Source organism: Aquila chrysaetos, chromosome 6, assembly GCF_900496995.4.
Source record: "Aquila chrysaetos chrysaetos chromosome 6, bAquChr1.4, whole genome shotgun sequence".
Taxonomy (NCBI): domain Eukaryota; kingdom Metazoa; phylum Chordata; class Aves; order Accipitriformes; family Accipitridae; genus Aquila; species Aquila chrysaetos.
In genome coordinates, this window is record NC_044009.1 from 29,182,516 (window position 1) to 29,304,411 (window position 121,896).

The window sequence follows — 121,896 nt, forward strand, 5'->3', positions numbered from 1 at the left end:
TCCGCGTGGGAAAGGAGGACCTTCTCCCCTCCATGGCATCTGACTGGACAGACGTGCTTGCCCCTCCTGAGCCGAAAGCTCAGTAGAGAGCAGTGCCGCGCAGGGTCTGTATCCGTCCTGCCCCGGGTACAGCTGCCTGAGCACCACGGGAGCGGCAGGATCAGGCCTGGCATGGGGCAGCACCTTCAGGTTCTGGTTTAATTACCTGCTCTTTTGACTTCTGCAAAAGAATGGAAGCATTTTTTTAAAAGGTGCCACATTCAGAGAGAAGTCATGGTGTGCTGGGGAGTTTAAGTGGGGCATGGTTTATTTAATTCTCTTTTCTCCACATAGCAGCTGGGCTTTGTATCCCAACTAATTTAGGTAGGAAGCTTGTTTTTATTCCATTAACTTGCAGCATGGATGTCACCAGCCATGGCTGATAGCAGTGACCACTGCCAGAAAGCCATCAACGCTTTTATGTTTGTAGATTCACAGTACTCCTTATTATGTCTGCAAAACACATAGCAGTGGATCTGCACAATTTATTCTAGAGCAGGAGCTACTTAATGCTCCACTATGTTAAAAATGCAAAAGTGAAAAAAACTGATCTTACCTCCATCGCTCAGACAGCTGCCGTCACTGGGGAAGGACCAAATTCAGAGCCTGTGACAGTGTTTTCTGATGAGCTATTGGCACATTAGAGACTTACCATGTTCACCTGGGGAGGAGCACACCTGTTCAGTCAACCCGTGTGCATGATAACGTATGATAATCGTGCATCAGTGCTTCTGGGGACTCTGTCTTTGCACCCAGACTGCCGAGAGATTGTGCCATCTATAATGCCTACATGAGTAAGCAGGGTCCTACGCGCTGAATAATGTTGGAGCTTGTTTGTTACTCTTTACACATGCTCAGTTTGGCAAGGAGAAGTTGACAAGATCTTGATCTAAATTCTCACTGATCTTTTGATTTCAGAAGAGCTTTAACAATCTACGGTAGCTGAGAATTTGGCCAGTTTTCTACATCGTGTTTGTTGTTTAAGGACCAGGCAGAATATTGTTTTTTCTTTAGAGGTTGATAAGTTCAGTCCTCTGAAGAAGCTGTTGACTACCATTAGTAGTGGGTTCATTTGTTCTCTGCTGGACACTGTCAGCCAGCAGGGGTTTAGGCTGTTGTGCAGCTCCCAGCTCAATTATTTCTTAGGGCTCTTTGTTTAATATAATGGGGTCAAATTCAGACTGTAGGTGGCTGATGATTTCTGGTCCAATTTACAATAGCCTGTCTGCAAGCCCACCTTGGATCTAGTTAATCTCTTTTGTGAAATAAAGTGAAAACTCTGCAAAGTGTTCAGTGTTTTGGTCCAATATTTAGTTTTTATAATGTGAGCTGATTAGCAATTTTTCCTGTTCAGAGTGGCTCTGACGTGTTTATGCAGCTGTATTGACAGAGGAATTATTTTTATTTCCCATATTGTAATGCACTGCAATGGGAACTCTTTGTGCTGAAAGATGAAATGACGAAATAAAAATAGGTTTAGTACTACCAATATCTACCATTAACTGTTTTGTGAACCTCAAGTTCACAACTAATCAAATGTTCCTGATCACTATTCAGAGTGTGATTTAGTCTTTAGGAGGCCACAGTACTCTGGTTTGTCAATATATAGGCATTGTAGCTGAGCAGTTGGCTTTTTAGAGCAAGTATTAAGTTGCCACCTTGGCTGACTCTTAAACACTGAAAAGGACTGTAAGCCTTAACTGCTCCAGCTCAGCTCAAATCTTTAGAGCTGAAGGACACAACTTCTGGAACATCATGGAGGGAAGTAGGTGTGATGCTTACCCTGGGGATCATGCAGAAAGCTCTGGGGATTCAAGGACCTTTGTGGAATAAACTGCTCCATTTATTTTCATGTTTTATGGAAGGGCTGAAACAAAAGGCCTCAATCTCACGCTTTCTAAACAGAGTAGCAATGAGACTACTTATCTTCTTCTGGATTAAGGCTCCAATCCAGACTGTAACTCCGTGCACAGAGATCCAGAGAACACTTGACATTTCATGATTTTTCTAATGAGGCAAATAGATAAGACATTAGGAAAGCTTAGCAATGGTGATCCAGAGTGCAGGGAACACTCCTGTATCAGGCTACTTCTACTAAGAGATAAAGTGTTTCAGCTGGACCTGATGTAGTGTGTTACAAATCTTAGTTTTGCTGAAACAGCAACATCTAACTACAGAGATAATTTATGGCAGAGTTTGTGTATAGACCTAGTAGTAGGCATAACCACCTGCTTGCAAAGGAGCAGAAAGGCTTTGCAGTTTTCTGGCATATAGCACCTTTTCCTCTTAAACAAGTGTTTTTCTTCTATAGCAGTCAAACTAGTAGACAACACTGTACCACAGCAACGTCTTTGTTTAATCTGAACTATGTGTCATATTACTCTCTATATTGCAGTCTCTTCAATCCATGCATGTTTGTTTCTTTGATGCATATGCAGATCTGAGCACTTGCTATTTATTGTGGGGCAGGAGAAAGTGGCTGACATTTTGCTTATATTGCAATTATCTGGGTTTACTTGCTTTCAAATAGAGTGGCTTCATTCTAATGGTTGTATCAGGAACTTTGCAACTTAGAGATGCTTTTCAAGTATAAAAAAAAAAGTTACCAGAGTAAGTCATTTAAAATGTAAACTAATGTAAGTATCGAATTCTAAATATATTTGATTTTGTGATAAAGTAAGGTCCATTTGCTGATTCCACTGTTGGTGGAAAAGGATAGAAAAAAATTCCCCTTTATTTCCCTTTGTCGGTAAAGACATGGGTGTTGATTCTTTGCTCATGAGATAAACTTTCTTTGTGGCAGTAACGGATGCAGCTTGCAAACAGGAAAGGAGGTAAATAGGAAAAAAGCCCACAAAGCTTACTATTCAGAAGGAAAACTAAAACAGATATTTTATCTTTGAAAGTTATCTCACTATTGAGTAAATAAGATGTCAAAACTAACTGCAGTCCTGGCTCAGTTTCTGTTCAGTTCTTTCTCAGGAAAATTGAATAAAAATTTGAAACTGAATAAAGACTCTGAGGACGTGAACAGATTCTTTAAGCTGCCAGGAGGCAGCAAGGTTGGAAATACACCGGAGAAGTTTCTAGGTGACTCTATGTTTAATATTTATATTTTACATGTCTTCATTCCTTATCTTTGTTGTTATCCTTATTCCTTATTTCTACAGTTCTACTTCAAGCATTCATATTTAAGTTCTAAAAACTTTCAGAATTTTGAAGAAACAATAAATACTTCCTTCCTTTTTCTTCCTCTTCTTTTTTTTTTTTCAGATGAGCAGGCTTTTGTTGTCCTTTCACTCTCCTCCAGTTCCAGTTGCTAATGCACATGAAGTAGAATACTGTCTTAAGAAAAAATGAGAAACCTGAAGGTAAAAAGCCTTACAAGTCAAATGTGGGACTGTAAGTAAAATGTATTGAACCAGCAGTTCGGTGAAGGTTTTGGTGAAGTGTCTCATGTAAATGTTAGTTAATAGGGCATTGGCAAATGAATAAGATAAGCAAGAAACCGGCTAAACAGTAGGTATTTAGCTGAGCTGAATGGGAAAGTTATTGGAAAGAGGGTGCTGGTTCAAAGGCTGATCAAATCTAAAGAGCTGAAAAATATTTTCGTGATTACCTTGACGCAAAACAGATGTGTTAAAGAACTCTGCAGCTGATGCAAATTTGGAAGGCACTGATGGTTTGGCACAGGTCTGGAATATTACATAGGCAGAATTTAGGGGGGGAAAAAAGAGTTTGACATTTAACAAAACTAAGTGCAGCATTCAAAAGAACTCTGGCTGTAATCTGGAATTTCATCAGAAACATCACATGAAGTGAAAGTCCTCCTTTAATCAGCCAGCACAACTCTAAGCCACCAACGCAATAGATCTGGTAAAGATGTAAACATTCCGGGGTCCCATTAAGTTTTTGCACATTATTGTATTTCAGAACATAGGTATGCTCCAGTGTACAAGGCTTGTCTAGCCTAGTAATAATAAAGCTGAGGAGGATATATGATACTGGCTTTGCATGTAGCAAAGAAATAAAAACAGAGAGAAAGAAGATTCCCTTTAAAAATTGATGCCAAATAGAAAAAGACCCATTTCAGGCCAATCTAAAATTTAAATGGAAAATTAGAAGAAGGTCCATCCAACTCTACCAGAAACCTGAGTTTTAAATAACATTCCACCAAAGGGGAGCAGAGTGTGGGGACCATGTGTGATTTTTAAGGTGGATCACTTACAATGACATGATTGATTGTGGTATCAGAGACCTGGCTTCAAAGCCCTCTCCAGCGATGATTTCTTCATTTAACAGTTTGTCTAAATTGCAGTAGCACCTTTTCCTTGGGTGCATCTTCAGCTCCTATCAGAAATCAAAACTGACCATTAAACTCGGTATCCAGAAAAGATTGTCAAAACTCTTCCCTCTGCACACTGTGGTATTAACTTTCTGCATACTCGCAGTCCCACAAATGCAGTTCTTGAGATATCAGTTCCACCTTTTGGATCTTCTGTTTGCGTATCTTTGCAGAGAAAAGAGGGCTTTCCTGACTTCTAGACCTCAGTGTACTTTTCACAAATGCTTAGGCAAACTATCTGCAAGCATGAAACTGTTGAGAAAAAGAGTACACCAGCACTGGGGAAGGAGAATGCATTGCCATTAGGAAGGATGAAGTGTCACCATGTTGCTGGTTTTATTGATAGATACCTGTGAACTGCCAGACCTGTACTGCCCAGAGCTGTTCCTGGCAGGCATCTAAGAATGGCACACTGTGGCTGTACACTGTGGTTTTCAGACCCTAGGATAGAAGATATTACCCTGAGATTTCACGTGTTTTCCACTGGTTTCTTTCTAGCTCATTTGAAAAAGTGGCAATGCTGAACAGCCAGAGAAGTTCTTGATTCTCCGGGGCGACTATGGAGATAGTAGGCTGCACAAGGTGCCTTCAGCTGAGTAAAACTCTCATGCCACTTAACTGCTGGGTATCCCCTTAGAGGAACAAGCTTAGAAAGATGATATATCATCTTTTTTTTTTTTAATTGTCAGCCACTAAAAAAAAAAGCCACTGTCCATCTGAAACACTTTGTATGCATGAGTCACCCTTCAGGCACTTGGTGGAGATAAACTTCTCAACTGTCAGAAAGTCGGAAAAACTGCTGGACCTTTTGGTACAAAAGATCATCCTCTTAAGAATACTTAATGGCTGGGTAGCAGGCTCCTGTGTGAATGTATCCAAGTAATTATAGCTTAAAGTTATACTAATCACGCCTAATAGAGAGGGACTGTTCCTCCTGCTGTGTTCCTCACTGCTCCCAGATGAGAACTATCCTAACAATTTGGGATTAGCAAAAATACTTGTTATACTATTAGCTTCATAACTTTATTAACATCTTTGATTATAGAACAGATGGATGAATCTTAATCATTCTATAATGGAAGATTAAATAGCTTAAATTATATCAATCATATTTAAGTCTTTACTTAATAAAACAACAATTTAAGTTGGGTCATCAGTAGGGTTCGAACCCAGGGCCTTCAGATTAGCAGCCAAGACTTCCTCCATTAAAAGAGTAAACCCATTAGCTGCTTGGAGTTGTACACTTATATCTATGTACACTGGCCATTAAAATATATGACACACGCTGTGCCAGTGGATTACACATTGAAATTTGAGATTAAGAATTCCTAGGTTCCTTTTGTGCCTCTCAGAAGGAGTTTTGCCCCCTGAATAGAGTAGGCAATGAGAAATGGGTCAGCTGGTGACACTGTTCAGTTATATTTTTACATAAAGCTTGTATAAGTGTTCAGGTATCAAAAGACTTTATAAAACTGTCTGCTTCAGTTATCTTTGGTTCAGAGACACATGAGAGCCAAACACGTATATTTGGTGTATGTGCTTTGAGATCAAGACAAAAAAGAGAGTTATTGAATCCCCATCCTGTCATTATGAGCAGAATATAACTATGAGAATACAGTAAAAACTATAGGGATTGATTACAGTATACTTTTCATCATCTATTTCAGGTAAACTGGTTCACTGTAAACAAAAGTTTTTAGAGGATTTTTTTTCCTCTACATCATTTTTGCTGTGCTACCTAAACCTTAGGTAACCTCAGATACTCTTCATGACCTCCCCTGGGGTCAACACTGGTTTGCACTGACCCAGAATCCTAACTGCAGCTTATTAAAGCCCTTTATCTGCCACCTTATCAGCCGCCTTATCAGAGACAACACACCAAACTTTACTGAAGGTGGCAAATGACACCACTGCCTGGAGATAAGATCTATTATTCTCTGAATATTTAATGAAAGATGCAGTGGAGAGTGGCTCAACAAATCTCATGTGAAAAAGAGGTCTTCAATCTTTACTGTAAATTTGAATGCAGTATGTTTACAGTGCCAGCCTTCAGCAAGCTTTGATTTCATGACTGTGTGCAGAGAACTGATTTGTTTATTTTTGTAAAAAATGTTGGACTAACAGAAAATACTTGGCTGTTGCTTGACACTGTTAATACATAGCTGCAACTCCAAGACTGAAGGTGAAGCATGGTAAATTGAAGATCAGCCACTGATACAGAGTTTGAGAATATCACCTCCAAAAGCAAAAAGCCCAAGAACACACTGAGGAATGTGTTTGGTTCCAGCTTAGTGGGAACAGAAACTACTAATTCCTCATCAAAAACACTTCCTGTGGCATCATGTGGCTTCAGGGAGGGGCGGGGGGGGAGGGTGTCTAAAAGCAGGTTGAGCTCTAGTTAACTTTGGAAAACTCACAATAAAAAATACAATTGCACAGTAGCTCCATAGCTGTATCTTAAGTGCTGTAATTCTGCAAACTTTGCAAGTTTGCCCATCAGTCTTCCTCAAAACTTTACATACGTACTTAGGATTAAAATTTTATTTGGAGATGTCATTTCACTTTACTGTGAATCAGTACATCAGCTTTTCTATAAGTGCACTCAGTTGCTCCCTGAAGAGAGAGAAACTTAGCAGTGGTATATATATTTCCCGCTCACTACACTGTAAAAACCCTTGGAGAACCGATACATTGATTAGCACAAGTCAGAAGAGCATCTTTGACTTGATCAATACATTTGTGTGTTGCAGACTGGCTAATGGCAAGTGTCAGAGTGCCCACCTGTTTGAAATAATTGCAGGATACAGGCATTAACCTGTATTGAAAGAGTGCATTTATTGGCGACAAAGAAAAATTTATAATCTTCAAGTACACAGCCTGTGCGATAACACTGACTGCCCAGTAGAGAAGAGATAGTTCAGCTATATTAAAATAGCAGGTAAATCTGGAGTCTGGGGTCTGCTCCAGGTATTTAAAGACCTGAGCCGAGCATAATGAAGGAACAGATGCACCACTTCAAGCCAGTATTGTACGTGAGTAGCTTCAGAGGAGCATTGGAACACAAAATGGAAAAAGATACAACTCTGATCAAAAATGTAAATCCAAAGGTTCAGAAAATACACACGCCTGTTTACTAAGACCCTCTGTATGGAGTCTTCAAAGTTTGATATAAATGTGCCATAACTGTAATTCATGTCACTTCCACAGGATAGGGTACTCTCATAAATGATTTTATTTCTTAAAATAACTTTTCCAGGTGAATGGAAACACTTTGCAGGTTGCTTTTAAGTACTCTGATACTTCTGACTGGCCATGTTTTTCACTTTAAGCTCACAAAATGGAGGACCTCCCCTTTTTTGTTAATCCTATAAACCTGTAGATATAAAGTTCCTGATTGAGATTAAGTTAGGTTGCCTTGTTAACATGCAGGAATTAAATATTTCCCAGGGAAGCACCTAACTACCACGGTAAGGTTATTCTAAGATGACCTGCTTTCAGTATTTGCTGTTGCTGCTATTTTACTCCAAATGGCATATTTCCATACTCGGCAGGAGATAACTATTGTCTCGTGGTCCCACATCTCACTTGATAGAGGCTATGTCTAACTTCTGGTACTCCAAGGCACAAATAAGCGTGACATTCCAAGCAGAACAGACTCAGAGCAGCCACGCTGCAGAGACCCCTGGACCAGACCTGCCCACCGGCCTTTCTTGGAGGGGACAAGAGATGGCCAAACGTGTCCTGATGTATGGAGATGGAAAGGGAGTAACTTCCAACAAGAGACAGCCTATGTTGGACTGAGCTACCCTAGATATTTCATACGATTTTAGGGTTGAGTCCTGAAACTCTACAGCTGCCAAAGCTGACTCGCTATGGCCATGGAAACACAAATTGCAGGAAACAGTCACCTGAGGGAAGTGCATTGTCAGGTGCTGGTGCCCGGAGTGGGTGTCCTGACTTCCCTCAGAAGAGCCTGACCCAGAAATGAAGAGTTGTTTGATCTGAAACCAGCTTATTTTGTTGTATTGGCTTTGCGTGGCAAGGTTTTGGTAGCGGGGGGGGGGGGTGTTACAGGGGTGGCTTCTGTAAGAAGCTGCTGGAAGCTTCCCCTGTGTTCGAGAGAGAGCCAATACCAGCCGGCTCTAAGACGGACCCGCCGCCGGCCAAGGCCGAGGCAATCAGCGATAGTGGTAACGCCTCTGGGATAACATTTTTAAGAAGGAAAAAAAGTTGGGACAGACAGAAGCGGCAGCCGGAGAGAGGAGTGAGAACATGTAAGAGAAACAACCCTGCGGACACCAAGGTCAGTGAAGAAGGAGGAGGAGGAGGTGCTGCAGGCACCAGAGCAGAGATTCCCCTGCAGCCCCTGGTGAAGACCATGGTGAGGCAGGCTGTCCCCCTGCAGCCCATGGAGGTCCACGGTGGAGCAGATATCCACCTGCAGCCCGTGGAGGACCCCACGCCGGAGCAGGTGGGTGCCCAAAGTAGGCTGTGACCCTGTGGGAAGCCCGTGCTGGAGCAGGCTCCTGGCAGGACCTGCGGATCTGTGGAGAGAGGAGCCCACGGAGCAGGTTTTCTGTCAGGACTTGTGACCCCGTGGGGGACCCACGCTGGAGCAGTGTGCTCCTGAAGGACTGCATGCTGTGGAAGGGACCTATGCTGGAGCAGTTCATGAAGAACTGCAGCTCGTGGGAAGGACCCACGTTGGAGAAGTTCGTGGAGGACTGTCTCCTGTGGGAGGGACCTCACACTGGAGCAGGGGAAGAGTGTGAGGAGTCCTGCCCCTGAGGAGGATGAAGCGGCAGAGAACATGTGATGAACTGACCATAAACCCCATTCCCCATCCCCCTGCACCACTGGGGGGGTTGGTAGAGAATCCAGGAGTGAAGTTTTGCCCAGGAAGAAGGGAGGGGTGGAGGGAAGGTGTTCTGAGGTTTGGTTTTATTTCTCATTACCCTACTCTGGTTGATTTGTAATAAATTGAGTTAATTTTCTCCAAGCTGAGTCCATTTTGCCCATGACAGTAATTGGTGAGTGATCTCTCCTGTCCTTATCTCGACCCACAAGGTCTTTGTTATATTTTCTCTCCCCTGTCCAGCTGAGGAGGGGGAGGGATAGAGCGGCTTTGGTGGGCACCTGGCATCCAGCCAGGGTCAACCCACCACATTTGTGTTTCTGCAAGAGGTTCTCTTTCCATCTTGGAGCAGCTAAACTAATATATTTTCCCAGTCTGTTTAAGACAAAGTGTTTCTACAGCCCTGTCTCAGAGGCCGTAAGATTGTGGCTTTCTCCTGGCCCAGTCAGCTAGATCACCTTATAGGCATAGAGCAGGAAGACTAGGACTTGCATATCAGTCTCTGGTTTTAGTCTGATTAGGACTCAGGGCCTGTAATAAGTTTGTTACATGCCTTTGTACAGGTGACAATCATGGGTATTTGAGATTGTCATCTGAAACCTGATGCATTAAGGTTTTGTGCTAGTTCCATGGAGATGGAGGTAAAACCTGGTCTTGGGAGGAACACTCTTAATTATAGGTTAAGAGCTGCCAGCTGAATTCAGACCCAGCACCTTGATTTATTCCTTGAAATAAGGCCAAATGGGTAATAGTAGCTGAAAAAGCTCATATAAGAGAAGTTAGTGGGGTGACTGGTCCTCCTATTAAAGTAAGAAAACAGTGATTAGGAAGTGTAATATTGAGGGGTTTTTCTGCTCAGTTTCTGCATTGCTGAGTTTGCAGAAGAGAAAATGTGCACTTCTCAGGTATCTGGGAAGTGCTTTTAAGTGTTTCTAACACATCTGGTAGAGTCTGAAAATGCTTTAATTACAAAGGACTAAGACTGGTAAGGGTTGGGTTGAGTTTGGGCTTTGGTTTTTTTTTAAACTTCTACTACTAATCTGATAGTCTTTTCTATTCTTTTTAGTTTCCTGTAGTCACACTGAGGTTAGCTGTATAAATAACAGAAGTTTACTCACCCTAATGTGTTTTTTAAGAGAATATGAGAGGATAAGGTACTATCGCTGTAACATAGAAAACAAATGTAGTGCCATTGTTAACAGCATGTAGCTCTTCTGTAATCCACAAAGGTACAGAAAAGTAAGATGGATTTTAAACAATGATTAAAGTGGAACACTGAATTGATAAAGCAGCAAAGTGATTCCCTCACCCTGTAGTGTTGCTGTTTACATGAGAAATCTTTTAAGTACTAGTGTTAATCTAGCTCTGTTTTCACTAGCTGTAGGCTGATTTATTCATTATTAAGCAAAAGCCATCCCTTCTGGAGTTCTGTGGCAAGTGTCCGTGCTAATTGAAAAGAACCCTTTGGGACTTGCTCTCAGTACAACAACTGGCGCTCTCAGTAAAAAGGAGAGCTCCAGGTTTTGAGGCAGCCTTTAATTAAGTGTAAAAATGTTTCAGGAAGGTGGTGATAAGGAGCCCAAAGCAACTATGTTCTGGACTTCACTGCTGAGCTAGATCAACCCTCTGATATGTGCTGAAAGGACTTCTTGCAAATCCAAGAGGAGCAGCATAAGGTAAGACACTGGTCACACAGGTTCTGGGAGAGCATTTCAGATCCACTGGTCTGTCTGTGGACTCGGTCTGGTGAAATACTCACCTTTTGTCTTCAGGCTGTCCATAGTAGCACATTTAATACAGAAAATGTAATACTGACTTAGTATATGATTGTTCACGTGAAGTCCAGTGCTTCTGTTTGGATGCTCTGCTTTGCAGTAATGAAAGAATTTCAGATGGGAACTATGCTGTCTAGGTGGATGTAGAAATTGTCATGCATCTTCTGTATCTCAGCGGCTGTCACAAGCTTATAAAACCCCCCTCTGGTTACAGAGGTAGGAGGTTCTGAGTTGAGAAGGTGGGGTTTTAGGTGTGGTCTTTAATTAGAATAGGCCCACCTCCTTATCGGCTAGGAGATGGCTGTGCAGTTTGTCACATGCAGAGCCTTCCTTTGATTGCTATTCTCTGGTTGCTTCTACAGTTTAGTCTGTGCCCACGGGCATCAAGTAGTGCCTGGTGAAGACTCCAGTAGACCACGCTTGGGAGGCAGTTAAGTACCCAGGGAGATCTAGCTTAGAGTCCAGGCTTGGACAAAGCATGATGTCAAACACCAAGACGCCCATTTCCTTGGTGTCTGTGGTCGACACCTGCCCAGGGAGAAGGCAGTCCAGGGGCACAGCCCCTGCAGCCTGAGGGAAGGAAGGGTACTTGCAACTTCTTCTCAAACGTGTGGAAAGACATTTCCTGCTTGATGTGCACTGGGCATAGAAAAGCCTATTGTACGTGATGAAACTCCTATGCAGGTATCTATATCCTTCGTGTTTAGACAGTTTACCTGCAGTACTTAGCTGCTTATATATACCTGAACTTAGTGTATGAAATTGGAAGTTGATGATGCACCGTAAATTTAACCCTTTTTTAGCCTGTACCATGTAATACAATCATCCATTATATTACATTTCATTACATTTTCTTACATAGCTTTTACACAAAACCCAGATTTCACCGGGTGGATGGTTCCTGAGAACCACAAGGCAACTTGTGGCTTTATTCTTGCTTTTGTTCTGTTCACTGTGTGAGTCCATGCCAGTCTACTTGATGTTCACTTCCCAAACAGTAAGGAATCATTGCCATAGGGATTTTATAGAGTTAGAACTTATTAGTAATAATTTATTTATATTCAGATCTGACCCTTTGGGACATGCCCTATGTAACAGAATCTTTCATTACATTATCTTACATAATTTTTACACAGAACCCCAATCCCACCGGACAGATGTTTCCCAAGAACTGGGACAAGTGCTTAATGAAGGAATCATTGCCATAGGGGTTTTACAGAGTTGCAGCCTGCTGTTGTTAATGTATTCAGCTTGGAAATTGCCTTTATACTGTGCATGCAGATAGGCAAGCTGAAAAAGGGAGATTAAATCTCAATTAATTTTGGACACTTCCGAAACATTCTTCTTTGGAAATGCGGAGCACTTTTCTCTAAACAAACTTTTGGGAAGACTGAGACTCTGTGTTTAAAGATGTTTAAAGATGCTCTGATGTTTGAGCATCAGTTGTTTAAGCTGCAAGATACCTCTGAAGCACAGGTTCATAAGCTTTGTTTTCCTCAATTTATACCTAAGAGTACAAAGAAAATACAAAGTGACTTACTAAGAAGAATATAATAAACATATAGCAAAAAAAGATCAATTTTGAACTTGGGGCTTCCTCTTCCTGGCACATTGTGTCCTTCTTTTTACAGATCTTTTGACTCCAATTGCATGGTTCCCAAACCAGAAAAAATGAGAAATTGTGATCAACAGTTCGTGTTTTCTTGTGGAAAATTTTTTCTTCAGTGTGTTACTCAACACTTGCACTGTTGCTGAGATAACCATCAAACTGAGATGGAATATGCCTTATGTAACTGTCTTAATTGTGAGACCATTCTCTTCAATGTATATTTAGAAAATTGAATTCAGACTTTGTAGTGAATGAGAGATTCTCTGAATGCTGTCTACTGTGCAGTTCTGCAGAGATGGCTTAGAATAGGCCATGTTTGTACAAATACATACATACGTACAAGTTTAAAACTTTTTTCTTTGCTTTAAGGTGAACTCAAACAATGTTTCATAGCTTTTCTGTGTAATGATGTTCTCCAAAAAGCTCTGGGTGGGAGCTGGAGTAAAATAAAAATACAGGAACTGTCAAATGAATGACTGTCAAATACAGTAACCTATCTCTGACAGTCGCCAGTAATAGATGCTCAAGAGACAGCTGAAAGAAAAAGGACAGAAGCAATCCTATCTAACAAATTAAGCAGCATAGGGACTGTTTGTGCCAGATGTTTCTCTGATTAAAACATCAAATACTGTAAGATTCAAAAGAAAAATTTGGTGCAGTCAATGAGACTCTTTCTCTAATGTGTACAGAAATAGATACATCACGTATAAACAGTTTCTCTCTCCTGATTTCTGTGGATTTTTAGCTTCTGAGCCTACAATTGACAGGCACCCAGGCTTAACAGGAGGCATGTGGTCTCAGTCAGGCTTCTAGACCTGAGGGGGACCGCAACGGTTAAAAGTCCAGAGTGCCAAGCTGTCATGAAGTAGGAAGGATGCTCTCTCCTTCCCACTCATCATCATCTACAAGACACAAGGGGCTTATGCTGTCTGGGTCCAGGCCCGTCTGGGAATGTGTGAAACTTAAAAGCAAGAGGGCCACTGGAGGTCTGTGCCGTCTTTCTCACCAGGTGACCTGCTCTGCCAGGGCTAATGGGAGCTTTTAACATGGATGATCATACTCTTCCTCAAAGCTGTAGTGTAAAGGATGTGGGACGATTTCGTTTTGTAGGTGATGAGTTGACTTGTTAAAAGGGCTTAATAGTTAAATCCTTTTTCTGAAAACATTCGTCCCCATTCCCATCTCATCTGCTGACTTTCTTTCCACCTTCCATTCCTTGGGACCAGAGCACTTTGCTGTTTACATTATTTATAGCTATGGTTAATGAGCAATAATGTCTGACAAGCAGTGGATAGAGGATCCCCTTATATTCTAGTACAGATTAAAATCACTTTGAGGGAACCAGTTACCCAAAAGAATACCAGCCCGTAGAGAAGCTGGGTCAGACAGCGGTCACAATGAGCACCCAGAGGAGCCACAACAAAGCGGTGACTCCAGAGTCTGCAAATGCAGATACTGTTTAGTGTAGTCACACAGCCTTGCTGGAAGAGCTTGGTTCTGTCCTCAGGACAACTATTTGCCAAGTGGATGATGACATTCCTTGGGAAAACTTATTTTTCAGGCAAAGATCCCTTTTAAGTCTGCTCCCTGTTATTTTTTTCCCCACACAAGGCCATTTTCAGTCTAACCATAGCAAGTCCAAAGTAAACTGTTTAGCAAATAGATGATAGTAAATGTTCTCCTGCATAACCTTGGTCAGAGATACAAGTTGGCAGTGCTGTTCACGTGGGCAGGATTTCAGGTTGGTGTTAGCTATTGCTGGGAATTTTCCTCTCTGTCGTGTTCCAGCGTTACGTTTCATCCAGTGGTACAGCTTTCTGTTGCAATACTATTTCCATTTCTCCCCAGCATGAGAGAAACAACTAGAATCCTGGCTTGCAATCTGTCTCACTAATGCTTAAGCTGGTGTTTACAGCCCTAAGGGCTTGTAGGCAATTTAATTACATTCATTTCATAATTTCAAGTGATGGTATTTTGTAAACATTTTTAATGTATCATCATTAATATGCTAAGGAAAGAAATCTATTTCTGCCAGGAAAGAGGAAATAAATCTTCACTATCTCTTTGGTCCACTAGTTTACATTTAGAATAGAACACCTTTTCTGAAAAGCTGTTGGAGACATATGCTCCCATTATTATCTCACAGTGATTTATCACTAACTCTAAAATAAACATTATATCCAAGTTACCTGCTTGCTACTGCCCTTACTATGCCATTTTGGAATATCTTAAAGAACCAGCATATGAACATTGATGTGGGTTTGTTTGGTTTGGGGTTTTTTTCCTGCACTCAGTTTTTGTATTGTTGCTTATTTTTTCAAATTGTATGAAGTAAGAGGGAGAGAAACAAACAAAACCAAAATTGCCAGCTGAAATCCTAGGTAGAGAAGGCAAACGCCCACATAGAAACCAATGCTGAAATGTGCTTGTTAGAAGGATGCCGAGTCAAAAAATTTTCATGTTCTAGGGGAAAGGGAAAACTCACTAAGATGTAAGGTATGCTATACCCTTAAGGCTGAGAGGATCTTTTCACCTATGTATTTGGGGCTGGGTGAGTCAGTGCAGCCCTCAATAGCTCGAAATGGGCACAGACCACGGTCTAGGCTGTAATTCTGCTGTCAGCTGCCCAGAATCTCTCCGTTTGTGAAATGGGACATCTGTTCGCCACTTTTGCAAGTAACAACTAGCACTATTTCCAGTAGAGTTGAGAAGAAGGTGTTTTCTTGTAGCTGGAAGATCAAGGTGACCCAAGACACAAAACAAGTGGAAGCTGTAGTCCTCTGCCTTAGCACGTGGTGCCTGCCTTTTGCTTAACAAATCACAGGCTGCACCTGCTTCAGAGGAACAGCTCCATTAAATCATGGATACGTACCTCTATTTGAGATAAGAGTCCAATGTCCCTCTCAGTATAAGGGATTCTATTATGCCAGAGCTGTGTAAACCAAGAATAATTAACAGTTCCAAAGCAACTTACCTTGAGTCGAGGTTAAGGAAGAGAGTGTAGCAAAGAATAGGGTGAGGCTGGGGGAAGTTACACAATTGTGTGGCTACATTTTAAAAGAAAAAGATGACTAGAAGTCACTTGAGTACTTCCTGAAGGCTAATCTTATTTATTTTGGTTTTAGATGTTTGATCTATGTTGCAAATCTTCTAGTTCACGCACTCTGTACAGAATTAGAACTCAACTAAGGAGTTTGGTCACAAGATGCAGCATTGCCCCAACTTGAAAGATGAGGGGAAGGAGGGAGAAAGGTCACTACTCAGCCCTTCATTACTGTACCATTTTCTCCTTTGTTTCTGGTGATCACTGCTGCTGTAAAATTTGTTAATAGCTATGTGAGGGAAGCTAGCCAAGCTGAAGTATCTCTGCTCTTTCACTAAAAACTTTACTCAGTGTCAGTAATTTTCCCTTTAAGCCTTTTTGTTAAATGTCTTGGGCAGTGGATTAATCCTGAACATTTAAGATACTTGTCTCCCTTTTGGAAAGGCTGTTTTAGGCTCATAAATGTTTGTCACTGCAGGAAACTACTAAATACTGCTCCTGCTCCGTTCTGAGGTTGTGCAGGGGCAAACCTGTACAGAAATTCTGGGCTGGTTGTTTTAAAAATAAACAAACAAAATAATTGCCATTAGGTATAAAACTCTCATTGAGTGCAGTGAAGACTACTGCTTTAGGATTATTAGAACAGCACTTCTTGGTTTTAAAGCATTGAGAAGAATTGCTTTTTTACCGTGTTTATAAACTGATGTATGCAAATGCAAAACCTGAAGGATTGCCTATAGATATTTGCCAAATACAGTATAACTAATGCTACGTGGTCCTAGAGCAATGTTGTGTTTTACTCTGTGGAACTAAGCTCTGCGTTGCATATTTATTTACTTCAAATGTTTATATTTTTCAACATCATCTCTCTAGTTATTTTATCTGGTAGATTTTTAGTGTAAAATATAGACACGCAGCACAGAATACCACCGTAGGTTTTCCTGGCAAAAATGCATGTAGCTTGCTAGAAGACAGGAGCTGAGGTTAAAAATAGTTAGCATGTGGCAGTGCAAGATGGGGGTTTGGGACTTTAAGATCCACTCTAATTATTCACTAGACCAGTATGCTTCTGTCATCTTCACCAATTCAGAATAACACTTGGAAAAAACAAGTGACCCTCACTATCATACATAATGTGGCAGCTTAATTGGCAAGAAGAGGGTGAAAAGTAGGCTAGGAAAACCCTTTGAGACTGATGGAGCATATTTCAGTGGCTTCATCAAGGTAATGTTCCCCAGGTGATTGGAGGCAGCAAATATTTCATCAGGAAAAATATAAAGGTGCTTCAACTGCAGAACCCCAAACAAATGATTACAAACACATTTTTTTTTAAAAGAGCCTTTCATATCCTATGTATCTAGAGGAAAAGTAGAAGAAAATTATTAATTTTAATACCTATAAATTATGGTGTTAGTGCACGTAAAAATAACTTGCATTTGCAGTGAGGTTTAACTCAAATAGGTTTTCAGTTGTAATACATGTTTGCTTTCATCAAGGAGGGAAGCAGTCAATATATATTTTTGTGCAGGTTAGCACATAGCATGCCCTTTTGCACACATGCCCAGAACAGAAATAATGCTGAAGTACCCTCAATTTCATGGTCACAGAGCCTGTCTAGACCTATCAGGCTTACAAAAGCTCACATTTATTCAATATTCAATTTACAGTCAGATTTTATAAAGACCCTTTTAAGTGGAAACAATGTAGCTACTATAAGAAGAATTTCAGATAAAAAATATCAAAAATTAAATGAAGACTTTTTTTTTTGTTGTTATGACTTTCTAGATAACACAGTAAAACTACAAAGAAAGGAACTTCTAGAGTTTCCAGGACAAGTGTCCTGATTTTGTTAAACCCAGATTTAAATAAATAGTCAAAACTTTAAATATATATTTTAAACAAAATTCATACCCCCATTATTATTAGAAGAGGTATTGTCCCCACATCAATACAAGGTTAATTATTTATATTTTCTCATTAATCTTTTCTGTCAAAAAGACATCATCATGCGATTTTGCTATTTTAACATTACTAACATGTACCATGGCAACTAACATAAGCTACTGCTTTGACCTAACAAAATGCATGGAAAGCTGGAAAACACTTTCTCCTATTGTTACCTGTGCGCATAATGTAGGTTGTTATCACCAAGGGTGCCATGTTCATATGAGCAGTCTAGATGCTCTGAAAGTCTAGATTAACTTGGGTACAGCTTTAAATGACTTAATCATATTTGAAATGGAAATGTGCTAGCTAGTTGTTAATTGCCAGTTGAAATAATTCCTGATCAGCAGTGACTAAAAATATTTGAGGGTAATGGTGTTAGTCCCAGTCCTTTGGACCATGTGTTTGCATCCCAAAATCGGACATCCTCATGTATGCCCCAAGTAGAGGGAGTTAAGTAGCTGAATGGGTCTGGCCAGGGAATTTTTTGTTTTAAGACAGGTCTACAGAAGAGCTGAGCATGGGTATTGTCTATGCTACTGGAAAAAGAGGAATTTGGTTTCACATCCAGGAAAAAGAATAAAATGGGAGTTTTGTCTGATACTGAAATACAGATAATTATGATGAACATGCTCAGTACTGAGATACAATCAGGGATATAATATTTATACCTTACTGGTTGTCATACTTTCTCTAATGCCTACAGCTTTGACCTGAAAGAAAACAGTGTCATTATAGTGGGCCACACACTATCAGAGATGTCTCTTTCCAGAGTTAATTCTTCTAACAATTTTCAAGGCTGATACAATTTTCATTCCTGAATCCAATAAATAAATAAAAAGTACAAGGGGATGTTTCAATTACACAAGTCTGTCGGCCTATACAAAGAATGTAACATTTCTTAAACTGACTGCTGTGCTATATGTTAATTAGTCATCACCAGAGAATGAAGGGCTCCATTAGCAGGCAGGTGCACATGAGACAATGTTAAAGGAATATATATGCATGGATTCTCGAATCTAGCCATCTTATTTGCAATCTGTTACTGAGCTGGAATTTAGTTAAACATCTTGAAGATGTACAAAATATCTTGTAGAGGAGGCACTGGCTCTTAAGTAATTGGCAGCAGCGCTAGCTCATTAGAATAACCTCTCATCTGACATGCCAAATGTGCCCTGTGTTGAGCCGTTCAATAATCAACAACCAATCGTTCCTCTTTTCACATCACTCAGCATGACAAATCAGTGATATTAACCACATGGGTTAAGGCCAATGCCAGTCATTGTTTACATCTCAGGTTAGCCAATTCTCTTTCAATCAATACAATGTCTCTAAAAATACAATACAAATAGACTGGTGGTGTAGTCTTCATAAAAATCATATGACTTCCCCACATTTTAAAAAGAAAGCAATAAATTATAGATGTGCAATACAAACGGTGGTATGAAACTGGCTATATTTAACTTGAAGAATATAAGGACTGCGCTGCTGAAAGGAACCGGTCGCTGCATTTCCCAATACCTGACTTGTAGGAGATACCAAAACCTAGTTTCAGAGGAGCACGTGATAAAAAGCCCATGTGGAGGAAGTCCCTTAGCTTTTCTCATGCTGAGTCAGCTTGTCAGTAGTGCATTCACGCTGATAATGCCCAAGCCCTTCTTCTAAGTGAGGGGAGTTAAATGATGAGAAGCCCAGGGTACCCTTTTCTGTGCACGTTACTTCCTGTTGGTCGGCGCTGAATTTCAGCTGTTGTTGCACATCTCTTATTCAGTTTAGTTAGGTTCCTCTCAACCTCACAGCCTTCCCTAGTCTTTACTAAGCTGAATAATTTAGTCATCTGTGCACCTCAGTGCTCACCTGTGATCAAAGATCACTGATAAATAAGGAAAGAAATACAATATGGTCTTAGAATCATAGAAACATTTAGGTTGGAAAAGACCTTCAAGATCATCGAGTCCAACCTTCAACCATGCCCACTAAACTGTCTTCAGACAGTACTATTTGCTGTCTCACTGTGCCACTATTAGCCACGAGAGCAAGTGCCTGTTTACTCATCCACGGCATATTGCTGGTCATCCCTCAGTTCTGACATAGAACAGCACTGTGCTTTTTACTCTTTCACTTCTTAACTTCAGGAAAAGCATCTCATTGAAATGTAGCAATGAATCAGTGGGTCTAATATTTACTTGAGGACAATTAAATCCCATATTCTCCTTATCTCATCACTAGTTTTGTAAGCAATAGTGATGGAAATCCACAAAGTACTGCAACTGTCACAAATTTTAAATGCTGATAATATGCCTATGTATGCTAAGCATACCAAATCCTGCTGATTCTGTCAGTCTGGAAAGAGTTGCGGGCTAAGTGGAGCAGGGTGATGCGCTCTGAAGGTAGCGGAAAGGACATGAGTCATAATTCTGAAGACGAAGGCTAGAGAAAAGGATAAGGAAAAGTAGCTGGTAATATTAGAAATTTCTTGAGCTCCCTGTTCCTAAACAACGTGTAAGATCTGACAAAGAGGTGTTTCTCTTGTTCTGTACATGATGTTTGTGATCTGCTGAGCTGCGGGTCTTGTCCCTGCAGCGAGGGACACAGCAAACTTTCAGCTTGCCTACTTCAATCCCTGGTTTTCCACTTTTAGCAAAAGTCCTGCAGGTGGTTACCTCCTGAAGTGAGCACCTACAATCATTTTTTCTCCAGCTTTGCTTTCAGTGATAACAGAGCAACACAAGAGCAACAGAGGGCTCCTCGAGTAGTGCCTACACATGAGGTGTGTCTGCAGGCTGAGCAGTAACACAGCACTGGTTACCTAGTGGGAGTCTCTCACTGTGGCTCCTTGTCTCTCTATTTTCTCCCTCCCCTCTCTTATTCCCTCATCATTATGTATAAACACAGTAATTTGATTTCAAAAGTTTTGATAACGTTGCATTTTGTCTGAATTTTTACTTTATTTCCTGTTTCATTTCTGGCACCCAAAGGTTTTGTTACGCTGCTTTTGGTTACTCTCTTTTACATAGAAGGTGGCAAAAATCTACACACCATATTTAAATATATATTTCTATAGTACAGACACTAGAGAAATTAAAAAGCAGAACAAGGGACACTCAAAAGATTCAGCAGATATGCATAGTGGCTGTCATTAAAAGTATATTTATCCAGACTCCCACTGGTCTATCTGGGCACGGCTAGGCTCCCTTGTGCAGTACACACTGTACCACTGTGGGGAAAATACAGTGCAGAGGGAAGTTATTTGCTTATGATGGGAATCACATATTAAATACATCCTGAGATGGTCAGGATAGCTATTACTGTGCCTTGGCAAGCTTGGGCATTTAAATGTCTAGCCATTTTTCTTTTTTTACTGGCTCATTTTATATACAGTACATCATTGTACCACTGACCTTTTCTCTCCTGACTTGCGCTGATGACATCATGAAAATGACAAGATTACCAGGAGCAATGGAAATAGGTGCTTATCATTGTACAAATTAGCAAAGAGCTGCCAGCAACAGGAACAACATGATAGGCTACTATGTCTGCTCTGGTGCAGACGAGAAGACCACATCCCAGCCATCTAAAATCAGCAATGAGAATTCAGTCAGGGACAAAAGCTCTACTTTGCCCAGGAGCTTCTTTCGGTGTGGGAGCATCCAGATGAAAATGTCTGATTACCATCTATTAAAACATGGAGTTACAGCTATTGGAAACCCAGTATTTACCAACTTCAATAGACAAAGCACACTTGCTACAAATACCTCCTATTTTAAATGCAGAGCTTAGTCATATTTTCTGGGCTGAATTTCAGTAATTACTTCCACATAACAACCTCTCCACTCATTTTAATTCCCTTATTCAGTTTTACAGTTATAGTGAGCACTGACATGCTTTAACTGTATTTCATGGTGGGTTTAAAGTTCTCATAAGAATCTAGGGGTTTTGTACTATCATTTGAAATGCATTGATATTCCTGAGATGTTCGTCTTGTTAGTAGATTCACACTCATGCTTAAAGTTAAGCATGGTCTTAGTACCATACTGAACTGGGGTCTTGGAAACATAACTATGCATGCTGATTTACCAGGAGAGTGCTGTAGAGTAAAATAGTTAAATGGATGTCAGCCAGGTAAGGGATATGGAAGATCACATAGAAATGAATACTTGTGTAATCACACTCTGGCTATGATGGGTGTGAAAAGGATATTTTGAGTTGTGTGAATTAGGTGATCTGCCAGCCCAACAGACCTCTTCTGGCTTCTGTTCCTATCACCACCACCACCACCCACACACACACAAACAAAACCCAGGAAAAACAAAACTGGATGCTGTTTTCTGTTTACAAATTTGTTTTCTGTGCATTATCAGAAGTTGCAGATAACTATGAAACAGATGAGGTGAGGATTAAACTGCAGCGGGTCATTCCAGGACCACTCAGGTGCAGCAGGTTTTGGCACAGTGTTGTGATGACTGTAAGTGAAAAAGGAGATTTCAGTTTTCTTACCAACATTGCAATGGTTTTTTGTGGTGGTCTTGTTATATCTGCTGAGAATGTTGGCTTTTTATCATTCACAAACAGGTAAGTGTTTCTGTAAGGCTTTTCCTTTACACTCAAGAATATAATTGTTTTTATTACCTTGAGACCCAGATTGAGGGAGGAAGTGAGGGCACAGTCAAATACACAGGAAAAAAACCTTTGCCCTGTGAAGGTCACAATGTAGTAATGAGTCATGTCCTTCAATAATCATCATGACTTTAAGGGGAATAATGATTTAGGATCATCCTCATTTGCTTTGTCAGAATTTCCTGTAGCATTCTTTTGCCCTGTATTCCCACCACTCTTGTGGATCATGCCTGTGGTGTTAGCGAGATTGAATGAGCTGTACTGGATAGCCCTATGCTCTATGTCTTTATCATCAGAAAAAGATGGCAGAACAGCATCTGTTTCCCTGACTGCAGGTGTTCTGGTACTTTATCTGTATGTGCATAGCTGGAGGCTATACTAGATCTCTTTGCTCTTGTGGTTTGGTAATTCCAGTAGCGGGTAGCTTTGGCAGCAATTCATATCTGTAACGGTATCCATGCCTGTCTCTCAGTGAAGTGGATGTGCTCATTTCTATCCATGATTCTTTTATACTAATTGAATAACTGGGGCACACTAACATCAAACATGACTCAAACAACAGACTAGGTGATGGCCTTCATACCACTGTGCCACGTCATGGTTTTCCTATTGCTTCTAGGTCTCCCTGTGGATAGCGAAAGGACCCTATAGGCTCCCTGCCTGGGTTGGCACCTCCCTGGGAAGTGGCTCCATGCAGCTGCTCAAATTAATTGGCATATATGGGGAGGGACAGAGTAAGGGATTTTTGGAGAGACACCAGCTTTAATGTAGGCAGGCTCATCTTTCTTTGCAGTCAGTGAAAAGGGAAAGATCTCCTCCATATTCAGTTCATCTTTCTCAAAGTATTAAGTGACTATTCCAGGAGTCTCAATCACCCTTGAGTCTTCAATTTTTTTTTTAGCAAGCAGGTAAAAATTAGCTAGCTATGACTATGCAAACAACAATGAATATCAACAGTCCTATTGCAAATAAGACTAGTAAGATCAAACAGGGAATTACCAAGATTCATCAGAGTACTGTAGTTAAATGCAAGGTAATCCCCCAATATATGAAAGTCAGTAACCTTCAGAAAATGTGTCCAAATCCCTGGTCCACTCCCAACTCTCAGAAGTCAGTCAAATTTGCTATTGGTTAAAGTGCTTAGAATTGCACGTGTGGAAATTTTAATGCAGAGCACTTCAGCCTTTCATTCTATATCTGACAGGAGATGCTTCAGTTTGGGCTCTTCATCTGTCTTCGGAAAAGTGTGGGTGTGAGTCTCTTCCCATCACACCCCGTACAGGCAGCCTGACCAGACTCGCTTCCCAGGCTAGCATTAGGCTTTTGGACATCCCTCACTGTATTTATGTCTTGTAAAGATCCTATTGCATTGTCAGCACTTAACACCAGATAATAATTCTGGAGCCAGACACTCCCATCACAGGCCACAAGTCACTTCTATTGATTTCAAATACAGTGCTGCTTTTATCTCCACTCCATTCAGGAAAGAGTGTGGTTGGGTCACCCTCACTACACATATCATTTGAGTAGTGCAAGAAAAGTAACTTACTGGAGAAAACTCTTGTACAAAGGCAATGCTGCTTTATACTAATTCCTAGAATGGTGCACATAAAAAGGAGGATATTTTTTTTCCTTTGGAAGTGAGATAATAATTCCAATGAAATGATAGCAGTATTGTTGCTGCCTGAAATATGGGTGGGAGATAATAAATTTTCCTCTTCAATTTGCAAGTCTTTTGAGCAGCTGGTTAATAGTTACTAGCCTTCATTAATGAGAAGTAACCAATAGTTAAGTCTTAACCCCAAATTAACTATATAGAAAATATACAATTTCAGTGAAGAAGGTTGTCTCCAAGAAGTCTAGTTTGATCAGGTTCCTTCACCACAATTAGAGGAAAGAGAAAAATGTATATGGAGTTAGCAACAGATACCACACCACCACATGAGTCAGTGAGGTTATCAAGGAGAGTAGATTTTAGGACTTTGCACCTGGCTTGCTTTTGAAGCAGTCAGAATGACTAAATGGTTGGGGGGAGGGATTAGAAGGGACTCTTGATATATATCTATGTAACAAAAAAAAAAGTTGTTATTAATGCAGCAGTATAACTTTAAGTTACAGACAGACATTAGGCATGGCTGCTCATAGCAGGACCCAGATGCCAGAGTAGAAAAGATACATAATGCTTCCCATAGCAGCATCTGGCTTTTTGGCAGTCTCTACACACTTGGGCATTGATGACTCTGGATTTGCTTCATAGTCTTTCAAACAGTTGGATTGCAGTGGCCCTGGGCAAAACTGCAGAACCTTTTCCTCCATAGCACATCATTTCACATAGCATCTCCCTTTTCCTGAATAAATTTCTCACCGCCAGATAAGCAAAAATTGAACAGCCCAGACCTTTAATACAAAAATATTTTAATGGTGGAAAAAAGCAGGACCTTAAATGCTCACTCTTGTGTTTCATTTTTTTTGTGTTGCAGATCAACCACTGATCATGACTGTATAGAGGGACTTGGGAAATATCCAATGCGAGTATGCCCCGCCTGCAAATGACAGAAGGGCTCAAAGTGCATGCATATTCTTGCATGTCCTTAATGGACTTAAGCTAGTAGTATGTCAAAGTAAAATACGTTATACTGATATATAATGAAGCGATCTCTTAAAGCAAGTTACAGTAAAGGAGGGAATCTCTATATTTTCATTCTATACCTTTCACCAAAGGCTTTTACAATGATATTAAATATTAACTCTGTATAGGTTTAATCCCAAGCCACAGCAGCAGCCTTAAGGTTAATAGTCCTTTTAATTAAAGGATAAGTCAGTTATTGAACACAGAAGCTAATCACAAAAGGATTACCACTGAAAATGAACATAGTCTGTGCAATTAGTCTGATAATTAAGACTTAAGTACTGGACAGAGATCAAAGTGCTTGTAATCTGCAATAAAGTTCCTAGAGTTATAAGGATTTTCAAAATGTTAGCTTGTGCTTTATTGCACCTTCCATTTATTGTGTACCCATGATAGCAGCAAACACATTTTCCCAATGGATATCAGCATGTATAACTGCAACAGCTGTTACTACATAAGCCTGGTGTTTCTCACAATATGATTACTCTGTCAACGACTACCATAAAAGGTGGCATCTGTATTCATCAAAAAGAGTTATCAATAAATGTAAAGCCATACAACAATTAGAGATCTCCAAGGAAGAACAAATCCAACCAAAAAAAATGTCAACTACACTATTTAATGACTAAGATTGTTAATCAATAAAATGCCTTCATAACTTTTAATTAAATTTTTATTTGAACTGGATGTTTAGAGAATCTGATTCTTTGTTTTCATTTCATTTAACAGTTGCACTACTAAAGTACTGGTGGCATCTGCGAACAACCATCCTCTGGGGGACACTTCATGTCTGTAATTGCATTTTGTCACCTACAGAGGGTGTTAAGAATCTTGTTAAAAATAAAGGAAATAGTTAGGAGACATCTCACTGTAGCCATTATTATAGTGCAAATTACCAGGTAGAGCAATCCAGAAGCTGTCAGGAAAGGTTAGTAAGAAAGAGTGTCAGGAAATCAACCATTCAGCAATTCATCATGGCCTAACACTAGCTCTAAAATGAAAGCTTTTAAAAAGGCATTGTTTTATGAAGTGAGGGACATTATCTTTTTTTTCTTTTTTTTTTTTTTTTACAGCAGTGAATAAAGATAACAAGGAGAGTGGTTCTCTTATGAAAGATATAAAGACATAATGATGAAAAATGTCGATTATTTTATCGTACAAATTTGCAGGCAAGGTAAAAAAGAGAGAGGTTGTTGCAATTGAAAGAGGCCATTGCTGTATATTACTTCACCTTTATTTTTATTTTAATTTTGGAATATGCATTCTGATTTTTGCAATCCTTGTTCAGGCAAAAAATGACAGGCTTTCCAGGTCACTAGTCTGGTCCCTATAGGCTCTGTAAGAAGTCATGAAAACATAAAATTTGCTTTTCAAGAAGTTTTTACAAATGCAGTCTTGATACTGATTGTAACATAGATTGCCTTTGTTCTGTTAAGGAATAGTGGACGAGTTTGTTACCATTTCTCTCACTAGCAAATAAATGTTATCTGCCCCTTCCTTTGACTTTCAGATTTAGCTAGTGAATAAGGACCTTCTGATGTTGACTATCAATGATGATTCTCCACTGCTGTAATGCCACTGGTGTGGCCATATCTGTTCTCTGTTATAGACTGCTGCTGTTATGGTGCACTGTCTGAGGAATGCCATTGCTGCTGTTTTGGGTTTTGTTCGTTCCCATTCACAATTATGGCAAAGCACTGGGCACAAAACTCAGTCTTTTATAAAGCAGCTGAAATTGTACGGGGCGGGGGAACAAACAAAAAACCTCTCCAAACCACCAAAAGACTGAACTAGTAAAATGTCAAGAAAGAACTTTTTGCATAGACCAGTAGCATTTTCCTGGTTAATTCTGGTTGGGTGAAGTGGAAGGAAGAGAGTACAGTTTGCTGGTGGGAGGGGTGAGTTCTCATAGTGCATGCAAAGAAGAAATAGATTATACGTGTACTACAAATTCAAATTACTGGGACAGCCTATCAGCATCAGAGGCATAAGGAAGGTGTGTTTTATTTCATTGTGTTGCTAAAGGGCCTGAAAGAGAAGATAGATGTAATCAAGAAATCCCTGTGAATCGATGGGTTGCATTTGTAGGTGTCTTCTGGTTCCAGTCCTAGGAATAGATAAACAGTCATCAAAACACCCATCCTGCTGCAGGACCTGAATAAGGATTGAAGGGGAAAAGGAGAGCATTCTGGATCATGTGATGATCCCTAGGGTTACCGAGGAAAAATCAAATTTACCTAATTCATCCAGTGATAAGGAAGACAAAATAAAGCATGAGGGAAGCAGCTACAGATTACAAGTGTCATATGAAAACCCTAAAGGAAAGAAAGAGTCTTTAGCTGAATTGGGGGAGAAAGAAATCAAAAGTCAATAATCAGTGAAATATTTTACTATTAATTGCTGCTCATGCCCTCTCTTTTCTAGTTCTGTTGCTGTCATAACCATGATACCTCCTTGCCTAACGTAAAGTCTAAACATAAAAATCTGAACCTTCAGTGGTTAGAATTTTCTAAACAAATTTTATAAACATCTGAATTCTTAGTCTTCCTTTTTTTTCTCAGTCCCTATATACACACACCAAAAGGTAAGAAGATATTTACAGCATGAAGACACCACTCTCATAATTTAACTATCATGTTTTCTTGTATTTCTGAGGAACTATTTGCTTACATTCAATATTGTATAAAAAAAAAAAATCAGCAGTTGCTTGGCAATTTCCTAGTCCTTTCTCAAAACCAAATCCCAGCACCTAGCTAATTTTATTTTTTTTAATGGAAAAACATCTGTAAAACTATAAAAGCATGAAAAAAGTCTTTGTTTCACTATTAGTAGTAGAAAATTAATAAAATCCAAAAAGCAAAAGCATGAGGTCAACTACATGAATTTCACAAATTAATTTATTATTTATCTCCTGATAAATGATTTAAAAATACTCCTAAACTATTATATACATAAACACACATGTATCTTGATACATTGGGGAAAAATATGTTTCAGGAGCTCTTATTTTAATTTTACTGACACTGGAATATCTATAGGCTGCTTTGTGGAGTTTTCTGAAGTTACAATGATGTGAAAAAAAACCCAAAATTGCATACCTTTTTTATAATCTTGTTTTACTCTTTCTGTGAAACAGACAGGGCATCAACTTAAAGATGTTAGACTTCAATCCACTTTCTACTGACATGAATAGCAAAATTACCACTAATTTCAGTGGTGGAGGACTGGGCTCTTTCCCAACAATTATGTTTTGATATTTTGGCCAAATCCTGGTGCCACTAAAGTTGATGGCAACATTTGTATTGACATCTACGGGAGCAGAAGTTTAGGCAAAATACTAGTATTCATTTAATAGCCACGCTTAAAATTTTCTTTTGCTAAGAGAAAAAAGTAGACAAAGGCATACTCTAAATGTGCTGTTCAGAGGCCTGGTTACTTGCCAGCATCCATACAGCTATAAAATAGCTTTGTAATACATTACTTAAGAGGCAGAAATCCTGGCAGAAAAGAACATGACCAAAAAAATCTGTACTTGTGTTCCATATGAAAATGTCACAAGAACCACCAGTAGCAAGGGATTGCATTGGAGTTAATAAATAAATGTTAAAAGACAGTTGTCTTAGATTGAGGGCATCCCATAAGTTTAAGAGACAGCTGGAAGATCTGCAAAGATAATAAACAGAAATAGTAACAAGCAAAAAACTGTATAAGATGGCAAGTTGAAGCATACTGCACTTTACTGAAGTCTCTGAAAACTCTTGGTGTGCTACACTGCCCTATGTAAAATTATGTGGAAAAATAATGCAATTATCAATCAATAATTTTTTAAATGGAGCTGATTGATGATTAAGTGGCAGAAAGTTTAATTACAAGCACAAACTCACATTACGTTTGCATTGATGAAAAAGGGTTGTATTTATATCCAGCCTTAATGCACTACCAAGAGCTAGTCTTCATTTGCAATGTTAGTGATATTTACTGAAGACTTGTCAGAATGGAGCACTCACTTCTCATAGATATAAAAACACCCTTATGAGCAGATAATAGCATCAATCACTTTTAGTATTTGGATGTCAGACATGTATGAAAACCCTGCTAACTACCTTCAATAAAGAATTTTTAAAATTACTCCTCAAAATATATATGCATGTATTTTAATTCACAGGAGAACAGATTAGGAGAATGCTCCTTCCATGACACGTTGGATGAGAATCTGTCTTGTTGCAATGCTAAAAATTCTCAATCCATCAATTAAATGCAGATTCAGGGCACCGTCTCATATTTCCTTGTCAAATAAATTATGTCTTACATCAAAGACCACACAGATTCCTACTTAACAAAACAGGGGTATGTCTGAACATATCATAAATGTGAAATATGAAAGAGAACAAAATGAGACAGCCAATAAAATGTAAGATTTGTTAGTCAGATAGCATAAACCTTAGAAACAGCATTACTAGTACTCAGAATTTGTGATTAAAGAAATATTCATAATCTGTCACTAATTTTCCCCACAGATTGAAACTTTCTTATAATACAAACCAGCCAAAATCCGAGAGAAATTAAAAGAGGAAAATTAGCAGATGAAATGGTGTTTAAATGTACACATTTCTATTTTTGCATATATATATATATATAAAGATATTTCTCTTTTTTTCTCTCTTTTTTTCAATTAAACACTAAGCTGGAAAAAGGATGTATATTGTCAAAGGACAAAGTCTGCAGATATAAAATTATTGAGGGTAGTCAAATGTAAAAGCATAAGTAGAAATTGCCTATGACTTTCATAATAACTGTCTGGGCAATAAAATGGTAGCTGAAATTCATGTCAATAAGGGCAAAATAACACAGTAAAAAGAAGTGCATGGAGAAATCAGCTCTAAGCAAGCTACTGCCGCTCAAGAAAGAGATGTCAGATTGGGTTGCTTTATAAAACCATGAACCTGATGTTCCTCAGTTTTCATAAAGCAAACACTGTCAAGAATAATTTGGAAAGAACTTTCAGAGAAAACACTGAACTGATTAGACCTCTGATGTGCCCATATCTTGGATACAGCTTATTGTTCTGGTCAGAATATAATAGAAAGTTACAGCAGAACGGGGAAAAATTCAAGGAAATACAACAGGATGATCAGACACAGCAGTTCCATGCAAATAATAACTGAATAGATTGGGACTTCTTAAGTTTTTAAAAACTACCTTAAAAGATGGCTGAAGGAGATTGAATAGTAATCAATGATATTGTGAAGAAAGCAAAGCTTGTTCATATTGCTCATAACAGGAAGACTAGGCAGCATACATTAAAGGAGATGGTGCATTTAAAATAGACAATTAGGCAATTTTGTAAAGTATAAATCCACTGCTGACTAGGAAATGCAACAACCCAGATGCAATCTCCATAGACATACCACACGACAAATCATACTATGCATGCCAGGCATCTGCTGCAAACAACTGTCAGAGACAGACCAGTAGAATGGGTGAACCTTTGGTCTGACCCAGGATGGAAACATTAAGTTTCACTGACAACCCTGATCTCCAAGGAAATGACTGCTCAGGGATTGCAGCCCTGAGCTCTAATCAACATAAAAATACATTCATAATGTGCACTTTCCTCCCAGAATGAATGTTCCTCATTTTGTTTCCATTTATTAGGAGCTCAGTGTACTGAAGCAGCTTTTGCAGATGAATACTCTGAAGAAACTCTGGCCAAACAAAAGAACCAGGTAGGAGGTAAGACTTCTAAGGTACGTAAGTAGATAATTATAATTTTTTAGTGGTCTGGGTAATATGGTGTACTTTATGGACATTGGCTCCTGCCAATAGACTTTCACACTGACATTAAAAACAGATTAGCATATGCCTTGTTTTCTGATTCAAAAGGAAGCTTATGAGCTATAACTGACCAACAGTTCATTCAGACAAGCCAATAAACATGCTCAGAATCTCTTTTAATCTTGGTATGGATAGACAGTCACCAACTCATTCTCTAGGAGCTCACTTTTATCAGCAACGATCACAAGCTGCTATTAATCCTACATCAACCCTTCATTGATCTGATATCACCTGGCCTCCTGGATAAAACAGGCAGTAGAAATTCACCTCACGATCCATGCATCAAGCCTCTAAGTTCTTGGCAAAGTAGCCTGTTTCTTCAGACTGACATTAAGCTTGATATAAAATCTTCAAATGAAGATGAATCTGCCATGTGGAAATAGTTCCAGTGTTTAAGTACTCTTTGCACTTTATTCTCACTCTATGCTTCACTGTCTTTTTTTCCGGTCATTAGATCTTCCTCTGCTTGTGCCACTAGCTTAACTGGTTTATAAGTATCAAATGTCTTCATCTGTAGATAATTATGGACCATGATCAAACTCTCTCTTAATTAACTGTGGATGAACTAAATAGACTGAGCTTATTCCAAATCTCTATGGAAAGGTAGGTTCCAACTTCTCAGGGTTTTGTTTTTTTTTTTCTCAGAGGTTTTCTGATAAGTCAACATACTTTCAAAGGGTAGGTACATCCCATGCTGAACACCCTACCTCAGAAATAGACTTGATGCCACGTATATCACTATTATTACCATCCTCCACATTTTTCTCAGTATTTCCATCTACATCTTGAAGAATCACATTAGGTCTTTCTTTGTCATTGAGACATCTTTTCCAGCTGCTTTTCAGCCATGACTTCCAAATCTTCATAGCCCCTACTTTCCAAGACATAGTTCTCCATCCTTCTAACAACTGGTGTATTACCCACAGCTCTTCTTTATTTGCTTTATTTTGCTTTTCTCTTACTCCTCATTCCCAAGTAAATATTTATGTGAAAAAAAATCCTTCCTGCAAATTAAAATAAATCAGTATGTGAATATATGATATTTGCCCTCAGTTGTTGAAATGTAATCACAATTTCTGTCTATCTCTACTGCTACAACATCTTCCAGTTGAGACGGAGGTGTGATACAAGGAATATATCATGAGATGGAAAAAATACTTCATTTCTTAATTACACTGTGAACTTTTTCTGCATTTGACAATTTCCCTCCCAAGAGAAATATTCAGCATATGACATGCTGTGCCTAGCTAGACGAGCAAACAGCATACATATATTCACAAACATAAAAGAAGCATATGAATTGTAATAATGATAGTGGCAGTGGGAATATAAAGGAGATGGCAGTTCATGACATAGGTTCATTAATCAAAATTGTTTGAGCGCATGTCCATGGGATCTTGCAGAATGTAGGCCTCTTCTGGCAACCTGACTTTACTGTAAGGTTTGGGTAAGAAATGGGTGATTTTTTTTTTTTTCCCAGCCTGAGATCAGACATCAGTGATAAGGATTTTACTACCTTTGAATAACGTTATTAAATTAATAGCAGCAATATCATGCCTCATATTCATGAGAATGAATGATTGAATCCAATTGGCTGAATTGTTCAGCAGTGTGCTACCTCAGCCTGGTATTTTCCATCATATCAAAGTCAAAAATTTTTGCTCGGAAAGGCAGCAATGCACACTCCTACATGGTGTAGATGAAAGTGGTAGATATACGGGTATGTAACTTCCAATTTAGTTTATGGTATAATGCACATGTACAATTTTAGGAGCTGTCTGTCTGCCGCTCGGTCAGCTGCAGCCGGTTACAGGAAGGAGGGAGACACCATGCTCTTTCACACAGGCTTCATTTCTGCTCTTTTGCTTTATCTTTAATCTGGAGTTACAATCCTTGGGCTGAGAGCGAGAGGCGTTTTTCCTCTGTGGAGAAAAATATGACTGAAATCACAACAACCTTATTGTAACTTAGTGAAAGATCCATCTCGTCAGCTGCAAGAGAAGTTAAACTGATAAAGGAGAATATGTGTAAAAAGAACTTTTCTCTAGCTGTATAAAACATCACTTTAGATAATATCATCTCCTGCATTCAGCAGCTACCAGTAAAGTTCTGAAAGCATTTTCTCTTGGTATCTGTGCCCCTTTTTACAAGAGGAAGCATGAAGGTAATCTGCCTTATATGCTCACAATTCTTCGGGAAAGATGAAAAGCCAAAAGCCGTGGCAAAACCCTCACCCATGCCGATGGCACCACGTTTTACCTATCACTCCTGTGAAGATAAACATCCCCCAATCATGAGGCTGTTTGAGACTTTAGGGGTAGTACATAGCGCCACAAGGGAGACTGTAACACTTGAGGGGAAATTTTTCTTCATTTTTTATTTTTAAAACAGAATTGTAACCCCTAACTAGCTTTTATCAATACTTGTTTGTGAAGTAGTACAAACCCCTACATTAATCCCAGGGTCATTAAGCGGGCACGCAGGCGTCCAGCCGCGGTGTGTGTGGTGCAAGGCCAGGCCCGACCCAGCCTGCAGGAGGGCTGGGGGAGAGGAGCGGGGCGAGGGCATGGCGCGGCGAGGGCATGGCGCACCGAGGCCAGGCCCGGGCCCTGCTGCTCTTCCATCGCTTTAGCAAGGGGACGGTGCCTGAAACTCGCATCTCTCTGTAACAGCCACGTTTTTGCTATGCCATAGCCTCACACCAAATGATCTCAGAGGAGGAATCTCAGTCTCCATGGATCTTTCTGCTATAAAAGGGAAACTGCCTCCATGGTTTTTTTTATACGACACAGAAAAGGAGGGGCGGGGGGAAGGTTAAGTTGAGCTGGAAACAAGAAAAACTTCACTGTTTGTTCACAAAACCTCTCTCTGTTTTGAAATCGTCACCTAAAAAATTTAAATTATCATCCAAACAAAAGCAGATCCTTAAGTTGGTTTTGAGTGCTCCTACTACCAGCATAAATACAGGCTTTTGTTTAATTTGCTTTGTATTTGGGGCCTGTCCTGAGGAAAGAAAGGTATGGCTGCTGTGCTGGCTCCTTTGGTTTTGCACCAAGGTCAGTAAGCCCCTCTTTTTGCCTGTGCTTTAACTGCGAAATGCTGTGTTAATGCTGATCATTCCACTAAAGTCTTAACTACAGAAATAACAGAGAATATTAGAAAAGTAACCCAAACACTTTATCTTTTATTTAATCCCATTTATTCCTTCTCTGCAACATACATTTGGTCATCTTGGTGAATGGGCCAAGAAGAATGAATTTCCATAAATATCTGCTGAAATTCTAGCCCAGAACTACCCAAATGGAGGACCTGGCTAAGTCACAGCTGTGACTATAGTCTTCCACGACATCCTCTCTTTCTCTCAATTTTCTAAGTTCTCTGAAAAGAAGAGCATGAGGCATGAACACGTGAAGGTGAGAAGGGATACCCAACGAAGTGGAATAAATGCTCTTTCTTGCTCAGTAAGCCTGGATAAAACTATATATTTGGGGTTAAAAATCCTTTTTGTTTGGTTGGTTTTTCTTTTTTAGTCTGTGTTTCTTTTCAAAGATTGCAAGTGAAAAATAATGTCATATGGTATTTCCCTCACAGAATGCTGAATTGTAGAATAGCAGGAGTAGGAATGGAATATTTGGCTCATTCCTGCTGTTGCTTCTCAATCCTGACTACTGCCATTTACTTCCTTATCATTAATAAAAGATCAAGAAGATGACACAGAGACCATGGTGAGAAACAGCAACTCTGTTTTGGTATTAATTTCCCAGAATAATTCTCTTTCTGTACTGATGCTAAGGTATCACATAGAGACATTCTTTTGGTTGAGTATGCACCAAAGAATGTTAGCCGAGGAGATGGCTGAATTAGTAATTCCCCTCCGGAATTGCTCTGGGAGTGTGTGCCATTGGGGTTTTTTGGGTTGCTGTATAAAGTATAAGCATGATGGACATTGATTACCTGCATTGCTGAAAAGTAACGAACATCATAGGTCTGCCACATTCTTGCACAGTGAAGTATGAGTGCAACCAGCAGTGTGCTCTCTTTGTCTCTACCAGTGGGTGGGAAACTTAAAATTGTGAAGAGAATGAGAAATAAAAACTATAGGGCTGAGGATTACCTGAGTATTTGTAAAAGGTATTGGTATCCCATTTTTACCCAGAGATCTCAAAGGGACAAGGTGGACCTATATGATCCAGGGACTCTAAGATTTAGATTTTCAAAGAAACTGAACTTTGTTAATGCCTAACTCTTTGGGGCTCTTGAAAATTCCAGGTCAAGGAAAAGGTGCAGTTTCCATTTCTTGGTATCTCTGTGAACATATAGAAGGTTACTTGCCTGATTTGAGGATCACTGAAATGTGGATATACACACAGTCCAGCACAGTGGAATATTCATCAATAAAATAGGTAAGCACTATTCTGTTTAAATTTTAAGGATCCACACCCAAAAACATATCAGAAGGCTCTCACAGGCTATTGAAGTCTACTGAACTAATCACTTTCTAGTTAAATCTTCCATAGCTTGTGTTTGGAAAACTATCAACAAGCATCCTTCAGCATTTGCTTAAGGCATCTTTTGTTTTTCTGATAAGAGAATTACATGGCTTTTTAATAAATTATTTTAGCAAGTGGAGAATGCTAAGAGCAGAAATTGCAAAGCAGTTTTCTCATATCACTCAACCTTATTGTAACAGAGCTGTTTCCACTATATTCTGTGTTAGTTTGGATATTTCTGCATATTGACAATTGATGACAATATATTTGTTACCCAAGTTCAACATTGTAAGTAGTTTGAAATCTGTGACATTTTAGCTGTGTTAACCAGGAGTAGTAATATGTTAAAGAAACTCCACCACCTGTGGATTCACTGTAGATCACTGTCCCCACAGTCTTAGAAGACAATGAACCACAAAACTAATAATAATTAGGACTCCTAGCCGAGGTGAAAAGCTATTGCCTCATGGAACTATTTTCCAATCATCCTCTTTCCAGCTGAGCTGGACTAGTGACACTATAAACTGGCAATTAAAAGACTCAAGTTTAAAAATACCTTCAGCTTCCCAGGTCCCACAATGGCAAAGGTTAAGTGGATTATGTGGAGATAATTCACTCAGCTCCAGGGGGAGGGTGCTGATTGCCCGGGCTGCTGGTTACCTCCTTCTCCCCTCCTCACTTGCTGAAGCAATGATTGTTACAGTAGTGTCAACTTCGCCAATGTAAAACAAGGGGGTGAGAAAAGGCCTGGAAAACTTTCCCAAGAGACGCTGCAATTAGTGATGGACACTGACTAATAATTGCAAATTTTACTTCGATACAGCCTTGAAAACTGAGTCTGGAAGTGGTCGCTACTCCTTGGCTAACATCTTAATGCTCCTAAATATTGACCATTCATGCAAGCCTTCCAGTAAATACACCCTGTTTGTTCAAGGGAAAAGAAATATGAATAAGATTGCTGGCCTTACATGAACGGCAACTCTCCCCTGTGCTCCAACTGAATTAAAACCACCAGTTACACCTCTAGTTGTGTGGCAACACCTATACAGTGTTTCCAATTAACTTTGTAAGTTTTTAATCAGTGACAAATGCATTTTTGTAAATTCAATTTGCCTTTTATTGCAGCACCTATAAAATGTCTTGCAGCATTCCGGAACTTTGTGAAGGTTTTACTTGCTACTGACATAACGCAGCTGTCGGACCTACAACAAAGGCTAAGCTTTATGAGCAACTTGAATTAGGATGTAGGTTAAGCAATTAAAGTTCAAGGAGGGGGAGGGGGAGATGGCTTTCCAAAATTTGCACTTGCCAATGTGAAAAAGTACACTAAAAACATGCTACATACCAGGATGGGCAAAGCTAAAGCGGCTAAGGAGGCCATACTCAGTTTTAAACTCACTATTTTGAGAGTTCCATATGTGAAAAGGTCACACAGATTTCATTAATAAATCTGCACTGCTATTTGTTTTCTTTTTTAATCAAACTCAAATGCATCCTGTTAAAGGGCTGAGTGATTAGATCGTAAATCTGGATATCCTTGAAGATGATGAAGAAAATGCTTATCTGTAAAGCAATCATCATACTGTCAGTTCTGTCATTTGCACGTTTTTACAGGTGCTGGAAAAATGGTTTAATTTTAAATCATTTGCTTGAATTTCTAGGTAAGAAAAAAAAATGCGTGCAGAATTTACAGTTAAAAGAGCAACTGGGTTACTTGTGACATATGGAAACAACCCATTACATCTAATCTTCTGTATCTAAATTCAGGGTATTAAAACAATCAACATTCAGAATAAACATGAATTAATATTTCATCTTAGTGAAACTCAACACTCAGTACATTAACTTCTGCTTCCAGTTATATGATACAATATCCTAAATTCAACAACTCTGAAATTAGTCAGTTTTAATGGGGCCTGAGTATAAATTTGCTTCACTAGGTTTTAAAAGTACAGCCAGTCCAAATAAGGTTACTAACTCTGGGTTTGGTATATTAATGCATGGAAATCCTTATTCTGTGGGGTCCAGAGCAATACATATTGTGCTAGATTTCTCATTTCTTCTTTTTTGTTATTTTTTATTTTCCTTGTATCTTGATTTTTCCTTTGTTTGTCAAGTATTTATCCAATACTTTTGGCAGTGTATTTTTCTGCTGTAAGCATGATTAGGATATTGCTGCAACTTCTCCTTTGTGCATTTGGGTCTTACAGCTGATTTGTCACTTTGTCTGAACCCAGATTGTGGACATGGCTATGGCTAAGACCAGCAGTCTATTTTGCTATTGCACTGCTAGAAGGAAGTTGGGAAATTATTGTCTCTTTGGAACTTTATTAAAACTATGGATGTGGAAAATAAGTTTTTTGGATTTATAGACATTCTTACAAAAGGAATGAGATATGGAGCAATATTCTGAGGTGGGTAAACACATTTTGCAATTTCTTAGCTGACTGCATGACCTGTTTCCACTTTAACTTAAATCCCATCTAGATTGATTCAATGGAGCCATTTTGATTTCTGGAGACTTTTGATTCATAGAAGAGCTACAAAATACGCTTATCTGGCATTGATGCTAGTGCCAAAATCTGGCTCAGTGGAAGTTAGCACAGTGCATGTTATCTGATGACAGTGGAAGTGTTGCATTATTTACTGCATAGAATGTCCACCCTGCAAAGATTTATGTGCTTGTTTAACTTTGTTCTGTCTGGTTAATTGCTTCTAGTCACTGAAGATCCTCATATGCATAGAGTGACACATCAATCTGTTTTATTTTCAACATATTTTTAAAATTACTTGCTAGATTGTTCACTAGTTGAAAAGGCATTATAGTAAAAGCTTATTGTACTCTACAAAGGTCTAAGGTTTCTAAATTATTTTTTTTCCCACAGATCATAGCGAGCAGAGGGAGTAACAGCATCATTCAGTCATATGCATCTAACTTTTCTTCACACAGTTTTCTTTAACTGACATTTATAAACATTATTTTTATTTGTTTTGTTGTAGATCCTGCAATCTTTTGCCCATAAACACAAACACTAACTTAACATTGAGTTCAGTGAGCCAGTTTTGAACTGCATGCAGAGAAGATTAAAAGAAGTAGTACAAAATCCTCTCCTGGGAAAGATCAAATGGTTACTAAAATGAAAGCAGCCTAAAACTGTAGTGTTTAGCCCAGAGGGGGGGAGGGGAATTGGGCATTTAGCTATAATTAACACCTTCCACTTGCACTCTCCAGTGTTTCAAACGGATTGTTTCCTATTATGGGTAGTTGCTCAGAAATCTGAAATCACTTTGATTTAAAAAAAAAATAGAAAAAATACTATCAACTAATATGGCTAAATTCAAGGGTTCACTCTTCAGGAAATAGTTCTGTAATCTTCAGACATCTATAGTCAGTCATAAAGCCATCAAGCATTAACTACATATACAAATACATTATTTCTGTGTGAATATGTGATTTTTTCACAATCAAACTTTTTCCCACTTTCTAAGGAACTTGCACTGAAGTTTTGCTTGGGCAAGCATTGCATTAGTTTATCTGAACCTTGAGATTAGCAACTTTATCCAGGATAAATGTCTTAAAGATTCTCGATGTTATTTCTTCATTCCTCCATTATTTCAACCAATGTTGCTTAAAAATATCTCAGACAGCTCCCTGGAACATTTTAAATGAAGGTATTGTAGCTCTTACTTTTTTCAGTTTGTCTTGATAGATAAAGTGCACAAAGACACAGAAAAGCTGACAAGCTTCCTTACTTGTCTTTCAGAGGCCTTGGTCAGTGGTTTTGGTGTGTTGCATGCTAGAATCTGAAATACAGTTTATTTTCTCTCCCTCTCTTCTATCATGTATTAATCCTTGTCAGGGCATTGCCTACTGATCATTCAATCCCTCAGTCTGGTCCCACAAAAGTACTTGTTGTTCCTCCTAAACAATAAATATGTTGCTACTTTGTATCAGCTGATCTAAAGTAAGATATTTCCTGGCTTTATGAACTTTGCTTTACATGTTGCTACCACTACACTCCTTTGGCATTTATAAATTCATATCCTGTGTATGTTCATATCCTGCCCTTCAAATTGCAGGCTGTTAACATACTTCTTAAACTGGTGGAGACAAATGTCAGTAGTACATCAGTAAAAATAAATTCTGGTTCATATGTGTATTGAAGAAAATATAATCTGTGTATTCCAAGATAACAAGCCAGCAGAATTTGTTTTGAAATTCTTCCCTATTTGCAGAAATCCCTCAAAATCATCATGTCTCCTTTTGCCCTCTCCCACTGTGCTGTACAAGGAACCCGAAAGTGTGAACAGAGTGCCTGCTGAGTTCACTGTTCACCACTGACCTACCCTGCACAACGTACCTGGTGATTCTGATAAATTCATGCATAAATTTGTGCACATAGCCACAAAAGATTACGAATGTTTTCTCTGTGTTAGGCCAAGAAGACCCTGAATACCACGAGTTTGGAGGGGGGATGCAGTGGGTATGGAGATAGCAGGTAGCACTTTACTTACTGATTTCAGTGGTCTGTGGTAGTGCATCATCAAGTATTTCAGTGTGTAAGAGGAGATACAGTGTTTAAGAAATAAGCTCCTTTCTTCTCTGGCTGAGATCTACCAGATATCTAGATTTGTTTCCAGTTTTCTTGTTTTGTTCCCAAAGAAAGGCTTTTTTGACTATAAACTGATTTGAAGTAATTTCTTCTTCTGCAGATAAGGTTAATGATTTCTAACTTGCTCTTTCATGCCTAAGGGGTGTAACACATATGGTAAGTAACAATAAAATACTGATCTGACTGTACAACTTTATGTAGGGCATGTGTGACTAAAACCTGAGCAATAAAATTTCCTTTCCTGCTCAGACAGAATTGTGTATGCCTGTCATATTTTATTGGTTGTTAAATGGCACATACACTTATGGATCACAACCAAAAGCAGACAACCTACAGTATCATTGCATATTTGTCATTTTCAGTGAAAACATTGTAGCAGATTTCTCTATACTTGGGCAAATTAAGCTATAGGAAAGTAAACAATCATGTTGCTTATGAATATGTATGCACTTAAAGCATGTAGAAACTTTTAACCATTCAGTATTAGTGGCAAAAAATGTTTCTGATTTAACGAAGTAATGACACGTGCAGTGATCAGAAAGCAACATTGTAAAGCAATAATTTTTTTAAGAGAAATAGTCACCTTTTCAGAATGCAGACAAAAATAGCTTATAGATCCAACAACTCAGACCCATTTTAGCTACATTAGCAAATATTGTGTAATTCATTAACATCCAGTGACTAGAGCTATCTGAAAGAGAAATACTCAGTATTTAAGTTACTGAGTTACAATAGTGAGCCACTCAGCCTTCTGAATTCTGAAATTGTTGGTTCTTTTCCTACATAGTAAACAATTCTAGTAAATTATAAAAATTATAAATAATTTTCAAAAGGAATCAGATATAGCAAAATGGAAAAATTGAATGTGTTAAATATACAGTGAAAGTATGCTCCAAATACCTTTTCAAAGAATCCAATGACAAAACTTAATTACAGCAATTTTGAATATGAATTGTGAATATGAATGCATATGAATTAATAGTATCACATGCTGCAAACCAAACTGCACTGCTGTTTTCAGGAATTTCTTTTTGGAAAAGTGAACATTTAATTAATTAGCCTAAGAATTAGAGGGTACTGTAAGGGTGGTAAACAGAAGACATGATCCAGTTACACTGGTAATCCATCCTCTGCCTTTTCTTCAAAGCTGGCTAAAATGATATTTGTTTAACAAAATAAAGCCTTATGACTTTTGCTTAGCCCATATGACAGTACAGCCCACTGAATAAGCCACTTGGACATAGTAACATAGACCTTTATCAGAGAAACTTTGGGTCAGGAAAGATATAAAAGTTTGAGCTCTTTCTTTGCAGGTACTAAAAATCTTTGATTGATGCCCAGCCCTCAACCAGATAAGTAACTGGGAGGACCATGCTGATCTGGATACCAAAGAGTGGTTTTGTCATTATTCTGATGCCACCCGAGGTAAGAAAATTTAATTTTGTCATATTCTTGACACCTATCACTAAGTAAAGACTACAGGAATGACCATGACATGTAAGCAAACAGTGGATACATGAAATGGATTTTGGTGATTAAGTATAATTATACAACGCTGTGAACTCTTCAGATAGCATGTGTCCACCTCGCACATGCCAGGCAGGCATGTATCCTTAGCAGGTTATATAAGCTGAGAGGAACTTGCAGTTATGCTTCCTTAGGCACTTTCTCCAACAGACAGATGTGTGATATCATAGTGACAGGGAACCCATAGAGACTCTGAGATCCCTCACTTCCTTTCATGCAAGACCACCAGCAAAACTCTCAATCTTTGCCTGTGATATGAAGTCTCCAAAACTGCCATTTTCCCCATTTTTACTGCTGCTTTACATTCATTAGAAATAATGTAATAGAAGTCAAACTGATAATCGTAGTTAGGTTTTCAGTTTTAGATGGCTGTCTTTGAGATGATCCTGGGCAGGAACTGAGCTGCTAGGTTTGTTTTGGCTGTGTTTATAAGCACGTAAGGTTCGTAGTGAGAAAGAGTATCTTCCATTAGAGGGGCTGATAGGGTTGAAGGAAAAAAAGGTTTCATGTGCACAGCCCCTTCATCAAGTCTAAAATGTCTTTGTTTGGGTGATGTTGATTGGGCACATGCATTGGCTTAAGTCTTAAATTCCTTGCTATTAAGTGCTTTTGCTGTTGTGAGTAAATATGGGAGAATAAGCTTAAATCCAAGCTGATATAAGATTTTTTTGTGCAGCTTTATGTTACTGCACGAGTGACAACAATATAGGTGTTCATATTTGGTAAAGATGATCACTGCATTGGGTAAAATGTCACAGAGCCACCTAACATGTTCGCTGGCATATTAGGACTCAGTTAGGAGTTGTTTAACAGAGGTTCACTATACAGCTTTCCCCCAGAAAAAGTTTTAAAGAAAATCTAGAGCTTTGGAGATGAGCTATACTGCTTTATATCCAATCTTCTCTTACATATTTTTTCAACAGCTGCGAAGTTCCATTTTTCTGCTAGATTTGAGGGTTGAATGAAAATGCTAAAATATCTGCTGAGGACTGATTTAATAAAGCTGACACTTTTGTACAGTGTCTGAAAGTCAACTGCAACAAATGGTAACTTTGAAATGCATTCCAACATCTTTCAAAATCTTAGGTTTTGAGTAACTACAGTTTTCATATTTGAAATGTGTTTTCCCACAGAACTGTGGTTTAAGTTGCAAAATAACAAATAGAGTTTGCTAAACATCTTTGGAGCATGCTTTCAGCTTACAAGATGTGATGGCCATGTGGTCTGTGTAGTCAGGTCTTGGATCTTGTTCCAAATACTACTCGTGTGCCATGTATTTTTCACGAAGCTGTAAATACAAAGCTACTCATTTAATTGAGGGGTAGACAAGAGTTTATTTTGAAGAAAATATGAATATTTGAACACATTCAAGGATCAGTCCTACCCTCAGATATTTTTCCTCGGTTCCTGCTGACAGCACTAGAAGTTTTGTCTGGGTGTTTGCAGACAGAATTTGGCTGAGGGAGGATGTGGAGTGCATCAGTGTACAAAACCTCCAGGGTTTGTGCAGCTTAATCCCTGGTGCTCCCTCTGCTGGTAGTGAAAGATAAAAATAAAATTAGAATCAATATCATGCATTTATAAGTGTTTCATAATGCAATTTAAAATATTCCCAGTTTATATATATAAATTAGCTAATATCCACAATTTTTTTCTGCAGTTGAGCTCTGTTTCACCTGATGTGTTCAGTGTGGCATAGCTACTGCAATGTCATCTATTTTCAAAGTGCCATACTACCTCATGTAAAAAACTCATTTTGAAGCAACCATTAAATCAAAATCAGGATGCAAACTAGCATCCAGGAGGTATTCTGCCCAAAACTCTGTGAATGTATGGCCAATATCCCATTCCCAACAGAAATTGTTCAGGGTTGTACTCTAAGTGAAACAATAAACAGCTTACTCAGGACATGTATGTGCATAGCGTTCATATGTTTTCCCATCCAAGACCACTCCACACCTTCTACTAAATCTTTGTTTAACACCATGTGAGTGACAGGTCTTCTTATTCTCATAATATGAGTATGGTAAAGAGCTAAAGCACTGAATTACAGTTTGTTGACAATTCTCTCAACTAAAATTCTCAGCCAAGGCAAATAGATGCAATGCCATATTATTTTAGCATTTAATCCATGTATGCACCTTCCACTGACTGCTATAGAAGTTGCATATGTGCATCTGAAGGAAGAATCTGAGCCCGAATTTGGTGTTTAGCACACAGCTTGCTCCTTTACACATGCAGGAAAGCACATTGCAATGTAATTTTTGATCATTCAGCCACAAGGAAGGTATGTTCCCCCCTCATTATTCTCTAAACCAAAGAAGATAAATACCAACAGCCAAATGTCTTTGGGTCACAAGAAAATGTGTTCCACTCTTACTTTGTTTTTTATGGATAAGGGAGCTTTCAGGAAAATGTAACAGCACAGCTAAAACTAAAGACCTGAGTCTACTTAAGGCACCTAAGTGAAATAGGTTTGTTGGTCTCACATCAGTGCATATCACAAAAACATTTCAACTCAGTTGATAGTCTCTATTTAAGCGGAGCTTTTTGGACTGAAATAATACAGAGATCTACATGACTAAATTACTTTCACCTCAAGAGATATTTATGGCTGCAATCTGTCAAGGATACACTTGGAAGCAGTGACATGATAATAGGAGTGCTGACTACACAGTTGCATGCAGGTACATAAGGAGCCAGGCTTAGATTAGCGATCTGAGCTACTAACATTAAAACATACTTTTCTGACAAATACAGAAAGACTATCCAATGATTCATAATTCTTACACTGGTACTCCAGTACAAAAACGCCAGCAGCAGCAGCGACAGGTTTTTTGAGAGGAATACAATGAAAGCTATAGCATAGTTCCAGTTTCTTGACTTTTTCTCATGTAAGAAAGAGCTACTTTGACCTAATTCTAATGCAATTTCCATGTGGGCAGTGATCCTGCAAGGAAGCACCACATTTTCACAATCATAGAAGAATGGCAGACGTTAAAGAAACATTAAGTTTAACTGAGGTTAAACTTTTAGTATAATGAAAGTTACTTCACATGTTTTTCCAGAAGAAAATATTTATCAACAATTCAAGACCACCACCCCCATATCAGTTTTAAAGTAAAATAATAAAAGCTTGAAGGCTATCAGTTTTCTACACAGTATTTATGAGTGGAATTTAGCACAATCTTGCTCAATCTGATTTCTTGTGTAATAAAAAGAAAGATACGATACAGTGAATGTGATGTTTTCTCTATTGCACTCTGGACTAAGACACTGCTTTAGTGCAATTCCTCTTAGGTAGACTTTATATTTTTGTCAATCCATTAGTTTATCTCACCAGGCAAGAAATTTCCACAGTGTGTCTAAGACACCAGGGGAAAAAGTTCCCCAAAGCTCTTCATGTTATACAGCTTTGCACTCTTGAATTGGGGTCAATCTTCTGGGTATTTTTTGTAAATGAATAAATAAAACCAACTTCTTTCCTTACCGCACTAAACAGTCCGCTTCATGGTAGGAGACCACCTTCTCTCTTATCTCGGAGATACCTTATCAAATTTTACAGGGGAGGCCATAAGTAACTGCATGGAATTTTCTCCTGTGGACAAAAAAGTGAAGTATTTTAATATTGGAGACAGGATTTTCCAGAGTGTTTAGGGAAATCCCACACTTCAATGAAAGCTGAATTCCTTGGACTCTTAACCCTTATTGACATAAAATTAACATTTTATACAGTTCTTGAACAGCAAAATGACTCATGAGCAAATTGAAGTTTATGATATGCAGAAATGTGAGTTACTAACAGAATCCTATTCTGGGACTGGGAGGTACAGGATATTTTGCACTCCAAGAACGATGTTTCTGAAGATGAATCGTTAAGGTTGAAAATGTTCCAGCTATAATCCCACTAAGTAATGCTTCCTGAGTGAAGTCATGGTATTACTTCTGGGAATAATTCAGCCCTGGAACTTGGTCATTTTACTATTTTAAATTAGATGAGCCAATTTCTCTAACACACTTTTGCTATGACTGCTGTTTACTTGTTTCCAAACTTTGAGTGTTCCATTACTTCTGGCATTAATAACTGCCTGTTTGTAGTTAAAAAAAAATTTATATTTACTCTGTGTCAAGTTATCATGGGAACACATAGGAAAAATAAGAGAAAAACTCAAGGAGGCAGACTCCTGTGTAAAGAAACAGTTATATGCAATCGAAAAGGGAAGGCTGGCTCTGTTCTAACTCCTGCAGAAAGGCTCGCTTGTCTTGTCAGTCCTTCCCACAGCCTTCTGGGCAGGTGAAGCCACCACCTGTACCTGCTCTGTCATGACAGGTCTTCCCACAAACACGATGCCTGCCTGTGCTCAGGCATACTGCACCGCATCCTACATGCAGGTGGCCTCCTATCCCAAGCAGCGCACTTACTACACACTCCTTCTCCATGGAGAAAACGATGGAGGCTAATTTCTCAAAATGGAAGAAAAACTTGGCTTCCCTCTAGGCAGGCACCTGGGCCAAATTTAGTAATTGCTTTAGAAATCTGGTAATTAAATGCAAGATGATTCTGTTGTATGACATGCAGTTTAATGACTTCAGCTTTTTCCACACTGCATGGATACATTTGATGAAGATTTTTAAACACCAACAGCTTCTGCTAAGGATTAAAAATGCAAAGCGTAATATAAGGATAATGGGTGGAAAAGCAGTTCTTTAATGTTCTTACACTTTCCTCATGAATTAGGTGGGTACAGTATAATCAAAGGGGATAAACTGCCAGTTTAATATACCAGTGTAACTTCCACTTATGAACTCCGACAGAAGCAGTGATATGTTATACAGCTACTCATTTTTCTTTAACGTTGTTTCTTCTGAGAAAGATGGATTTGCTTTGCTGTATTTCTCTCAGCTTATACTATAATTTGGGTTTCTGTTTCTCAGAAAAGCCTTCTGCATGAAAACTGAATGCAAATGTCCTTCTGATAAAGCTATTTCTTCCTGTTACAAGGTAAAAACACACTAGGTAGCATGGAAGATTCTTTGATATCAGACTTGCAAGTCTACTTCCACTAGTAGTTAAAGTATAATTTAGTATTGTCTCCTTTTTCTTGTTTGTTTGGTTTTTTAATTCTGCCAGTGTACTTGGTTTTATATGATTCAAAGAATGCCTTACCGATAAACAGAGAAATGTATTATGTGATGTCCTTAAGCAGGTATGGACAGACAAAGGACATCCTTCCTGTAATTTGACTAGCAACTGTATGCACTGTCCTGTAACAGAAAGAGTGCATGTAGTGTTACTTATTAAATATGTCTTCCCAGACTGATGACAGTAGTAACAAACAGACAGCAGTCTGCCTCATCCTTGCAGGTGTGCAATCAAGTGTAGTGCTTTGCCCAGTCTGGTTTTCAATGATTGAATCACAGGGGTTTTCCATGGTTTCCAATGTGCAGTAAAGTCCATTGTTTTGAATTTCCAGTTTCAAATTAAATTAACAGTTCCTCCCTTTTATTATAGTACATCACTGAACTCGTAGGAAAAAAAAATAAATTGAATGATCAGCAAACAATTTTTGCATTAGTTATCATAAACCTGCATGTTCTTCACTACCTCAATAAGTATTTTGCTTATCTTTCTGATTTGTCAATTATATATTCAATGCTTCCCAGGATTACTACCTTATCTTTAAAAGTTTTGAAATGTTTTTCCCAAGAGAACATTTCTGAAGGATGCTTCTGAACTCAGATGCCCCATACCTAAATCATAAAATTAATAGATTAAAAAATAGATTTTATTATTTAGGTAGCACACAATTGTCCCAGGTCCCCTGCCAAAAGTAAAAGCAAGTGTTGGTCCTAAACAGCTTGTAACTGAAGTAAAAACATACAAAGACAGAATGTGGAAGGCAAGGAAAGCTAAGTGACTACTACGTGCACTTTAATGCGATTGCCAAATTAGTTAGTCTTTGATTCCTCAGTCTGACTATTTTCTCAAGTATAGATTATCCTTTAAAAAAGATTTCAAGGGTAGAAACTGACAAAGAAATGGAAATTTTCAGCGTCACAGAGTAGCCACCAACTCCTTGAAATTCAATATTGTAGGTGAGAAGGAGCTCACTAGGATAAAAAAAGCTAAAACCTGTTATTCGGGAACAAGATTAGAATGTCTTATAACCGCTCCTTGTCTGTGAATACATTAGAAGCTAGTTAAAGAAAAAGAAATAGCCCATTGTTAAAATTGATGGAGAGTACAGACTGATGGAGAATATTCCCGGATGGCTATTATTGGCCTTATCTTTTTCTAATACTGTATAGAAATATTATAATATATAAATTCTAATAAATGCAATTAAAACATTTTAATGTATATTTCATTACAGGTTCTAATAACAAATATGTAAACATACATACGGTTTTCTATTCATCTTGCAGCACACATAAAAATCAATTTCTAAATTAAAATTAAAACCTCACTTAGGAATTTTGCTTTCTTTGAAAACTATTAAGCATACTCATGAGTCACATCCATAGCTTGCTTCTAGCACAGAGCTATAATGTGAAGAAAGTTTCCTCCACTCTTCAGGGATTGGTTCTCCCTTGAAGCCTGGATAAAATCATTCCGATAGCACCTGAAGGATCAGTAGAGGATAGCACTTCAATTACAGGCAAGAACCTGGGCCAAAAAGGAGCTCTCGTAATTCTCACAGTGCTCATTACCTTTGGCTTCCTGCCTTAACAACTGGCATATACTATATCAGGTGTATAAATGTTCTGCGTGGTTCTTACATATTCTCCACGCTTAGACTCACTCGGCAGTGCTCTGCACCTCCTCCTCTGTTGCCTTTCACCTTGTGAAATCATTATGTCATTTACATTTGTGTAAGGCAGATCCAAACCACTTCTGAATTACAAGTCTTTGCATGGCACCCTCTTTGCAAAGGTGTGAGTGGCCACTTAGGGGCAAGGAAACAAAATTCCTTGCCCAGAATCAGGATTTCTGAGCTGCAGTTTTTATAGTGCAAATGAGCAGCTCAATTTTTATAGTGCAAATGTTTTAACAAAAGTTGTGCAGCTGAAACAAATGCCAGTGAGTGCTTTCCAATGCACTCTTCATATGAACTTATAAAAATGACCTTCATGTCAATTTGCCAGTGAAAAATATTTCTATCTATAAGGTGCACAAATCTGGAGAAGTCCAGAGGATAAACTCAAACAACATTCTGTCTTTGCATCTGGCTTATATTAGTCAATAGTATATAATGTGATAGTATAATAGAAGTAAAGAGCGTATGGAGGGATTCTAATACTCAGTTACCACATCTGCCTCTCTACATTATCATCATTACAGTGTTTAGATGCAATTTATCTCCCTTTCCATTTGAAAGATTCATGTTCTCTCCTATGAACTGGGCATCAGCCCAACTGTGATGGGCTCTGTCCATAGAGGAACGCCTTCACTTTGACACCTGCTATTAGCCATCATCAGCCCAGCAAGCTCTATTTTGATCATTTATATGTCTGCAGTCTTTAGCCAAGCAGGGAAGGAACCAGTGCATGTTTCTCTGATATGGAAACAGGAGAGGAAACTAGGGGAGAGAAAAACAAAGGTATGCCCACTTTTCCACAGCTGACAGATTTTACAGCTCAGATATATGAAAATTTAGCAAAGCTGGGCTCTGCTGACATTTTAATTATATATAAATAGAGAAGAAGGATGCTTCTGGGGTTAAGGTCATTGGCTAAGGCACAAGAGATCAAGAGTGAGTCACTAGCAACTGCCACAGTCTGACACTGGGCGAATCAACCTCTCTGTGTCCCACATTTACAAAATAGCTTGTGTATTTAGACTTCATGTTCCTTCGGGCAAGGATTGGCTTTTATTACATTTTTCCCAGCATCCAGTACCCTGAGGCCCTGATCTCAATGAGGTCATCTGGTTATTATCATAATACAAACAGTCCCATCTATGTCTCTGCTCTCTGGCCTAGATCTTACCCAAAAAAGCTTCATGTAAAAAGGAACTGAGGAAAAATACCTAGATGACGCACAGAACATTTTCCTTTCAGGTCAAAATCTTAAGCAAAATACCATAGCTATTTCTGTTATGTTAGAACCAAATTGATTATTACTAATTAAGGCATAATGGGAAAAATTGGAGCTGAAGCAACTCCCTTTGTTGTCCAACTCTCAGGCATTCATGGCAAAATCAAAAAGCACTAAGGTGATCAGAAGTTCTGTATAATTGAGTTCCAACGCTATCATTTAAAACAAAAAAAAAATGGGGCAGGGACTACTGTTGCAGTGCATACTTTGTTCTATGTGGTAACTTGTTTTGGAGATGGTTGTTAAAACATGCTTTGGAGGAAGGAACAAGGATCCCTATTTCCTCAGTCTTCCACCAGGGAGAATAATGTAGGATGGTCTGCCCTTCTGCTAGTCTCATTTTACTGGGATGTGGAGGTGGGTGTGATGCCTGCAGTATGCGTAGGCGTTCTCACGCAAGCTTTAATCTAGAATCTAGCCTGTGCGGGCTGCAATGACACATCCAGTTGCAGTGTACACAGATGTTGGATACAAAAGAAGTCTAATTTGAATCAGGAGATCTGGGTTCTGTTAGTGACTCTGCTATATATTTCCTGTATTGCTCTAGGCAAGGCATTCAGGGCCTGATCCAGCCTCCATTTAATTCCACAACAATCTTTTCCCTGGCAGCACTGTGAGCTGGATTAGACTCCTAGCCTATCACTTTTCCAGGCTTTCCATATTCCTCAGTGGTACAATAATACCTGCTCACTTCATAGGTGTCTGATATGGCTTGAACCATTTGCCTCTAAAGTGATTTGCTACTTAGGCGTAGCATGAATATGCAATTGAATTAAATTCTTGATTCTGCAAACCCCTCAGACCTCTAATAAGCTTCAATCAAGTAAAAACATACTGGAGAATTTTAGGCTCTGTGTCATTAGGTGTTGATATGTAGTCTTAAACATGCAAGAAAGTAAATATCTTCAGTGGAACTACTTAGGGGCCTAACATTAAGCATATGACAAAGTACCTTGCTCAGGGCTGTATTACCTATCATTTGACATACACATATGCTTAAAGTTAAGCATCTGCTTAAGTGTATTGCTCAATTCATCCCTAAAAGCATAATATTCAATACGCTTTCTAGTATAGCACACACAAACATTTGAGCCTAGAAGATACTAAAAATAATCTACATTTGATTATATGAAATGCCACAAATTATTGCTTTTGTCTTTCTAATATATCTAAAGAAACATGGAAAATTTAAGGTCGTGTAGCTCATGCTGATTTCCAGCAATCTTGCCTACCATATAACCCTTTACTTTTACATAACATTGAAATCACAATACGGATATGTATTTTGAAGTAATTGTGTTGGTGGTCCCTTCATGCTTTCTGAACATCTAACAGTTAGCTAAGCAAACACACGTGACTGATTAAAAGAAGAAAGGGAACTATTTTTACAGGGACCATTAAACTTTAACTGCCATCTGGCAGGGAATGATTAGAGAAGATCAAAATTAAGGCAGTCAACACAAATACTGTGTGGATACCTCAGGGAATTAATGTGGATAGAAGACGGTGGACTTGTGGCTGTGTTAAGAGACAGACAGAGAAGGAAGTGGTGAACACATCCTTTATGACTGCTGCCCTAATGGCCACATTCATAGCAACAGGAGCAGAGAAAGAAGAAATCAAGAACACCTGGGAATAATCAGACGCTTGCTGTCATAAAAAAGAAAGTTAAAGTATTATACAAGAGCCACACCATTCTTGTTCTCCAAGTCAGGAAGGAAATTTTTATTGTGGAGGTGTGTTGAAGTTGGCAGGTAGTTAATATTCAAATTAGCTTACTATCTTTACACAGGCATTTTAAATAGGGTCTGTAATAAATCTTTTAATTGAATGACCTTACGAAACATGGACCTGTGGTTGATCTAACTGAACACTGGATGTCACTATTTATACACACTATTAGTCATTTTAGAGGCATTAAAAACACAATCCAGCCATGAATCAGAACAATCCAGCCATGGCTTTTTCAAATTAGCTATCTTTAACTATTGGTGTTCTATGAGATAGGAGTTTCAATGAGCCAAAACTTCCAAGGTGCCTAAACAAACACAGGTCACTTTTTACAACTACTCCACTGCCTGCCCTGGCTATGCTGCTGTTAGGGGCTCCCTAACAACAGCACCACGGCTGACTTCATATTTTATGGGAAAGATTTGAGGTTTGGACAGAGAGATAATGGACTGGCTGTTCACTGCAACATCTCACAGCTGAGACTCTTACCAGGCAGCCAGATTATCATCTTATAACTCTGCTGTTGTGACTTGTAAGGAACAATCGAAATACAGCTCACTCAAAACCGCAATATCCCCCATATGAGACAGCTCCTGGTCTGACTGCACTGAAGTAGAACCTTCTTTTCACCCCTCAAGAGCTATTGGGTTGGAAAACCCCTGGTCCCTCAAGCATCTGCCCTGAGGTTTTTCATTCCATGGCACTAATAACATACAGCTCTTCTGCCACTCTTCTCCCCTTCCCTGAGGGACAGGTGATTTCCAAGGAATACAATTATTATAAGGGAGTACTTTTAGGAGCCAGGGGAAGGAAAAAAGGAAAAAAAAAAAAAAAAAAAAAGAAAAAAAAAAAGAGTATCTCTGAGTCCAAGTGGTATGGAAAACAAATCAGTGCTAACAGTCCAGAAGGTCAGGCTAGCTGCCAAAAAGACTAAGACAGGTGAGAGGAGGCAGAGACTGGGAACAACTGATACAGTAATGTGGTGTGAAATGAGACTGGTTATCTTTGTTTCTTGAGCTTAACACAGTATTTTGAAGTTTGACTTTTCAATAACATAGGAGAAGCATGTTAAGTGTGCTTCAAAGCCTATGAAATCTTGTCAAGTGTACTTGATTTCATAAACTTATGCTAAACAACAACAACAAAAATGATCAGAAATGTACAAATTACTACTCTGAAATGTACAGTCAGTACAAATGTTTGGTAATTTTAGACCTTGATTCTCAACAGAATTTTCCAATATATTCATGTGTCTACTTGTCACTCCGCATCCTTGAAAAAGCTAGGACCTTTAAAAATTTGACTCTTCTGCACATTCTTAAATTCAATATTCTTTCAGGAAGATGTAAAATAGAATTAAAAACAGCCTTAGGTGCTCTGCTAGTAAAGAAAACAACTGAAAATACCTCTCATGATTTGCAAAAATACATTTCTATGCAGGACATGTGAACATGGTCTTTCCTAGTGCTATACTGCAAGCGTAGTACTGTAAAAACACTACAGGTGTCGAGGGGGTTGCGTTTTTTGGTTTCTTTTCCACAGATCCTGGCTGGATGGCGAAATATCTAAAAGTCAGTAATGGTGACTGGAGATGTATGGCTGGAAATTATCTGCCCTGAATCTTATTTTATTCCAAATATTCCTTTTGGAGAAATATTCTGGGCAAAATATTCTTTTGCTTAACTACAAAATTATATTTTAAAATTGAGCATAGTGGGCTGTCCAGGTGAGGATCATGAACAGGTTTTGCTCTTTCCTGAGTCATTTCTAGCCTTATACAGTACAGAGTAATTCTGCTAACACAAGTAATCTGTTCAGTGGGGCAAAACAGGAGTCAAGTGCAGCTATAATATATTAATGTGATACTAATGCAATATGTATATTATTATAATATTTATTTATTTTATATAGAACATTATATAGAATATTAAGTTCATAGAATATTAAGTTTAATAACCAGTATTAATTTTGCTGTACATATTTGCCACTTTACAATTGGGTGGGGGACAGAATATGCCTTATACACAAGTCTGTTCAGAACCTGGAAAGGCAAAAGCTGTGATGCAAAAAGGCAATGCTCTGTCATTCTCTCCCCGGAATATACCATAGACACAAAGCAATCAAGGGCCACCTGAAAAAGCAGCACAGCTCTGGTAAACGTCTGCAGTTTGTTGCCCCAGCTTTGATGCAGAAACCTGTTAAGACTGCTCAGAGCATATAACAGCCTATGGCCCTCTCCTGTTAACAAGGTGCAGAGCATTCATTCTCCACATGCAAAATTCCAAGCACTGAGCCAAACTGAAAGAGAAATACAGTAGACATTTGTTGATTTTTTTATAATGCCCACAAGCATCTACAGATGTGATCCCATGTAATGAAGCATGTGGCCTTAAGCTGGAATTATTTGCAAACAGCAGGATCTCCTGGCAAAAGAGATGGCACTTGCTGTGTTATGAAAGCTGTCCCTCTAAAACCATGTTTGGTTAGCACCTATGCCCTGTTGAAATTGGCATAGATAATTTTGAGTGGGAACAACGCCAGCACGACAGATGGGACTGAATGCAGGCATGCCAGAGAACCAGTATGTTCATCAAGTCTGAATATTAGGGACAAGAGTCCTTTCCAAGAATTTAGTAAACGGCAGGCTGTCCAGGGTTTCCGTAGTTCAGATACAGAATATAAGAATATATGATTTCTTTTGTAACTATGAGCAAAATTAATTATAGTAATTTAAAAATAGCTCATCTGAGCCACGCAAAGCATGACAGTAGTCAGCTGAATTAGAACAACTTTTCCTTCAGATTCAGACTGGCACCAGGTCCTAGAGGGCAGAACCTGTGCACCGGAGTTAAAATGATTCCACAGGTTTTATGCTAAGTGGTTCAGACTGAAGAGCTTTCAGATGATAATGAATATTCCTCATTTATACAGTGCCTTTCAGGCAGTGATTCCAAAGCAATTTGAAAGTGTATGAGAATTTAAACTCAGAGTTGGAAGGTACGTAATTTACAATTAAGCAAATGAATCTTGCATGTATTAATGGGCTATAGTCTCATCTCCCCTCCCACCAGCGGTTATAAACTGGAACTATACCCTCTGCGGAGAGGGTGAAGGAAGACAAAATCCTTCTGCCACAATCCTGGCAGATACATGTGTACCCTGCTTTTCTCTTTACATGGCACAAATAGCCATAACAGATCAGTTATACAAAACACTAATTTAACCTCCAAACAGGAATTGGTAATTCCTATGGTTTTTGAGCACCAAACAGCTCCCTTTCCTATTTCTCTTTTCAGATTGTGAACAGCCAAAATATATTGCCCCAAAAGACTTGCCTAGGATCATTTACATGATTCCGAGAAACAGGAAGAACAAAAAAACTAACAAAAATAGCTTAGGTACTATTGTTTAAAAACTAAGAATCTGGTGTTGCAATTCACCCTGCACAAAAAGCCTGTGCTTTCAGAAGAGCCCGCTAACAAAACACCCCTCCATTTTGGGTTTCTTCAACTTCAGCAACCAAAATTTATGGATACTTTCGGAAACACTGGCTCTAATATGGCCAAAGTCTTGGCTATCTGTGCTGTTCTCTGTATCTGTGTTTTATCAGAAAGTGCGTATCATATGAAAGGTGTTATAATTCGGTCACTGACGTGTTCTAACTGGTGCAGCTAATAGTGTCAACTTAGAGGATAACTTTGTTTTCTGTTAAAAAGTTGTTTAATACTATTAATAGGAATGAAAATCACTGCTGAATTTATTTTCATTTAATCCAGTGATACTCTGTAAGCTAGAAATCTAACCTAGAAAACTGGCTGACCGCTTCAGGTATCAGCTGTTCTTTGCAACACAGCCTTGGGAAATATGTGAGTCATCTGAGTAAGACACCTTAGTTAAGGGAGTTTATGTTCTGAAGTAATACATTAAGAGGTACTTTCATTCCAAAGGTTCTGAATTTTCTGTGTATTTATAATAATTACTTTGATTAAACATCAGGGGATTGTTTTATTACTGCTTTTCATCAAAAATCTATTTCAAAAAAATACTGAGAAGATACCTAATAATGATTTTTAAATACATGAAACCTCACCCTGAACGTGGTGATCCTGATACACAAGGTGTAATAGATGTGAAGCATAAAGTGAAACTATTCATGAACCTAACATTTCCTTTAATTTTGAGTTATATTGCAAATACAAATAAATATGTTAAAATATGGAATTTTTTAGACAATGTATAATTTTTGCTGACATATAAAATGAATTTTAAAAATACAGGATCATCTTCCACCTTGTGACACGCTGGGTTTTACAAAAGGGTGGCTGTATTTTTACATATTTACCCTGTGGTACAGCATCCTGAAGCTAACCATCAGAACCTGAATGCTGGACAATGGGGCTTGTTACTCAGAGTGAGAGCAGCTCTACCAGTCTTTTCTGGTAAGGTTCCTTGGAGCCTTGATCTCACTTTACACCAGAATCCAGTAGCTAGGATGAAGATGAGAACACTTCCTTTCCATGCTGAATTTCTGCTGTAGCAGAATGGTTTTCCTCTTGACAACATCCAATTTTGATGTATAATGGCTACAGTAGTAGCAGACCCTATGCATATAATCATTGTGCCATTTAAAGCAGATCTTAGAGACCCAAAAATGACATGACAAGGATTATCATGATTTTCGATTCAAATTGCATCCATGGTCTCAACAGTATTAGCATACTTTCAGAATCTTGCTAAGTACGAACATGGTATGGTATTTGTAGTTAATGCCATCCATTTCTAGGACTTGGGTGTTAAAATAATCAATGGACTGTTTAGCAGAATGCTCTATAGCCTAAACTAGCCCTACTTTGTTAATTGCCTTCAGCTCTCTACTAAGAGGAGCTGTTGAGACTAAAAGAAAACTAATTTTAGCAAAAAATAGCTTGGGTAAGTACTCTAGGGGACAAAGATCACTCAAGAATCAGATTCTCCCTTTCCCCTGTAAAGGAGAAATTTAAAATGATGAGAAAAAAACTTTATCATCTGCTTTCCTATAAAACATCACTTCCAATCCAGCCAACTCAGCAATTAAAACTCCCAACACTACTTATGTCAAGGTTTGCCAACTACTAATAATCAATAAGGTAAACAGGTATTAAGAGTGTGTTAGCAAGAGAATTTCTACTTAAAGCAGAGCCATCTAGTAATGGCTTCATTTCTTCTTCCCAGAGCTAAATTAGTTCAAATATTCTGAGGTGTATTAATTCTCCTCTATATACCTTCTTTCCACAAGCCATTGCCCCAGTTATCTGAGAGAACCTATGCAGTCCTGAATGGGAAGATTCAACTACACAGTTGTGAATGGAAGAGGTAGGAATGCAAGACTCAGCAGACTGAAACATGGCCCAGGCTGTGAAAAACACTGAAAACCCCTGAATTTGTAAATCAATATCAATCAATGCCCTGCAAAGTACACCATAAATCTGGAAGTTCTAGAGAGCTAACCCTGAGGTAATAACACCACTTTACATTTTAAAACAATTCACAAACATTAGGACAATCTCAGGAGGCCTTTGATCCAATTTCATCCTTTGGGGCTCTTCCAACAATTAAGAGTTATTGGAATATATTGGTTTTCCAGACACATCTCCTCTTCAAAACAGATTTAAAAAAAAAAAAAAAAAAAAGACTAGTGTGAGTGTGTGACATGTTTTGAGTTAATATTCCTCTTCTGGGAGATAAGATTTAACCTGAAGGAATAGGTTTTGATCTAGAAGGAGAACTTTTTATTTAGGCTTTGGACAATGGGATTTCTCCTGACTCGCCAAGATTTCTCCTTCAGCAAATATAGAACAGACATTCATCTTTTACAAGTTATTAATAATAAATGTTGAATTCTGACAGACCCTTTGGTGCATAGCACTCTGGACATACCCATTTATTCGGCACTGTACAGGTTTTTACTTGTTCAATTGAACCGATCTGCAATTGCCAAAATTTGTCCGTACCTGGAGGAAAACCAACCCATATCTACCATGCAGACGTGCCAGTCTACAGGTACTGTGCCCAGTTTCCTTATTACCTGCTCTCTGGATGGCAAACTGAACAGATATAAGACTTGATAGATCTCTTTAAGAAGTCAACGGAAAAATGCCATTTGTATGCAACGTCTGTTCTGCTGATACTCATGTGTTGTAACAGTCAAAGTCTGGTACGTGTAGTTACCAATTCATTTCAGGGTTGCAAAGTGAAACCGCATGTCACTGTAGGACTGATCCATTACATGGTGTACCTAGGAAATGGACTGCTTGGCACTGAAGATGAAATAGACCGTTGCTTTTCTAAAAAAAGGGAGGCAAAATGATTGGGAGAATCTTTATGGTTTCAGGGGAAGTCTTCAGAAGGCTCGGGAAATCTGGGATGATCTTTCTCTTTCCTTTCTGGGAAAGGAGAAGGCCACACAAGTGAACCACAGCTTGTTTGTTGTCACTTTCTGTTCTTACTGCCCTGACATAAACCTGGCTCAGCAGCAGGGAGCTGTGGGAGAGAAGGGGACTGACTGGCTCTTCAGGCACCATGTACTGCTCAAACAGCTGCACTGTACCTTCTTTGCCAGAGGCAAAATGGGGAGGAAACCTCCTCTGGCAGCCTTGGCTACTGCCCATGTGCATAACTGGTCCTGTCTGGGAGAGACAGTTGGAAAACTGGGAATGTCTTCTAAGAGATTTTGGGAGTTTAAGATAAAATTCCAAGTAGAATAGACTTTCAGAAATGTGGTGAGCAATTAGAAATTACACTGCTCTTTAGTGCACTGATGCACTTCCTGGGGGACCTAGCAGCAGGTCAACCAGATAGGAAACAGCGTGAGATTAACAGAAGTCTTTTTCTGTGAAGATCTGCTTGAATTAAACTGAACGTGGTTTCCAGAGATCAGTAACTGCTCTTCTAACTCCTCCTGAAAGCAACAGATGAGTTGCATGTAAAATAGAGTATCTGCTGTTATGCCTTAAAAGCAACGATAAACAAGTGTTTAAGGGTGGTTTTGACATTGTTCAAAGCAGCTTGTGAATGCATTTTTTGCAAAACATTCCAGGGTGGGGATCGTGACAGAAGAGGGCACTTTCTTCGTGAAAGAAGAGAGTTTCCTTTTAACACTTTTTTGAATCCATGTGATTTCACACTGTGCATACACAGAAGTGTAATGTCCACTTTCTTCTCCATTCATGAGAGGTCTGGGAAGATCTGTTTTATGCCTGGAGGTCCACACCACTAGGTTCCCAAGAAGAAAACATGCCTCTAACTGCTATGCTTCCTTCCACGACCAAGCGAATTTCTTTGTTGCAAACAGCCTGCTCGCTGCTACACTTCTTCAGGGAAGTACGCTACTTCATAAATAGCGCACTTTGTATGTTAGCGTACAGTGGCAAGTTACATTTATGTCATTCCACCAGTACAGCATCCACATTTGCTTTATGGTTTTCTTCATGGTGCTGGAAATACTTGTTACCACAATTGCATGTAGATTGAAATTTTTTAAGTGAAAAGTTCTGCCTAACCATTAAAGGGTTTTGCCATTGATACTTATTTCTTACTTAGTGTTTGCCTATGGAAGGGCCACTCGACAGGCCCATTCACCTCAGTTCCCAAACAATGGGTGTAAGATGTGAAAAGAAAAAAAGAAAACAAAAAAGCAGGCAACTTATAACCTCATTTGCTGGCCTTTATAGACTCCCTTTTTACGACTCTGCTACTAAGACTCTGGATGCACACTGGAACCAAATCAAGCTTGCTGTTGGGTTTGAGGCAGGGAGTGGAAAGCTGGGAAATTCAAACTGTACTCTTGTCTCTCACCTTAGGACCTACAACCGAGTACAACTCCACCGTACCCAAGGATCAGAAGACACTGCACTGTAGGTTATAAAAGCAACATTATCGTTAACATTAGTATGCAGCTGTTGAAAGTGCCTATTGATCACGTTTGTTGGTGGGTGTTCAAGTTGCTGGTATGGAGTGTGCCTCAGCTGTGTGGCACCTGTGCTTTAATCAGTGACAGCAACATCAACAGCCCATGTAAGTTTGCAGGAGGCCAGCAGCTAACTCCTAAGAGACTGTGCTGTGTTCCCATCCCTAAATATAATGCACATATCCTTCTATTCATCCCTTCGGAGACAGCTTGTAGCACACAGACTATTTTAGAATTTTATTTTTATGGCACAGATTGTACCAAATAAAAATTTTGCAACAACTTCAATATGTTTCCCAGCATTTTACTCCAAACGTGGATTTTTCTGCATTTTTGCTAGTTGGCACTAATACTACTGACAGTGGTAAATGGCCATTAAAACAATGATCCCCCGTATCAAGTGAAAAACATCAAAGGACATTTAAGTCATCAAAGCGGGCATCTCGGGAACACGTGCTCAGCTCAGTAATGATAAATCTCGTTCCGATTAAGCTTGACTAAACAGGATTTTTTTGCTACTTGGGTGTGAACCTGCTCATCGTGCAGAACTGACTACTTAAATAGTAGGGACTTTTTGAGCACTTCAGGTGTTCTCGCACACACCTTTTTCTGCCTGTGACTCTTGCCCCGCTGGGACCCGAGGAGCTCAGGGTTCGCTTCTGCAGCCTGTGAACGTCCCGCCCCCTGACCGAGGCGGCAGTTCCAGTCGGGCACCAACGATCCCAGACACGGCGCTTCGCTCTCCTTCCTTCACCAGCCGGGGGGGGCCTCACCCCGCCGGCCGCTCCCCGCCAACTACGCGCCGCGCTGGCGCCACGCCTCCTTCCCCTCCCCTGAACACGCCTCAGCCGTTTAAGGCTCTCCCCGTAACGGGGCTTTCTCCACACCGCGAGTCGCTGCCCCGCCGGGGCGAAGTGACCTCACCCACCCCGCTCCCCTTCCGCAGAGCCCTCAGGGTGCCAGCCCCCGCCGCCCACAAACGCGGGGTTACAGCAGGAGCGAAGCCGCCGGGCTGGGCCTACTGCGTGGTGCGCAGCCCTGGCTAACGGCCCTAACGGTCACATCAGCGGTCCCAACCGCCAGGCTCGCGGCCTCGCTCCCGGCGAGCGCCAGAGAGGAGCCGCCGCCGCGTCACCGCCCACGCCTGCAGCGCTCGCCCCGCCCCGCCCCCCCGGCTGCGTCCCCGTGGCTAGCCGGGCGCAGCGCGATTCGCGGCTGCGCCGACGCGGGGCGGGGCGGAGCGAGGCGCCGTGCACCCCCCGCCGCTGCCAATAGAGCCGGTACAAAGTGACCTTGGCGCCGCGCCCCGCCCCCTTCCGCCGCGCTGCATCCGGGCGCTCGCCGCCGGCCCCGCCGCGCTTGCGCAGAGACGCCCCACCCCGTCGGCTCTGAGGTGCGGCAGCCGGAGAGGGTGAGTGGCGGCACGGCGCCATCCGCCCCCATCGCCGCCCCCGCCCGCCGCCGCGGCCCCCTCACCCTCTCCCTCTCTCCGTAGAGACACCGGATTGTGGCTCCCGGGACGGCGCCCGCTAAGATGTTCGCTTGCGCCAAGCTCGCCGCCTCGCCCTCCCTGGTGAGTGGGGGCGACCGGGCCTCCTCGCTGGCCGCGTCCCGGGCTGCAGCGGGGGCGGCGGCGGTCGCGGGGCGCCCGGGGGTCGGGCGAGCCTCTGAGCCCCACGGCAGGCCCCTAGGGTGAGCCCGTACCGAGGGCTGCCCGCCCGAGTGCGAAGGGGTGAGGGGGGGGTGGGCTTGCTGCGGCAGGGCCGGGTTCTCCTTCCCGCCTCCTTGGCGTGGGCCAGGGCCCTTTGCCAAGGTGAGGGGCCTTCCCACACGAGTGGTGAAGGGGGAGGGCAGCGCAGCGAAAACCTTTTGGGCCTGGTGCGCTCTGTGCCTTGCTGTAGGTCAAACTCCAGCCTGTTGCTTGTCCTACGCAAGGCCGGGATTTTTTGCCCTTGCAGAGACACGGGACTGTTCTGCTTGAAAATGTTCTCTCTAGCCCACAGAACGTCTCGTTTTGCATGGTGCAGGCACAGGTTTCCCTTGCAGGAAGAGCTTTGTGCAAGAGCCTGTATGACCTTAGACTGCTGGAAGCCCAAGGACACATGCAGGCCGCTTGTGAAAGAGGATTCATTCATTTATGCCTCGCTAGATTTAAAAGTCTAGGTTACGTCTGTGCATTTAACAACGTTGGAATTCATCTTGATGGCTTTTCTTCTTTCGCTTCAAAATGTGTATGACTGCCTGTTGGTCTATCTGGCTTTTTTGTTGCTGTTTTGCTACGTTTTCTGTCAGTATGACGAGTGTACAGGTTCATTGAATGATGTCATTATTTGCAATAATGTCTCCTGAAAATGGTGCTATCAAATTGCATGGCAGTGTTTCCTTCTATATCGTTGATTGTATATCTAGCTATGCACACTGCTGTCTTTCAAGTAAGACAAATGGCTTAAGAGATAATAGCCTTATAATCTTATAGACTATGGTATGGGAACAGGTGTGATCAAATGTTTCTTTTTTTATAGCTTTTTTCCTCCTCTTGCAGATCCGTGCTGGATCAAGACTCATGTACAGACCAATTTCGGCATCTGTGTTGTCTAGGCCAGAGGTCAAGAATGGAGAGGTACCTTATAAACAAAATTCTGTATCTTCCTAAATTACCTGGTGAGCCTAAATGTCCTCAACCTAGAGTTCACTTGTACTAACTCAAATATCTATAGTGTGAAACTTGCTTTAAGTCAAACATCTAATAATACTTGTTGCTGTCTTGCTTTTTCCCCTGAGAAGTCTTTCACATTTAAAGTTGATTGCTTTCAGGTGGAACAGGTAACATTCTGAAGTTTTTAACTCTTAGTTATAGTCTCATCACTTGGAAGAGGAGCTACACATTGGATCTAATACAACTTTTAAAACTGCAGAATAACACTATCAAAGTGGTCATAGAAAATGGTCTGTGTCTGAATATAATGCTTTTTCATTTTTTGTTTTCTTAGGGCAGCTCAACACTTAATGGGGCCCAAAATACTGTCTCCCGACTAGCACTTAGAGAATTCCAGACTAGTGCTATCAGCAGGGACATTGACACTGCTGCCAAATTTATTGGTGCTGGTGCTGCCACAGTAGGTGTGGCTGGTTCTGGTGCTGGTATTGGAACAGTCTTCGGTAGTCTAATCATTGGTTATGCCAGGTAATCAATCTCTCTCTTATAAAACTTTTGAATTGCATGCAGTTGTATCTTGAGACAGCACCCCCACATAAGCTAAGTTGTAGTAAGGATGGTGGCACTGCAATAAATTCTGTTAATAATCACTATTAATGACAAACATGGCTAAACAGAATCATATGAAACTGTAGTATATTCATCAGGATGGCTCTGTTGTTAAATTCACAACTTTGTACATTGCCTGGAGAAGAGACATGAAAGAAATGAGGTCATTAGACTTGGTCAGTGTTTCGGTCACTGAAGTCCAATGTTTGAGCATTCAGTTCCAGAACTGAATTAAAAATCTAGCCTGGATCTTCTTCCGTTTGAGGGGAGAAGTCCTAAAAAGAAACTGTATGAAAACTGGTAATAAGTAATGTGAGTTTGTATGCTTTAGGCTGCATAGTTGTTTGTGGTTGTTGTTTAGAAATGGATGTTTAACTCAGTTTTCCAATGTATTCAGCTTTGCATCTCAGAATATGTAATTACTTTATTGAATGAGTAATCATTCCTTCTAGAAATCTGAAGGGGGTGAGGGTGGGGATTTATAGTAGGGATGAACTTCTTCCAGATAAGTTTACAGTGTTCCTGTAGTAGGAATAGTTTACATGGTATCATGGAAGATCAGAACTGATGCAGGCATAAAAAAAGCTTTATTGAAGGTTTCATGGTCATCTTTATTCTTTCAACTGGTTAAGACTTAATTAAGTCTTAAGAAAGATTAAGCCCTACTGAAAACAAGGAAGTTCACTTTCCACTTGAAGAAACAAGTGTTTTCAGTACAAAACTGATGTCTCCTTTTTTGAATTTGGCATGAATATGTCAATAAGAGGTTGTAGAACATTACTTCATAGTATTATGTTGAAGGGTTTTTTTTCTGTCCCACACACTTCTTGGAGGGATAATTCATTGCATTTTGTTGCAATACCATTGCAACAAACTGCTGTGTATTTCTTTTTTTGCTCTAGGTGGTTTCAGTTCCTGTATTTTTTCTGAGGGCTACTTAAAATGTTAAACACACAAACTTCCTTGGAATATAGTTCTAATGTCACAGATGTGAAATAAATTTATAAAGCATAGTGCTGATAGTTCCTGCATGGGTGGATGTAGAGAAGTCAAATTCAAAAGCTTACATGCATGTAGTCACAAAAACTGTTCTCATTTGGAAAAGCCATATACAATCTGCATAACCTGAATCTAGTCTTAATTGCCAACTCATTTGTCTTCAGTGAAATCCTTGCTAAAAATTACTTCTGCTTGGGTTTATTGGATTTTCCTGTTATAGAATCTGTGGCAAGGACGTGTGAGGTCCTGAATCTGTCAGATATGTTAAATTGTATGAAAAACATCTTAATTGTAAAGATAAAAAGGTCTTATACCTTCACTTTCTTTTAGAAATCCTTCTCTGAAGCAGCAGCTGTTCTCATATGCTATCCTGGGATTTGCCCTGTCGGAAGCTATGGGTCTCTTCTGTCTGATGGTTGCTTTCTTGATCCTATTTGCCATGTGAAAGGAGATCTGCCTGTGATACTGGCATTGGAATGTAACTCTGCATTTTATGGGACTCCCAAAATGTTGGTGTCATGGAAATTGATGCTATTTCCAAAGTCATTTCATTAAAGATAACAACTTTAACTGTCAACCTGTTGCCTGCATTTATTATCTTTCTCGCTAGGATGTCTGGAAGACAGCATATCGTCATTCAGTCACCATGGATTTCTCCTGATAATGACATACTGTGTAGGACCCTTCAAATAATGACTTCAAGTCAAACATTTTATTTATTAATATATATGGGCATGTTGCTTGTTTGTTAAAATCAATGTGGCATATCTTTGAAAGTTCAAAGGATACACAGATTAAATGCGAAAGGCTATACTGCTGGCCTTGTTCCTTCACTTGTGTTTCAAACTTATTCAGAGCTGTTTCTGTGCACAGTTTGTTTTTTCTCAGGCTAGGTGGCACATAACGTGTTCTGGCACCTCTTGATAGAAGGACAAATCTGTGACAGGAAAGTCTCTTTGCCTCAGTTTTCAGTTAGACTATAAATTTTGATCACCATGGTAAAAATTTTCCACTTTTTTCTGACCAGTGTCCCGGTTGAACAAACTGTTGACTGCTTTAGGTTGGTCCAAGACATTTAATTGTGGCACATTGACATTATACTCTTGCTTAGTTACTGCATTCTTGGCATCACCTAATTAAAAGGGAGAACTTCTAGCTTCCTAATTTTGTAAAGTCAGCCTTGCATTCTCTCTCAAATTCTTTTAAGAGCAGTAGGATCAAAGCATTTTTATTAACAAAGTACCTGCAGTATCAAGCTTTACTTCTCACAGTATCTGTCTTCTAACAATCTACATGCATTTACAGTGTTGTCTACACTTACAGCAACATACTGTGTGCTACTGTATACTAATCTGGTGGGGGGGTTGATGGCACCTCAGACTTATTCAGAATGTTAAATAATAGATCTGATAACTGTCAAAATATAAGCTGAACCTTGGAAGAATGTGAGCAGGCTTGTTACAAGCTTTGTCATCTTGCTGTTAAATGGGTAATTACTGAATTAAATCTAGGAAACTTTTTACTATAAACTGCCTATCCCTGGGGAAGTGGAGAAATGACTAGTGACTCTCAGATCACTGTGAGGTGCAGGTAAGACCTTTGTTTTCATCTGGAGTCAGATACCAAATTGATGTTCATTGGGACATGGTTTAGTGGTGGACTTGGCAGTTTTAGATTAAGGGTTGGACTCAATGATCTTAAAGGTCTTTTCCAACCTGAATGATTTATGTAGCCTAACTTGGACCTAGTATGAGAAGTTATTTTCCCTATAAGTCCTTAGGAGAAAATAGTCATTTTCTCAAAAGGATTAAAAGTTACTGTGTAAATACAGAGAGCATCCTTTTATATATGTGAGGTTTAGGAGTGTGGAATGTGCAGCATCTTTAAATAGTCAGCTCTAGCACAGTACTAGTAGTGCCTTACATGACTAGGTCTGGAAGTGGTTTTGCGGGGGGGTGAGAGAGGGGTAGGAGGTAAAGCATATTGCAGCTATCTTCCATGTGGTGTGTGCTCACGCAGTGTTTATTTTATGAACTTACTATTATCCATTCTCATAAGCTATTCTGTTACAGAGCTGACGTACAGTGTATTTGCCCTGGATGAAAGGTAGATAATGATTACTAGAATTCTAGGCTAAAGCTCATCTGTGTATTGCTGTCCTTCTGGTAGGTGATGAACTTCATTCTGTTCTTTCAGTACTGTAGAGATCTCTGCAGGCATCTGAGGTGGCAATCCATACATCCTAGTATTGTGGACTAGTCTAGTGGACTAGCTTAATTCAAGCTTCAGATTTCCCTGTCTCTGGGATTTGGCCAAACTAGGATCTTCAAACTTCTCTTGGTTAAGTCTAGCTCCAGCTCTGTTAATTGTACTTAGCAATTTGTTTGCATGTAAAATGGTTCTGCTGAGTTGCAATTGTCTGTTTGGTATAGAAAGAAGATCTTGCTAAGCTATTGCTCCATAACCTCAATAAGAAAGCCAGCTGACTCACCACTTGAATCAGGTTTGAATAATGATTTCTGGATTTACATCCCATCTTTTCCCATGTGGTTCACCCTGTCAACATGTACCCTTTTCCCTATGATCAGCCTTGTCTGAAGGGCAGCAAACATCTCGGGTGACGCAGTATATGGATGTGAAGCCTGTCTATTTTAGTAGCAGCATTTCCCCAAGCTTGTTACCTTTTAACTCACTCTTAGACTGGTAAACATGGGCCAAACCCAAGCAAAATTGCTATTTGCTTATGCCAATCTCGAAAGAATTAGATCTTGGTGTTGCAGATAAAGACTAATCAAGGACTTTCAAAACGTGGCACCAAACCTTCACGCAGGAGATTATCTGCCTTATAGACAATAAGGGGCTTAGAATCAATGAGTGATGGGCAGATTTTCACATCTGAGTGATCACAGGGCACATTAACTCCCTTTCTCTATTCCTCTGTTTTCCCCTGTTCTTTAAAAACAGAGCTTAGTGTCAGTGGTTACTTGAGCACTTTAACAGCTCAGTCAATTTGAGTGGTCTCACAAAGACAAAAAAATACTCTGTTTTCCTAAAATGCTCACAAGAGACAATTATAAATGTGTAAAAGATTAAATGGTTTTAACCAAAAAAGAAACCCCAATCTCTGTGTAGTGATTGGGAAGCAGCAGATGAAGGACTCTTGATCTTCTCTGTATGAGTTTATATCAAGAAATCTTTTTCATAGGTCAGAGAAACCAGATACAGAGTTCTATGAGGTGATACTGTAGGCTTCAGTTCCCAGAAACCTTTTTCACAGTTTCTTCTGACATGGACCATGCTGACCTTAAGAGATTGCCAACTTGTGAAAATTCATATTACAGGTTCTCCAGATCAAAAGACTGTGTTCCTCTTTCGGTGTTGAAGCTGGCTGAAGCAGAGATCTTCATTGTCTGAATAACTGTTCTGCCTGCTGTCCAGTAGATCGGACATCATTCCACCTCTGAAAGTGATGTGCACAGCAGTGTTATGTATAATGGAGGGAATGTTTATGTTACCAATTACACTCTTAAGTTATTGCTGTAGGTAAAAGGGATTCATCCTTTCCATCCGGCTGCTTTTTCTTTTTTTCTTTTTCTGCTTCCCCTGTGTTTGTTTCTCGCACGAATTTCAGACTGAAGAAAGGCAAATAACTTGCAGTTCAGTTTTTTGTTCAGGTTCAGGATGGCTGCCATGTGACAGTAGAGTTAAGCCACTGAAAAATACTTGCTTCAAATACAGCTCTTGGTTGCTCTGCGAAGAAAGAAAGATCTCTATTCCTCTCTTTTTGCACTCACGTTTGAGCCCTTTGCAACATGCTTACGGTAAAGAATAATTCCACCTTTAAGTAAACAGTGTACTTATATGCAGTGTTTTTTATCCCGCCTTATCTCAAAGAACTTTGCAAAAGTGCTGTACAGTGCCCGTGAAAGCAATTTAGAAGAAATGAAACATACTATATTGCCTTTTGCAAGCTCAGGGAAACTTGGACAAAATGTGATTTACTGGAACTAATACTACTTTTTAGAAGTCTTTTTTTTTGTTGTTATTCATAGTCTCATGTTCTCAGATCAGTTCCAGACTTGAAAGATGACAGTTCTAAATGATACCCAGGCATAGAATTAAAACTTCATGTGTGATTCAGAGCACATACTAAACATAGGATTATGGTATTTTTTTTAATGCATCCAAAACGCTTCTAGTTCCTTCTGTGTAAAATTTAGGTGCTTCCCTTCATTGTACAGTGCTGCAGCATTTTTGACTCAATGTTAAAAAGGTGAATGTTTAGCAGAACCACAGCTTCACCCCTAGCTCCTGGAATGAGAGTTGTGTGTAGAGAGATGGGGAAACCAAAGGAAATATAGCCAGTATGTGGTTTTGGAGGGCTGATTATTCCAGAAGTTAGACATGCCAAGCGCAGCAAGCACTGCCGCTGAGCAAAGCCTTGGCGTGGTTTAGTCTCTACCTGCTTTCTGCTGCCTTCCCCTAGCCCCCGCTGCCGGCCCCCCTGCAGAACCAGCAGCGGAGGACGGGCGCTTCCTCCTCCGAGCTCCCCGTCTGGGACGGCTGCAGAAGTCCTCCCTCAACAGCAGCTTTGCCCAACGTGCTGGATCGCGCACAGGCAGACACGGTTCGGCTTGGCTCCCGCGGCGGATGCGTTGCCCAGATGTGGCCAGTGGAGTCTTCGGCCGACCAGCCGCATCCTCTGGGGGTCCCCGGCAGGGACGGGGGAGTATTGGCGCTCTGAATGCGGGGTCGCCGTGTGACGGGACCGGTGCAGCGGGGAGCAGAACCCGTACGTCCGCCGAGGCGAGAGTTGCTGTTGGCGCCGCAGGTCGCTCGCAAGGGAGGCGGCGCCGCGGTCACCCATCCGCGGGCGGACCGAGCCGCGCCTGCTTAGCTACAGGCTCCTCGCGGCCGCCCCCCCCCCCCCCGGCCACACCCAGGCACTTGGCGCTTCCGGCCACACCGTCCCCAACCGCCCCGTCGGCAGCGCCCAATCAGCGGCGCGCGCCGTCCTCCGCGCCGCCCTTCCCCGCCACGTGACCCGTGCCTCCCCGCTGCCCGCGGAGATGTCGGCCGAGCTATCGCGAGAAGTGACGGAAGCCTGTGGGGGACCCGGCCTTTAATGTGCGGTTCGGCCCGCGCTCCCGGGGTGAGTTTGTAAACACGAGCGCGGCGCCGGCCCGGCGGCGGCGGCGGCTCCTCCTCCTTCTCCTCCTCCTCCTCCCTCCGCGCTGCGGCGGCGCCCGCGCGGGCGAGGGCACCGAGGGCGGAGGGGAGGGAGCGGCCCCGCTCGGCAGTAGGCGGGGGATACCCGGGAGGCAGTAACATGGCGCCGCCGCTCCTCTCCGCGGCAGCCCCCTCCCCCACCGCGGCCTGCGGCTCCCGCCGCCCCTAGAGCCGGGGCGGGGCGGGCCGGGCCGAGCCGGCCGGCGTCGCGGAGACCGTTACCCGTCCGGAGGTAGGGGTCCTGGCGGGCGCCCCGAGGGAGCGGGACGGGACGGGGAGGCGAGCGGGTGAAGGGGGCTGCAGCTGCCCGCGCCCCCCATCCGGAAGAGGGCTGCCCCGCGGGGACATCGCCGGTGCCGGCCCCGGCCCCGGCCCGGCCCGCGGCGGGGAGTGAGAGGCAGGGGGGAGGGCGGGAGGAAGGGGGCAGGCAGGCCTGGCTTTTTTGCCTCATCTCAGCTCCAAGGAGGCCTCTCCCCGCATCCATCTTCTGCTCTGAAGGGAGATCTTGGTCCGGGCGCGGAGGGCACCGAGAGGGGTACGGTTTGGGGGGGGGGGGGGGGGTAAGAACAGCTTTTCTGCATCAGAGGGAGGTGTTGGCCTGCCTGGGATCTGGCCACGGACGTGGACCTTCTGGACCAGTTGCCCTATTGACTTTGCCTGTTATTGTGCATTATGCCTCTCGAGTTGCCTTAATAAAAGGTCTCTGAAGCTTTCACGTGAAAAACACATCGCAGACCCTCAAGCAGTGATTGCTGCAGGGTGTTTTAGGCACAGATGTTTTATGCCACAATACAACTTCATGTTTGGAGTTAGGAGAGATGCGTTCTGCCATGTTGCTTCTGCAGTCCTATTCATTCTACAATCTATTTGCATCCCTGTTCTTGGAGTGAGATCCATGAGTATGTTTCCATGCCCCATCCATGTGCTGTGTGTCACTCGTTTGCTTTTCATTACGTTGCTTTCTTCCCAGAGATGTTTATCTTCAAGTAGTGATACTGTCACCTGTTTCCTTGGAGTAGAATGAGAAATTCTAATAAAGCTGGAAATTCTGAATCATCTGCTACTTTCCAAATAGCGACCCTGAATATGGCCAAAGTGTATTTTCTTTTCCACTTTTTAAAATAATGGGTTTGGGGTTTTTTTCTTGTCATATTCTCCTCATGGCAGTGAATGTCCTGTCCCAATCTCTTGCTGACTGTAAAGCTAGAGTTAATAAAAACAAATGTTGCTGAAATTAAGGTTGTAATACTGCTAGGTCTGTCTTAGATGCTAAATTCTGCACTAGCTGGTAGGATGAGGAGGACCCTTCCTTGTGGTCCTAGTCCTCCATAAGTGTTGTAGACGTGATTTCTTCAGCCTTCCACTGAAACATAAGTTACTGTCTATTAATGGACATCCAGTTGCAGACTTAATTTCAGAGGGACAAACTATAGTCAAGTTAGGCATTCACTTGAATTCTTTTAGTGTTTATAATTCCACGTTCCAGAATCAAAATTGGAAAGTTGTCTTATTAAAAAACAAAATCATAGCTTTGTCAGGGACTGCTTGTTATATAATGCATCAAAAGAAATGTGAAATAATACAAAAAACTTGATGTGTACATGGAGTGAAATAGCTTTTTTTAAAATCCATTATGAGTTTATGTTTTAATACTGATATTGCATGCTAATACTTAATCAACTAGTAATACTTAATTAACTAGTTGAGCCTTTGATCTTCCTCACAGTGTAGATGGTATTTCTATCCTGATTTGAATTCTAGAAATATGAATGTGTTTGGTATGTCTTTTTCCAGAAACTTCTAGAGTATGCAGCATCTAACATAAGGTGCTTTCAGGTCTTAAATTTGATCATACATAATTTTATAAATAATGTTTTCATGCTACTTCTGTTTTGTGACGAAGTGTTGAGCGACCTGAAAAGTGATACTCTTTTGACTCTTTTTTAATTAAATTTTAGGTGTATCTAGTGCCTAAAATTCCTTTTCTGTCATCAGCTATTCTTTTTTTTCCTTCCATTATTAATTAAACTTAGAAATGCACATTTTTAGCTCTGAGAAGCTTTACTATAAAAATTTATATGTTATGTCTAATCTCAACATTTTTTTATGGTTTCTTAAAATCTTGAATTTCTGTATAAAAATAATGCATTAACTGTTTTCAAAGGGGCAGGCATGATTCAATACTATTAACTTCTTTGGAATAATGAATAGATTTCAAGTTATTGTCCTTCGGCATAACTTAACTACATTTGTTTCAGATCAATCGTGCATTCTAAGGAGGCATTGGATATAGTTAGTGATACAAATATGAATCAATATTTAATAACTGTGCAATAAATATATTTTTTTTCAAGTTTATGCTGTACTGTTTCCAACTTTGTTCTGTGTCAATTTCAGTTCAGTCTGAGAGCTTTTCCATTAGCTTCAGTTCAGATAGGAGCTTCACTTCTTCAGTAAGTTATTCCAAGCAATCTAGTATGTTTCCCTTTCTAGGTAAATGCCAGTGGTCATTTATATTGTTGCTTAGAGGAGGGAAAAAGATCATTCTGTTTTAATGACTATTGGGAATCCTGTAGTGGGATATTTACGATATATTTAAAGATTTTTTTTAAATTAATTTCTTAATTATTGTATTCAATGTTACACTTCAGGGATGCAGTCTGAAAAAATGTAAAAATGAAGTAACTTTTTGTTAAGATTTTATTTTTTTTTAATTTGTTGAAATAATGTAGCAAAAGGAGATTGGATTTTTAATGGTTGTTAGGTTGATGGACAATATTAGGATGCTCAAACCTAGAGAAATGAGCTGGGGAAGGTAACTCCTAATATCTCTCTAAGTAAATTGTGAAAAGATTGGTGGAATATTAACCCCTGTGTATTTCTTCTCTGAGGTTCATTGGCCTTTCACTTATCTACAAGAGCTGTATTCACACAGAAAGAATTTCCAGTAAGTCAAAGAAAGATCAAGGCACCTCTGAAAAATACTTAAGCTGGGGGTAGACTTAGGAGCTGCCATATTCAGCCAACAGGAAGCGTTAGGCCTAAGGACCTTTCTTTATTCCATTAGTGCTCTCTGTTTACCAGAAGTGTACCTTCATGTCGAAAAAGCCTGCTCCTTCAGCAGAGCTGAAGTGACTTAATTGCTTTGTTTCTGTACATGTGACTATCTGTCCAGCTGGCTTTCTTGTTCTTATTTGAACTTGTTAAGTCAATTGTCCTCACTTACATCTTTTCTTCTTGTCCAGATGCTCTACCCTTTACAGAATCTTAGACATACCTTAAGGTATGGAATTAACTTCAGACATCAGTTACAAGCAGTTAACTAATAACATCAACAAAAAAAAGTGCCCAACATTTGACTTTTTTAAAGAAAAAATCTGAGCATTATGCTGCAGGCATTACATTCTTCCTTATTCTTCCCCAGAACTCTCTGAAACAGATCATGTGTCTTCTAGGAAACAGCACAACCATTCTATTAAGCAGTGAAGTGTGAAGAAGGAGTTCCCATTTTCCTATTCACCAGTTTTGAGGTTTACAACTTTTAAATATTCTGGACTATGGCTTATAGTTTTCTTGCAGAATCTACTGAGCTACTTTCTGGTGATCCCACTTTCTTTATGAGGAGGAATGTTTTTGTTTTTCAATTTTTTTCTCCTCCATTCTGTTCATCATTCAGTTTTATTTTTTAGGGATGCTAAATTCTGTGGCATTATACAAATAGAGTCAGTCAGAACACTTTTGAAACTGGACTGTAATGGTCAAGTATTAATTACACTAATTTTGCTTCACCTGTCTTCTTTTGCTTTATAGGAAACTGAAAAAAACCAGCTGTTCCAGTCCTTCCAGGTAGGTGGAACAATGATTTTTTTTCCTTTAAAATACAAATTTTTATTTTATTTATTTATATTACTTCTTACTAAGTGGTGTTTTCAACATACTAACTTCTGATTTTTACTGAAAGCAAAACTTGCAAATCTGCCTTTATAGAAAATTGTGGAAATAAAGATAGGCTCAAATGTGGGAGGTGATTAAAATTTATGCTGTGCAGTGCTGTATGCAAGTACTGAAAGTATAAAGGGTACCCTGTTCATTTTGATTTGCGTTGATTTGTTTAGTTGCATGAGAAAGCTCTCTCTCTTAATTTTGAAGTGTTTAAATTTGGAAAACAAAAATAGTTACTTCTTTTTTTTCTCCTCATCTAAAGAAGCATGTCTGTTAAAATTCTTGTATGGAGCCAAGCAAAACACTAAATTCAGCTCTTCAGGTAACCATTAAGAATGTTATTCTTTACTGTGGGAAATATATTCAGTCCACTTTACTTTGAAAAAGTACGCACCTCAAGTAGAACTCTTAAAAGTTGATAAAGGCTTGAAATTTTGACCTTGCCTTTTTATGTTTCAGTTTCCCATTATAAAATGAAGCTTTAAAGTAAAATCTTAAAAATCTTATACTACCTAAAGCAATTACACACTATGGTGAGATCTACAGAAAAGCTTATGAAGAGTTAATAGTTTTGTATACCATAAGGGTATACATAACTTGCAGTAGAAAGGGGCACAATCCCAGATCAAATGTAAAGAATAAAGGAAATGTTGAATAGACATGATCAGTCTTGAGGAAATGCAAACATCCGTAGGAAAATACATCACTGATACTGTAACTTAAGCACTTTGCAATGTATAGACCCAGGGGAGCCTTGATGCTGATGGACTACTATAATTCTGATTTGTCTCAATGGCCTAATACAGTTTTTGTCCAACTTTCTTTTTTTTCAAACCAGTATGTACAGATGTTTCTTGAGTTGGAGCCACATGTAAGTGGTCAGTCTAGCTGCAAAACTTGGGTGTGCATCACATGTAAGCAGTAGTAGATAAATTGGCTACTACTGTAGCTGGCAGACTGTCAGATTGTCCTCCGTGGACTGTCAAGTTTAGGGGGGTGACACACTTGTGAGAGTGTACATCTCTTCTTGCTTGCTGGCCAGTAGAGGAATGCTGATGTTGAAAAGTTTTAAGGTTTTTTGGTTTTTTTTTTTCATTTGTATTTTTATAGTTGTCTGTCTTTTCTGTGTTCAGTTCAGGCTGTTTTCTTCCATGCTGTTTGTGTCAGACCTGACATTACAGGAGGGCAGTCTCCGTATTGCTACAGTGCTTAGAATAGGTTATCACAGGGTAAGACTGCACAGGCCATGAGCAGGTTAGTGCATAGAGGTCTTTTGGCATACAGCATGCTTTATACAGGTAAAGTGTTCAGAGACTTTAGCTGGAAGTCTGATGAATCTTTACTAGGTATGTGTGAAGAATGATTTTTCTCAGCACATTTGGAGAGGTTTTTGCAAGGATTATCAATATGTATATATTTTTAAACAGCCATTTAAATGTTTAGTAGAAAAAAATTTTGAAACGAGATGTCAGTTGTGTTTTCCATGCTCCTGTATGTAGGGAATTGAGAGAAAACAGAAGAACCTTTAACAGTAAAATAAGCCAACAAGACGTTGCTTAAATCAGTGCGTGATTCTACTCTTTCACAAATTGTCTACAGGAAGGTATTTTAGAAGCAAGCCTCAGAGTATGTAGTAATAGTTTCCAGAAAGTGTACCTAAGATGTTTGATTAAAGTCTTATAAAAATATACAAATAATTGTTGAAGCTATTTTTGTAGCACATTTAGATAAACATTAGTATGATGTTTTATAGAAACATCTTTATTTTTTAAATAAGTACACTGTCCTAAATATTATTAAATTGCTTGCAAACCTGTTTTTATTTCTCTGTATTATATATATTTTAAACACATATATATACTTATTTATATATTTTACTGTACTGTTTGGTTTCCAAAAATGATAAAGACATTTATGACATTTTAAGTAGGCATGATATGGAAGTATTTTACCTTTGTGTTCAAAGTATGGAGCAAACACCAAAAAAGTGAGATTACTTTCTGATTTAAGTACCAAAGTTGATTATACTGCTGAGATTATTTCATGGTTTTCCCATGTTCAGCTCTGATCCTGTTTCTCAGTGTAACTCAAAAGAATTCTATGTATGGGTTTCTTTATGCTACTGAAAGGAATTTAGGGTTGGAAGGTTTACAGAAGAAAGTTGCAGTTCAGTGGACTGGTAGTAAGAATCATTTCACTGGACTGTTCAGTTTATCTGAAGAGATAAGTTAAGGCTAGAGTTTCACATTCAGATTGGATTGCTTCAGGAGCCATCTTTTTTCTATGGGACGAGGTGTTTGCTGTTGCCTGGGTAACAATCCAAGGTGGCTATAATTCATCTCTAGCGATTGGCTTAGCAGTTTACATACTTCATTTCTCATTTGGTCGGGTGAGTAACATTTTTGTCAAGATGGCGTTTAAGTTGCTATTTTGGTTTTCAGGGGAAGAGTATTTTCTAAATTCTTCTTTTTTACTGTGATATTCTCTCTTAGAGCAGTCAATCTCCAATAGCCTTTTGAAATCAGAGTGGCAATCACAAACTTCTTTTCTGAAAATTGGCCTTCTGTGTGTTAGTCTTGTTATTCCTGTCAGACAATAAACAATCCAGAAAGAAAAGGGGAGGCAAAGGATGGGGTTGGTTTGTTTGTTTTCCCTAGCAGCAGCAGTTTCAGTTGTTGGGCTGTAAAGTTAACCATGCTGTTGTCTTCTAAAGCTGTGAGAACGTTACCCAAGTTTGGATTGTCTTTTGCTGTTGTTGAGCTCTGTTTCTAGCTACATCTTTAAGGTATACTTCAAATTTCAGAGTTATCTTGGATTGCTGAGAATTTCGTCCACTCAAATTTTGAATATTTCCAAGGATGGAGATTCCACAGCCCCACTGGGCAACCTGTTCCAGTGTTCAGCTGCCCTCACTGTGTGGTTTTTTCTTTGTTTTTAATCCCTGCCCCCCCTTATACTTGCTCTTAGCCTTCTTGGTGTGGCTTGTGAGTGTTGCAGTTCATCCTTTTGTTGTACTCTACCTAGAGTCTGGATCTGTCTTCTCTATAACAATACATTAGGTAGTGTAAGGCAGCAAGTAGATCCTTCCTTAGCTTTCCTTCTCCATGCTGAACAAACTTTGCTTCGTGTTACTCCTCTTGTATGTAATAGTCCAGCCTCCTAACTATTTTGTTGGGGCCCCTGCTGGTTTCTTTCCAGTTTGTCATCTGTCTTGAGGGGCTCAAAACGGGACACAGCACTCCAGCTGTAGCCTCATGAGTGCCAGATAACGGAGAGTAATCACTTCCCTTCATCTGCTTGCTATGCTCTTGGTAATTCAGCCCAGTAGGCTGTTAGCTTTCAGTGCTGTAAGTGACATTATGCTGAATTGTGTTCAGTTTGTTGTCCACCAGGAGTTACAGGTTCTGCCCCAAAGCTGCTTGACAGCCAGTTGGCCCTTAGCCTGCACTGTTGCATGGAGTTACTTTGTTCTAGGTGCAAGCTTTGCATTTGTCTTTGTAATAGGTAAATACAATCCTTACCAATTTGGCTACAGTAACGAATGTGAGCCCTTTGTTTCCCCATCCTGTCAGATCCAGTTTCTGTTTAGATTTATGATGTCCAAAGTCTTGCTGGAATGCATGAGTGAACTTCTTTTCTCTTTTAAGTGCAAAAATTTCAGTGCTTCAAGATACTTTTTTTTTTCCTCAGATGTTAGCTGGAATCCCTTTACAAGGCATTACCTCACAAAATTCCTTGTGGCCTGCAGTCAAATAATATTATAAAGATCAGGAAATGAATTTATCTCTAACTTTTTTCCAGTAAGTTTGCCAGGAGGACAACACTTTTTTTCTTTTTCACAAGGATTGATTTTTAGTTTATAAATCAGGCATTCAGAATTCACAGGCATCACAAACCAAAACATGGAACCAGGTAATGACTTCATATGCAGATACGTGTTTTGGTAATATTCCTTTAAAAGAGAAAATGAGCAGACTTGAAAATGTGATCTTTACAGCTTATGACCTAAGAAAAATACTAACAGTATCAATGGAGTAGATTTTATGGCTGATACTATGCACTTGTCAAAGACCGACAACAAGCTGTAGTAACAGAGTGGAAAAAATGCCCTACATGCACTTTTTTTAATCAAACTCTTCATCCTTTGGATAAAAAAAAAAAAAAAAACCCAACAGAATTGTTTCTTGCACCTTCAAACATTTCTGATATAACTTCTGCTCATAGTATATATCCATATGTGTATATTGTAGCCATATATAACTATATGGTGCCCCATGATCAAGATTTAACAAAGCAAATTCCTTTTGAGATCTAAAGGAGACTGACTCTGTTAGTTTTGAACCTGCATTTTAAAAAATCTGACTGTTGCATAGCTGAACAAGGATAATAAGCTCATGAGAGAGCTTTTAAGTGTCCAGATAATAAAAGGATGTAATCCTACAGCTTCATTGGTAAGGACCTTATTTTCTACCCTGAAGCCTTAGTCATGAGCATTCAGACTTGCCCATAACCTTGTTAATGCTCTTGATTGGTGACACTACCAAGTTCATAGTTTGAACAGTTAAAGAAATATTTCATCCCTTCAGAAACTTGAGACAGGTTATGAACTCTTTGCAAAGAACAGCAGAACAATCTCCATCCCTGATTTGCTTTGGCATCCTTTCTTCGGGACATAAATGTTTCCACAAGTTGTCAGTGCCAAAGGCTCTAAAGTTTCTGGCAGCCATTCATCTCTTCTTGGCTTGTGATCTCAGCTCAGTATCCTCGTTCTGTTGAATGTATATATTTCAAAGTGACACTTTGGAATCTCCTCCACTCCACGTTTTGCTTCTTTGCTTATTGGTGCCCATGACCAAGGACACTGGGATCTCCTTCTTGAAGTAATATCTGAAAAGTCTATACAGTAGTTTTTTACTGTACAGTTGCAGACAAAAGGGTCAGGTAGTGTGTTCCCTACACATCTCTGAGGTGTCAAGTCTTAAATTATTTCTTACGCTTACTTGATCTGTCTTGTGCCTAGTGCTAAATGGTGTACTAGAAGTATATACATTCTTAGGATGGTTAGACAGTTTCAGAAGCCTTGTAGCTTTTCATGACCAGCCTGCTGCAGGAGAGATGGATTTATTCTGCTCATGATCTTTAATCATAAAGACATCTTTATTCATCTTTATTTGCTTCATCAAGCTAAGCAGTGTTCAGAACTAACATTGTTAGATCTCCATACAAATACTCATTTTTAAAGATGAATGTGTTTCCTCCAGGGTAAAGCCACAGATGGGTTGAGAGTGCTTGTCATCTCCTGGCTAATAAGCTAATTTGGTACATTGAACTCCCCCACCACCCCTCATTACTTGACCTTAAAATGAGGTAACTTAGAGTGTTGAGATTAGTTACTCACCACTATTGGGTTTAGTGATGTGACAACAATATCTTGATTTTATATGTTTATTGTACCAGAACTTTATTATTTTTTGTCATTGATGTCACAACATCCACATATTAGTTTTATGCTTTGTCCAGCACACGCTGTCTCAATCCTGTCTGTGTCCCTCTTTCTCTTCCTGAAGCAGAGTGATGCTACCTTGCTGTTTGTTCTGTGCTTGCAGGTTGAGAGAGTAGAAGCATATCTTTCTGTCTGAGAGAAAGCGTAACTAATTACAGCATGTATTGAAGTAAACCATTTCTTTGAAAAGCTGTTGTGTTTCATGGGTGAATTGTGGGCATTATATAATTTATCTTTACAAAATCATGTATTATTACATGTTTAACATGCATGGTAATTAGTATCTTCTTTCAATTACAGTTCATTGCCATGAAAAGGAGGATATGATAGTTTGCCCTGTGAAACAGGTTTATATGTGAAATCTGGCAGGTATGTGTATTAGTAAGTGTGGCAGTTATGTAAAACAGCACAAAATATTATTAATATCTATTATGTCTTTCTTAAATATTTTTTAGCCTGTTGGTAATTTAGCTGTACAGCTGAAACGTTACTAAAGTACATGTTTTTTTAGTTTAATTTGTAACAGTTTACATAAAGGGCTATCTGCTAACTTATCTTTAAAGATGAGCTGTAAAGATTATGAAAAGGCTAAGGAATCAACCACTTTTTCTCATTTGTTGGCAATGTGTCCTTGACTGCTTGGTATTGTCTGCTGCTCTTTGTTCTTTTCTTAATTGTAGGAATTGGATCATTATTACAATGTATTTTTATTTCAGTAACAAGTTGTCTTACTATATTTTCAGATACTTTTGCAAGTAGTCATGTTAAGTACAAATAGTTGCCTTTCCGATTGAGATGTATGTTCAAAACCTACTATGTCTCTATTAGGGTTTTGTGTACCTTCCTGACAGAGCTTGGAATGCAGAGTCTACTTGAATCCTGGGTATTTAGATTCTTAGTGTAGCCAGAAGGCAGAAATTCTTACCCATGGAATATTAAGATATCCTGTGGATGTTAATGTATTGCTAATTTGTTGCAATATTTGTAAAATCTGTTCCATTCTCATTTCAATACAGGTAGCACAACGACCTGTGGAATATGAGTGATGACAAACCCTTTTTATGCACTGCCCCTGGATGTGGCCAGGTAATGGTCTGACTTGAAGTTATTAGCATTGGTGAAAGTAAAAGTGATATGTATTTCTAGGGATTGAAGAAAGGGGGATTTATGATAATTGGTAGAAAGTATCTACATTTTGTTGTAAAGCAGGTGACAGCCAGAATTTCTAGCATTTTGTGTGTTTATTCAGAAAATGCTATCCATGGAAGAAAAAACCTAATTAAATTACTCTTTCCGAGCTAAAAGGAATTTCATTTGTTAGCCCTGCTTTATTTGCTTTCATTAAAAAAATAGATAAATCAAGAAACATCCTAATTTACATCAGGTAACCTGTATTTTTCAGAATATTTCAATGTCAGTGGGGAGCTCATTGTGAAGCTTACTTGTCACTAATCTTCACAACTATGGTGACTGCAAATATTTAATGACATAACTTTTATTTATGTATATTTTTGTGTATAGGAAGATGCTAACAGTATGTATGCCACAAAATGTATTTCGATTCCTATTGTAGTTTTAATGTATTCTATTAAATAGCATTAGTAGATAAAGAGCTGAATGTGAGCAGAAAAGTAAAAATACTGAGTGTTTTAGCAGATGGTTGCTTAAAAGGAAGCTGTCTTAACCCTTTAATTTAGTAACCTGAAAATAAATTAATTTGCATTATCTGCTGCATGAGCTGGACATCCCTGCATCCTTTATATAGAATTAATTTCTTAAGCAAGCTGAATTTTTTTTCATTTTATTATCTCTGCTGCGTTTATATAGAATTGATTTCTTAAGCTGTATTTTTACATTAATTAGTGCACTTGGATTTATTTGGATTTTTACTTCAAAATATGTTCATTTTTATCCTGAAAACTTGGTTTTTACGATGAATGACAGCATTAATGTTATGTTAATGGAGCCTTCTGTATTTAAAGTGGGAAAGGACTAAGATTTCTTATTATGTCTAACATGTTCAGTGACATCAAAAGTAACAGAAGAGGACTGCCTTCTCCTAATCAACATGTTTTTCCCCATCCTATTTGAATCTCATTTTAATGTAAGCTCTGTCAGAAGTGTTTGGCAACTAAATCTCATAGAAGATGCATCATGGGGCTACAGCAATCCTTGATTCCAGTGAAGAAGTGAGAAGTTCATGTCCTGAAAATGGGCAAGGCTTCTCCAGATGCCAGCTCATACTATAGAATACAGAGAGGGAGTCAGGATCTGGAGATCCTATTCCCTCTGAAGGAGCCTGTCCATCACATAGTGGGGACAGAAAGATGTACTTAAGTCTCTTAGTGTGATAGAACACCAAAGTTCCTGGCTTATGCTGTATCTAGAGATAAGGCACAGGAGCTATGGAGAGCTGGCCATTTGGAATCCTTGGCAACAGAGCTCTAACAAAAAAAGTGTCTGGACTGTATCAACCAGTCTTTCAGTGATCCTGCATTTTTAATTTCCCTCTCAGCTCCCCATATACATGTCCTTTCTCACAGAAATATTCTGGATGACTGTACTCTGAGGTCAACTAAGCTTTCCGTATTGTTTTCTGAGAGACAACACTTGATGTGTATCTGTTACAAGATACAAGTGGAATGACTTAAATTATTGAGGAATAATCAGAAACATAATTTGGGACTTAAATGTTCACAAAGAAAAGAACTTGAGTATTTTGTAAAATGTGTTCCTTTTAGGAAACCTGCATCTTGGGAAACATTTTCTTACATTATCTCAGTTGAAAAACTTCACTCACAAATACAGATGCATAGCAAATTTCAAGATAGTAAAAGTAAGATCGTCTTTTTACAGCACTTACTTTTTCTGCTTACTGCTTTTTTTTAAAGAATGTACCCCAGATTTTGGGGGAAGTATGCACAAAACTGGCATAATTCTGAAAACTTGAGATATTTTTAAAATGCTGGTAAGTTTAGTTCATTCACAGCTTCTCAGTTGTCTGACATTGTTCTAGTGTTTCCCACTCTATCTGCCTCTTATTTTATGTAGTAAATGGTCAGGGGCAGGAGCTATGCTTTATTTTATTTTTATGCTATTAAATACAGTGAAGTCTGTGTTTGTGATTACAGGTCAATTTTAATTATTGTGGTAATACACACAATACAGAAATCAAATAGTGGTAATCAATTACTAAACATTGTCAAGATCCATTAGTGTAGCAAATGGCTGTTTGCTAACAGTTGATGAAGTCTGCAGCACTCTGAAATTTTATCTTGGACTTTTGATGAATGCAGGTACTTACACTACCATTTCCCTGGTATCATTACTATTTAGTTACTATGAACATCATTTGAGTTTTATAATATTTCTGCTTGGTACTGTTGACCAAGGAATGAGATATATCTGCCTAAGAGGGTTGTGTGTTAACGTAGTAAAGATAATTTTACATGTTGTAAAAATTACTTTCTGTAGAATTGCATTTACTTTGTTCACACTCAAAATTACAACTGTTTCTTAAAACTTTCCGCTGCAGCGTTTTACCAATGAGGATCATTTGGCTGTCCATAAACATAAACATGAGATGACACTGAAATTTGGTCCGGCTCGTAATGATAGTGTCATTGTGGCTGGTTAGTATATGCTTTTATAACTAGTTTATTCACTTTTCTGCTGGAATGGGCATACATTTTATGTATTTTCTTTACATAATGCATAGACTTATGATAAGAGAATATGAAACATTTTCTTCACTATAGTTTTCTGCAATGTGTGCTTAGGCAATATTTCTCACATAATTAGCTTTTGTCAGAATTTGAAGCCAGTATTATTCTCCATAAGTAACTTTTATTTGGATCTGATATATAATCTTAAGTATTTTTCAATTGTCAATACTTTAATAATTGATTAAATTATGTAATAAGCATTCAGTAAGAACACACACTAACAAAGGCTATGCCTAACAGGATTTATAAGTAGATTAAACTGTATTTAAGTTTTAATTATTCGTTGATATTACATGTCTCTTCAATTTTAAAATATGTAGTGGTTTTTTACATACTATGGTGACATGAAAAGAATGAATTGGTAATTAGTATTCTTTAAATGGGATAGTAGAAGATAAAAATTTTTTGTTTTAATTTTAACTTCAATTCAAAATACTTTTACTGTATTTCCACCTCTGAATTCATGGTATACCCTTGGTCAGTTGTAACTAACTTTGTTTGTTTGTCCAGGATCAGAAGTAATCACCAATGGATGATTGATTGCATTATAAATTTTAAAGTTCTTGAATGAAGATAGCACATGCTAATTATTCTAAAGTTACTGTCAGACTGGTTTTTTTTCAGTGGTGGAACAGCCTAAATGAACTTCACAAAGGCTTTCAGACTTCTTCTGAATTTTTTTTCCTTATCAGTGGCTAATTTGTTAGGATTAGGAGACAAAAAAAATTGTTACTCTTAAATCAGCAGTTACGCATTTTAAAATTCTAAACGTGATCCTCAGCAATTCTACCATAAGAAAGGGGACCTGTCAAATAATCAGGTCTTTGAGAATGAAACCATGGCAGTGTCTGTTTTTGCAGCCACATTCCAGCATATGAGCTGTTAGTCGTAAACGCCAGCTTACGTTAGCAAGATGCACATAATACCACTTTACAATATTTTAAATGCAGGTAACTTTGTGACAAATGTGGTTAATTTTGACCTGGTAAGTGAAAAAGGGGGAATTTACATAGTGCCAAAAACTTCATAGAAAGGCTTTTTTGAAATTGCTTCATGCAATAGTCACCCAGATAGCAGAAGTCTTATGATTCCAGCTTGACTATACAGGCATCATAGGAGTCAATACAATCTTGTGTACAATATCACACTTCCTTTTAGAAATTCCACACGCTTGAAAGTAATCACTGTTCTTTTCACAATATCAGAAGAAAGGAGTAAACTGTCTGTGAGGTGTGCACTTTTCTCTCTCTCTCTTTTTTCTTTTTTTTTTTTTTAATTAAAGCCTTCATGTAGGCCTTATCTATATCTGAAAATAGAGCCTGCTTGCTCACTGAAGTGATCTGCTATGCTAGACTAGGCACTTGAGAATAGCTCCCTCTGGTTTCTGGACACAGGCAGAAGAAATGCTTTGATACCCTCCCAAAACTATAAGGGGCTTACTGGTTTGCAAACTTCAGTTGCTTGTCTCCAGCAGGTGGAGTATGCCTTCTGGTTGGCCTCCCTGCAAGGCAGGAAGGAGCTTGCTTGCAATGCGTAAGAGAGTTCTTAACCACGTTGTCTCTTTCTATTTGCTTTTATTCTGAAAAATATTTACGATAAGTAGGTTAATAAATGGTATTTTAAAAATAAAATTTTGGGGGTTTTGTACGCTTTATTTCAGATCAGACTCCAACACCAACTCGATTCTTGAAGAACTGTGAAGAAGTGGGCTTATTCAATGAATTAGCAAGTCCTTTTGAAAATGAGTTTAAAAAGGCTTCTGAAGATGACATTAAGAAAGTATGTTCAAAAACTTTTTCTTCTCAGAGCTTCTACTTTTTTCGTATCAGAAATTCCATTTTAAAAAGCAAACTTTGGATTTATGTATTGCCTTCTAAACTATACCAATAATCATTTGCCAGCTGCTTGTATATGTTGTATGGGGATAATACAAATCTAAGATTGCTATTCTGAAGGTTAGTTTACCTGATTAATTTTGCATAGTTAGCGTGGACAATGGAACACATTGACTTTTTCTTAATTCTTTAAGTATCTAGTCTATATCTGTTGAAGTTAATCATTAGCATTGATTGAAATTTTATTAGGCCCTGAATAAGCAAAAAATAATTCTGAAAAGTAAAGAGGTTTTGCAGAAAGAAAAACACACATTTGCAAGAAACCTATGTGAAAAGAATAGATGTGAACACTGACTGTTTTGATTAGTTTTAAAATAACAATGTTATTCGAAGAACCAATAGTCATGATAATGAGAGTTAAATACTGACTAAATTTAAAGAAGTGTCAGTAATTTGGTTATAATTGATTTCAACATATAGTGAATATACTTTTGCTGAGAAATTATTGATCACAACCTAAACATCTACTTTTTTCTTAATGTACAGATCGAAATAGAGGAAAAATTTGGACTGTATCTGTTTAGCAACTTCATGTTTTTATGAGGAACTTCCCATACATTTAAATGTTGTTTCTTCTATTTATTTTTGTACTTCCCACTCATAACTGGTTAGGGGCCCAAACATTTAAACACTTCTGCAAATGAAAAATTTTGTTCAATGTCCCCTTTGAAAAATTTTGCCTTTGGTTGATTACCTGGTTGACTTCCAGAGGCAGTGATAAAAAAATGTTTTTTTGTACTCATGTATACAGATTTTGTAGAATCAGTATCCGCGTTTTCTTTGGTTCAGTAAAGATTTTAATAGGTACTCATGAATAGGATGGATTATTATCCATTCCTGACAAAGCCTCACCCTTGCTTTGTTACCACAACTATACCAAATCATTATTTTTAATTTTTTTTTTAATTTGTGTATGCTAACTGTTCTTAAAACACTACATATGGTGATACCAATTCTGGATTTACTAATACTGTCTTTTCTGTGTAATTCACCACTGCCTTGGAGGAGGTCATAGGCATTGCAAAATATTTTGAACATTTTAGCAATTTCTTTCATTGATATTAATTTTCCAAGCTGCCCTGTGTGTTATGAGAAGAAACACAGTCCTGCCATATTTCTGGTTGATTAATATACATAAGCAATCATGGCAAGGGGTGGAAAAATTTACCATAATAGCACACTTTCTAGGGCGTTGATAGTTGGGGATTTTTTCTGTAGTATTTCATATTCAGATGTGGTATGAAAAGAGATTCCACTTTTAACAGTCTTCTCTGCCCATTAGTAATATATTCCTTAGGAAAACTAGGAATTGAATTGAATTGAAAAAAGCATCTAGAACAATGTAAATACAAGATGAGCTTTGGGGGAAGTTTCTTTCAAAAGTATTTGTATAGCAGACCAGAACGGAGTATAGGCTTTCAAATCTATAGTATTGCTTTAAGTAATTTTGTAACTTAACTTCTTTGTGGTATTTCAGATGTCCTGGTGGATTTTATCTGTGTAGTAACATAAAACTTGCTATTTCAATAATTATTTGCTGCAATAAGTTTGAAATTAATTGTCCACCATAGCTTTCTTAACTTGGAAGTATAGTGAGGATTTTGTGCTTTGTAGCATGTGATATAATAATTTATAGAAGGATAATACCTTCTTTTAACTGTAATTTTTAAGTGTAGCACAGTCCTTCCTCAGCTATAATTTTCCTGTGACTTTGGGGAAAGGGAAACTTTTAAGAGTGGTTTTAATTCTCAAGAAGAAAATACTTAGTTTCACATTGGTATTGAAAGACCAAGCATTACTGAAGATTGGTGTTCGTGCAGATGCTGGAAAAATAGCCTTGACTGGTAATGCATCTGCATCAAGATCTTCCAAACATCAGCACCTCTCTGTTGTTATAAGGCTGATATTTCTCTTTAGTTGTTTACATTTTCTTGCGTATTTTAATTTTTTAGAGAGTAATTACAGTAATTTTGTTTTACACTGTTGCTCTTAGATGCCTCTAGATCTGTCTCCTCTTGCAACACCAATTATAAGAAATAAAATTGAAGAACCTTCTGTTGTAGAGACAACTCATCAAGATAGTCCTTTACCTCATCCAGAGTCTACTACCAATGATGAAAAGGTCAGAACCTTTTTTTTTGTTTTGGAATTTATTTTTTGAATCTTCTAATGATCTGCAAGTTTGTTGTACACGATGGTAGCCACACTACTTAAATGGTTGAAAGGAAAAGAATTTTTGTTTGCCATATTCCTGTGGATATATACTTAATTGTTCGATTCTTTAGTTAGCTTTGCTCACCGCAATTATTTCTTTGCCTCACACTGGCCATCCAGTAAAGCTAGAAAGGAAACCAAATTTAATATTCATGCTGTGTTAGAAAATGCTAAAGGGGCCCTTTATTCTGTTTTATGCATCATCATTCATAAAGCAAAGAAAGTTTAGTTTCTTTGATTTTTTTTTTTTTTTTAAATATTGTCAACGGTTTGCTACTCTTCGTGTGTACATTTTTATCCTATGTTTTACCATAAATTGTTTTGTAGAACAGCAGGGGATGTTCTACAAAAACGTACAGAGATGAGTGGGCTGACTTTCAAAGCTAAGCACCAGATAATTTTGTTTCAAATTTTATACTCTTTAAGCTATAGCAGTATGTTTAAAAGTGGTGATCTCAGGCATTTGCTTGTTTAGTGTTTACTTGAATATTCATAGAAGACTAAGGTATTTTCTGTCACTAGAGGATGTTGCAGTCAAACCAGTTTTAGAACTATTGCTCTAAAGAAGAAATAAATGGTTTAATAGTAATAACTTCGATATGTGACTTGCAGTGTTTTCATCATGTGGAGTTCTCTTGAAGAACACAAAACGAAGCAAAATCAGTGAAATGAACTAATTTATTGCTATTCCTACTTCAATAAATAAAAATATTAGGAGCAGAACATAATAAAGCAATATGGTTGCTCTAGTCAGTCTTTTTTCTATGTGCATCTTCAGTGGGCAGTCTGCATTTGAGGGACTTAGATACCTTATTCCCAAAAATCAGCAGGACTTTTTAGGATCACAGGGTAATTCAGGTTGGAAAGGACTGCAGGATTTCCTGGTCCAACTTCCTCCTCAAAGCAGGGGTTAGCTCTGAGGTCAGACCAAGTTACTCAGGGCTTTACGCAGTCTGGTCTTGAAACCTCTGAGGAGGGAGGCTGCACAACCTCTCAGTGATACGCATTCCAATGCCAGGCTGTCCTTGTGGTGAAAGTATTTTTCTTTGGATCCAATCTGAACCTCTCTGGTTTCAACTTGCACCCCCTTCTCTTATCCTGCCAACAGACACCAGTATGAGAAGAGCCTTAAGTGTGTGACCAAAATTTAAGAGAGTTTAAATTCAGATTTGTCTTTACAAAGCTTCGCTGAGTTTTATTAGTTAGCAAGGATGAGTAATCATAGGCAATCAAGGCAATCGTGTAGTCTCAAAAATAGTAAAAGTAGTTTGAAGGAATACATGTAAAGAGCTGCTTGGATTAAGCAAATCACAGTCCAAATCTTAAGTCTTCTTTATTTCATTTCTTCTTTATTTCAGAGGTTAGTTTATTTTTTCACTGCAAATACTTACTCTAAGTACTCTGATTTTGGCAGGAGATAATATTAATATCTTTATACAGTAGTGGTTCAGTATCTCATTAGCATCATTACAAGTGAAAATTATATCTCAATGCTTGGCAGTACTTATAAACTTGTCTCATTCATGATGTAATTTCAGTGTTGTCACTGTAACAGTGCTGAAGTGAAAAGCTGCTGCTGCTCAATGCTGTTCTGATGTCTGATTGTAGAGACAAGCTGAGCAAGGATGAGGGTGCTGCTTGGAGTGTGCTGCTGCTGAATGTGGCCTGCAGAAGTTGAGAAATGTGAGCAGAGTGTTGCTGTTTTCTCAGTTAGATTTTTATATTCTCCTTCTATAGATGTATTGAAGGAGGAAAGGGCTTTTTTCAGGGCATAGCTGGTTTTAAAATACATATGCCACTGTAACCATTTCATTGGCAGAATATATTTTAGTAGCCTTAAATGATTACAGCCTGTTAATGTATGTGCAAGACAGTTCTAATTTTCCTTCTAGTTGTCAAAGGAATTTCTTAGAGACTCTTAAAAAATTATGCTTAATTCTTTTCCTAGTTTTCCGAGAGTTCCCTGAGTTCTATTAGCCTTTAATAAGTGTTGATATTCTCCTTTGAATAGATCAAGGTATCATTAGAAGTATATAAAGCCTTTTGCCTTAAAATAATAAGCAAATGAAACCTAATTTATTCCTTGAGAACTTTCAAACTCATAGTTGCTTATTAATAGTACTTCAAAGGGTGACAGTTTCACAAGTTGCTTAGTTGTTGCCAGATAGATAATTGCCTAACTTAATTATTTTAAAACCAATTGTTTTCTTACAGTAGTAATCAATTACAGTATTAGTTCTGGCCATCTACATTTCTGTATAAAGAATTCTGTGTATTCACTGATAGCATTAGGAAGTTATTGCATGATATTTGCTTTTAGATACAAAATACTTGCAAATATGCATCTCTGAAAACACTTAAATAAAGTAACTATCCTGTTCTGTAATATATTTTCCAATTCAGTGGTTTTTAGTTCAAGAATAAAAGAGTTGGAGAGGTCCTTTAAATAAGTCTCTAATATCTTTGAATAGGCTTAAACTTCTTTCTTGTGAAGGTGGATAAAGGTAAGATGACTTTGTCTTAATCTCATGATTGCAAATTAATCTCTGTTTTTCATGTTCTTTAGCAGAATATATTAACAAACTATTTCATTTCAGACAAAATTTATACTTGATTAGTGCAATGCTTTGATGACCAATTAGTATGTTCTATCAGACTGGTGTGGCAATGGTTTTGTTTTTATATGCTAATAAAATGTCAGTTTCCTTTAAATCCATACTTCAATCTGCAGCTTGTGTTACCATCACATTGTTGCAATAACTAGCACATGCTTGCATTTTTCAGTGTAGCATAGAGCAAGTTAGTGTAAGAAGTAGAGAGGAAGTTGAAAATACTTTGTTTTCAACTGTGTAAACACACTTGTCAGTAAATGTGTTATTCCTTTAATGGTTGAGGATCGTTTCTGGTCTTTTAAACAAAGCACAAATGCTATCTTTAATAACACACAGAAATAATTGTGTGCATGTGAGGTTTCTGTTTTCAGAATTTCATAGATTTATTTCAGAATTTTATACATTAATCTTCTGACCATTGCTGAAATCTGGTTTCCATAGATCACTTTGTCTAAAAGTTGCAAATTGCCTTTTTCCTAGCAGGGGAACAAGCCAGGGCGAGACCCAGTTTTACAGCTGGTATTTTTAGAACACCCATCAATTAAGCTGTTGTTATTAATGGCCAATAAGTATTCACAGAGTGGCATAACTTACTCGCTCATTCATACATAGTTACCTGGTTGCAGCAACAGTTGGGAGGCCAAACCCAGCTGCTTGCCCAGAGGTAGAAGGTTGTACTGACATGCCAGTGACTTCTAGATGGGTGTTCAGAAAGTGTTCAAGGTCATGTTGGATGGGGCTCTGACCAACCTGATCTAGTGAAAGATGTCCCTGCCCATGGCAGAAGGGTTGGACTAGATGATCTTTAAAGATTGCTTCCAACTCCAACCATTCTGTGATTCTATGAAAGTCCTTCAAGGGGTCCGTTCTTTCATCAGATGTATATATAATCCTGTAGTCTTTGTTCGCATATAGCAGCCACCATGGTTTTAGATGTTGTCTGAATTGTACAGCATGTTCATGCTAGCGTACAGATTCAGCTGGTGTTCTGAGTTTATGAATCATTGCAAATTTAACAGGGCCGGTATTCTCTGGAGCTTATCTGTTCTTGGGAGATTTTTGCACACTGCCTCTCAGCACTTTTCTTCTTGGCCTTCTGTATTTTGGTAGCTATTTCCCCACCCCCACACACAGGTACTTACAGAAGCCACGGGCACAAACCCATACAGAAGGGGCTATTATGGCATTACTGTTGTTGAGAATGTGTGAATATCTGGTTAGTTTACATTTTTGTATTAAAGCTATATACATGGCTCCATGGCTGCTGTTAGCTGACTGTCTTTTTCCCCTTTTTTATGGAAATCAGATTTACTTTGCCATAGCCACTTGTTCTGTGGTCTTCACATATCTACATTTAAATTTATACATATACCTTTATATCTATGTGGTTGCCATGTATGAAGGTGTTTCAGGTGAAAGGAAGAACAAGAAAAAGAGCTCTTAAACCTCTGTTGGCTGTTAGGGGCAAGCATGGGTGTTCCTGTGTCAGATCCCTACAGTGGGAATGGACTTTCTAGTGGCTCCTTGCTCACAGTAACATGATGGGTAATAGTGGCAAACAGCAAGCAGGAAAGGGTAAAGCTGAAACCAGTGAAGAATGACACAATATTAATTTCCGAATTGACCATTGCCAAAAGATTATCAGGGCAAGTATTCTCCCCTTATACCTTCCTCTAATTTCCCAGTCAAGCAGTTCGGTCTCCTTTATGTTTTCCCTGTGGCTCTTCTCACTGAATAAGATCTGTATAGCTGTTAATACCAAATCCCTTATTTGCAAAGGAGTGTTTAATCCTGTCCTAGAGAATATGCATTAGTCAGCTCTTCCCAATTTTTAATTCTGTTTCTGCAATTTCATACTGGATGTTTTCTTCTTTTGACTGAATGCTCTTCTGTAATTCTAGGCACTGTGTTCAGATATTATAACATTTATAAATATACCAGATTGATACTAAAGAAAAAAATTCTTGCTTTCCTCAGTACAGCTCACTGTTATTCTCCAAAAACTCATTCACTGTAAATAAATAGTCTTTTAGGTCCTTTGGAAAAGCCTGAATGAACTAATGAACCCTGATGACAAATCTAGCCTCTGAGCTTTTGAAGGGAGAAAATTTCATCATCTAAAGTCCTTTCTTTTTTAAAGCCCGCAGTTTGCCAGCCCACTTACAATTCTATGAAGTGCTCAGAGGAGCACGTGCATTTTGCAATGGTTGTATAAAAAGAAAAAAAAAATCTTTAAGACAACTAAGTCCTTACTGCTTAAATCTTTGTGGATGAATTTTAAAAACTTAAGCTTAATTCAGACAAATGGTAATCAATGTAGCCTATATGACACAGGTATGAGATGTTCTCTGAATTTGGTTTAACAGTGGAGCAACTAAAGTCTTGCTGGTCTTAAGAGTGTAGTTTTATGTGCCATTGATTGCAGTAGCTAGTGTCAAAAGAATTACTAACTTGGAAAAATCCTGTCTGAAAGTAAATCTGCTGTCTGACAATATCAAAGATCTCCTGAGAAGGAAGGCATTGCTCACAATAAGGCATTTCTAGGTTTTCAGAAACAGCAAATGCAGGTACTACATTCTAATTGATAATGTCCTTTACCTGATTGCTAAGAACTATAGTCAATTCTGTCTCCTATTTACTTGCAACTGAGGAAATTTAATTTCTGTGCTCAAATCATTTCTTCTGCATCAGGATACTCATATATTTTGCAAAGCTATGAATGTAACACTTCAGGTATTTTTAACTTGGTAGCACTTCAGTTAAGAGAAGTACATGGGTAAGGGATAAAGGCTGAAAAAAAAGACAGATTTTTTTTTTTTTTTTTTTCCTTTTTACTGAACCATAAAACTCTTTTGTTTCTCTTTTGTTTAAATCTGGAACAATGGACTGAAACTGAAATGTACATAAGGACACCATAAAATGTTTTCCTTATTCAGAGTGTGGGTAGACATGATGGTGCTGATAGCGCCATGACTTTCTTGGCAAAAAAACCCAACCTGATCAAAACTGAATTATGAGTAATAGTGGGCTTTGCATAAATTGAGCCAGGGTTTGTCATAAAACTAAAATCTGTGTCGTTGGAACAATTTCAGTTTGGTTTAAATGATTCATCTGAAGGTTTGGGGATTTTTTGATGTTTTTAATTGTATAAGTGATTCTACTTGCATAATGTTATAGAAATTCTGATTTGTTCCATCAAACTGTGTTCATTTAACAGTCGGAATTAATGGTCTATAATTGTATTTTACAAACTGATTAATCTTTGTTTTTCCTCAGGAAGTGTCACTGCAGCAGACTGCACAGCCTACATCAACGATAGTTCGTCCAGCATCGCTACAGGTTCCTAATGTACTACTTACAAGTTCTGACTCAAGTGTTATTATTCAGCAGGCAATACCATCACCAACATCTAGTACTGTTATTACCCAGGCTCCATCCTCTAACAGACCAATAGTGTAAGTTACATAAATCTTAGTAAAATGTTTTCTTACAGAATTTGAAAATATTTTGTCTTGCTTACTTTCAGTTACTGTTTATGCAGTTAATGTACAAATTTGAGATGCTTTGGTGTAATGTGGTGCTTTACTACATATGAAACATACAACTTTCACTACATGTGAAATATAATTCCATGTTCTCTACATTACTAAGTTCATATTTTTTGATCTCCAAATAAATATTACATTACAACTGTAAACAAAAAAAACAATTTAAAATAATGTGTAAACTTGTTCTCTTTTCTGGATAAGTTTTCTTTTATATAGTTCATTCCTTTTTCAGTCCAGTTCCAGGTCCTTTTCCTCTGCTGTTACATCTTCCTAATGGACAAACCATGCCTGTTGCTATTCCTGCATCTATCACAAATTCTAATGTGCATGTCCCTGCTGCAGTTCCAGTAAGTAAGCATGATGCTATATTAATTTGAAAGTGGAGCAGATTTGCATAAGCACAGAACTTCATTTTAAGCAGCTTGATAGCTGTTTTGGCTTCAGAGGGTAGTGCTGTCATGTGCTCTCTATTATGATAACATACTCAGGTTTTCTTCATTTTTATACTTTATCTGGTCAGCTTGTTAGACCTGTCACCATGGTGCCTAGTATCCCAGGAATCCCAGGGCCTTCCTCCCCACAGCCAGTGCAGTCTGAGGCTAAATTGGTAAGTGAAAAACTCCATTATTCCTCAAGAAGAATAACTTGAGAAATTAATTAAATTCTATTGCTTTTTAAAACAGCTTTAGTTTTCTTTTGTTAGTCTAAATTCTGCAAGTACAAATTTAATAAAAACAGAAAAATAACAGCTGCATTTATTTTACAGTCATTTCAAATTCCAGCCTATGTTAGTTCGGTTGTTAATAGTCATTTTGATCTTATTTTCAATCATTCTTTTAAATGAACTAGATTTTTAACTAAACTTCTTGCTCCTTGTATTGGAGGATAGCAAATATTAGCTGGAAGAAAGACAAGATTAGTAGCATGTTAACAGTGAACATCACCTTCAGAGAAGCAGAATATGTTTCCTCCCAAAGGATATGATATTTCTTAAAAAATCTAGAGAAAGAAGAAGGCTTTTTTAACAATGTTTTCAGAATCTCAACTGAATATAGTCCATTTGGCAGGAGTTATGTATTACTGACATACTTAGGAAATTGTTTTGTGTGGAGGTTGTTTCTCTTGTGTCGGGGCAGTTTTGGGGGGTTGGGGATTATTTGGGAAAATCATGAGTAAAACAAGCAGAAGAAAGTTTGTTTTTTTAAAATATTAGTGATCCAGTTACGGTGGTAGTTTGAATTAATCAATTTCTCAAAAAAATTTCTGCAACGTTAGGTAGTTGCTTCTCTGCTGTCTTGTTTGTTTGTTCCAACTGTTCTAAAGCAATAGAAAATATATTATTAAACAATAATTAACCCATTTATGTATTTGCAAGATGCCTCTGTAAACAGTATCTGTCTTGTGAAGTAGTGTTCCTCTTCTGATTCTGTGCTAAAAAAGAATTAGGAACACCTGCTACCTAAAATATATTTTTGTACATCAATATAGATAAGTGGGAGGATGCCCTTAACATCCTTCGATATCTCATTTCTCTCAACCTAAACCTGTGGGCTTTCTTTCCTTACCCATTTTCTCTCCTCAATGCACAATATGAAAAACAGCGAGTCTGGGAATACTAATTATTCTGCTGTCCGGAGTAATGGCATTCCCATATAGTGGGCACATTCGACCACATTCACCAAATACTGAAATTATTGTGGAGAGCTGGTCACCAGTGCACTGACATTTCTTAATGCTGTCAGGTCTTCCTTCATTTTCCTCCTCTGTTGCACACGATGACTTTTAAAATAATATAGAGAGGGACAGAAAGGAAGAAGGTCTGTCTCTGTGCATCCTTGTCCCCCTAGGAATGGGAAAAGGAATCCTTTAATACCTGAGGAAATACTTAAACTTAACCAGCTCTGATGAGATGAATTTATCTTAAATCCAAGAGAGAAGATTGTAAGAAACTGAAAACAAGAGCTGTTTTCTCAGAAATTGCATGTTCCTTAGAGTCAGGAGACTCATGCACTGAGTGTGAAATCCAGGAGGAACTGGTTCAAATAATTTTTAGATGAGCAAGAAATTAGGTTTTTAAGCATATTACTGAGTGATTTGCTTTTACAAACCTTTAAAGAGGGGAAGGAAATACATGTATGTGGTGAAGACTTTGATCTCACATTGGAAGAAGCAATCACTCGGATGCAAAGAAAAACAAAGATCATTAGACTTAAAATTTAACAGTCTCATTAGTCTTCTCGTTAGAACTTAGCTAATATATGCACTTCAGTGATTGCTTATCTTTTTTTTAAGTGAGACTGTAAAAAGAGTATTTGCAGTATTTCTTCTTTCCTTTCTTGTCGCTTAATATAAAGCATGAGCAGAATTCAAGAATATCAGAATTATGTATATTTCTTATGCTCATTTACTTCTATATAGTGCCTATTCACAAAAATAAAAAACTTTATTTCTTATCACTCGTAAAGTAAAAGCAATTTAATGAGAAACTTTATGTAGAAAAGCTTCCAACAGGAAGACTAACTATGCCATGTGATGCATTGTTGGCAGAAATGTGATGGTTTATTAACTGTAAAGTTCCATTTAATTTTTAAAATTTAAGTCTTTGTGATGCCAAATCCTTTCTTTTTCACATCTCTTGAAAATAATTTTGCTTGCTACATGCTAAATTCTGCAAAGGTATGGTAATCAGGTTTATTTTTCACTTGTGTTCCTGGTTAAGCCAACAGAAGACTTAATATTTAGTTTTACAGCTACTTGTTTGCTTTTTATTTCCTTAATACTTCACATTTAAAGTTGAAATATAAGCTATTACACTGAAATTTAATAAGTGTACGGTGTATCTTTCATCACAGTATATGTTTCACCTATTAACAGTATACTGCAATTTGTGGATTTATTGGTACGTTTTAGTTAGCAGAACACTGGGAACACTTCCTGTGTCCTTTTGCCTACCATAGCCACGTTTCTCCTTCATGCTGGGAGGCAGTCCTGAAGGGCAAAGGAGTCTAGGAAGGTTAGCGACCTGCTACACCACTTAGACACACGCAACTCTATGGGGCCGGATGGGATCCACCCAAGAGTACTGAGGGAGCTGGCAGAAGTGCTCACCAAGCTACTTTCCATCACTTTATCAGCAGTCCTGGCTAACCGGGGAGGTCCCAGTTGACTGGAAGTTAGCAAATGTGATGTCCATCTACAAGAAGGGATGGAAGGAGGATCCGGGGAACTCCAGGCCTGTCAAACTGACCTCAGTGCCAGGGAAGGTTATGGAGCAGATCATCTTGAGTGCCATCACATGGCACATACAGGACCAGGCAATTAGGCCCACTCAGCATGGGTTTATGAAAGGCGGGTCCTGCTTTTGACTAACCTGATCTCCTTCTATGATAAGGTGACCCACTTAGTGGATGAGGGAAGGGCTGCAGATGTGTCTACCTAGACTTTAGTAAAGCCTTTGACACCATTTCCCACAGCATTCTCCTGGAGAAACTGGCTGCTCATTTCTTGGATGGGCATACTCTTCGCTGGGTAAAAAACTGGCTGGATGGCAGGGCCCAGAGTTGTGGTGAATGGAGTGAAATTCAGTTGGCAGCTGGTCACAAGTGGTGTTCCCTAGGGCTCAGTATTGGGGCCCGTTCTGTGTAACATCTTTATCAGTGATCTGGGTGAGGGGATTGAGTGCACCCTCAGGAAGTTTGCAGATGACACCAAGCTGGGTGGTAGTGTTGATCTGCTCGAGGGTAGGAAGGCTCTACAGAGGGATCTGGACAGGCGGGATTGATGGGCCAAGGCCAACTGTAGGAGGCTCAACAAGGCCAAGTGCCGGGTCCAGCACTTGGATCACAGCAACTGCATGCAACGCTACAGGCTTGGGGAAGAGTGGCTGAAAAGCTGCCCGGCAGAGAAAGACCTGGGGGTGCTGGTTGACAGCCGGCTGAATATGAGCCAGCAGTGTGCCCAGGTGGCCAAGGTGGCCAACGGCATCCTGGCCTGTATCAGAAATAGTGTGGCCAGCAGGAGCAGGGAGGTGATCATCCCCCTGTACTCAGCACTGGTAGGGCCGCACCTCTAATATTGTGTTTGGTTTTGGGCCCCTCGCTACAAAGAAGACATTGAGGTGCTGGAGCACATCCAAAGAAGGGCAACGAAGCTGGTGAAGGGTCTAGAGAGCAAGTCCTATGAGGAGCGGCTGAGGGAACTGGGGTTGTTTAGTCTGGAGAAAAGGAGGCTCAGGGGGAGACCTCATCACTCTCTACAACTACCTGAAAGGAGGTTGTAGTGAGGTGGGTGTCAGCCTCTTCTCCTAAGTAACAAGCGATAAGATAAGAGGAAACGGCCTCAAGTTGCGCCACAGGAGGTTTAGATTGGATATTGGGAAAAATTTCTTCACCAAAAGGGTTGTCAAGCATTGGAACAGGCCGCCCAGGGAAGTGGTGGAGTCACCATCCCTGGAGGTATTGAAAAGACATGTAGATGTGGTGCTTAGGGTCATGGCTTAGTGGTAGACTTGGCAGCGTTAGGTTTACGGTTGGACTTGATTATCTTAAAGGTCTTTTCCAACCTAAACGATTCTATGAAGTTTGTCAGCCTAGTGTCCTTAGTGGTTTTTGGACAGAAAGCTGGATGAAGGGGTGAAGCTGTGATGTTCCCTTCTCAACAATCAAGGCCCAGGAGTCAGGATTTTTATGGATCTTTGGAATTTTCTTAGCTGTTGCTTTATTTTATTTGTTATTTATTATTTGGAGAAATTTTTTGTTGTTCTTTATAGACAGACCTTGCAGTCTCACAGATTTTTTTCATATTGCATTATAAAATGTAGAAATAGAATACGTAGCAAATACAAAAAACATGCTCGAATAGTTTCCTAACATTGCAGCTATTCCTCAGATATTAAAGTAAGTTTGGTAGTGTATGGGATGCAAAATTTGGAAAGTTAACGTGTTTTTTCATATCTCCAAAGAGTTTTGTCATATATGCTTTTGGCCATTGTTGTTTGAATCTTTCTTTTATTCAAAGACTGTACTTTCCTGATATGGTATGCTGCATTTTCTACTATCATATGTATGACAATACTGTCTCACGGTATTGTTAATTGACACAGATCTACCTACTTCAGAGGTTGAGTAAAATTCTTGAAGAGCTGTTTGCAGTAACTTTGTCATTTCAAGATGCAATATCCCCAGATTGCTGACTTGGTATCAGATATAGCTGAAGTGTTATCAGATATAGACCTGTCCCGTGTAGAAGGCACAACTCCTTATGTTTTGGCTGAAATACCTGGCACAAAGCAAGGCAGGAGCCAGGCACTTCCCTTCATTTGTGCTTTGTGCCTTTCTTTACAGAGGCTATTTTCTGCAGTTCATTTCTTGCATGACATTTCAAGGAACTAACATATTTTAGTTTTGTAATAAGAAAAGCACTTTGTGCTCTGATTTAATATTTTGTCTCAATCATTCATTTCTCTTTTACCTGTTTACAAAAGGCTACTGTTGTGTAGACTTCCCTTTTTTTTTTTTTAAGTGAAGGTGAGAAAAATCAAATTAGAGATTGTAGTGCCATTATTTCCTAATGCTCTGGAGTTTAATTATTTAAATATTGATTTGGGGAACTTAATTTCTATATTTTTATTCATGTGAAAACAAAACACTTTTCGTCTATTTTGATGAATACCTGTTGTTTCCTTCTGAGTTGCATATACCAAATTGTACATAAAGCATCATATATTTCTTTATATAAAATAATGAATGAACTTCAGTGAAAAAACCCTGACATTTTGATTTCTAAAAGCTAAAGCTTAAAATAACTGGCAGAAGACGTCTTTGGTAATGGGCCTAGGATGCCTTCCTATAACACAATTAAAATTTTTCTTCAGCTATCCTAGAAGTCTTAAAACCCTTTAAAGATAAGGGAACTAACATACTTGCTGGATATTTTTTTCCCCCACTATGGACAGCTTTTGGAGACTTTTTTCAGTTCATAAATGGGCTCTCTTACGACATTTGATAGTGTTTTTAGATTAGAGTGTCCAAACTTAATGCATAATAATCAGAACTGTGCATATTTATTTCTATATTTGGTAAAGTTTTCAGTCTGAAGGGTCAAACCCCTTCAGTGTGGCAGTTTTGGTTATTCATGTGAAGTGAGTAACTGAGATGTCATTTCTAGAACTCTCTTCTTTCTTTGCTGAAATGCTCTTTTCTCTGGTTACTATTAAAGTTGCCTGATGCTAACAGATGAATTCCATGGAGGGACAGTTGCACGTGAGAACAGGTTCACTGAGTGAAATAGCAGGTAGAAAAATGTATATGAACTGCAAGGAATAATGACTGGGAAGAAAAAAAAAGTTGTAAATAAACAAAAAAAAATACATAAAAGCTGTGAGAGGCAAAAATTTAAAAATGCAGTGAGCCAAATCCTTATGATTGGTGACATTATTGCAAGAGGCTCCCAACTGAAACAGCTGAAATTTAGTGGAAGAGTGTGTTAAGCACAATCTTAGCGTCTGCTTCAGCACAGAAACATATACAGTGCTATATGTGTTTCAGTGCTATGGGATAATTACATTAAATTAGATTGCATTTTAATTTTATTGTCCAATATTGAAGTTATTGTAGTGAACATAGCTGGTCCATTCACACCTGTGGAAGACACTGTTACTATAGTTTTGAACATTCTCGGATCCTTTTTTTCCTATTGCTTGTAGAACTGAAGTAAAATATGACCAGAAATTTTATTCAGACACAAGCTATCTTTTACTGCTATTCTTTTGAAAATCTCCTTGTATCTTGTACTGAGAATGACATTCAGTAGGAGTGAAGATGAGTTTCAGATTTCTGTGGCACACTTAGTAATATAAATTGTCAGTTTTTCTGACATGACTCCGTATTTGTTGTTATGTTAAAGAAACTAACTTCCACATACTTAAGTAAAATCAAATGCCTAAGTCAGTTTTGTGGAATTTTAGAGAGGCTTAGAAGTAGATGCAATAACTGTGTTTAGAAAAAAAAACAAATAAAAAATACTTCCTTACTAAGATAAGGATGCATGATTCAAAATATTATGGAATTGCTTCTGATCTTTTTGTGAGAAGATCTGTAATTGTATGCTTTCTGTATATGAAATGTGAGCCACGAGTTACTCCTAGTTGTACAACATCCTTTTTTTGAGTGTACAGCTTCTGGATGCAAACTTAATGTTCAGATCCTTCTGCATGGATTGCAGAAGTTTCCAAAGAACTTAAAAATGGCTTTAACACTGAATGTTTCCCTCTGTCTCCTCCTACCTGTATAAAACCTTTTGTCACAATCTGAGAAATACCTTGCACACAGTGGGCAACCAGTAGGCTTTCTGCAGGAGGTTTCTACTGAGAAGTGACAGAGGGCAGCTTGGCAAATGTTCAGAAACGGACATTAACTTGCTGGAGCCCGGCATGGGACCTTGTGTTCAGCAGAATTCTTCTGACCTGTCTCTCTGCATGCCGAGCTAATCAGCAAACACCTAATGAGCCTACTCTAAAGAAACAGACCCTCTCACAACCTACTTCATTTTCGTATGTTCTCTGGGGGTGAAGAGACAAGACTTCATAAGGACTGATGATGCTGCAAAGACCACAATAATGATAATTAACTTGCTGAATTTAGAAGATTATGCTGTTAATTAGTTGCAAAATAAAGATAAGTAATAGAGCAGCAGATGGTAGGATAACACCCAGGAGAAGGAGGGTTATTACTCTGATGAGCTTTTGTGGCAGATATGAAATATGGATCTGAGTTTTTCACAAATTGTTTCTGGAGAATATTATCTTGTTTCTCTGAGCTCTTGATGGAATGATCTAGTTCTACCAAATTTTGACAGACGCATTGAGGATTTGTTTTCAGGGATATACATGAACAATAAAACCTTGCTAATAAAGACTTTAAAAGCTATTAAGCTATTTGAAAATACCAATTTTAGTTTCCCTCTAATAACCAAATAATATCAAACAAACCTTGGTAGTCATCAGGTTTCCCCACATCATAATGCTTATGTACATTTATTCCAATAGTTGTTTCAATATAGTTGATTTTTAAAACTGAGGTTCTCATCGTATTTCGGGTAACCACCTCCCTACTCACAGGAAGCACAACTTCCATATAGTATTTTACTCCAACATTGCCTTCTAAAATATGAAACCTTTCAAATATATGAGCTGGATATCTTCTTGTGAAAATCTGTAGATATTCCTCAGATTTTCACAATATTTCTGCATTTGTGGATTATTTTAATCATAACTATTTGGATTTCAACTTTTAAATTCTGTAATACAAAACTAAAACCAATTATTTTCTATTTCTGTTTCCGTAGTACATTACATTTAACAATGTAATTTTCAAAATTAGTTTACTTACAAATTTACAAAATTGTAATGTTTAAATGTTAGCATTACAATAGGGAAAGTTAAGTCCTACTTTGACTGTTTGCACATCCATTGTGCCTGATGATAGATCTTTTATAATGTAGATAGTATTGTGCTATTTCCTTCACTTTCTACTGCCATTTTCAAATTAAATGTAAAATACAGAAATTTAATAGCATGAACTTCCTTTCTTTTTAGGTTAACTTCGCAAGTATTTCTTTAACACAGAAAAACAGAAGTAGAAAGAATGGAGCCAGACGATAATAACTTGCCTTACATGCACATTTAAAAAAACCACCACACTGAACCCTAATTAGTTTTGTTTCATCTCCCTAATCTTCTGAACTTGGGCTTTCTTTCACCAAGGAAATGGATATGCTAGTGAAACTTGTTCTTTAAGTAACGAACTTCAAACAAACACTACAAAGCATATGTAGGAGTTCATAGACTCTGTTGTTTTGGGGTATTTTTGTGGAGGATGCTTACATCAAGATTTGTTTATGCAGTCATGAGCGGAGTGGATCAGACACTCTGGCCATATACATACTAACTATATAAATGTTTAGGCTCCACTGCCATGACAATTAGAAGTTAGCTTGTTATCACTGAACTTACATATTCAGACACTTGAGTTGGATGAAATCTAATCATTTTTACTTCTCATGGCAGTGGAAAAGGGGTATATATATATATATATGGCAAGTTGCTGTGTCTTGGTTGAGTAATTTTTGAGACGGTAACTTTTAAAAATCTCCTAGTATGATGGCTTGAAATAAAAGAGAGCATACCCTTTAAAACCTCAGCAGGAGTTGAAATAGACACGTTGTAACTAATTTGTTACAACTAATTTGTACTGTCACTACTGTCTTGATTTTGACCCCTGAAAGTTTGTCACATCCAGCTAAACAGCAAGTTACGATACAAGAAATATTTCTAAAGTAATTCAGATAATAAATGAAAATACATTGTGAAAAATCAGGTGTTAATAACTTATGGAAAGGATATTGGATAAAATTGTCATATTAACATTGAATACTTGCTACTTTCTTTAAAAACTATGTTTTAAAAAGTGATTTGGAAGTGTTTCCCTGGTAGTCCTGGTGGTAGCTTAGAAAATGTTACCATTTAATGACCAGGATTAGTTAGAATTTTAAAGGGCGGGGAGTCATCAGCCTTTCAACTGTTGTAATTAGATCATAAAGTTTGGTTTTAGTAATTTTAGTTAGACAATTAGAAAACACTTAGGCCTTTCTGTGCTTGTTTAGCAGGAGACGGACTGAAATTTTTTTCTTAGCCTGTTTTTCCAAGGTGAATTAGGAAGGTACAAGTTAATTCTTGAGTTTGTTTTACTTCTGTAAAGAAAATGTTAAAACAACTGCCCTAAGGGCTTAGGATTTTCAGAGTGCTGTACATATACTAAGAATTACGGGCACGTTATGTTAAAAATTTGTGTCATCCTGCCCTAATGTCTACAGCTATCCTAAAGTTTTGTTGTTAGAGCTTAGCACTGGGGAAATCACTGTAAATTTGTTTTGTGTACTTTTCTGAAAATACCTTCTTCGTTCTGGGAAACTTACAAAGTTGATACAAAAATGAAGTGGGGAACAGAACTTCATTAACACTGAATTTTTATGTACACTTTAACGGTCCATATCTGGGGTAATGTGTGCTGTTAATTCAATCTAGAGCAGTCACTACAGAAAAGACTTAGTACAGAAGTCACTGGCTAAAGATTCCTTTAGAGTAAGCCAGCAGAGGAATGTTGGAGTTTCTCAGTTCTCTTTGTAGCCCTCAAATGGGATGTCTATTGGTGGTGGTTAGATGCTACAGTCAACTATATGGATTTGATATTGATGTGACTTGCTATATTGCAGACCTGAAGATTTTTTGCAGTTCTGATGGAGGTAATCTGCAATCTGTTGTTCTAATTGTAGAATAGGATCCAGGAAAGCCTGTCATCATGCAGGGTAGGAGAGAGCTGTCACTATATTCCAGTGACTTAATTGTTGAGAGACATTGGATACTACAGTTTATAGAGAATATCTACATAAATAGGTGCAAAGTCATCTTCTTATTGTGAGCTGGCCAAATGCAGCCTAACTCCAGCGTTTTTAAGACATTCTATTAATATTAGTACTTCAGCAGTACTTTGTTCATATTCCAAAGTATGATGATACAAGTTATCGGACTTTTCATAAACTGTCATGTATTAAGTCATTAATCTCTTCTTAAACTTGTACTGGATTCTTTAAAAATCCAGTGCTCAATAGAAAAACATTCTTTAATACTGTTTGTCTAGTAAGGTAAATTCTTCAGTAAAACTGAAAATTTCATTATGAATTATACAATAATAATGAAATTTTAAGAAATAATCTGGAATTACGAGCAGTTGTATCTACTGAAATTTAGTATAACTCTTTATCACTTAAGAATTTGTTGTAAATAGAATATATTATCTGTTATAATTTTAATAGATTTCACCAAAAGTTGAGTGAAATAATTTTCAAGAGGTAGTCAATGAAATGCTTTAGTATCAAGTTGTCAGTAACTCTTGAATGTATTATATACAGCTGAACTTTGAAGTCACTGTTCTTCGTAGTGGCTGTCTACAATAAAGGAAGAACTTCAAACCTTTTAGCAATGTTTTAATGTAAAATAGCATGCTGTAACAGTTACCTTGCATATTTCTGTATAAATAAAAGCTAATCTTTATGTAAAACCTGAAGCTTATTATTATTTTGTGCATTATTGAGGTGTTTCAGCAAAGACCTTGGCTTTTATCTAATAATTACTCATAGGAAGGATTGTAGAGGTGAGTATTTGTAAAGACAATGAAAAAGTGGAGTCATAACAAACTATTTGAAAATGTATAGAGAACACCAGAATTTTTAAAACGGAAAGAAGTTTGTGTTCTGTTTTTTACCTATTTTCCATCACGTGTGATTGTTATCTTTCTGATCTGTGCCTTGTGTAATACCAGCCTCAGCAACTGTTTGTTCATAACCTTCCAGTCATCTCTTTGCGGGCTTAGTTCATCACGAAGGAGGCTTTCCGTTTACTTCTCCATACAGCTTACCATCCTTCTCTTACTGAGATCCTATGTAAAGCCTCATTGCTATTGTCACGCTTGCAAGAAATTGTCACCTCTTAGTAGGTATACACCTAGATCACTGTTGAAAGCCTATAAAAAGAAACAGCTATTTTAGAGTTGGAGCTCCTATTTCCAAAATGGAAGTAACTACTAATATAAATAATTAATAACTCCTCAAGTTAGCATGATAGAATATTTCCTTTTTTCTTCTTCTTCTTTTTTTTCTGCTTTCAGAGATTGAAAGCAGCCTTGACCCAGCAGCACCCTCAGGTAACAAATGGAGATACTGCCAAGGGACATCCAAGTGGGTTGGTTAGGACTCAGTCAGAGGAACCACGACCACAATCACTACAACAACCTGCAACTTCAACAACTGAAACGCCGGTATGACAACAGAGTGGATATATACTTCCTACCCTCTTCTTTGTTATGAAAAAAAAAAAAAAAAAATATCTTTTTTCTTTACTTTTAATTTGTAAAATAGAGGTTAACATGTGCTACAGACTCCTCGTGGAGTCAATAGTTCTGTAGCAGTAAAATGTTTATAGTTCTTACATGTTCTTAAATGCCTCTAAAATGTATTATCCAAGATGATAATTTCAAAATAGGTATTATCTATCTGCTCAAATTTAGAACTAAGTCCTCCTGATTTGTGGAGTTCATTAACAGGAAGTTCTGTGGTAATTGAAAATTGTACAGCTGGTTAATATATATTTGAAAAAACTAAGTGCTTTTATTTTGTATTTATATTGCATCTGTTTAATATTTTATGTCATAAACACTCTTCAGAAATTTTTTTAACTGCATCAGGTATCATGCTTATGTTAATTTGCTTGAAGGATCTTTTCTGGTCTGCCACATGAAGAGTTTCAGCTGTGTGATTGTGTACTGTGTCATCCCGGGTACTGAAAGGGGGGTTCTGAGTTTAAGGAATGGTGTGCTGTCCATTTGGGATGATAGATGAGAACAGGGGAATAAAGGGCAAGACCTCTGAGTCAGGCTGGAAGTGGGAGTGCTGCTGGAGGAAAGAGATACTTCCCTGGGTGAATCCTGGAGGACTGCTGCTGTTCTACTTCTAAAAAACTTGTTGGAATGTGTTTTCAAAATGCTTTTTAAAATCTCTTAAGAGTTATTTTCAGAATTCATAGCATATTACCAGTTTTATAAAAGCTACTTACTTGGGCCAGAACTGGAAGGACCTGCATCTGCAGTGAAAGCACTCAGATTCTTAGACTGGCCAGTGAAATCAAATAATATATCAAAACAAATATGTTTGGAGCAAAAAGAGGAAACAGGTTACCCGTTGTGAAATGACCTCCTTCTTCTGGCCGGTGTTCTCCCATGCTACTTTAAGTTTTTTAAAATAATATTTTCTTAATACTACGTAGCAGAATTTTCAAGATTAAAAGCTTGCTGTTCAGTTATTTTGTGGTTACTCTATAATTAGTATTTTAAAAAAAAAAAAAAAAAATTGCAAGTGTTTCATTCCTAAAAGGCTGAATTGAGTTCCCAGCTTTTATTTATTATTAGCTATCTCGAATTTATGCCAAATCAATATGCCAACTGATACATGTTTGGGGTTTTTAGTTTAAAAATCAAACTTTCTTACTGTGCTAGACTGAATGTGCAGGTACACCTGTGAATATGTCGTGTAGACAGTTATATTCTGTCTATCCTATCACTTTAAAGGATTTTAAGATCTATTACATTGTTATCATAATTCATTAAATCTTTGCCTAAGGTGTGTATACAGAGTAAGGAGTATAATGTGTAATTTAAAATATTGAAATATTTTGATCCTGTCACAATATGTGGGTGAAATTGGTATGCAGCAGTGGGAAACACATCAACAAGTAGGAAATTGCTGTCTGGAGATCCAGGGATCAGTGAGTATCAGCATTTGTCAAACAGCTTCTATGTATTGGGCATAATGGTGTAGTATTTCAGTTGTGACTAGGTTTGTGGGAAGATTATTTGGGAAGGGTCAAAAGTAGAAAAATTATTTTCTGCTAAATGTAACTTCTAAAAACTATGTTGGGTGGAAGAATTTTTTAAAGTTTACCTTTTGTAGATACTTGCGTCATCAGAATCAGTAAAAGAATGTCTGACAGTCCATCTAAAGTAGTATTGCTTCCAGGTGTTACTCAGTTGCCAGATGTAAATGTCATATAAACTTAACCCTGTGAAGTGAGCGGCTTCTTTTAGTGCAGTTTTAAACCAAAGCTAGAGCCTTGATTAAATCATTACATGTTAATGTGACAGGGTAAGGAGTGTAAATACAGTAAAAGTTTTTAAAACATAGCTGGAGAGTTAAACGACATAGTTTTCAACAAAGAAATGTGTATAACCTGAATGTATTTAGAAATGTTGTGAATGCTTTTCTCAAAATGTGATGTGTATTTATACTAGTACTGGAGGTTGTCATGAATAATATTATACTGATAACTTTAATACTTTTCACTATTTTCAGGCATCACCAGCTCAGCCTACGCCACAAACACCAAATACAGGTGGTCGGCGAAGAAGAGCTGCCAATGAAGACCCTGATGAGAAAAGAAGAAAGTTTCTGGAGCGAAACCGGGCTGCTGCTTCTAGATGCCGACAGAAACGGAAAGTCTGGGTGCAGTCATTGGAGAAAAAAGCCGAGGACCTGAGCTCACTAAATGGCCAGTTACAGGTATACTTTTTATTTCAAGTAAAAATTAATAAGTTTTTTCATTCTTAGACAGTGATCCTGGATCGATGGAACTTAAACTTTGCATGAAATCTGAAATATAAATGGTTTTGTAACTGGTGGCTCAGGTCAGAATTGAAAATTCAGCACTAATTGCATATAGCAGTAAAATAAGAATATAAGAGAATACTCAGATTTCGAGATGCATAAACGTTAGGATCATACCCTTTTGTCCTTTGTTCCATTTTAAATGACTTTCAGACTGTGATACTAAACAAGGATGACAAGATGTGTTGGAGTAAAAGCTTATTAGCAAAGTAATAGCCTTATCTTAAAAACATATTGCTCTTAATAATTAGTATCACAGCCTGAGTTATTTAAATAAGACTTGGTTTGATTTCCTTTGGTTCTTTTTAACTTCACTCTTTTTCCTTTAAAGTGAATGTAGTGCTCGTGAAAGGTGCCAGATTGACATCACTGGAAACTGAAGGCCTCTTTTGTCCACAGAACAGGTACAGCACAGGCAGTGGCAGTGCAAATTTCACCACGCTGCCCTCCCAGTGTGCATAAATCCTATAGTGAGGGAAGTATACTGTAAGAGGGTAGTCTAGTGTATGTTGCAAGTTGTTTTTCCGCCTCATCTGAGGTGGTCAATCTTGGAAAGTTCTCATGTGGACACACTTTTCCCCCTGTGGAACAGTCCATGACCCTTTTGTTTAAACACTGTTAAATGTTAAAGCATACTTTTTTAACATTTTCCAGCAGCACATGAGAATTGGCACAAAGTATTGTTTCAAAATAAAAAGTCTAAAAGCTTTGTTTTGAAAATTACAGAAAGGAAAAATGATGTAATTTCCTAAATGAAGCATTCATTTAGAAAATGCAATGGAAAGTATTTTGATATGTTAAAGGTTTAACTTCTTGTTCTTTCATCAGAGCTGTTCAATGAGTCAAATTCGCAGATCTTTTCCTTCCTATTAAAACTCCTCTTTCATGCTGTTTCATAAAGAAAATGTCCCAGTTTGACCAACAGGAAAGTAGGGCATGTTGAGACTACTTTTTATCATGTAAACAAAATTACAGTGTATCAGTCATCTTCATGTTCATGTCTTTAAAAATACTCAGCATCCCAGACTGTAAAATGTAAGAAATTCCTACCTAAGCACACAATGTGAAATCGTTTCCTGTGTTCCAAGAATCATGACACTCTGCACCAGCATCAGTTAAACTTCTTGCAAATATATAGTCTTCTCATACCTGTTCACAGTCTTTAGACATGTTCCTTTAATGCAGTCACAGTCCTCACTGTAAATCCATTAAATACAAAATGGTATGTAGCACTGTATCTTAAATAATCTGAGAAACAAGTGAAGGTAGATCTACAGGAAGAAAAACAAAGAACAAATAAGATTTGCTTTTTTTTTTTTTTTTTAGTGGAAGTAATTTTAGTTATTATGTGAACTGCCTTTAACTTATACATACATAATTTTTGGTCATAAAAATTGGTAAGTACTATAACCAAAAGATTTCCAGATTTGCAAGAGTTAACTCAGTAATAGTGAATTCAAGAAAAAGAATTTTCTTATGGTCTGCCAAAAGCAAAACTGTTAACTGTGAAGAACAGAATGACTTGTAAAGAAAATTGAATGTCAGAGAAATAATTAAACTGTACTTTATATGAAAACATTAATCAATCCTATATTTCCATAATAATTCTTCACTTGACAGGCTAACACAGCTGATCAGCATAGTGGGCAGCAATGACCCATGATTACTTACTTTATATTTAATAGTAAATTTAATAAGTTTGGAGTTTTGCCTTAGTACAGTTTTATAGACTGAGTGTTAGGGTTTAGTAGTTCATATTTTGTTTAATATCTGCTCAGAATTTACCAAGATGTCACATTTCCAAAAGCAGGTTAATGCCAAAATGACTACATTGCATTGCTTCACGTAACGATTCTGACTTCTTTCAATGCAGTTAGTAGCTTTCTTGTAATGTCTATGTTAAAGCTTCTAATGTCAGTGTCAAGGTTTTTAAGAATGGAAGCTCTCTAACAGTACCACAGATTTTGAAGAGGTTTACTTGGTTCATGTATGTATTTTGTTCCATAGTTTTCAGCTTTCTGTAGATTAACTTCTGCCTACTTCTTTTAAATGTTTGAATGTAATTTCCTTTTAAGCATTATTTTTCAAATTTTTGCTTAAGGGAAAATTACATCACACCAGTAACATCTTTAGGTTAGGTTAGCTGTCTTTATTATAGGCTCTGCTTTGTAAGTTTTTTTCATGCTTCCAACCTTTTAAAGTTTATTTACTGTTTGCTTTTTGTGGACTGTGTTTTCTACTTATGTGTTGACTTGTTTATTGATCTTAAATTTTATATACCACATTGTGTTGCCTCTGTGCCTTGCACAATACTGCAGGGTATGCTATGCTATGTAACATGTTAAGGAAGTATTGACAGTGCGTCCCCAGTGGCCGCTCAAACATATTGCAGGATCAGATGTCAAAGTTCATTATATGGTCAGTATTTGGTCCCTGTTGCTTTAATAATCTTAGAAGGCACAGTATTAGCAGAAGAATGGCCTGTCTTCCGCAGTAGGTCATTGTAGGTTTTAAAGGATCAGCAGTCAAGTGGTGGTTTGTACTAATGCTGCAAAAGCTGCTTCAGGAATGCTAAATTATGAAAGAAATGCCTGTAAGGTCCTTTCCCATATAGGGGTATCTTCTTGAAGTTGTCCAAAAAGAAACAGGAAGAGTGGTGTTTTAACTCAGCCACAGACAATCCCCTGTCTCCCTATAAGTCACATTTACCTGTCACTGATGATAGTTTTGGTAAATACACCTCAGAAATATTGTCCCACACCTTGCTGAGTAAGGGTTAATCCAGTCCCCCTATTACATATGCATTTTGGATCCAGGGAGAAATATGCAGGTACAGAAGAACATATTGTACACTGTGTGGTATACCTTTGTAAGAATACAGAAGGGAAAATACCTTTTGAAAAATGGAGTGCAGGTAAAAATAGATATGCTTTCCTCCAGAAACCTGCTTTCTAATGTTAGCACGTTTTGAAATATGGGAACATAAAAATTATTCTAGACAGTATGTGAGGTATAGTTCATGATTATTTAAAGAAATGTTGATGCCTGCAATTGACTTGATATCTACACTTGACTAATACGTCATTGGATATCTCAGGAGGACCTTTCCAGTGTGGAAACTCAAAATAATCTTTCGTCATGCCAACTGTTGAAGTGTTTATTCCATGTCTGTCTTGTTAGCCTGTTTTCAACATGATAACCACATGTTAAATGACCACCACATGTTAACCTGTTAACAAGTTTTGAATAAGATGGAAAGACTTGGTATTGTCACATATATGATAAGAAACTACAATATGTATAGGAGTTGGTTCTAACAGTCCCCCTTTATTACCAGTTAGAAGTGGTTCTTACTGGTAATATGTAAATGACAACCATGGATTGCCTTTCTGTGACATTCCATATACCATGTGACTAGCAGATGTACTCTATTCTACTTTCAGGAATGATTTGTGCATTGCATATAGCACTGTTGGCACATGGTGTTTATGTTAGTAACAATGCTAGCTATGTATTCAATGAGAATACCTCAAACTTTTTTTTTTTTTTTTTTTAGCATAGGAATGCTGTTCCTTTTTTTTTTAATCTGCCTTAATGTGAGATAATATATTTGCTTTTTCTATTTCTGTTAGCAAAATTCTTAGTATTTATAATACAGCTGACATTAATCTATAAACTGCCTTTTCAAAAATTTTTCATAAACTTTAGTTTTACTTACCCTGATAAACAGCAACTTCATACTTGTATGTGCTGCTTGAGTATAAAATTCTTCTTTAAAATGTGGGAGATGAAGGTAGAAAATTTCTGAAAACCTTTTCCCAATTTGATCACTTATTTTGCCAATGTTCCTTTAAACTAATGGAAGTATGTTTCATATTCTTGGACATTGCTGCTTCTGTAGATTATCAAGAAGTATCGCAAAACTACATCAGCATTTTTATTTTTTTTTCCCCAGCTATGTCAATTCTGTGCAGCTGCCTGCTTGGCATCCAGATTTGTGGCTCCTCAGTAAATAACATGGTGAACTATGAGGAGACCGAGAGCTGGAGGCAGTAGTAGTGTGCTTTCTTAACAGCCCAGGATTTCAGGACGTGTAATGCCAGCTGGTAGAGAATTTGTGGGGTTTTTCGTTTGGTTTTTTTCATTGCAACCTTTTTTGTTTGCAATCACATTTTTCTTTCATTAGAAATGTCTGTGAAGTCAGATTTTTGGCTTGCTTTCAGCTCTTGCTTTTATTTTAAATATGAAGTTTCTAAAAGAGATGTTTGACACAATAAAAAGACTGAATGGAAAAGTAGTCCTTAATAGTTTAAGAGAATTTTGCAAGTATAAAGGCTTGAAATTTTTTGTTGTCTAAATGGAGAGAGAGGACACAAAGAGGAACTTTTATTTTTAAAATCTGGTATTTTAGTTACAGTATTTATAAACTGTGTTATTTAGTGTAATTAAACCTAATAAATTCTGTTCTTAAAAATTGTTTTCCTTACTTTGGAATCCTTTTAGTTGTAATTAATCTTCTCTGACTGCATTGCCTTATTTCTAGCTTGCAAGTAAATAGGTTGACTATCTCGTGTTTTATTTTTTCCAAATAAGTTTAGCTGCAATCCAATTTTCCTGTGTTTGTTTTTTCTTTAACTTGCTCCTAAATGCATAAACATAGGCATTTACCAAACAATTATGTCATGTGTGGTATGTTATGCTAATGTGCAAAGGTCGTTATAGTTTAAGTCACTTAAAGTATCAATGGAAAGGATTTATATTTAAAATAAAATAACCCATGGAAAGCATATATTGTGACAAGATATGGGGATCACAAAGCATTACGGATAACTTGATTCTGTAGATACATAAATGTTTTTCTACTATTTAAAGTGAAAATGGGTCTATCAAAATGCCATACTATTCTTAATTTGGATTGTCACATGTAATGCAGTTATGTAGCACTTCTCATCTGTAGATATCAAACTGCTTTACAGGGAAGGTAAGTATCACTGTCCTCCATTTTACAAATGGGGGACTTGAAGCACAAAGCAGTAAAATGACCTTGCTCAAGGTCACCCAATAGTGGAAAGGCAAAGCCTGGAAATAAACCCAGTCACTACATTCTGCAGGTGCTGTCTCCTTGATTACACTTCGCTTTAGTGACATCAGCTGACATTTCCGGATTTTGTCATTATTATCAATGATACCTTCATACAGCATGTTTATGTATGGTTCCCAAAGAGAAAATTAATATGGAAATCAACAAATACTTACTAAATTATCTTCCAGTACATGAGATTTTCAAAGTCCAAGTACAAATGGCTGGGGTTTGGGGTTTTTTTAACCTTTTTTAGTGTTGGCTGTGGCATTTGTTAAAATGTGGGTAGTTAAGTGTAGGTTTACTCTGATTAGAATTCATCACAAAACCTTGCAGAAGAGTCTTACAGTAGCTGGATCATGTGAATGAGACTATATGTAGACTCTGCGTCTGCAAACTGAAAAACGTATGTTGTATTTTCCAAAAAAGCATTTCCTAGTTTAAGAAAATCATGAAATAAAGTTAGCCAAGTTTCAGCTAATATTTACATATTCTGAGATAAAAGAAATGTATACATTTTTGCAATATATACCAAATGGAAACTTCTTGTATTTTATCTACCCCCAAATGAACAACTGAAAATCCTATAAAACTTAATACTTACCTTCAAAATGTGTGTAGTTTGAGCCTGGTAAAGTACATAACTTTCTTCTCCTTTAGAATGAAGTCACCCTGCTGAGAAATGAAGTGGCACAGCTGAAACAGCTTCTTCTGGCTCATAAAGATTGCCCTGTAACCGCCATGCAGAAGAAATCTGGCTATCATAGTGAGTAATGTTCCATTACCTATAGCCTTAGGCTGCATCAATGAAATACTGCCAAAGTGAACTGAATGAACATTAAAATTGAGAAGTGCAGTTCTAATATTACATTAAAGATTTTTTTTTTTTCTAAAAATCTCAAAGGTTATTGGAAGACAGGAATGAATATGTGATATTTAGAAACATATTTTTAAGTCCTTTCAGTTGAAATGTTGCACAACATTGAAGGGTTTATGCTGGTTTAATAAATGCGTATGATAATTAGCATTTAAGGGCTATCGATTACTACACCTGCTTTGGAAAATATAATTAAAGTATTAAGAGCACATGATAAACCATTTTTTATACTTTATCTTAGCCTAGTACAGTGAAAGGTCCTTGTGGGTTTTTTTTCTTCATCGTAATGAGATTTCAGTAGAGGTATATAACAGCTGTCCTCATTTACCATAACATCCAGGATCAGTCAAGCCGTTAAAATAATCAAATGAAGGTTCATGGCTCCTACTGTACAATGTCTTCTAGATTTCCACATTAAGTGACTATTTTTCTATAAACAGAGTATTTTAAAAAGCAGTTCTAATACTGAAGGGAATACTGAGAGTTTAGTAGCATTTTTTTTCTAATACATATTTTTACTTAAAGTTGTTCATTTGATTTTTCATCCTTCCAGCATTTTAAAGGTTAATTATGCTTTCCTGACTTGTAACTTCCTTTTTGGGTATGATACACAGTGCCAGAACCAGCTGCTGCTGCTGTAGAATAAATGGCCAATTTTGTCCATTGTACACAAATTTGTTACAAATAACCGAGCTGGGAATGCATTAGGCAACATTCATAATATATAACCCACAGCTTTCGTTTTTATGATTTAGTGATATTTCAGGATATTTGTAAATGTGAAGATTGTTTCTGCCATATGTAGCCACTTCATTTTAATTTGCCAGTGTCAGTAATTCAGGAGAATAAAGGAACATTTTGTATTGCATGCAAACAGATCCTCAGGTGCTTGCGATAAAACTTAATGGCCACCATCTTTACTTGTAGTCATTGTAAGCAATTTCATCAGAATGGGCAATATTTTTTAATTTAAAAGATTCAGGAGATTTAGCAACTCTCTATTGCCATATATATTTAGAATACTGATTTTGTCAGTTTTGAGCTTATAAATCTTGGTCCTTTGATCTCCAGTCATTTTGACAAGACGGAAAATAGCATCTTGGAGTAAATTGGAACAGTATAGAAATATGTTTGGGATTTATATTAACAATGATTGCTGCAGGGATGAGGCCATTATGGCTCCCATCTGACAGAACAACATAATTTGATACGGAAGCTACTAGGGGATAACATTATGCATGCAAGGTTTTTCAAAAAAAACCCCAAAAACTGTAGGTTTCTTGAATTTTGATGTTTTGAGGATGTGTGTTCCTGAATTGGCATGAAAAATATTTAAACATAAGTCTTAAACTGGCAAACCAATTACATGGTAAGGATTCCTTCTTCATTGAAGGATTAATGAATGGCCTGTTTAGTAATGCTTATTTTCTGCCCTCAGAAAAGGACTATAATGTTCCTAATTTACTAAAGAGTGCAAAATGAATAGAAACTAAAATACTCATCAGTGGAGAAAGCCTACATTTTAGAAATAAAATAAAATAATAGTAAGCAATTGAAAAGTCTCTTGAAAGTAAAAGTTCAACATGAAAGTTGTAATGCCATCCCTCTGAGAGGATTTTGTCACATGATCTCCATGTGAATATTGTTAAGAAAGCACGTTGGCTAAGTGACATACCCACAGTACAATTTATGAGAGGAAAAAATGGTTTCAGTTAATACGTTCATGAAAATGGTGTTCATAGAAAGTATTTTTAAATACACATATTATGTTCATCAAGTAATCTAAGTTGAATTGCTTCAAAAACATATTGAGTGGTTTAACAGTCTCTCTGTGGAAGAAATTGAAGACACCAGATTACAGAGCTCCTGCAGTGCTGAATATTGTGCACTGCTGAGACAGTGCTAGATTATACCATGCAGACCATGTTTTAACAGCTAAGCCCACAATTTAATGGGGTTTCATGTATGGTGCACTTAAATAGGCACAAATAATGTATTGCTTTTCAGGGTATTTTTGGCACTTACTTCTACATATCTTTTAAGATCTTCTGGATTTCCTAGGCACATTTTTGTCTCAGGCCGAGTGAAAATCACAACAGTGCAGATACCCATTTCTTCTAAGATTGTACTTGGGATCATATTTTCTTTATTTAAAAAGTCTTGTGCCTGCCTCAAAAGAGGGTGTCATCAGGACAGAGAAACCAGAAAAATGGTTGTTGCGCTTTGAGGCAGTATGGATGAATTTGTTGCAATGTTTGTGTTTTCAGCCAGTTGAAACTTTTTTATTTCCCAAAGAAGGATGCTATTGGTTCTGAATGCATCTTTAAACATTACAGGGGCAGGGGGAGAGTGCCATGTATAGGAGAAATCTAAATGCTGTTTGTTTATTTTTCATTTTAGCTTTTCTATACCAGATTATTTCTAAAATTATTCTACAATACTCCTATATTTTCTCAGGCTTTTTCTGGACTTAGAGCAGGAAAAAGGTGAAAACTTGTGAGAAGAAAATGTGTTGTGAGAATTAGGAGTTGTAAAAAAAAAAAATTAAAAGGGTGTTGTAGGTATCTTTTCATGTTTTTCAAAAGGACATCATAATATTCAAGAACATTTGTACAAAACTGAATACAAAGGAAGATAGAAGCTGCAATGTAGGTGGTGTTAAATGGATTGTTAAATGGATTTTTTTTGTGTTCTTTTTCTAGTTAAAGAAATGGTAGAAGGTGATTAACCAGTTTCAGACCTCGAATAATTTGAACCACTCAAACCACTATGTTCCTACAGCCTGTTCTGGACAGACGACAGTCCTTCAGTGACTGCAGGGGATATTCACAAGGGCCAGCTCATTGGAAATGAGCATTTCTAGGCTTGAGTCCCTCTGTAGTCCATGGATGGCCTGATGAGAATTACCATGAGGCTTCCTTTCTAGGGATTATCAGGGGACCGAAAGGAGTTCTGGATCACATGTCAGTGCTTGCATACTCACTCCCATTTTGGTTTTGGTGGGGTTTTTTTCTTCTGAAGACTGAAATCCCTCTTTGTTTGCTTATCTTACTGAAAGCTATTGGTAAGCAACGCTTACTAAGAAGCAAATAGCAGCAATGTTTGACTACTCTAAAAGGGTACTGCTTAGTACATCCTCAAAAGTCTCCTCTGTGCTTTGTTTGGTATTTTTTAAGTCTTTTCTATAGCTCGGTCTACCCTGCGTTGTGTTCTGTTACCAAAATGTGTCACTCCTTCTCATGACGCAGCTTGTCTAGGAACTATGTAGCCTTCAGGAAGGTTCATGTGATGTAGGTCTGTAAATTTTCAGCCTTCTATGTACAGCAGACTTTACTTATGTATATTCATTTCTAATTTGGACCGTGCATTTTCCTTGGTTTGAGGCAAAGCTGGGGGGGAGCCATTAAAAAGTTAAAATGCCTGGGCGCTTTTCTACATTGTTAGCTATGTTATGATTCTGGTATGTATCAGTTGCACACTTGAAACCACAGTCCTGTGCCTGGCAATTCTCTGGTCAACTAAGAAAAAAGAAAAAAATCTGTTGGAATTTAAATGTGACTTCCCTGTGTTCTTCTAACAGCCTTTGTTCTTTATTCCTTTGTAATGAGGTGACTTTATCTTCTATATTCATTGAGTAGATTTTCTTGTTTGGTTTTAATTCTTCAAAAGGAGTTCTGTATTCAGTTTTTGGCTGCTATTCCTGTAAAGTTAGGGCTACATAAGGAAGGATTTTGAAGGAAATCTAAATAGCTGTTATTTATGGTGGCACCTCATTTCTAAATATTACTTGGTAGTTAGTGCAAGGATTTATGCTTCCAGTCAAATTTATTACCATAAACTAGTGTTAGGTCTGTATCTTGCATAATCACCTGTCTGCTGTAAGCTCCCACCTCTAGCCCCTGGCATCTGAAAATACCTGAATCATGTGCTTTTGTCTGTTCAGCACAGTATGTTTGTTCATCTGCTCAATGATATGAAAACTTCTATTGTATATTGGCGATCATAAGTATTCTCATAACTGTTTCTTCCACTGCATATATGGTCTTCCTGAGCCCATCAAAATCGAAAATCAAGCCCCTCTCATGTTCTTTACCACTGCGATGTTATTACAGACATTTCTTTTGAGTTAACAACGTACATGTTAAGGGATACAGAACAATGGAAGACCTTCTTTCTCAGGATGAAAGATAACGATCTACCTTACTGCCTCTCTATCTCTGGCTTGTAGCATTTAAAACTAACCCTTTTTCTTGAGGATAAGGAGGATTTGGCCAACAAGGAAATCGGGGATCAGCAAAAGAAACGTAATAGGAAGATTGAGATTCATAGGAGAGTAACAGCTCTGAAGAGGAGGAGTAGGTGTTACAGTGGGGAGACATTACTTGATACATGTTGTCCCACTTGCTGCCATTTCATTCTGGCTGAGTGGAAGAATATGCTACTCTCATATTTTTCAGGAAGTGGCACTAGAGTTTCTGTTTTTAACAAAGTTTGCATGTATTCCTTCTTAGTTGTTTTTACATGAGATCTTGTAGGTCTTGATAGAGGTGTAGCAAAGATGAAATCCTGTTGAAAAGTATTAACTGAATTGGCACTCGTTCATGTTCTTTCTGTTCTTGAATGGGCAGATCCTTAGTAGGATCACAAATGTTTTGGAGAAGTATTTTAATTTTTCTCCTCTTGCTGTATACAGCTACCATGTAACCTTAGGATATGTGGTAATTGTCAGCAGACCTAGCTCAGTATCATCTGTCTCTACCTCCTTCAATGCTTGAAAGATTGTTTTTGAAAAAATGTAGCATCTGTAAAATAGTTGGCCTCCTGGATAAGAACATTATGATACTTTCAAACGATTATGTCTGTGCTCTTGTAGTAGAGGTATAAGAGAAATTGCTGCCTTGTTCATGTAGGCAGTATTTCTTAGAAAGAAATACAGCAATTTTGCTTGCTTACCCATCCTTTTTGACCTTACCTTTCTTTTCCAGAAGGGGTCAACAATAGAACTGTTGTTTACAGGCTTTGAAGAGGAGTGTGTTCTTAGTATGCATGGGGTTGCTCAAAGATCTTTACACTGGGGACCTGACTTGCTAATTGAGTGAATTTTCTTACCCATTGCTAGTATGTCATATAAACCTCAGTACATCATAAACTTCATTTCATCATTGTTTGTTCATGCTTAGTGTTCCTTTTAGTTGCTGCTATTAGCCTGGTTTTCTATGGAAACGAGGCTGTGATACCACAATGTTTTTCATGTTTTAGTGTCAGTGTCATCACTTCCCATTGCTGCGTAACTTTTGAGATTTGTAGGCCAATCTCAACGAAATCTGAAAGGGATTGCAAAGACCAGCCTAGAGAAAATCAAACTTTGTTCCGTTGCTATGTCACAACCAATGGTTCGTGCTGCTTCTGGCTATGTTTGTGTGTATCGTTCTATATTGTTATGTTATACAATAGTCAGTAGTGTTTTAAAAGGGACTTCCAGTATTCCATCTGTATGCTGGGTTTAAGTCAGCGTATAAAACGATTGTGAAAAATACTTGAAAACGCTAAGTAGCACAAAGTGATACAAAATAGTTATAATTAAATTCAGTGTTCACACTTTTTAATTTTGAGTGAAGAACAGTAGGCTTATTTTCTGGTTTTGTTTTGGTTTTGGTTTTTTTTAGTCTTTAACTCAGCTTTTTGCTTGACAGTGTTTGCATAATGCCTTGGCTAACTTTTGCAACTCTGGAAAAAAAGGATGATTTTAGCATGACTAGGATGGCATGCCAGAAAGACATTTTAAACCATGCTCATTTTGTAAATTCTAATTTTGCACAATGAGAATTACTTTTCAATCTGTTTACCCTCTGTCATGAGAAAAAATGATCCAACTCTGTAGCTAATTCACTTCAGTTTTGTGGAGGACACCTGAAGTATTCTTGAAGATATTTTTAAAATCAGTTTTAACAATTTTAAATCTTATTGAGAGGCATTTGTATACTAAAGAAGTTACTGCACTTCACTCTGTTAAAAGGGTGTGGGTTGAAAACTTGTGGAATTGTGGTTGAGTTAATATAGTGGTGTAAATATTTTTTTCAGATATCACATTCATGATCACAGGTATTAATTACTGAACATAGAATTATTCTTGTTTGATTACTAAGCAAATGCAGTAAATCGCATACGTTAAAAATCTAAAGCCAATTCATATAGCACCAAGAGATCTTGTAGTAGTTTTAATCTATAAATACTGCTTATTGACGTGAGCATTCATCATTAGAATTAGGTGTGGTACCCACCAGCTGATTTACTAAGCAGGAAACCAGACAATTTTAATCATGACTTTGAAGATGTGAAAATGTTCTTGTTTCCTGAATATTCCATACTGCAGTCCATATTTTTTGCTTACAAAGTAGTATTTTCTTTAAAAAATGAATATGAAGATTGCTCTGCAAGTTGTGCTACATTACACTGTGAATTTTAATTATTTAGGGGATGATTGCTGTTACCTGGGACGTGGTGGTGTGCATTCTGGGGGAAAAAATGAATTAATTTTTCTCCTTCAGCTGCAGATAAAGATGACAGTTCGGAAGACATATCAGTGCCAAGCAGTCCACACACAGAAGCTATTCAGCACAGTTCTGTCAGCACTTCCAACGGCGTAAGCTCAACTTCCAAGGCAGAAGCGGTAGCCACCTCCGTTCTCACCCAGATGGCGGACCAGAGCACAGAGCCGGTGCTTTCCCAGATCGTCATGGCGCCTCCCTCCCAGTCGCAGCCTTCAGGAAGTTGATTAAAAATTTGCATTGCATCAGTTTCTTAGATATACATTTGTGACTTTAAAGGGAAATCAACAAAAGACCAGTCTCCATCTAGGAGAAATTGTAGCTTAAAATTAGTCGTTTTTAAAAATCCAACTTAAATTGGGCTTTAACGATTGGCAGGTGAAGATGAGACAGAACACCAGTTCTAGTCTCTCTGCAAAAGACTTTTTTTTTTTTAAAGTATTAGTTTTACTAGTTGTTTTTTGTGCTTAATGTGTAAAGTGTGTGTACAGTACAATGTGGTTTATTTCATTTTTAATTTGGTATTATTTCAACAAACATTGGGGTGAATTACTAAAGGTCGTCCCCAAGACTGTGATAGTAATATTATGTGACATTTTTATACCAAAGTTCTGCATAGTCCCTATTGACTTTGTAACGTTAGCAAGGTCATAAAGCACTAGGCAAGAGAAAGACAGTAACAGTAAATTTGCTTTTAGTCTTTTTGCCTTTTTGTTGTTTTGCACATTATGAGAGGAAGAACATTGGGAGAAAAACGTTTGGGTTGTTTTATGTATAGCGTTTTGGTTGGCTTTTTAACTGTTGGGGTTTTTAATTTGTTTAATAGGGCCAGTACAGTATATGAGATACAGTACTCTTCTGCACATACCTGTCCTAGATGAGGATCATTACTAAATAGATTTGATTTTTTTTAATTTTAACTTGATGTCAGGTGGGTTTTTTTTCCCCTCCAACACTTTCATTCTGGGGGGAAGGAGAGCTTTATTTCTCCAGTCAGAGCAGATATCTATAACTACCCTTTGTTGCTAGGCTGAAACCAGTAAGCATATTGTAAAATACAGGGTTATCAAATATGGAATACTTAGTATTCCAAAGTAGGTTGATATTTTGTGGATTTTTGAGTCGCAGACTAAGGAGTTTACTCATGGTTTTGGATGCCAGAAAAGCCTAAAATCCTTCTTCAGACAACTCAAGACTTTTTTTTGTCATTGTCTTGTATTTGCAAGCTAACTTGTACTTAATTCTTGTGTAAGCACTGTCATCTTTTAGTAGCAAAAATTTTGATACCTTTCTTGTGGGGGAAAAAAAAAAAAAAATCAGTATCTACCGTATCTTGGAAACAATGTAATTATAATGTGGTGTGTGTGGTGTGTGCGTGAGAATGGTTCAGTAGTTAATGCCAGCAGTCTTTTGCTTGAATGTTTAAAGATGCCTTCAATGTGATGCTGGCTGATAGGTGATTGCAGTTTTAAAATGTTATTTACTGTGCGAACTTGGATAACTAACATTCCATGACGTAGTTTGTTTCTGATGAGATGATTGTAGGTACACTTTTTCTCATTATCCAATCATCTGTAGGATATTGAGTTTTTTAAATGTGCCATTATCTATTTTGATTCTGTACTCATGTTCAAAATACAGTACAATATTTTACAATAGATTAAGTTGTTTAAAAAAAGTAGATGTGTGCTTTCAGGTCGGAAAACTTTGTATAATAGCAAAAACAGATGCATAGTAGCAACTGGCAGTAAAGCAGGATTCCATTATGTATATAACAAAGATTTAATGCATTTATAATGGGTTGTGTAGTTCATTTGCTCTTCCTTCTCCACACTATACTACGTGTTTTTAAGTGTCAGTGCCATCAAGTTTCTATCTGATTCAGTTTTAAATCTAAAAATGTAATTGATCCACAGGAAAATCATAATTTCTACAATATATATACAACCATACTATAAAGAAAACTGGACAAAGAAGTATCTAAGTCATATATGTATCATTGCAGGGCTTTAAGCATGAAAATAATAGGGATTCTAAATATTTTGTATTTTAAAACTAAGAAAGTTGAGTTGATAACCTCATGTGTTTAAAAGTCTTACTTTCCCAATTTCAAGATAAAAAGCTGTAACAGTTACTGAACGTTTCCAGGATGGTGAAATACAATGGACCTCTTGTGAGAAGGAAATTAATTGCAAAGGCACAAAATGTGAATTCTGCAAGAAAGCTATACAGTCACTTTTCATTGTAGTTTTGGTGGACTAGATAAGGCCTCATTGATTATACTATAATTTGCTCTCCTAAACACAAAGGCTTTTAAATCATATTTATATAAGTGGAGTTTTTTTATAACAAAACTGTTGCGCTTGTAAAATAAGTCTACATAAGTGTATAGGAGATGTGTAAACAGTTAATAAATTTAACAGTGGGGCTGGAAAAAGAACCATTAAAATCTGTGTTCAGCAAATAGAGAAAAGTTGTTAGTCGTACTACCATGGATTCCGTTTTGAGACGTATGTCACACTACTTCTGTACTTAGCATTTTGGGTCTTCACATTTGACATGTTTCACAAACTGTACTGTTTTCTTTTATGTGCAGTTTGCATGAGTAAATCATCAAAGAGAATAAAATCTATCTTTAAGTTATGTTCCTATTTTAATGAAATTATAATTGTTCTAAAAGGCAGCACTGTCTTCAGACTTATTTCTTCATCCTTGCAATTATCAGCATTTTTCTGGAAGTCATTACTATAATGTCAAAGTAATGTTATGTAAATAAGAACACATATGTTTCTTTAGAAAATAAGTCAAATTCCATTGCTTTGCAGCTGAGCTCCAGCAGCTTCTGAGGAACAAGCCTTGTACATTAGTTCCAGGAGCCCAAGGTAATCCGCAGAAAAAGGAGTTCATATACACAGCTTGGTGATCCCAGATCTTGCTCAGCCATTTCTGGTTGCCCTGAGTTCCACAGCAAAAGCGCTGTGTGTAATCAGAATTTCCAGCTAACTTGCAGATATCTAATTCTTATCTTAATATACATGAAGCCAGGAAATAACAGCTATAGACAGATGAACTGCTCACAGTTGTGTTGTGAAAGGTT

General features: G+C 38.1%; 2 protein-coding genes across 10 annotated transcripts; both read left to right on the forward strand.

Annotated features, from left to right (window-relative positions):
* Positions 1-60,377: 60,377 nt before the first annotated feature.
* ATP5MC3 (ATP synthase membrane subunit c locus 3) lies at positions 60,378-63,935 on the forward strand. Its single transcript, XM_030018516.2, has 5 exons — positions 60,378-60,505; positions 60,590-60,667; positions 61,637-61,714; positions 62,085-62,278; positions 63,689-63,935. Exons 2-5 carry the CDS (start codon positions 60,629-60,631, stop codon positions 63,801-63,803), a joined length of 426 nt encoding a protein of 141 aa, XP_029874376.1. The 5' UTR covers positions 60,378-60,505; positions 60,590-60,628; the 3' UTR covers positions 63,804-63,935.
* Positions 63,936-68,404: 4,469 nt separating this feature from the next.
* ATF2 (activating transcription factor 2) lies at positions 68,405-121,442 on the forward strand. Of its 9 annotated transcripts, XM_030017323.2 has the most exons (15): positions 68,405-68,510; positions 72,398-72,433; positions 72,792-72,851; positions 78,333-78,401; positions 79,049-79,118; positions 81,568-81,664; positions 83,418-83,536; positions 85,646-85,774; positions 91,755-91,933; positions 92,259-92,373; positions 92,547-92,633; positions 103,747-103,896; positions 105,983-106,189; positions 112,035-112,140; positions 118,800-121,442. In XM_030017323.2, exons 5-15 carry the CDS (start codon positions 79,071-79,073, stop codon positions 119,024-119,026), a joined length of 1,464 nt encoding a protein of 487 aa, XP_029873183.1. In that variant the 5' UTR covers positions 68,405-68,510; positions 72,398-72,433; positions 72,792-72,851; positions 78,333-78,401; positions 79,049-79,070; the 3' UTR covers positions 119,027-121,442. The 9 variants fall into 9 exon arrangements, with proteins under 9 accessions (XP_029873183.1, XP_029873180.1, XP_040980432.1 ...); XM_030017320.2 differs by lacking the exon at positions 72,792-72,851; XM_030017319.2 differs by lacking the exons at positions 68,405-68,510; positions 72,792-72,851 and adding an exon at positions 68,535-68,819.
* Positions 121,443-121,896: the final 454 nt, after the last annotated feature.

Coding starts and splice junctions, on each gene's coding strand:
- ATP5MC3 (XM_030018516.2), top strand. CDS start 60,629: ATGTTCGCTTGCGCCAAGCTCGCCGCCTCGCCCTCCCTG. Junction 60,668..61,636: donor TCGCCGCCTCGCCCTCCCTG/GTGAGTGGGGGC, acceptor CTCCTCTTGCAG/ATCCGTGCTGGATCAAGACT. Junction 62,279..63,688: donor CTAATCATTGGTTATGCCAG/GTAATCAATCTC, acceptor ACTTTCTTTTAG/AAATCCTTCTCTGAAGCAGC.
- ATF2 (XM_030017323.2), top strand. CDS start 79,071: ATGAGTGATGACAAACCCTTTTTATGCACTGCCCCTGGATGTGGCCAG. Junction 79,119..81,567: donor CTGCCCCTGGATGTGGCCAG/GTAATGGTCTGA, acceptor TTTCCGCTGCAG/CGTTTTACCAATGAGGATCA. Junction 91,934..92,258: donor TCCTCTAACAGACCAATAGT/GTAAGTTACATA, acceptor TTCCTTTTTCAG/TCCAGTTCCAGGTCCTTTTC.